The sequence below is a fragment of the Mytilus trossulus genome, chromosome 3, assembly GCF_036588685.1.
Source record: "Mytilus trossulus isolate FHL-02 chromosome 3, PNRI_Mtr1.1.1.hap1, whole genome shotgun sequence".
NCBI lineage: Eukaryota > Metazoa > Mollusca > Bivalvia > Mytilida > Mytilidae > Mytilus > Mytilus trossulus.
Genome location: NC_086375.1, coordinates 9,714,114 through 9,845,998, shown reverse-complemented (window position 1 = coordinate 9,845,998; position 131,885 = coordinate 9,714,114). Strand labels below are relative to the sequence as shown.

The 131,885-nt window shown below is 31.5% G+C and overlaps 5 protein-coding genes and 1 long non-coding RNA gene across 6 annotated transcripts; 4 read left to right on the top strand and 2 right to left on the bottom strand.

Moving 5' to 3' along the window:
- Positions 1-6,229: 6,229 nt before the first annotated feature.
- Positions 6,230-14,370, bottom strand: LOC134710120 (dynein axonemal assembly factor 10-like). Its single transcript, XM_063570327.1, has 8 exons — positions 14,082-14,370; positions 11,546-11,646; positions 10,688-10,815; positions 10,280-10,381; positions 9,934-10,049; positions 7,793-7,927; positions 7,354-7,451; positions 6,230-6,763 (listed from the first exon to the last, which is right to left on the bottom strand). Exons 1-8 carry the CDS (start codon positions 14,253-14,255, stop codon positions 6,556-6,558), a joined length of 1,062 nt encoding a protein of 353 aa, XP_063426397.1. The 5' UTR covers positions 14,256-14,370; the 3' UTR covers positions 6,230-6,555.
- An 18-nt stretch (positions 14,371-14,388) lies between these two features.
- On the top strand, positions 14,389-23,357 carry LOC134710119 (ribosomal RNA processing protein 36 homolog). The gene is made up of 10 exons (XM_063570326.1): positions 14,389-14,410; positions 15,859-16,122; positions 17,472-17,487; positions 18,041-18,101; positions 18,323-18,400; positions 19,041-19,107; positions 20,220-20,324; positions 20,797-20,871; positions 21,843-21,960; positions 22,818-23,357. Exons 2-10 carry the CDS (start codon positions 15,880-15,882, stop codon positions 22,949-22,951), a joined length of 897 nt encoding a protein of 298 aa, XP_063426396.1. The 5' UTR covers positions 14,389-14,410; positions 15,859-15,879; the 3' UTR covers positions 22,952-23,357.
- A 3,614-nt stretch (positions 23,358-26,971) lies between these two features.
- LOC134709214 (large ribosomal subunit protein uL11m-like) lies at positions 26,972-32,966 on the bottom strand. The gene is made up of 4 exons (XM_063569384.1): positions 32,808-32,966; positions 30,386-30,481; positions 28,633-28,726; positions 26,972-27,307 (listed from the first exon to the last, which is right to left on the bottom strand). Exons 1-4 carry the CDS (start codon positions 32,946-32,948, stop codon positions 27,045-27,047), a joined length of 594 nt encoding a protein of 197 aa, XP_063425454.1. The 5' UTR covers positions 32,949-32,966; the 3' UTR covers positions 26,972-27,044.
- Positions 32,967-36,831: 3,865 nt separating this feature from the next.
- On the top strand, positions 36,832-41,937 carry LOC134710118 (uncharacterized). The gene is made up of 3 exons (XR_010106096.1): positions 36,832-36,955; positions 41,390-41,436; positions 41,878-41,937. It is a non-coding gene; the product is annotated as an uncharacterized LOC134710118 (long non-coding RNA).
- An 887-nt stretch (positions 41,938-42,824) lies between these two features.
- On the top strand, positions 42,825-66,491 carry LOC134709949 (splicing factor 3B subunit 2-like). The gene is made up of 18 exons (XM_063570072.1): positions 42,825-42,857; positions 43,652-43,834; positions 45,933-46,095; positions 47,438-48,264; positions 48,905-49,043; positions 49,512-49,609; positions 50,122-50,237; positions 51,079-51,157; positions 51,550-51,684; positions 52,934-53,242; positions 56,102-56,251; positions 56,664-56,753; positions 61,459-61,566; positions 62,129-62,236; positions 63,236-63,372; positions 64,181-64,379; positions 65,166-65,357; positions 66,336-66,491. Exons 1-18 carry the CDS (start codon positions 42,825-42,827, stop codon positions 66,396-66,398), a joined length of 3,129 nt encoding a protein of 1,042 aa, XP_063426142.1. The 3' UTR covers positions 66,399-66,491.
- A 3,513-nt stretch (positions 66,492-70,004) lies between these two features.
- On the top strand, positions 70,005-129,684 carry LOC134710117 (protein phosphatase 1 regulatory subunit 21-like). The gene is made up of 21 exons (XM_063570325.1): positions 70,005-70,073; positions 73,795-73,863; positions 75,074-75,220; positions 81,049-81,153; positions 82,435-82,599; positions 83,330-83,388; positions 84,117-84,211; positions 84,616-84,818; positions 85,213-85,314; positions 86,136-86,224; positions 86,866-87,002; positions 88,308-88,400; positions 89,074-89,201; positions 90,855-91,022; positions 91,337-91,429; positions 92,039-92,140; positions 92,880-93,023; positions 126,486-126,632; positions 127,400-127,498; positions 128,013-128,147; positions 128,911-129,684. Exons 1-21 carry the CDS (start codon positions 70,026-70,028, stop codon positions 128,932-128,934), a joined length of 2,352 nt encoding a protein of 783 aa, XP_063426395.1. The 5' UTR covers positions 70,005-70,025; the 3' UTR covers positions 128,935-129,684.
- The last annotated feature ends 2,201 nt before the right edge of the window (positions 129,685-131,885 follow it).

Here is a 131,885-nt window from a genome sequence, read left to right as displayed (position 1 = left end):
GTTAATCTGACAGTATTAATGAAAGATACAGAAAACTAGTCTTCAGAAAATAAATCATAATTTAAAGCTAATGCTAACAGAGATTTATAATTTAAAGATTTTGTTATATTAAAACTGCTTCTTTCTCTGACGGTGACCAGTCTGGTGTAATTTAGAGCCTTGTGGAAATAAACTCATCATAGATACCAGGACTAAATTTTGTCACGATACTCCAGACGCGCGTTTCGTCTACATAAGACCCATCAGTGACGCTCGAATCCAACTTGAAAAGTTTTTGTTTTTCAAAAATTCTAAATTTGTAAAATGTTAATTTATCAATATCACCATATCAATGATATTTCATATCAGCACAAAAAATGCCGACTACTGGGCTGATGATACCCTCGGGGAAATAAATCTCCACCAGCAGTGGCATCGACCCAGTGGTTGTAAATAAAATCATCACAGATATCAGGACTAAAATTTGTATATACGCCAGTCGCGCGTTTCGTCTACAAAAGACTCAGCAATGACTCTCGAATCCAAAAAAAAATAAAACGGCCAAATAAAGTACGAAGTTGAAGAGCATTAAGGACTAAAATTCCTAAAAGTTATGCCAAATGTAGCAAGGTATTAATCTATGCCTGAGGAAGAAAAGCATTTGTTTTTCAAAAATTATAAATTTTGTAAACAGTTAATTTATGAATATAACCATATCAATGATAATTCATGTCAGAACAAAAGGTGCCGACTACTGGGCTGGTGACTGAGGCTGGTGATACCCTCGGGGAAATAGCAGTGGCATATCGACCCAGTGGTTGTAAATAAACTCATCATTGATACCAGGACTAAAATTTGTATATACGCCAGACCGTCGCGTTTCGTCTACAAAAGACTCCTCAGTGATGCTCGAAGTGAGGGGATTTTGGTGAATTTAGAATAATTTCTATACTGACAATCGACACTGAGTTTGATATATAACTATTTGTTGTAGAAAAAATTACAGCACATAATTTCTGATATATCATTTCTCTTATTGTCCTATGCACTATTGAAACTATTGGTATATAAAAACAAGAGTGCACACGCTGAAATGTCTCGCCTTCTTAACTAATCATTGATATTATGTTGATAGACGTAAATATAAAGCTTTATTACAACTGTCACATTGACTCAACATTAACCAAGAAACAAAACATTGATAAATGAACCATGAAGATGAGGTCAAGGTCAGATGAACCATGCCAGGCAGACATGTACAGCTAACAATTTTTCAATACAACAAATATAGTTGACTTATTGCTTATAAATTAAGAAAAACAGACCCAAACACAAACACTTCACACTAAGCAATGGACCTAGAAAATGAGGTCAAGGTCAAATAAAACCTGCGTAACAGACAAATAGATAATAAAATATTTCTATACACCAAATATAGCTAACCTTATGCATAATGTATTAGAAAAATAGACCAAAACTCAAAAACTTAACTTTGACCACTGAACCATGAAAATGAGGTCAAGGTCAGATGACACCTGTCAGCTAGACATGTACACCTAACAATCATTCCATACACCAAATATAGTAGACCTATTGCATACATTATAAGAAAAACAGACCAAAACACAAAAATTAACTATAACCACTGAACCATGAAAATGAGGTCAAGGTCAGATGACACCTGCCAGTTAGACATGTACACCTTACAGTCCTTCCATACACCGAATATACTAGACCTTTTGCTTATAGTATCCCAGATATGGACTTGACCACCAAAACTTAACCTTGTTCACTGATTCATGAAATGAGGTCGAGGTCAAGTGAAAACTGTCTGACGGGCATGAGGACCTAGCAAGGTACGCACATACCAAATATATAGTTATCCAATTACTTATAATAAGAGAGAATTTAACATTACAAAAATTATAAACTTTTTTTCAAGTAGTCACTGAACCATGAAAATGAGGTCAAGGACATTTGACATGTGACTGACGGAAAGTTCGTAACATGAGGCATTTATATACAAAGTATGAAGCATCCAGGTCTTCTACCTTCTAAAATATAAAGCTTTTAAGAAGTTCGCTAACGCCGCCGCCGCCGCCGGATCACTATCCCTATGTCGAGCTTTCTGCAACAAAAGTTGCAGGCTTGACAATAATACTAGAATGAGTGATTCGTTGATTGTTGTTTGTCCCGAATTGCTTGAAGTTACGTCCATTCGCAAGTATTTGAATTTCGCTATGGTATCTTTTGTCTCTCTTTCGTACATATTCAGGGCGAGGACAAATAAAAAAATATACAAAAGTTGTATATCCTGCGTAATTTTTCAACCTGGGTGACAAGTGGAAAATAAGCCTGTCACATGACCAATATTATTTATGAATAAAATTTTGTTTTGCAACCGATTCCCTCGGTTGCAAGGGTTTGACTGTCGACCAGAGGAAGACTATTGAACTGAGGAAAGGAGAACAGTAACTGTTTTTATCATATTTCTTATAATATTGTCGAGTTTTCATCATGTCAAGTTCATTATGTTTGTTTGTCAATGTATTTGCCACAACCAAAATTGGTTTTTGTATGTTTTGCAAATAAAGATATACTATTAAATATGAACGGATTTATACCCAGTTACTCTTAGGATCCCTGATACGGGGAAAATGGGTTTTATTTGTATGCAAATAACAATGGAATAAATAGCGGGTGGATCTACGGGGCTGGTGATATTCCCGTTTGTCAAGTACAGTATTTCACTCAGTATATATGTTCAGACGTCTAGTACCTTTTTCCCATTTTTAAACGATGGTTCCATTTATTTTCCGACAGAATTATCCTCTTTCTTTTTGAACATCTTTAATCCGAGAGAGAAATATATCCAAATTAATAACCCCAATTATTACTTGGTATATAACTCGAGCTCTTTGCTCAAAATGTATATCGAACCTGAGAAATGTGATTCGAACTCGAAAGTTTAATTCAAACTGTAACTTGAAACTAAGTTTAACTTTATTCTCCTTCGAACACGAAAAAAACTTAGGTCTACACTTAACACTTATTTTGGGTTTTGGTAAAGCTCAAAGTTTGATTTGATGGTTTGCTATTAATTTATTAAATGATGTGCTGTCCCTTTTACTTAGTACGATCTTCCTTTAAACCAGGCCAACTTCTCAGACGTTCAAAACCACACTTTGTGTACTAGAATAGCGTTGTCAAAGCCATGTATATATCTGCTACTTAAAATAATAGTTCACCGACACATATTTAATTGGCTCTGGCTACGGTTACATGGAAATGTAACAATAATAAAAATATTATTGTTACATTGGAGACTAATTGCCGGAATGCAAAGTTGGGTAAGGAACTGATTAATTACGAATGTAACAATAATCATTGAGGCTACAGTTACATTGTGCGTTATTGTTACATGAAACACAGCAATGTACGCTAGATTTTTAAAACTTAAATCTTCTATAGTTACTTGTGTTGCTTAATTATTTCATATGTATTAAATAATACTTGTTATAATGATAAATAATAAATATCATTATTCAATAAATAGTGTTTAAATAGTTTGACCTATTAATGGTTTTGATGTTCTTTAAGATATACTACTTCAGATAAGTAGTGCCAAAGGCGAAACATATAGTTCATGATGGTTTGTTGTTGAGAACTCGGGCTGAGAAAAGTGTGCCCTTCTAAGTATTTAACTGCACAGCTACTTTTATAACCTTCATTATACTTTGAACAATGGACAAAGAGATTCCTAATACCAATTTTGTATTGGGTGAAAACATTAAAACTTGGGATGGGTTTGAAACGAAACTGAAACAATATCAAGACACAAACCTGCAACTTTTTATATACATCAAAAGCAAAGTTTGCTAACTGTGAAATTAAAAACTATGAACTTCTGTATACTAGTACATGTTACGATGATGTATCCATCCTCAATCTCGTCCATGGAGGGCGTAATTTCGTTTCAAAATCAGATGGAGCTCACCCAAACCAAAGGTATTTTTTCCCTTTTTTAACCAATATACATATATATACCAATATTGCTTGGAGTTGTTTCAACAAAATTTTGTTGGACTTGAACATGCTCCAAAAACCACTTCAATGACTGGATATGTAGAAACTGTCATTGTAAATAAAAAAAATCAAGAAATTGTATGTTATAATTGTATATATTATATATTGTATATAAAATAGATGTCTTTAACTTTTATTATCATTAGTACATATTACTAGCCCCATCGTACATTGCTGTTTTTCATGTTACAATAGCCTTAATATTTATTGTTACATTCATAATTAATCGGTTCCTTACCTAACTTTGCATTCCGGCAATTAGTCTCCGATGTAACAATAATATTTTTATTATTGTTACATTTCCATGTAACCGTAGCCAGTGCCTATTTAATTCCAGATAAGTGGGCAACAACTAATTTGGTATAGGGTCTGTCATGTGTGCTCCGACATTTTCTGACGAGCAGATCGTGGTAACCATATGCAGCCATTGACATGAATCAAATTTTGATCTATAAAGTTCAATAAATCAACAAACCCTATTCATAGGTCTATGAAGACAGACCTCATTATTTGATATATGTACCACCAAGACGAGATCGTTGCTTAGACATCCAAAATAGCCTTGACGTTTGTGTATCGAAGTTTATTGATCTGGATTGGATGTACTAAAAAGATAAGGATACAAAAATAAATACCAGACTGGAAATACATGTACACCTTACAATGATTCCATACACCAAATATGCTTAAATATAGTTATTTGGATGGAGAGTTGTCTCAATGGCATCCATACCACATCTTCCTACATCTATTGACCTACTGCAAGTCCAAGAAACAACTTTTAAAACCATGAATTCTTTACGTGATCAATGAATCATAAATATGAGGCCACATCGAAAAAAAAATTCATAGGTGAAGTTCACTTGACTCCTGCCAGTTGGACATGTACACCTTAAATCACTCTTTACAACAAGTATATTAGACCTATTGGTTAAAGTGTCTGAGATATGACTGTAACCACGAAAAACTTAACCCTATTTCACTGATCTATGAAATAAGGTAGAGCCTAGCTAGAATTCAAACTGGAATCGAGACCTTGCAAGTTTTATAAATCCTTATCAAATATATTTATCCTATTACTCATTATATAAAGAGAGAAATTAAAAATACTAAAAATCTTTACTTTTTTCTCAAGTAGTCACTGCACCATGAAAATGAGGTCAAGGGCAATAGACAAATATGACAAACAATACCTTCATAACATTAGGCATCTATATATATATATATATATATATATTCATTAAATAAAATAATAAAATAAGTAAAAAGTTAACAGTTCCATTCTATCGATTTCATCCTTCCATTGGGACTCTTCAGGATAACTGATGTAGTGTCGCTATAGGCGACGTCGTCAAGGAGGTTTATGACGTTCCGTCATTGTTCATTATTAGTAATTCTCTGGGTTTAATTTCGATCGGAACGTTGTTATGAAATAACGTTCCATCTCTTTCCTATATGCTTCATCCCGTCTACATTTAAAGATAGGCATTATTTGAAAATGCTTTTTACCACAAATATCAAGATGTGCACTTATTGGCGAATTTCTGTATTGTGGGTGTTTTATTTGTTCTTTGTGAACTCGCACCCGTTCACAGAGACTATTCCCGGTCTGTCCAATATAATTTTCCTGACAACCAGGACATGTGACGCAATAAATAAGATTTGTTGTTTTACAAGTCATATTGGCGTTCACATGAAATTTTTTGCCATCTTTAAACGATTTCATTTTACCCGTTTCTAAATATTTTGTATCTTGACCGCAAACACCGCATCTTGAATCTCCGCAAGACTTTATTTCAAAGTCACTAACCTTCGGTTCGAACCGAGCTCTAGTTAAGTGTTTCTTTAAGTTTTTAGGTTGTCTTCGGCTGTAGATTAAGTTTCCTTCCGGTATCAATTTTTTCATAGTTTCACTTTCGTATAGGATCGGAGTGAAAGTCACATAACATGCTTTGTAACAGCATGTCACATGTGGAATATCAATTATTGTAAACAATTCATACAAATTGATATTAATGTATTGAATACCAACATCTAAAATAAATAAGTTTTTATTCACCAATAATGCGAAAACATTTATTATATAATAAATAACAATAAAACAACAAGAATGCATGTAATTGTAATGCAAAAATGAATTTAATGATGATCGTAGGATATCGTAGGAAATCTGAATGTTGCTAAATTTTAGATCTCCCAAATGAATTCTCCCTTTAGAAGTATCCATTCACCAAACACATGATGCCATTCCTACACATAATTAGGGATGATTTCACCCAAAAGGCTTCCTATTCCATTCTATACATTTGGACAGAAGAGCCCAAACTTTTCACTGGCCCAATAAGGGTATTTGTTTCAAGAAAATCCTTAACAATCCAAGAATTAAAACATTTTCAAATACATTACCGGTAAATAAAAAATATTATTGAGTTGAGAAGGATTTTCCAAAACAAACTGGTATTTTTACAAACTTCAACTCTCATTTGCCTATCAGACTCTGTTAAGTTTTGTGGTAATAAGAACACGTAATGTTTGATCAAACGCAGTGCAGACACACAATCCTTCCTTGTCGGGACTCCAATCAAAGGAGCTGATTGGTTGTGTTGACATCATTACGTTCTGTAATAGATTGACAGTACCAGCCACGCCCATTTCTGCTCCGTTCTCATCTTCCTTCACTCTCTTTGCTGGATATGTGCTATAAATAAAACAATTTCAAATATTAATATGATTTTTATACAAATCATCACAATATATTTACTGTAAACCAACTAATTTTATAGACTTTCCAAGTAGAAAAATAACATGAAAAATAAATCGTGAATACATAAAACTTGGATCTTTTTGATAATCACAAAACTAAATAACTGCGAAATGGTTTAATAAGGGCGACATAAAGTATTCATGATTTTAGCAGATTAAATGGTATTTTCCATTGTAAAATGTTTGATATCAATATAAGGCTACCGCGGTCAATGAGACAGCAACTTAACAACACAAACAACAAAAAAACGTCTAGATCTAAAACTCAACATAGTCTTCAACAATAGACATGTGTCTAAATTACAAGTTGCTATATAATATTGTAGATAATTTAAATAGAAATTCTTCTAAAAAACAAATGTTCTCTCTTTTTTCAAGGCCTTGATGAAATATAGTTCTACTTCCACAATCACTATACTACAAATTGCAATGATATTATCAAGACTGCTAAGTATTAATTCTTTTGAAGAAAGAAATCCATGTTGTTACTTTGGGTTCAATTTTCGAATAAAGAATTTAACTTACTATTTCCATAAATTGAGTGTACCATTTCCTCCAAGTGTCATGAATACATCTCTGTTTTGTGGTAAGTGTCTGCAGCCCCATACTGTAGATTTATGTGCCTGTTAAAAATGATTGTTATATCAATTAATAGTTTGTATATTAAGAGTCATTACAAAAAGTTAGTCAACAGCATTATCAAAAAGACTTTTGTGTTAGATTTAATGCAACCGCAACCGCATATGCATATATATTTATTAGGTACAATGCAAAATGAAATAAGCTACAAATACTGACCTCTTTAACCAATTACAAAAAAAGAAGGTTGTCATACAAAAAAACATTAATGATTCATATAATGCACAAATGTTTTTTGGAATGTAAATTTGATGGATAAGATTTGACTTTTTTACTTGAATCAAACATGGAAATCTGAAACATTAACCGAACAATTGTGACTTACTTTTTCTGTAACGCAAGCAAATCCTTTAGTTGGATGTTGTGTTCTCATATCATATACATGGAACTTTGATTCTAATGTAGTAGCTACCAGTTTATTCATACTGATGTCTTTTCTGTCAAATTCTAATCCACAAACCTAAAATACAGTAAGCTATTTATAATTTTTTTTATACATCTGAATATTATAGGTAAACTAAAATAAATCAAACAATGTTCACATATTTCGATTGTATCATCTATTTAATAGACATTATAAGGTACACAAAAATGAACTATTTTTAAAACTTCAAAGAAATCATCTAAACTTTTCTTCTCAAAACTGTAAGCTGCCGAAAATTCCCCCAAAAATTCTGCAACTATCCCAAGTAAAATATCTTTTTTTAGATCAAATTTATCAACAGTGTAAGATGTTAGAATCAAAGCCTGAAAGGCTGTAAAATCAATTGCTGCCATGTTTATGTTTTGGGGACTTTTTTTTCATCCACATATATTTAAGAATTAAACATGACAGAAGTGTTGTCTAGTGAGAATTAAGAAGGTTTTAACTTTATATCAATTAAAGACTTTAGCAGAAAGTCATTTTTAATATGTTTTATATTTCACAAGGAGACAACACGTTTACCAGGCTAAAGTTGGGGTCAAATATACATGTGCTGAAACATATAAACTCCTAGAGAAATTATTATGGATTATCCCATAGTAGTGTTTGTAACTGGGCAATAATTTCCTTTATTGATTTAATTTTCATAATTAATTTAAATTTAACACTTCAGTTAAAACATTTCAACTTTCCAGATGCAAATGTTGAAAAACGGGAAAGAAACAAAATATTTTACAAGACATAAACATGTAAAAAATAAATATATATTTCAGCTGACTAAAAATATTTTCATAATGTTACTTTGTCATCATTTCTTAAAAACTAAGTCCCAAACATTATTGCTCAGTTGATATGTGTCATCCTCATGCGGTACGAGATAACTATAATTCTCATGCAATCCCGAAAAGAGGGACCATCACAGACAAACATGACATTAAATCGTCATTATACGAACAAGAACAAACAGCTCTAAGTTGCTTTGATATTTATCCAATTTTCAGGAAACATTGTGAAAATGATCTTCAATATTTCGAAAACATGTAAAATAAAATTGCAAACACGGTGGACCGTCGAGGGTCAACAAACGTAGTAGACTCGTCCATTGGAAAGACGAGGATTATGGTTTCATCATTTGTCATGCATACCCAGTTTTGAATATGATATCCAAAAAGGATGTACTTTTTTTAATCTATGAAACTAGAAAATTCCAAATTGTAAATATCTCTTCATCTGGACTTGGCATCTATCACGTTTGGACGGGTCCATTTCTTTAGTAAGGTGATCGATAAATCTTACGGAGTTATGAAAAAAAAGGAAAACAAACTTATTGTTATGTGTTTCAACAAGGGTTTCGTTCCTCCAAATTATTTGCGCAAACAAATCAACAAAATAGGTCAGTTAACTTTGTCTATTTTTAGATTACAGGTAATCATTTGACACTACGTATAACCTGATAACCTGTGTAGTGATTTTGATTTTACGATAAATTTATGAATGAACGACAATTTTATGAATGAACAAGAGCACCTGACCTCTTTCTTAAAAAAACACCAATTAAACATATAAAACCGTATATTATAAAAGATAATTCAGTCAAATTTTCAATACTAAATCAACAACTGAAATGATTCCATATTTTGTTGAAACATCGTACGAACGGAAAACGGAATCGCAGGTATAAAAATGCATTTTTTCACTCGGACGTCTATGTTTTTTTGATAGTCAAACGGTTGTCCCCCTAAATACAAAAATACATCTACAAGAACGTATGCTGAACTTTCTTAAATCCACTAACGTTTTTCAAAAGTTTCAAGCTATGTATTGCATTAGAAAACATACATAGGTGTTTAAGAATGACAGACCAGGAGCCTGTTTAACAAAATACTATGGCTTGATCTGGGCGGAGTCTCTGATCTGGGTCACAAAGATGGCCATACGCGACGGCATGAAAGCAATTGCTTTAAAAATTATAAAAATATATGCACTGAAGTCAACTAGACAGAGCTAATCACAAATTTAATTTGCTTTACTATAATACTTACTCCATTCTTAATATTAGTCTCCCATTTTAAGGCCATGTTTCTGAGGTCAAATAATTTAATATCACCATTGTCATAACCTGCACAAACACATCTATCACTCTGGTTATAGGCATGACCTTTAAAAATTAAAAATAAACAAGATGTGTAAATGTCATATCTTGCAAAAACGCACCTATCACTCAGGTTAGAGGCATAACATTAACAAGAAAATATAAATGAAATAATGTAACAAGGTAAGAATATTTTCATCTTGTTGAGACAGCATCCTGCCAACCACCATAATTCTAAAGTTTAACGTACAGTGTACACTGTGTTATTGAACACTATATTGCTAACATAAACATACCAAAAGCCACTGTCCAACAGTCTCTTTTATCTTCTCCTTCACCAGCCTCCATTGTCGCCACTGGGTCATTTTTCTGTCTGGGATCCCATACTTTTACAGCACCTTTTTAAACAGAAGAAATACACCTTCAATGCAAAATTTAAAACACATTTAAAGTGCAACGGATATTTTAACTATCTTTTTAAAGGCTGCTTAAAAAAAGAAATTATTTGTTTTTATCTGAAGTGCTTTACCTGAATAACCTTTAATATCAATATGTTCCAGGTTTTTCCTCTTGTACAAACGTATCTGACATTCACATCACCCACTACAGTTACAAAAAAAGTAACATTTAACAAAATTAATGAAAAAACATTTTTTATCAAAGCTTGTGCTCCTTCCTTTCATTAGGATTTATAGAAAACATACCATCTCTACTTGCTGTGACTATTTCTGGAGCACCCTCTCCAATGTAACCACCAACTCCATCAATAGCATTTATAATTTCTTTGTGGGCTTTCACAGAATACACAGGTAATTCCATTGACTCTAAATTCCTACAATATATAAACAACAATAAAACATAAAATCTGGATACATACAATATTCAACACCAGGAAAAGATAAATTTTTGAATGATTTGTTTATCTTATGTTTAAGAGGAAAAGTGGTATAGAATAAATGTGCACAAGATGGATTGTTGATTATGTCCAGCAGCATATAAGACTATTTTCATATTACTGACTTTAAATTTAGACTCCAGATATAATATTTTTTGACACTCACAGGTAATTAATTACCTTCTCTCTGGTTGGACATTGTGATACTCAGTTGATAATGAGTAACGTAAAGAAATAAAATTAGGCTTTTTATCGGTACATTTTTGGGAGAAAATATTTTTTTTAAACTTTTTATGTTTTCATTTTCTGACAAAATAATACATGTAATAGGTAAACAGTTACAACCCCCTCCCAGAGCACAGATTTTTTGTTTGATTGTACTTCTTTTTGGTTGCTCCTACCTGACCAAGTACATGGATGTCTAACAACAGATTTGACAACCCGTTGAGCAATTATATAATTTGGAGTCGGTAATATAAACATGATGAAAAAAGTCTTTTAAATGCATATTTCAACAGTCCATAGAAAGACATGACACCCAACCAATACACATTTTTCAAACTCTGAGCAAACTAGTCATCTGAAATTGGGACATTGTAATCTTATTTGATTTTATTCAATAGCAAAAAAAAATAAGTTGCATGCTTAATAAATTCTTATTACAAACCATATCTGCATTTTTCCATCGAAGTCTCCTGTCGCAAAATATCTTTGCTGTAAACTTGATGCTCCAAATGTTCCACATTTCAAAGCTTTTGATTTCTCGATCTGTTAATAAAAATTATTTAGATGATTTAAATATATATATTTTTTTTTAAATATATTCATCATGTTCATGTATGTATTTTATGTAAGGCCATAAAACAGAAGAGGTTTGTTTGCCCTTACCCTACCTACCCAGAAAATAGTTGCCTAACCAAAATCTTTAATTTTTCCTGGTGTGATTTTTTTTTATTAAGATCAGCTTGGAGACTAATTAACATCCAACAATTCAATTTCGCTTTGAAAGAAAGAAAAAATGCCTACCTACATGTACCTACACACTATCCCAATGTATGGATAGGGTTTGGGCAAACCAAACTTGAAAGTATTTTTAAGTGTGGACTAATAAATGTATTCATTGAGATCCTTACTCATAGGGTATCATGAGATTTTATATCATAACAGAAAGGATATGGGACAAATGTATTGTTCAGCTTACATTGCGAATACATAGTAGACATACATTTACTGTAAAATGTAACTATAAAAAGCAAAACTATCCAAAATAATTTGTTTTCTTCATCTTGCATGTCTTGAAATTTTAAACCTTTAAAATGAGCCCACTTCCATTTGATTTTTTTGGTCAAATTTAATTAAAGCTATTACAGTGTACATGTATTAGAATCCATAGAACATTTAGAAACATATCTGGATTTAACACATCTAATTTGATAAAATTTTGTGAGCAATTTCACAAAAGACTTGACTAGTAAGTGTAAAATTGATTGTAAAATATGACAGCACAGTGCTATTTTCAATAATTATTGAGGTCAAACAAGTTATCAGACTATAACATGTACACTGTACTCTTGCATGTCTTGTGATGCCCATAAGATATGGCCAATACATTTGTAAATAAGAATCCAGGTCTGTTCCTCTGCAATCATGTTAGATTACATTCTTGTTCGCTCCCGTTCATGTTTGATTCACTTTTAAAGTTTTGTGTTGAATTCTTTTTAAATAGTAACATGTGTAAAGTTGACTGTAAACAGGGTTTTTGTTTGTGAATTATTTTGACGAAATGGATTGTCTTGCATATTGTCTTGGTGATGAGAAACTAAATCATTTGTCTTTAAGACTTGTTAATGAAAGGCAGATGATTTTATGCAGTTTATATCAAACTCGTCAGAAACTGTAAAAAATAATTATATTTCTGAAGCAAGACAACAATAGCCCCACTGACATGACTGGCAAATTGCCCCACTTTCTCTCCAACTCGCCCAACTTTTAAAAAAAATCAATCACAGGCATTCTAAATCACTTCACTGTAAGCATCTAAAAAAATATCTCTTTATTTAATCTGCTTTTGAAGGAAGCAGGACAAGTCGCCCCACACCTAATCGCCCCACTTTTTCACCAACTCTCCCCACTTTAAAAAAACCCACCCCAACCTGGATTACCAAATCGCCCCACTTTTTAAAAAAAAACATGTGAAATTGCTTAAATCATGTTTAATATTACTCCTGCCAACTCGCCCCACTTAATGGAAAACGGTAATATTTAGATTAATATAAAATTAAAAATAAAGTAATATTCACGGAATAACATCTTTTTCCATAAGTGGGGCGAGTTGGCATTACAACATTCATCCTGGTTAATAATATATTAATCTAGATATTATCGTTTTCCATAAGTGGGGCTAGTTGGCAGGAGTAATATTCACGGAATTTAACTTATAATCAACAGGATAACATCTTTTTCCATAAGTGGGGCGAGTTGGCTTTACTAAATTCATCCTGGTTAATAATATATTAATCTAGATTTTATCGTTTTCCATTCAGTGGGGCGAGTTTTCAGGAGTAATATTAACCGGATTTAACACATTTCACAAGTGGGACGATTTTTTAAAAAGTGGGGCGATTTGGTAATCCAGGTTGGGGTGGTTTTTTTTTAAAGTGGGGCTAGTTGGTGAAAAAGTGGAGCGATTAGGTGTGGGGCAACTTGCCAGTGGGACGACTTGTCATGGATTCCTTTTGAATAAAGCATACATAAGGCAATGTAAGGTGTGAACAGACCCAAGGAGCGAATGTGTGACTGTGGGTTGGGAATGTGTTTTCTTTTGTTTGGCGAACAGTCCCAAAACCGATGAATAATATTAAAGGCATTTTCAATACTGGCAGATTAAGATCCTGTTTACAAATTGGCTTGTCACTGCCACAGGACATTATACACCTTATCGCTAATCCCGGCTGACCAGGCAGCTTGAACTTTTGACGTCAACAACAATCACTTTTTCATTGTGGTGTCACATATTTTGTTTTATGATGTCAAAATTTTACGGGAAACTGTGCAATATCTAGTAATGGCGGACAAATAGCAATTAGGTGTATTTAAACAACCAATAAATTCAATCAATCCAATTTGGCAGATTTAGACCAACCTGTTGGAGGAAAATAATAGCTACAAGGAAACAGATTGTTGTGAAATTTAATCTTACTTACATCATGAACTAGTTTGATATCACCATGTTGTACTTCATAAACCTGAAATGCTCCGGTTCCGCGTGCATGGTTACCAAGTACAATAAATTTTGCGCTACAAGGAATCCACTTAGTATCAAATAATGTGTAATTTACTGGTTTCTGTACATGGGAAATAATCTGTGGCTTCTCCATTTTGTTTTAACACCCTTTTTAAATAAGGAAACTTGTAGAAATTCGATTAAACTCAATCTTGTATCAACATGAAATTTCTTTTTCTTTCGCGAACTTTAACCGGAAATAAAACTTTCGTACCTTATTACAGAAGAGCTCTATAAAAAAGAAAACAGGTGCTGTTAAAGTCACTTAAGTCTAAAACGATACTTACTCTTTTATATAACAATTATATGCAATCTCTTAACATTTCTCACTTTATAAGGTAGATTGTTGATACTTTTTTTTTACAGAGTGGTAATTATATAACACGTACACGCTAAGACATTAAGATTTATTTTTGTCAACAAACAAAAGGTGCAGCTGGAATTTTGTTTTAAGCCTAAACTTAAGGCCTATAGTGGCATATAGATATGATATTAGTCAGGTGCCAACTGGTGCCAGAGATCTTCAAAGTAATAGACCACTTTCGAGTTCAACCGTCACTGGAAAAAACTTGTCAATTATAATACGCGCCTTTATGATGTCATTTGCCAGATAGAGGGGGTCGCCTGTATCCCTGCACTATTTATGTTCATCAAGCGTCTTAGCGATTGCATTGTGCAGGATAAACTAGAAATAATGGTTGTTCTGTAGGTACTTAATGACAGCAATGCTGATTGTCAATTTTGAGAATTCAATTTGCCGAATAATTCCTACAATATAGAATTATAGTTTTCCAACCACTCGTTAAACATTGGAATGGAAGTGACGACGCCCCAAAACGCATAAAATGACGTTCACTAAAACCAGAGTTTTTGACGGAAATGCATCAAACTCTAAAGTTGTCTATTGGTGCATGTTAATTTTGCTTTATATCATGTATTACTGTGACCTGTATATTTTATGATGGTACACCAGCGTGGGAAATTGACAAGCTACACAGGGCTCACACTTGCAGTTGCAGACAATTGGGGCTTAAAACTAAAAAGTCACTATTCTTTCTTTGACCGTTAAAAGATAAATATAGTCCCCCTGTTATTGCCCAACATGCATGTACACAATACACCTTATCGCTAATCCCAGCTGACCAGGCCACTTGACATTTTGACACATACAACAATCACTTTTTCATTGTGTCCTCAGATATTTTGTTTTATGACGTAAACATTTTACAGGAACAGGTGTGCTATCTAGTAATGACGGACAAATAGAGATAAGGTGTATATATAGGTCAACTTTTAATTAGTCTGATTTACCTTTCAATCAAATATATGCTGGACAAGCACGAGAAGTATGACATGAAACACGAAAAAAATAAATATGGATAAAAAAAAAAGCTCACACATCTAACCAAACATAGGGAAAATGAGAAATAAAACGTTAGAACACATAATCAAGTGAAATGAAAAGGCCTAAAAATGTGCACACATTACCCTTTATCAACCTCAGTAAAAATATCAGACATCCATGTATAAACATAACATGATGTGTAACCATAAACAATTTAATTTAGAAAAGAGGTTAAAGCAATTAATTTTAAAACTTCATGAATAATCAAAGGAACAAACATGTACAATAAACTTATTTCATAAATATAAAATGAATGTGTAAGTAATCTTACCTGAATATTTTATTTTTGCAGAAATTGTAATTTTAGAGGAAAATGTCGGCCACTATATCTGCATCCAAAAAAAGAAAATCTACATTAGACACAACTGCTTCATATTCAGTAAATAATGCAAAAAAGAATAAGATGTCTAAATTACCCCAAAATCCAGATGATAAAATACATGTGATGAAGAAGAAAGAGCAGGTTGAAGAGTCAGATACATCATCTGAGGAAAGTACTGTTGAAGAATCTGAAGATGAAGGTTCAGATACACAAGAAACTGAAGCTGATGAATTAGTAAGAATAAATAAGTTGCTTATATAAGTTTAACATTTGTACAACTTTACTATATATATCTATAATACTAAAATTACGAGGTCCAATTTGTCAGCCGTCATCGGGTAAAAACGACAAATCAAAGAATTCGACTTTATATATAACTAATATAGGACAATGGTGTAGATTAAAAATTACACCACTCAAGACCCTTTTGTTTTCCAAACAATTAATATTGCCAATAATTAACAAGTTCCGGGTCAAATCCGATACCGATACCAATAGTATATTCATGCACCTGTTACCTATTACCTTATCTGTACGTTCTGCATTTGACAGGCGCACCACCAAACGGTGTATTTCGAATTTTGCTACATACACGGGTCATAATCAAAGGGCTGACACTACTAAATTCAATCATTGTCAAATTGTTCCCTATTGTAGTTTTATTCAGCAATCAGCAAGATTTTCTAAGATAACTAATATAGGACAATGCTGTTGATTAAAAAATACACCATTCCTGGATAGCCAGGACCTTTTCTTTTCATAATAATTAATATTACCAATAATTGATAAGTTCCAAGTCGACTGGTTTCAAACAGAAAGATTTGAAAGCAGAGAAAACTATGTGTCTTATAATCGAATAACTTTATCAGATGACATTACCAATTACTAAAATAAGGCTTATATATATATAATTAGGCAATAAGGCAATTAGGCATAGTTATATACTTTAAATCAGTCACGGGTGTGTACTTGTATATACATAAAATAACAACTTGTTAGGATTTGTGATTTGTTCTACTAGTTAAAATCACTTCACACATATATTTATTTGGAAGGAGTCAATAAAAATATTGTTTGCATCAGAGTTTAGGAGAAATCTTATTCAACAAACTAAATACATTTCACAAACTGGCCTTAATGTACATTAAAATTCTATTAGTGAACCAAGACCTGAAGTGGTAGAGTTAAAACAAGTGAATACTGCTAGGTTTAATTCCCAGTTATCTTTAAATGAATTAGAATATGTTACCACACAACTTGCAAAAGACAAACTGTCATTGTTCAATTACTCTAAAGATATACTCAAAAAGGAATTATAGTTTGTACAAAACTTTCGAATTGTATTACATGTGTAATATTAAAGTATAAAAAATATCAACAGGATGCTTCAAGCCTAATGGACAGAACAACAGACATTAACAGTAACATGAACACCTAAGAAAAAACAAATTAAAGGTAATTTTATATGGACAAACAAAGACAAAACCCAAACAAACAACATATGGTCCCAATATAATATGTCTTCTAAAAGAATTGCATTCATTATCAAATCAATAGTCATTGTTTTTATTTTTGGTTTTTAGGTAACAGTTAAGCAAGGTAAGTTACATATATATATAAAGCATCAGTTAGACGGCAACAAAACAGACAGCAACCAAACAACAAAAATATCCAAAAGAGATCTATTATACATTTATTAGTTTGGTGTTTGCAAGACTTTTCTGTAATTGCCTTCGTCAGAATGCTACATGTATTAATAAAAAAGATGCATAAAATGCTTGGGACCTTAAAAGACTAATTAAAAACCATATATGGTCAGCTTTGACTGAAGGAGTTGGAACGGAAGATTCTGTATAATTTCTTAATTTTTCAACCACACTGACAGTTTTAAGAAATGTGTAATAAATCATGCATGTCATGGCAAAACACTGACTATTGAGCTTATAATATTCCTGAGAACTAACCAACAGTAGTACCAAAGGTGTGCTGGAAAATGAAAATAACATTTTATAAATTTGGTGGCCTGAAGCAGTCTTCTGGATTTACTTTCATCAAGAACATTCCACACCAAATTTAAATGTCAATGATGGGTAAGAAGAGAGTAACTGTTATACCTTCAAATTATATTATATGATATACCATTTTGTTTCAGAATTATCAAATATGTCTTTTGAAGAACTAATACAGTTGAAAGAGAGACTCGGTTTAAAAGTGTAAGTATAATATTCTTCATTGCGTTACCTGAAAATCGCCTTCTACTTAAACCTAAATAAAGTTCTAAAGTTTAAAAAAAAGTTATTATTTAATGAAAATGTTGAGAAATCGAAAATGTCTGAAATTGTGCTTGTTCTTTATTTGTCCCTGAAATCTTCAGTGTAACAAAGTTGAAATATACTCTTGCCAACTCTGGTGCTAACAATTTGAAAATTTTCAGGTATAATCAGGTGGTTCATGGAGATAAAGTAAAGAAGCCTACCTGTAAAAGAGTTTTTAAAAGAGAAAACAAGAACAGGTAACAATATCCAATAGCTAAAAACTCCCTAAAAATGAAGAATGCAGTAAATATATTCCTAATTGGTGCAAATTATTGAAGTAAGTTTTGAAAAAATATGTGAAACCTTAAATGTGAATTTAAATATTGTAAATTCAAAAATTATTGCATGCATTTATTAATATTGTGATTTTGTCATTTAGACTTAAATGAAATTTTAATTATTGCGATCTTTAGAAAAATTCTATTTGAATTGAATTGTTATGAAAAAAAATCAAAATGATGTCACATTTGTTTTGCAATTATAAAAACATTGCAATAATTTCTGAATTTACAGTAAATTAATCACTTCATGTTCATCAAAACTTTGGATTTTTTTCTAATTATTCCTTCTTAGGGATCTTTTTTTCTGTTGTTAAGACAGTATGTTTGATATGCATACTTTCTATGACCATCATAGAAAGTAGCAACTCAAGTTCATTATAAGTAAAGCTTGTACATTTGGTAAATTTATTGGTCACATTAACACATTATGATGGACTAGACTAGTATAGATGACTACTATGGTAACATAACATTTCCTTTCATTCATCAAGTCACACATATATTTCTAGATTTTCAGCACTAAAACTACTTTATAAATGAATTAATCTATTTATAGACCAATGGAAATGTCATCTAAAAGACCAGTGAGGTTAAGCAAAGAAAGTGATCCAGCTAAGAAGAAGGTAATTTATCTTATATTTCAATGCTTTAATACGTCAAGATATGATTAATATTACTGATCATAGAAATTTTCTTTCTTATTTCAACACAAGAATTGAATGCAACAAGATCATATGACTAAGAAAACAGACCCCAATTTAATGTCAACCACAAGAAAATATGATTTACCAGACATAAACCGAAAGTGGTTAGAGCAATCAATTTTATCACTTGCATTACAACATGTGCAATACAAAATATGTTCACAATTTGGAAATTAGTATGGCGTTCATTATTCCTGAACTAGTATATATTTGTTTAGGGCCAGCTGAAGGAATTTCTCGCTACATTGAAGACCTGTTGGTGACCTTCTGCTGTTGTTTTTTTTCTTTGGTCGGGTTGTCTCTTTGAAACATTCACCATTTCCATTCTCAATTTTATTTTATGTCTTGTCAAATTTAAATGTTCCCAATCAAAGAAATCTTAGGTTGTACTGGATACAGAAGTATGTATTTATATTTGAAATATGAAAATATATGTATTAACACATCAACATCACATAGTAGTTTAGCAATGTCACTTTTTCCTATCACTCAATTTAGCTCTGAAGTGTTCAGGACATCATTTCTGCAACCGAACAATGCTTTGTACCTATAATGGTTTAATTTTTAAATTGTTATTTGGATGGAGAGTTGTCTCATTGGCACTCACACCACATCTTCCTATATCTATTTGTAGTCTTTATAATAGTTTTATTAGCGAATTTTCATATACTAAACTAAAATAATAAAAGTTCTTATGTTCCCCATCTTGCACATATTTTATATTTCCAAGAGGCATAACTATAAAACGTCCACCATTATAGAACCTGTCCATGATATTGCTGATATTTAATTTTAGTATAAGTTTTATAAAATTCTTGCAAGAATTGTACCTGTGAGAGAATTAACTGAATCAAACCGACACAGACAGACACCATGTTCTCCGTGTGACATTATATGGGGGACAAACAAAAAACCTACTATATGTAAGACAGATTTCAGATTTTATTGCACATTTACCAACTTAAATTTACTTTTATTACACATGTATTTACCTACATTTACTGTAAGTACAAATGTGCTTTCTATTACAGATGACCAGGGACCCCAGATTTGATGATCTGTCTGGGGAGTACAATGAGAGCTACTTTAAATCTAATTATTCTTTCCTATACGATATAAAGAGTCGAGAGAAGGAGGTAATTCATCAATTAAGTTATCATCTTCGACATTAAATTGCTAAAAAACTACAAGGGTGTTCTTGACCTTGACTTATATTCATGACTGGATTAATAGTTAAAACATTACATAAGACTATATATTACTATTTGAAATTTGCTGTTTCTGGCGTCGGTGACCTCATCATTGAAGCTGACACTTTTACATAGTTTACAAGTTAATGTTTGTTTTTAAGTTTGTTTAAAGGGAACGACTTTTTATAAGTCAATGGTATTTGTTATGCAGTTGTATTAGCATTGGCATATCTAATTTATATGGAGATTGTTTGTACCTTCAGTCAGGTCACTTTGAATATTTGCATAACTTACATGTTAAAGTATTGCTTTTTTCATTCCAACATTTGCAATATCAAAATGACAAAAACGCGAGACATATCTCTGTCATAACAGTTTATTATGAATAAATACTTGTCTTTATAAATCATTTATCTAGAAAATCAAGAAGACTATGAAAAAAGAAAAAGACCCTGAAAAGAAAGTGGAACTTAAGATGCTATACAACAGAATGGTTAGTATGTCAGTTTAGATATGATCTGTACATGTACTACTAAAAGAAAATACTGGTTTCATTGAGCTGCAAATCCTTTGAACCATACAAAGTCAGAAATATTTGTGATATGGCATATAAATGTAATGTTTTGTTCTTCCTAAATTTGTCTTTGAAAACAATCTGTTTTCCACATACAACACCAATATCTGAGAAGATATCCAAATTTGAAGATGGTTATCGATCCCTGTTTTATACACTTTCATGCATGCTCAGTCAATGTACTGCCCACAAAATTCAAAATCTCTTTCGTTTCAATACTTGCCCAATATTGTAATGCGATTTGCTGGCATCTTCTAGTATTTGATAACATTCAATATAGAGAAAACCTACTGTGGGTTCATTATTATTCATACAAATTTATACAGCCCAAAAAGCTGACTTTTTTAAAACCACAAAATCCAATATCCATAAAAATACAATTTTTCTATAATCCCCCAAAAAATTTGGTACTCACGAAAAGAAATGAATCCACAGTATAGGGATGTAACTATCCTTGTCTGATTTCATGTTCTTCCTATAGCAGACTGGGAAAAGTTATCATCTTAAAACAATTAAGTTGTTTCAATTTATTTTCTTCATACAAGTAATTAATTTTTTGGATTAAAGACATAATTTTGTTTCATAAGCAAGGCCATACTGATCTATTGATGTGTTCTATTTCTGTCTGATGTTGGTTTTTCTGATCAAAATCACCTTGAATTTCAGTCATCAGTTCAATTATTGAAACCAATTTAGAAAAACAAACCAATAAAAATAGAGATACTAGTTGTGCTGCATATTATACTTTTCAATATTAATATTATTACCCTGCATATTGTCAAAAGTGTAAATACTGCTGTGAACATCATCTACAATGTAAAGTTAAAAATTTTGCTGAAATGACCAGTTTGAAAGATGGGGCATTAATGATTGAATTCTCTTCTATAAAGGACCAACAAGAACAATCAGAGAAACAGAAAGACAAAAGGAAAACATTGGAAAAAGAATGGAAGAAAAAGGAACAGTCACAAGTCAAGGAAGGAAAGAAGCCATTTTTCTTAAAGAAAAGTAAGGAAGATAACTCTTTATTTTTCCAGAGTATAACATTGGGATTTCTAATAATGTATTAGTGAAATATACTTGTCCAAAAGATAAAAATTTCTCATCAAAATTTTGATGTTCTTAGAATTGTTGAAAATGAATCTTATCAACATAAGACAAGTTTTCTATGACTAAGGTGCTACATTGTTACTTGCATGTATTACCACACATATAAACTAGAACCTTAAATATTCATTTGAAGACTTATTATCAATACCATAGAGGGAAATTGATGAATTTCCAAAAATAAGTGATTCTAATGCAACAACGTTTGTAATGTTTATCTTGATTGGATAACGGCACTTTTTGACATGGCATCATTTGACAATTGATGCTATGGGACATACGCACAGACGGCATATTACAGATTTTAATACCATATTTTAATGTTGTTTTCTGTCAGTTTCATTACAATAGAGATAACAATATTGTATGTTAAGCGCTAAAGGCATCAATTGGGGATTTGATGGTCGCAAATACCCGTTTACTGTCTCCGCTAATGAGTCACCAGTAAACTTAATTTGTGACCACCAAATCCCCAATTGATGCCATCGGAGCTTAAACTAGAATACAGTTATCTCCTAAATATATCGATGTAGGCAATGAAGTTGATTTTTAATAATTGAATAGAAATGAAAAGTTCCGCATTTCTGTTTGGTTTGAGAAAATGATTACTTATGCATTTCAAATGTTGGTTCATCCCAATATGTTGTCAAAATATTCTGTCTATCATGTTAAGCGTAAATTTGCAAGGGTTGCAAATTTGGATTTAGTTATGTTTGCCATGATGAAATTCTTATTCTGATATATTTTATATTTTACAGCTGATCTACGCAAGCTTGAATTGGCAGAAAAATACAAGGAGTTGCAGAAGAGTGGAAAACTAGAAAATTATCTTAGTAAAAAGAGAAAGAAGACAGCTCAAAAAGAGAAGAAGAAACTTCCATTAATGACATAATTATTCTATTATATGCATATTAATTAAACTGTATGGAAAGCCTATTTTTGACGCCTACTATTTGAATATAGAAAAAGAAAAGGTGGTTTTATTGCCAATGAGATAACTTTCCACCAGAGACTTAAAGACGTAATGGTTTGCAACTAAAGGGTCACTGTAACCTTTAATAATGACCAAAGTAATACCTTATATCATGCTATAAAAGTTCAAAGAATGAATGAAAGAACAGCCTGAATTGTGGACAATACACAGAAAACATTTCTGAATAGTCTGTATGAACTGTTGTTAGTTGGATACATTTATTTCAGGAACTCATTCACCAGAATAATACTTTTACCTACAATTGTTCAGATTTTATACATTGTGACTTAGATGGAGAGTTGTATCATTAGCACTGCTATCATATCTTCTTATTTATAGGATTGAATGTGAGGTATAATTTAATGTTACACTGACCCATTAAAAATCAAAAAAAATCTAGAGATCTACATACCATTTTTTGCCCAATCTAAATAATGGTTGTGAATAAATTAAACAGAAACTATTGAAGATGTGCCATCAACATCAAATCCTCTAAATACATGCAACTAAGAAACATGGAAGAGATGAAATAAGACAACCAATGTTTTTGAGATCTTTCCTTTAGTTCAATGAAATATGAGACTAATCTTGTAAATGTTGTCCTTGAAGTTTGAATTACCTCTACAAACTTTGTAAAACATTTTTATGCCCCATTTATGGGCATTATGTTTTCTGGTCTGTGCGTCCTTCCGTCCATCCCACTTCAGGTTAAAGTTTTTGGTCGAGGTAGTTTTTGATGAAGTTGAAGTCCAATCAATTTGAACATAGAAAATGATAGTGCAGATGGGGCATCCGTGTACTTGGGACACATTCTTGTTGCTCATGGATTGAGTGAAAGGCTATTCTTGTTTTCAAAATTCCAATAGGCTATTGATATAAAACAAGTGCATTGTATTAAAAATAATTTTTATGTTTCTATTTTTTTACCATTTTCTTTCCAAATCTTGATTGGTATGATTAATGATAAAACTGATGCTAATGTGATAAGTTATGCAAGGAAAACAAGTCTGAAAACAGGAACAACTCCCATCATAATGACATTTTATAAATAATTTGTATTCAAGAATGATTTCATGCTTATCATATTTTTTCACAACTTTTTATTTTTAAGATGACTCATCATGCATGAGTAAAATTTAAAAAATGTTGAAACTATTAAAGGGACATAATCAAAATGGTATTCTGTTGTACATATGGTACATTTCAAATTATTTCCCTTTAATATCAGCAGATCAGGTATAACAAATGCAATAACTTCCTGTTAGAAAACAAAGCAATTTGTTGGCAAACAAAACAACTATTAGAACTAATTAATCAAATGTCATAAGTAATATTTAGAAGCTTTCATATCCAAGTTAATATTTTTAAACTAGTGTTCCGTAAACTAAAGTACTGTTAAGTGTTTATTTTTGTCGAGCCTGTGACTTTTGTTGCAGAAAGCTTGACATAGGGATAGTGATCTAGCGGTAGTGTTAGCTAACTTCTTAAAAGCTTTATAATTTAGAAGGTGGAATACCTGGATGCTTCATACTTTGTATATGGATGCCTCCTGTTATGAAGTTGACTTTTTTGTGTTTTGGTCTGTTTTTCTTAAAACTATTAGCAATGGGTCAACTATATTTGGTGTATGGAAGAATTGTTAGCTGTACATGCCTGTCTCATTTTCATGGTTCATTGGTCAGTGATTTATTTTCTTGGTTAATGTTATGTTTATGTGACAGTTGTGATAAAGCTTTATATTTAGGACTATGAACATAATATCAATGATAAGAAAAAGAAGGCGAGACATATCAGCCTGTGTACTCTTGTTTTTTTTAAATTTGATGACTGAATCACCAGAATAAGATAGGAAAATATTTTTTATTACACTGCACTTACTTCTTACAACCTTTCACTTAATCAATTAGCTATATGCTTTACTAGTTGACCTGTGTGTAAATTCATAGTACAATTGGGTACCGGTTTTGATTTGTTTGTAATTTTGTAATAAGCAATTAAGGAGGCTCGAGGGTATAAAAATTTCAGAAAAAAATTAAACATTTGTTTTTCATTACAAATTTTATTTGTTACCTTTTGTAGTTGTTACTTTATCATTTGGAACAAAAATCATTCGATACAATCAATTCGTGTTGGCCCCAGATGACTTTTAAAATGTATACATCATTGAAAAAGTTCCAAATTATCTCCCTTTGGTGGAAATATGCCATTTTTTGGCTTTAAAATTTAATTATCTTTTTCAACTCATCGGTGACCTATATTTTTTAATACAATTTCCATATAAGCTGTACTTAAACTAAATTATTGTAAAATTTGAGCGATTTTTGTAATAAATTTCTTTTTTTATTTCGATATTAACTTTATTTTTCCTATTACTTCAACAGAAAAAAACAACTTTTACAAAAATATATGCTTCCTTCGAAGGCAGAGTGTGAGCGCAAATGAAAGGTGACCCCACTTTTTTATTCTATTTTTCTTTTAACTATAAGATAAAGTTCATTTGTAGAAAAATATAGAGAAATCCTATATAAATGATTTAGACCCGCGAACCCCCTTAATAGAGCTTCTGAAATTATGCATGCAAAATTACTGTGAAAATAGGGTCTTAATGACATGGTTTCTGTTGTTTTACTTTAAACATTTTAACAATTCTGATCTTGAGTCAATTTCCTTGTGGGAGTTTGGACCTGAAAAAAAGACTAAGAAATTGTTTGTAGTAATGTATAACACACACCCCTCTTACAAGAAACATGACCTAGGGTATAAATGTGCACGTTAAACATACCGAAAGACAGTACCAACAAAAATCTTGAAGCCATACCTTACAAATGGAGTGCTTTAAATTAGGCATCTCATTGGCACTCATACCACATCTTCCTATATCTATGTACAACTAATTAGAATATAAGTATGCATACCAAATATTTTTGACATATCATAATGCATAGTTGCTCATGTCAGGAATAGACCTCATCAGGAAACTAAAACGAGAAAGTGAGTTCAAGGCCAACTAAAAGGTTCTTATCACGAATAACCTCATACTAATGTTTGATATCGTAAGTGGAAGTTGGAACATCATGTTAAAGAATTTGCAAATGTTGAAGCTGTCATCTTTACTGCCACAGGATTGACTGATTTGATTTTCGGTATTTTAAGCACTGCTTTTGGGCTATTTTGTGGCAGCCAGATTTTATTGGTGGAGAAAAGCAGAGTGCCTGTAGAAGGCCTGAAAATGTAAATACAGATCAGTATTCATAAAAATAATTTGTATATTAAACCTTTGAAATGACAATCCAATCACTTAGGATAAGTAGCTTTCACTAGTGAACAATGAAAAAGAAGATTTTATTTTATTTTTGGTGTCTTAACGCCACTTTTAAGCACCACATGTACTAAGGCTATTTCATGGAGGCCAGTTTTTATTAAGGAGGAAGTCAGAGTTGCATCGCATGATCATGATCTACCTTACAACCTCATTCTTCTTCTTCTTCTGATATACAGTTACAGCTTCATTATTATTGAAGATTACGAACTGTTGCATGCGCGGAGTATATGATTAAAAAATATGAACAAAAATTTATCTTTAACTTATTAGAATACTTGGTGATATTTACATGAAAGAAAACAACAAGTGATTAAAAAACCTCAGTGTTGACTGGCTAGTGATTACAGAAATTCCAACTTAAAACACTCAGCTAACTGAGGCCCCTACTGCCGCAGTAAAGGAAACACCTAAGTAAGACAGAATGTGGATGACGACATTGACTAGTACATGTATAAACCAACAATAGCATCATTTAACATAAGCCTGAAAAACATGCATATACCTTATAATGGATTTGTGACAGACTGAACACTATCTTCCAAATATTAGTGAAACAAATAAGAATAAAAAAACAGACACAATTTCACAGAGTGCATGAAAAAGTAAAAACATTTTTTAACACTTAATTTTAATAAAATTTTATACCACTTTCACACATTCAATCATACAATACATGTATATACAATATTTCTATAATCGTAACAATTTTGCTTGTTTCTTTTCTTCAAGTTCTTTATCTTGTTGTTCCACAATTAACTTTCTTTCCGCCAAGAATTCTCCATATTCCTCAGGGTCCAGGTCTTTGACAACTTCAATGCCTATACTATGAGCAGCTCCAATGACTAGCCGACAAATATTTTTAAGGTCAACATGTTCGAATCCTTGATCTTTACTTTTGATTTCGGCTATTTCGTAAACATGCTTCACTGTTATCTTCCCAGCTATTTCATTTCCTGCAAAATAATTTGAAACTATTAACTGAAAAAAAGATATTTAGTAAAGACACTTAAAGGGTTAGCTAGAGCCAATCAGATTGAAATGAATTAGCAAAAAGACGTTTCGTAAAGATATTATAAGTAGGTACCAGCTGGAGCCAATCTGATTGAAATGAACTGATGCTGTTCCCAAGTTTACAAGGATCTGACAATGCTTTATTCATTTTTTTTTCCATGGTCCTTTTGGGATCATTTGGTTTTGTGGTAATAATATGCATCTTGAAAAATAAGAAGGCTTAAATTTCATTGGCTGATGTAACAGTTACGTAAACTGTAAGTAGAACCGAGTTTTGCCAGATCCATGTACACAAATCAATCAAAATGCAACTTGGTCAAAATCTTTAATTGATTTTACATAGGCGGTAATGGTAACGTTTTTTCCTGTAGCTCAGTCCATATCGTAAACTTGGTTATGTATGATAGCTTGTTTCGAAGCTGTGACATTTTCACATATGTGGTTAAATTTTCGGGGTATGAAGTGAGATTACTTTTTCTGTAAATTAGAATAACCCGATCATCCTTTTGTGATGCGGCTCCTTGTGTTAAAATATCCCCTTTTTAACACAATAAGTTCTTTGAAAATTTAATACTTTTAACACATTTAATAGCTCCATAGTTTTTACACATTTATTCTATGTTCCTCTACTTTCCTAATCACCACAAATGGTTAAGTTCAGTCATTTGTAAAAAATAGAAACATGTCCAATATCACTGCACAGAGATTTTTTTTTACACATGACTTTTGAGTTCCTCATTTTGAGGCGAATTAGGGATGTTGTCCCAACTGGAGCTTCAAATTTTTTCATTGTTATAACTCATTGTCCATGCAAAAATAAACAAACTTTGTGGACAATTTTTAAATTCATCTGTTAAACATGCACCAGATGATGCTAGCAAAAATTTGCCATATTTAAATGTATTTCTATGTACACTTAAAAGTTTTTGTATACATCATTTTTATGCATTTTTTGTAAAGTTAGGGGCAATAAATAAAAAGAAAATTTCTTCAATGTTAAGATCACATTATTTAAAGTCAATTCAGGAAGATACAGGACATATATGGTTTTATGATAAGAATCAATAGAGATGTAGAATATACGTAAATCAAATAGCTAAATATGTTTAACAGTAAACTGGTGAGTACCGTGACTAAACTCTATACATGTATAACATGCAAATCTGTGAATCCCCAAGTCCAAAACAAAATTGTAAAGAAATTGAAGAGTCATCGGCAAAAATCTATCAACGGCCTACTTTTAAGTTGGTATGCAATTTAACCCTACCTGGATTTCTAGCACCCTTCTGAATACCAGCAGCCATTAGTAAAAAATATGTAGAAGTTGGTGACTTGATTAGTAGATCAAATGTTCTATCAGGCTGAAATAGACAAAATTTGAGGTCAACATATTTTTCCCAATGAATTTTAAATATATGCCAAGATGACTTTGCGGCCGTGTTGATGGCCGTACAGTGACCTACTTAATTGTTAATTTCTATGTTATTTGGTCACTTCTAAAGACTTGTCTCATTGGCAATCATAACCCATCTTCTTAATTTTATAAATGACTGTGCAGTATCATTTCTTGGAAATATTTTTACATCAATATATTTTCTGTTTTACAGTGACTTGACTGTTAGTGTTGCTCTTCACCAATTGCAACTCATTCAAATTTTGACCAAATTGCAATTTGTTTTATAAAATCAAATTGTTCAACTGGTCAGAAATTTGAACCAACTGCTGTAGAAAACCACAGCCAAGTCATGAAAGTGCAAGGTGATAAAATCAAATATACTTACAATCCTATAAGACTTTAACTCCACTGTAATGATGTTGTGACAAAATTAGTTTATCAGTTTGTATTGGTATATTATAGTCATTTCCATGCTGAAGGGGAAATGTTTATTTTGAATTGCTATAAAATTGTCCAAACTAAGCTTTCATATAGTTTTTCTTTCTAAAAGTAGTCTATATTTATAAGAATCAGACATTATGTGAATTAAAAAATTTCATATTCAGTAAAATATGTGTAAAATTGCAATATATGTTTGTAGGAAGTTTCCATGGGGAGATAATAATTTTTTCTTTCAAAAAGTCTTTATTCAAAAGAATAATATTTTAGGTTATCTCCCCATGAAAACTTATCAATAGCATATTGTTATTTCACACATATTTACTGAATATATGATGTTTTATTTAAAATGATATCTGATTCTTGTAAATAAAGAATACTTTTAGAAAGAAAAACTATATGAAAGCTTATAGTTTGGACAATTTTATAGCAATTCAAAATAAACATTTCCCCTTCAGCATGGAAATGACTATAATATAACTATACAAACTGATAAACTAATCTTGGCACATCATCATTAAAGTGGAGTTAAAGTCTTATAGGATTGTAAGTATGTTTTATTTTATCACATTGCACTTTCACATTTTGACTGAACAGTTTGTTCAATATTCTGACCAGTTGAACAATTTGGTTTAATAAAACAAATTGCAATTTGGTCAAAATTTTGAATGAGTTGCAATTGGTGGATAACAACACTAACAGTCAAGTCACTGTAAGATATGTTTGAACAAGTGTTTTTAAAAATTATGCATGCATTTAAATATTTCAAAGTTGACTTTATCATTCACATTTCATTTTTTGTAAAAAGTGTCAAGAAAGGAAGAAAATATTAAAAACTTGCAACAATTGTTTTAACAACTTAATTTTGTACGAATTCTTAGAAGTCATTTAAAATCAGGATAAACTCAAAGGTGTATTTTGAACAAAATAAATTATTACGCTTTTAAAAAAAGCTAAATATATAAAGTATGCACTGAAGTTATATCAATGTGTAATTCATTTAATGCGATTCTGAAAACTGTTTAATTCAATGTTAAAATGTTAAGTCTTGAAAAAAATCATAGTTTTAGTCAATACTGATATGATGCAAATGTATCCTGGTTTCAATATCAGTCTCTTGACTTTTATATGCCATTTGAAAAACTTGCACTAATAGTAAATACAAAATGTACATATATATATATACCTTAACGAAGACTCTGGTAGGCAATGGTATCCCTTCTTTTATGTGACTGGTCTTCTCATTGAATTCCTTGCAAAAGGCAGCAATTTGTACTCCACGCTAATAAAAAAGAAAATTTTAAATGTAATAGCATGATGAGCTAAGCATTACTTATATACATGATATATCTAGCTTGGTGTTATAAATCAACATGTATGCTTGACAAGAATAAGAAAGAAGAAAAGCATTTAGTCTTTTAAATACTATTTCTTAAATATCCTTAAATAGTATTAAACATGTTAAATAAATTATGTGATGAGAAATTTCATTACTGCAATGTATTTCAAACTCTGTCTGACAGACTAAATGTCAGAAAAAAATCTTTTGGTCAGACAGAAATTTTAGATCTTTTAGTTGACAAAATACATGATATACATGTTGTAGTAAAGGTCAAATTTTTTTTTTGGTCAGACAAACCAAACAACAATATGGCACACACTGTTACTAGTTTAGTGCTTAACTCTGGCATAAGTAATGTAGGTATCATGTTCAAATTAATCAATGCCATACTATTTCTCAAACGCATGTTCATCGAAAGGTTACAATGAATCAAGTCCAAGAGAACAAATCAAACTAATATACAATACACCGTATCGCTATTTGTCCACCATTACTGGATATCACAAATGTTTGACGTCATAAAACAAAATATCTGATGCCACAATGAAAAAGTGATTGTTGTAAGAAAAAAGTTCAAGCAGGCAGATCAGCCGATAATAGCATTGAAATATTATCATTGACTCAATAATTCTACGAACATGTTATTATAATATGATGCATATTTATGTATAGTCCAGTCAATCTAGCATAAATTTGACCCTAACCCAAAAGTAATTGCAAAAGAAGATTTTAAAGTGTTAATCTTTAGCATTATACCCCAAATACACACAGAAAAAAGTCCTAAAATCTAACTTGAGGAAAACTAAAAAAATCACAATTTAAAATTCCTATGGAGATTTGCATTGAAAAGGGAAATAACTCTAGTAAAAGGTAGAAATATCAATAGAAATTGATACAAAATTATAACTTAAACGCTTCTATTCATCAAAATTTATTGATTCTTGATTTCTTAGCGGTCTTTAGTGTATAACAAACAGCTCTAAAGGTGTTTTCATATCTTTTATCAAGCTATAATCTAGATTTCATGATTCATTAGTTGACCATTTATTGAATTTTTCAACATGTCAAGGTAAATGTAAGTTATTGTGAAACTGCCTATTCTAGAGGTGGCATGAATCAGATGTGGATACTTAAAAATTCCAAAGATCTTTTAAAGTACATACAATCTAACTCTCTTTCATCTTGTAACAGTATCAAAACATTTGACTTTTCAACTCTTTATACAAGTATTCCTGAATCCACATTCCAAACTAAAGACAAATTGAAAGAGTTGGTATTGCTTTGCTTCATAACAAAGAATGGCCAACGTAGATACAAGTATCTTGTCTTAGGAAGAAATAAATCCTACTTTGTAAAGGATCACTCTGATTCAAACAAAAAATTCTCTGAAACTGATATAATCAAGATGCTTGATTTTTTTATTGACAACATATTTGTTATGTTTAGAGGACGTGTTTTTCAACAGACTGTCAGCATTCCAATGGGAACAAACTGTGCCCCTCTACTTGCCGACTTATTTCTTTATTATTGTGAGGCTGACTTCATGTAGGAACTTCTTAGGAATTAAGATAAGAAGTTAGCAATATCCTTTAACTCTACTTTCTGCTATATACATTTAAGATGATGTTCTTTCACTAAATAATTCAAAATTTGGTGACTATGTGGAACGCAGATATCCCATTGAACTAGAGATAAAGGATATTACAGATACAGTTAAGTCAGCTTCATATCTTGACTTACATCTAGAAATTGACAATCATGACAATGAAGGTTGGTTGAAAACAAAACTATACGACAAAAAGAGATGATTTCAGCTTTCCAATTGTGAACTTTCCATTTCTAGCTAGGTAGCAACATTCCAGCAGCACCTGCATACAGGGTATATATCTCCCAATTGATACGATAGTTATTTTATGTACTTGTATGTTATGTCATGAAAGCTCTTTATAGGGCCCTTTAATTGGAAATAAAATATTTTTTATTCTTATTCTATAACACTAGCCTAGGTCTAGGACATTCCAATTTTATGTCAGAGTGACCTCTGGTTGTTTCAGATTGTATATTTCCCCATAGAAGAGTATCATGAGTATATGACATGCCCACTCCAAAAAATAAAGAGAAAGAAATGTGTTTTATTGTTTAATTACAGATAGAAGTATGTGTTTCAACATACTAGTAGACGGAAGGTGATTGTTAGTGTTAGTGATAGTGATAGTGCATGTAGTGTTAGGTTTTTTTCTTGTCAAAACGAATCAAGGTATGTCACCTGTCCAAGATTTGGTCCAAGAGGTGGAGCTGGAGCAGCTTGACAGGAATTTATATTCGTCTTCAAAAACGGGGGATGGATAATTTTCTCTACACCTCTTTTTGCACCTTTTGCAACTTTTCTTGCACCCCGTGCAGCCATTTTTGTTGGATTACTCTAGAGAATCCCGAAAAAAGTATAGAGTTGTTTCCCTTAGATATACCAAAAATTAAAACATAGTTACAATATTGGAAAGGGAAAAAATATCCGGATTTGTATTTTTTGAATAAGGAGGTATTTATTTACTACAGGACACATTCATATACCTAAACAATATATTTTTTTGTTGGGGAAAAAGTTAGTAACTACATTACTTTATTGGCCTTTATTAGGTGATTGACTATAAGATTATGTAATAAAAAAATGCACCTTAGAAAAAGTTGAAGACGAAGAACATTTTATATATTAGTGTCTCCTCTATAACTCTTTGACAAAAGAATTTCATGATAATATTTTAATAGGTTGTAAAAAATTTGAAAAGCTAAGCCGTGACAAATGTCAAATTTAATTGTTTTTTTTTTTGTTTTTTTATCTCGACAATAAAATTGAGAATGGAAATGGGGAATGTGTCAAAGAGACAACAACCCGACCAAGGAAAAAACAACAACAGAAGGTCACCAACAGGTCTTCAATGTAGCGAGAAATTCCCGCACCCGGAGGCGTCCTTCAGCTGGCCCCTAAACAAATATATACTAGTTCAGTGATAGTGAACGCCATACTAATTTCCTAATTGTACACAAGAAACCAAAATTAAAATAATACAAGACTAACAAAGGACAGAGGCTCAGACCTGACTTGGGACAGGCGCAAAAATGCGGCAGGGTTAAACATGTTTGTGAGATCACAACCCTCCCCCTATACATCTAGCCAATGTAGAAAAGTAAACGCATAACAATACGCAGATTAAAATTCAGTTCAAGAGAAGTCTGAGTCTGATGTCAGAAGATGTAACCAAAGAAAATAAACAAAATGACAATAATACATAAATAACAACAGACTAATAGCAGTTAACTGACATGCCAGTTCCAGACTTTAATAAAACTGACTGAAAGATTATGACTTCATCATATGAACATCAGGCACAATCCTTCCCGTTAGGGGTTTAGTATCATACCATCATAACATATATGAGAAGAACATAACCCGTGTCATGCCAACAAATATTTTTTGAATAAATGTGTTTAGTTCCGATGCAAAGACCCTATAAGTGAACTTCAATATTAACGCTGAAATATGCAAACTTTAATGACCTGACAACAGTATCGTAACTATATCCCTTCTTAATAAGTCTATTCAAAGGTTTTGTTAGTTTCTGTGGTGAATACTGACACCTTTGTGCTTTATAAATGTTTAGTATGTTTTCCCTTATATTTTCTACATGATCATCAAAGGAAGCTGAATCAAGTGAATTCATTGGATTATGGTTTAAAATGATTGAAATCGCAGCATCCGCAAATATTGAAAAACTGCAGATTTTGACAGTTAATATGAAACTCTTTATAAGGCCTGATAAGTTGTCTGAGTTGTCACATAAAAACATTCCGGCTTACTAGAATATACCTTGGTATAACATTTATGATAAAAATGACTGACTGACTGGCTGTGTTTTTTTAAAACTCTGAATTAAACGTTTTCTCGTCTATCTTATTAGACTTGCCAAAACTTGACTGCAAATCAAAATAAAAAATACTGATTGTGCTAGCTTTTAGCAACATACTAGTAGATAGATAGATCATGTATATTTCTATTAAATATCACTGACATAAAACGTTACAAAAGTAGTATTAAACCATAGCAGACATATAAACATACTTAAATTATAAAAGCATTCTTAAAAATTATATTTCTATGTGTTTAAAATTAAAATTTGGAGAAAAAAAACTTATATAGTCATTTTTGTTTTTTTAATTTCAATTTTGAATTCAAGTATGTATGTTTTTGTGATGTGTTCAATACTATTTTTGATCATAGTGAATTCATAGACTACACACAAAACATGAATATTTACTAGTCAACACTGAAAAGAAACGACTAATTGAATGTACAATGCATTTTCCGTATATATTAAAGTTCAATACATGCGCGCTTTCAACCTTTAAAAAAAATAGCCCAAAAGTTCTAATTTTCATAGGGTGCTGTTTTTTTGTTTTTTTTTGTTATCATCAAATGCATTGCTTTACTAACGTTACGAATTAAGACGCCAAAATGCCAACTTCCCGAAAACACAAAAAACGCCACGGAAAACGCGTAGTCGAAAATGTAAAAACACCAAAACGAAAACGCGAAAACGGGAAAAAAATCTTGTTTTTGGCTTTGTTTTTTTTCCTCGGGTTTCCGACTACGCGAATTCGCGTCAGTATGTATAGTCGGTTACAGAGCTCACCAGAGCTCATGTCAGTTTGTGTGTTACTAGAACACACCCGCGAAATCGCGGGCATTCAGAGCGTAGTTTAAAGTTTGTAAAGTGTTGTTGGAAGAATTTTGTAAAATATTGAATGACTGGAAAATTTCAGCAAAAGTATCATAAGTCATAGGTTATCGGGGACAGGAAAATGTTTTTTTTTTTTTTTTTTTATCCCCCCTCCTTTATTTCCAATATCCCCATTTTTTTGGTTCTCTATCAATTTCAATATGAACATACATTTAGTATGTTATGAACATTCAAATAAGGAGCCTGTAATTCAGTGGTTGTTGTTTGTTTATGTGTTACATATTTGTTTTCCGTTCATTTTTTTGTACATAAATAAGGCCGCTTGTTTTCTGGTTTGAATTGTTTTACATTGTCAGTTCGGGGCCTTTTAAAACTGAGTATGCGGTATGGGCTTTGCTCGTTGTTGAATGTCGTACGGTAGCCTATAGTTGTTAATATCTGTGTCATATTGGTCTATTGTGGAGAGTTGTCTCAACATGGCAATCATACCACATCTTCTTTTTTTTGTAATCAATGAATTTTGTAAAATTTTCAGAAAAGGTATCAAAAGTTCACATGAATAATTGTAGCGCTTATCTGTATATTATGAACATTCATTACTATATAAATATAGTGTATTTACTTTCAATTCGAAGTTTACTAATCGATCCATAGTGGTCATTGATAAAGTATACAGACCCTCTCTATTTAATAAACTCTGTGAATGCCGTGGATAGTTAACTTGAAAATGATAGCAGATAGAATTTTGAAAATACACTTTATTCTTTGTATATGTATGTTCAAAGTATACAGAAAAACGCAAACCGGAAGTCTAATCTTACTTAAAATTTCGTCCAATGACGGAACAATATCCGGATGCCTTTTTTCTCGTTTTTCTCCAAAAATAACTCAATCTGAATAATCATATGAATGGATGACAAATGCCACTATGCACTGTACCTATAGGACACATAGGCGTGTTGATTAATTTATTGTGGAAAGAAGAGAAGCGACACCAAAAATGAGGTCTTCTCGTTTAATAGTATAGATTATGTATAAATATGCCGACTCTAAATAACCAGCCATCACAGTTTTCTCATCTATTAAAGTAAAGGACGGTCACGACTAAAAGTAACATATATGTCTCTTTTTTAGCATTAAAATTGGGAATAGAATAGAATTATAGGATATACCAATCTAATTAAAATATTGATCTCTGATTACGTTATACTGCTCATATGCAGTATAACGTAATCAGAGATCAATATTTTAATTAGATTGAGGATATACAATTTTGTTTTAAGTTGAATTACATGAAATATTGCAAAAATAGGCTTTGGAAGAAAAAAAACTTTCAATTTTGAATTGCCTAAAGTTAAAAAGATTTTACTGTGTCCGCTTCTATTATCAGATTATGAAGTTTTAACTGAAATACTCAGAGGACCTCAGTACTAGTTGTTCGCTCAATGTTACAAAACCCGGATATTAGTACTGATCCGTGATTTACAAAAAGTGTTTGTACATGATCGTATTACAATCAATAGTCGTAATTTGTTCTACCCTTTTATTCATTCTCGGTACTCTTCGGACTTCATTATATGATCCAGCATGGCGTCGGTACCTACGACTGACGAATTAAAGAAACTTAAAGTTGTTGAGTTAAAACAGAAATTAACAGAGCTAGGATTATCTACTCAAGGTTTTCTTATTTTCTACTTTCATTGTAAAGGTCAACAACGAATGTTTAAAATGGCTACTACAACAAAATATATGCAATCCATTTTTTTTTTATATCATAACACAGGCCAAACAATTTCTATTTTCATCATCCATATGTCTTGTGGTCGTAATTTTGTCCTATAATAATCTATAATGCATGCTCTTTAGAACATAGATTGTCAAGTAACAGGAATGAATGGTCTCATCGTTTTTAAAACGGCATTGTACAGAGGGTCGGTTGAAGACAAAACTTTACGACAAAAGAGATGATTTCAGCTTTCCAATTGTGAACTTTCCATTTCTAAGTAGTAACATTCCAGCAGCACCTCCATACAGGGTATATATCTCTCAATTGATACGATATTCCCGTGCTTGCATTTCCTATCATGATTTTCTTGATAGAGGGTTACTGCTCACAAGGAAGCTATTAAATCAAGAGTTCCAAATGGTGAAGTTGAAATCATCCCTTCGTAAATTTTACGGACGCCATCACGAGTTGGTTGACCGTTATGGAATAACCATTTCACAAATGATATCGGACATGTTCCTTACGTCGTAACTACAATCCCCTTCCTTTTCATGAATTTGACCTACCGAATTAGACTATTTACCGGATTTGTAATCACATAAGCAACACGACGGGTGCCGCATGTGGAGCAGTTCCTGCTTACCCTTCCGGAGCACCTGAGATCACCCCTAGTTTTTGGTGGGGTTCGTGTTGTTTATTCTTTAGTTTTCTATGTTGTGTCATGTGTACTATTGTTTTTCTGTTTGTCTTTTTCTTTTTTAGCCATGGCGTTGTCAGTTTGTTTTAGATTTATGAGTTTGACTGTCCCTTTGGTATCTTTCGTCTCTCTTTTTGTAGCTGTAGACACAAATATTATTGTAGTGTTCATAATTTATCCATTCCAAACCCAAACCATCATTCCAACAGAGCAATATAACCTTTTTTTATTGTACAGTAGACTCCACCTAATCGGATATCGGTTAAACAAATATATCGGTTAAACAAATATATCGTCTATTGTAATATTATGTCAAAACACCTAACCATTTCCTATACATTTCAGTCAAAATACATCGGATAATCGAATATCGGTTATTAGAATATATCGGCTAATTGGATAGGAATATTCATGAAAAATGTGTGAAAACCATGTACAATCGAATATTTTGAAATAATTTCATATTTTTTTTGACAGGTAAGGGAGCCGGAAGTTGCGCCATTCGTAGTTTAAGAAAACTTCAGTACAGAAATGTTTCATTTTATTAATAAAACGATCTTTTACAGTCAAATAAAACATGTTTTTTCTTGTTGTCTTGTTTTATTTTATGAATCTGATATTATATTTTGCCTAAGATGTGTTTGTTATGTGTTTATCCAAATGTGATCTTCGGCTTTTCGTTATCATTTACTTCACAAACAACGACACGACAGAAATAATAAACCGTGCGTGATGTTCATCAATATTTATTAAATATGAATGAAAAGTACCTCTTTCTCAACAATTTATTAAAATATATATAAAAGTCCCGTGTAAAAATAAGGAATCGTTTGTCAATAGCATATCCCAGGTGAAATAGATTTATGTAACTTGTACACACGTACGCCATTTTCCTAATTTGCATAATATTCAGCCTTTTATTTTGAACCACGACAAATAAAATAGATACTTGTGTTTCATAAATAAAAAACTGTAGAAAATTATATCCGAGTTCGATCAGCTACTTAAGCTATTAATAGATTTACCTGTGGCCTACTTCCGAGAATTCATAGTTATTTTTAGCTTTTACCTGTTTTAACACACAAATGTAACAAATCAAGCAAAAACAACAAGTCTCATTATTTAAGAGGTACATATTTTATTCAGATAATCAACACATAATTAAAAATCAACAGATTGACAGATAAACAAAATACATTATAATCAACTGATCGATCTATTACTCAATCAACCGAATTATCCGAACTTGTACCTGAAAAAAACATTGAGATTAGTTACAAATTTCCATTAATAAAGCAGCTATAATAGCTATTGGTATCTTAGGGTTGTGTCTGTCAAGTTTGAAAAAAAACTTGGAGGAATATACGTTCATCGGCTAATTGAATATATCGGACAATCGGATATTTTTAGCTGACATTTTGGGTATCCGATTGGCCGGAGTCTACTGTATTTGATACTATTTCGGATATCAACATAATCAAAGCCAGGGCCTAAAGGGGTCTCAATGGGGGGTGTTCCTATCCAGGACCCCCTTACTGTTTTGTCTGATTCCTGTCTCCCACTTACACAATGTACGTATGCAATTCTCATTTTTTTTCATTTTCCGGGTCCCGCTAGACCTCATTTTCCTTTTTCACGACACTATAATTTGACTTTCACGTGTCACGCTTTCAAAAAATCGGCAGTCACGCTTAGACTCCTGTGAGACCCACCCTATATATTATTGTTATTTCAATATTGTAAATTCAGAAATTATTGTGGTCATTTGTTATTGCAAATTTGTCATTTTGACTAAACATGCTAGAACGCAATTATAGTTTTGAGAATTTTTTTTAAAAATACATATAAAAAATTTCAAAATGTGAGTTTGAATTATTGCGATTATAATCCTGTCGCATTTATTGCAATAATAAAAATCGCAATGATTTCTGAATTTACATGTACAGTATTTAATCATGGTAATCAGTTCCTATCTGTCAAAGCATTCTTGAAAACTAACTTACTTTTCATCATTGTTACATTTTCAACAAAATTGTAGCCAGTACCATAATACATATGGTATGATGATGTCCCATTAACTCCCAAAAAAAAAAATAACAAAATTGAGAATGCCCAGAGAATGATGGTTCATAACAATGCTCTCTTTTCTATCTGAAAAAAACCCAACAGATCATGTATCTGCATTGTGCTTTCAAAGATCTCACAAGATTCGTCTCCCTTCTAGTAAAACTTGTAAGATCTATCAGGATCCAGGGCTTTTTTGTCATAATTCACACATACACATTATACAATTTGAAGGCGAACATTTTATTGGCTGATAGTTATAATTATCAGAAAAATAGGTAGAAGGAAATTTCAGATCCTGGTAAGCAAAGCTGAGACACATGATATGTATTTCATTCAGCTTGGGGTTTTGTTTTGGATTACTAATTGACAAAATTGATGGATTATTTACAATCTTCATTTACATGTTTCATTTTCTTTATCTGTTATTATTTATTAACTAATTAGTTATAGGAGATGAAGAAGGTGAGATACTAACGAGGGAACTTAGCTTTTTTTATGTCTTCATCTGCACTCTATATCTTATTTTTGTGTATACCAATTTTCGTGAATTGCAGGAAAATTGCATGTTCGTGGATATTGTATTTTTTTTTTCTCTAAAGTTTATTAATAAGCTTATCATGCTTATAAAAAACTTCAATTTTGTTGAACATTTAAATCCATGGAAACTTTACCTAAACCCCAAAATCCACAGAAATTGGTATCCATTGAATAATAATGCATCAGTGATCTTTGTTTACATACATTCAGCATTATCTCTTGTTTATATTATAGAAATTTTCTGAAAAAGAGAACACATTACTAAGAATAATCCAAAGTGAGATTTCAGTCATTCAATCAATTTGATTTTAAAATGTTTCTTGGAAGCAATTCATATAAATATTTTTTATTCAAATTTTATTTGAACTACTTGATTGCGGTTGCCAAACTGTGATACAATTAATATTGTCAAAGAGAATTTAAGTTAAATCAAAATTGAAAAAGATAACTGACAAGTACATGTAAAATGACAATTTTCTAAAGAAAATTATGCTTATGATTTTTTTAAACCAAGAAAAAAATATTTATTGTCTGAAATGTGTGTTTAAACTGGGCTAAACTTCTAATAGGTTTAATTGCATGTCTATGTTGGAAAGGTTTAAGAGACCTCTGTATTGGAAAAGGAAGGGATGTCTATTTTGTCATGTTTATGGTAAATCTTTGGGATGCTGTCTAATTGAGATTCATTGACCTAAGACCACTATTATTTTGAAACATGTACATACATACATGTATGTATATATTTGGTGTGCATAACTTAAAAAAAAAGATGCTTTTAAATTATATGTTGAAATCTATTAAATGTGACTGGTTGAAAGTTTTGTCAAGTTTGTTTGAAAGAAATTTTCAGTCACAGTATTCTTTCATGTCTGTCCATTTTGCAGTTACTGTTATTACATAGAAATGTGTAGAAAATTACCGATAAGTGATAATTTCATAAACATTTATTAAAATGGTGTTAAAATATAAAATGTTGAAATGGATAACTTATGTGGCACTAATTATTTTTCAATGTTTGACCACCTTAACCCTTGAACTCATATCCTCGTACATTTTTCTAAATTTATTTTATAATTTATTTACAGGACTAAAGGCAGATCTAATTACAAGACTTCATGAACATTATGTTGAGGTATGTTTTTGATATATAGTTAATTTTCATTCCATGGTCTCCATGTAATATTGGTTTAGTGGTCCAAACTGTGATTAAAATTGACTCTATGTGTATAAGTAATCAGAGGTGGATTTAAAGGGGTTTTCAGGGAGGACAGCCCCCACCCCCTTATTTTTGGAAAAATTAATTTGAATATATATGGAATCACTGAAGCATGACTGGAGCGGGCCCCCACATTATGAAAACTTCTGCATCTGTATCTGCCACTGGTAATTGTTCATTGAAGTTGAGGTATATATTTTCCCCCCATTTGTACATGATTAGTGAAGCTACCCCTCAAAATTATTGCTGCTGCTTAATGTAGATTAACATAGCACCTTGAAGGCTGCAATTCTACCTGACATTTTTAAAAATTCATCTACTCTTCTATTCACTTAAGCTATATTTTATGTTAATTAGGAGTCACAAACAGAAAATGAGGACGATGAAGATGGAACGCCTATGCAGGAAAATGGTAAATAAATAATATATTTTTATTCATGTAAGGCGTTTTCGTTGTGGCTTGATTCCAAACCAATTTATAAAATAATGAGATGAGGTATGATTTCAGTAAGACTTCTATCAATCTAAGAACTGAAGACACAAAATTGAATGATTACAGGCCAATGTATGAACATCAACAATCAGCAAAATCAATATTGCATGGGCCATAGTAACTATTGAAGGCCCCTGGGAGACAAAATGCAACCAACAACAACTAATCACTCTCTTTTCTTGTGGTTAGATGTTGGTTTTGAATGAATTGTTCAAACATGGTAGTAACCACAGAAAATTATAGAATAAATTAATTAGCTATCACTGATAATGCATCAGGATGGAGTTTTAACTCTAAGTAAAAACTGATTTATTCAGTTTGAAATGATAGAAAAGTTTTATTGGTGGTGACACTCGATTTTTGTAATGCTTTACTATTTTACATGTATCTCCTCTAAAAGAGAATCAAGATAATTGTACCTTGCTGAAGACGTAAACGTTGGCTTGATTTGCTAGTACCCTTTAACATCACTACCCTCACCTTTTACCCATTTACAATGTTGTACAAAACAAAAACAAAAATATTATATTTAGCCGCCTATTAAACAAGGTCTGTATTTGTTTGATATAGCTATAGACATTTCAAATCCCATTACATTAATTCAACATGTTACAATGTATGTAATGAAAAAAAATTAGATAAAATATAATGTGAATAAAAACATATAAATGCAGTTTACCTGTTTGACTTTATAGAATTATTGATTATAATATTTTAAACATGCATTTTTTGTGGTGCAATGTACAAAAAATGAATGTAACTTAGCGTTCATTCATTACATGGACTAGATATCAACAAACATGTTTATATAATGAATGACTGTTTTGATTTTTCAGAAGAAGAGGTAAGACTTTTGTATTTCTATTGAACAGTTCAAGGTAGTATAAGCTTATGGTAGTAAATTAAGTTCACCTATAATAATTTGACTGATACAAAGTTATTTTAAATAATACATGTAATATAATCACTGACATGAAAATTAGAAAAGGGTTTATTAAATGAAAATAAAATTTATTGGAATTAGTCAAAGTAAAAATATATATAGTGATACCACCTATTAAGCTTGTCAGGTTATCCTCTTGGTTGTGTTTTTTCACTAATAGGATTTTTTGTTGTTTGAGCAGACAATGATTCCTATTTCTGATGCATTATATAGTCGAATTTATAATTAGATTTACAATAATCAAGTGCAAAAATTGTCTGATCAATCAATATTAAATCCAGAATTTCAGAAAAAAATAAATAAAGGCCCAATCCTAACCTCATATTAAAGATCCTTCCACCTGTCTATGGTGTACAGAAATGAACGAAAAATCAGCAACTTTCTCAAAAACATATTGTGATGAACAAGTCAAACATGAAAATAACATCTATGCATGTATATATCATAAAATTAGTCTTCTGTGCACGATTTTATCATTTTTTACCCAAAGATATCATATAATCATAAATTCCTGGAAGCAAGCAATTTAAAATAAAATAAAGTTCTTCTGAAAGTGGACAAATTAAAGAGTTTTCTTCAGGAAAAAGTTTATGTACATAAGATTTATAATGAAAACTATCCATTAAGTCTACCAATCATATGCATCATTTTTTTTCAATTTGAGGTTTCAAATGACTTTAAATTTGTGAATACAGGAAGACGATGAGGACGAGGATGATGGTGAAGATGATTTACAACAAAAGGTAGCTCTTCAGCAGCAGTTACTAGAGTCACAGAATAAACAGTCGTCAGAACAGGAAATGATGGAGAGGGTCAGACATCAACAACAACTTATAGAAGCTGAGAGATCACAGAAACAAATGATGGAACAACAACAGGTAAGTCAGGGCAATAACAGAGTGAGAGGGTCAGACATCAACAACAACTTATAGAGGCTGAGAGATCACAGAAACAAATGATGGAACAACAACAGGTTAGTCAGGGCAATAACAGGGTGAGGTCACTGTGGTCAGACATCAACAACAACTTATAGAGGCTGAGAGATCACAGAAACAAATGATGGAACAACAACAGGTACGTCAGGACAATAACAGGGTGAGAGGGTCAGACATCAACAACAGCTTATAGAGGCTGAGAGATCACAGAAACAAATGATGAAACAACAACAGGTAAGTCAGGGTAATAACAGAGTGAGAGGGTCAGACATCAACAACAACTAATAGAGGCTGAGAGATCACAGAAACAAATGATGGAACAACAACAGGTAAGTCAGAACAATAACAGAGAGAGGTCACTGTGGTAAGAGGGTCAGACATCAACAACAACTTATAGAGGCTGAGAGATCACAGAAACAAATGATGGAACAACAACAGGTAAGTCAGGACAATAACAGGGTAAGGTCACTGAGGTAAGAGGGTCAGACATCAACAACAACTTATAGAGGCTGAGAGATCACAGAAACAGATGATGGAACAACAACAGGTAAGTCAGGACAATAACAGGGTAAGGTCACTGAGGTAAGAGGGTCAGACATCAACAACAACTTATAGAGGCTGAGAGATCACAGAAACAAATGATGGAACAACAACAGGTTAGTCAGGGCAATAACAGGGTGAGGTCACTGTGGTCAGACATCAACAACAACTTATAGAGGCTGAGAGATCACAGAAACAAATGATGGAACAACAACAGGTACGTCAGGACAATAACAGGGTGAGAGGGTCAGACATCAACAACAGCTTATAGAGGCTGAGAGATCACAGAAACAAATGATGAAACAACAACAGGTAAGTCAGGGTAATAACAGAGTGAGAGGGTCAGACATCAACAACAACTAATAGAGGCTGAGAGATCACAGAAACAAATGATGGAACAACAACAGGTAAGTCAGAACAATAACAGAGAGAGGTCACTGTGGTAAGAGGGTCAGACATCAACAACAACTTATAGAGGCTGAGAGATCACAGAAACAAATGATGGAACAACAACAGGTAAGTCAGGACAATAACAGGGTAAGGTCACTGAGGTAAGAGGGTCAGACATCAACAACAACTTATAGAGGCTGAGAGATCACAGAAACAGATGATGGAACAACAACAGGTAAGTCAGGACAATAACAGGGTAAGGTCACTGAGGTAAGAGGGTCAGACATCAACAACAACTTATAGAGGCTGAGAGATCACAGAAACAAATGATGGAACAACAGGTAGGTCAGGGCCCAGGGTGAGGTCACTGTGGTACTTACCTGGTAAAAAACCAAAACAAATACTGTATAGTGGGTTATTTTCTTGGGTTTAAAATTTCGTATTTTCATTGAATAAGGTATAGGAAATATTTTTGCAGATTCAAAACTTTTATCAATACCTTTGCATGTGCAATTTTTGAATTGGCATAATTTAATTTGTCGATTTTGTTCTATTTTTGAAAAATAAGCAAAAATTTACACCCTGTGGAAATAACCTGCAATAGGGTAATAGATGTTAAACTGGCAAAACACAAACATGAATATTTGATTTCGTTGATTCGTCGATCAGCATACTAATCTATAGAAAGTTTGAACATTGTTGAATATTTAAATTCGTTGTGAAATCTAAATAAGATAGTGTATGAGTCACAATGGCATAAAATTTAACAACTACAGGTCAAAGTACAGCCCTCACCATAGAGTCTTGGCTCACACGAAACAGCAAGCTCTAAAGGGCCCCAAAATGACTAGTGTAAAACAATTTAAACAGGGAAAACAAATTGTCTAATCTATATAAAACACCTATGAACCACACTAACAAACGTCAACCACAGTACAACATTACATGGGACTTAAAACTCTATTCATGAAAGAGACAAAAATTGATATCCCACAAATAATGATGGATCAACAGTACATCATTTGTATCTGTTTCCTCTGTATTCTATTTATCTGTATTATTGAAGTAGTTTATCCATAGTCAGAAGTTGACTGAAAATTTTATTTTCCAGCTACTTCAACAACAACAGGCTGCAATGAATCAAGTAGAGAATGAAAGGAGAATGAAAGAAGCTGAGTTACTAAGGAACCAACAGATTGCAATGATGGAGGCACAGAAAGAAGAACAGAAAAGAATACAGGAAGAGCAAATGAGACAGCAGCAAGCTCCACCAGGTAGGTTCATATAGGGAAACAGAAAATACAATGGGAAGAACAAATGAGTCAGCAGCAAGCTCCACCAGGTAGGTTCGAAGAGGGAAACAAAAAAGATCATTGGAAGAGGGATGTTCAAAAAGGGAATCAAGAAGAGAAAATGAGACTTCACTAAGATCCTCCAGGTAGGATCAAAGAGGAAAAACAAAACAAAAAAAAAAAAAAAAGATAAGGGAAAAATATTAAGATATGAAATAGAAAGTTAGTAAAACAGGCCCTTAAACATTTGATGATAGAAATGTAGATGTACAGGAAAAACAAATGAGACAACACTAATCTTCACCAAAAAACAGAAAACCATGAAAACTAGACATCTGGCTCCAATTCTTGGTTTAAAAATAAAATTTCAGTGATGATTATAAAAAGTAGGACTATCTTCCACATCTATAAACTTCTGAAATGATTTTTTGTTATACATTTAATTGATTTTATATCTTTTAACCATATTCTGTGTAAAATAGTTATTTGTACTAAGTGTACAAATTTTTCTTAGATTACATTGTTCATTAAAACAACAATGGAGTAGGTCCAGTAAGACCCCTTTTTGGCCCCAAAATATAGCAGTTTTAGAAAATTGTTAAAATGTATACTTTTAGTTATTTATTGGACAGTAGAATGCTTCTGCTACATAAATATGGGCTGTGTTTGACAATACGATATACATATATCGAGTACTAGCACCATTAAGTCATGCTAAGTTACTGAGATCTTCACAATTCTAGCATTTTGGTTAAATTTTAGACGGTTTCCGTGTAAAACGAAAGTGGCCGCATTCGTGTTCATCCAAAATATTTTAATGTAAGTTGTATTTAATGATAATACATAACATATTTAAAGGTTGAGGATGAACACGGATGCGGCCACTTTCATTTTTGACAAAAAACATCTTAAAAGTGACATTTTTCAGCATATTTAGTAGATTTTTCATATTTCAGCTTGAATCGGAGCATTTTTAATGACTAAATTAGTTAAAATCTTTCACATAAATTAATTGAATGAAATAAAATAGACACTTAAGTTTTTAAAAAGTGGTCAACTTCTTTCGTCAGATGAACCTGAAATTTGAGGCCAAAATCGGTCCTTACCTGACCTTCTCCTTTGTGTACCTAATAATAATCATGTGTATTCTTTACATATCTTATTTTCGATATTCTGAAACAATGAGTTTAAAATTCAAGTAACAAGAATTACTTTTGTTATTTCAAGGACATAAAATATTGCACTCCTTCTTTTATATTTTGTTTCATGAAATCAAAGACAATAAAAAGTTTATTCCAATATTTGTATTTTATTTTATTTTCAGTTCCTAGGCCACCACCAGTTGGGCCTCCAGCTTCAGGACCACCCCAACAACCACCACCTAGTTTGATGGCACAGTCAATTAGACCTCCAGTATCTAACACTGGGCCACAACCATTAATGCAATCTGTAGGAGGACCTCCACCTTTGATGCAGTCTGGGGGAGGTCCCCCAATTTTGATGCAGTCTGGACCAGACCCTACATCAATTCCATCTTTAATGCAGACCCCGCCTGGTCCTCCAATTCCATCTTTGATGCAGTCTGGCATGCCTCCACATATGCAACCCAGTGGAGGACCACCTTCTGGTCCCCCATTCATGCCTCCTGGTGGTGGACCACCATCAATTCCTCCATTAATGCAACAGGCTCCTCATCCACAGATGTCAGAAGGTCCACCTAGACCACCTATGCAACAGCCCGTTGGTGGTCCAAGAGGTCCTCCACCTGTTACAATGTCACAGCCACAGAGACCACAGGGTCCTCCACCAAATCAGTTTCCACCACAGATGGGACCACAGGGTGTTGGACCTCCACCAAGACCACAAAATATGCCACCAAGACCACAACAGCCCCAACAGATGGGTCCAGGACAACCAGGGCCACCAATGATAAGACCACCACAAGGACCACCTCAGTCATTAATGGGTGGACCACCAGGCTCAGGTCCAGGTGGAAGACCTCCTGGTCCACCAACAAGTGTTCAAATGAATCGTCCTCCGGGACCACCATCTGGTGGAATGAGTCGACCCCCAGGACCACCAACAAATGTTTCAATGAGTCGTCAGCCAGGCCCACCAGGTCAGCCAATGGAGAAACTACCCCCTCCAAAGGTAAGTTCCATATAATACCTCAAACATCTGAATTTCACATTATATAGATTTTATGCACTCTACCAGATGTGCTGGAGTTATTTATATGGATTTCCTAACATAGTCCAGGTGTTGCTAGATGTAAAATAAATGGTTGATCATGTCTTGATACTATCAACCTCTAAAACTGTTTATCAAGTCCTTTTTAAATCAATAACAGGTTTTCCCCAGAAATTTAAGGTTAAAAATGTAGAACCCTTATACTCAAATTCTCAAACTTTGATATTGACAAACTGAAGACAAAATTGTTATTTCTTTTGCTGTTCAGGATGTTATGGGCCTTGATTGATTGATTTATTGGGGTTGTATGTTGTTTCTATTTGTTAACTTGAGAACTGTACAACAATATTGTTTCTGGATATTTGAATATTAAAGGAGAGTAAATTATTAAATTCTTCACCATCGCAAAGACTTACAAGTTATCAAAAAATAGACTTGAAATTTTTTTGAGTTCTTCAGAATGTAAAAAATTGAAAAAAATCTTTAAATCTCTGTCTTGAAGGTCAGAGTAGAAGTTCGAAAGCATTTTTTTTTATTATAGCCATCTCATTCTGTCTTTTTGACATTGAAATAAAAAGGAAAAATTGGATATGCATTTCAGTTTGAACCACCAGAAGAGGAGAAACAAAAAGAAGTCAAATTACCACAAGCTTTGGAGAAGATCTTAGCTTTTAAAGACGCCAGAGCCCAAGAAGTGGGCGTGTCTGTAGAAGAAATTGAGGAAATGAATAAACCGAAAGGTAAGTGTAATCTAAAAAAGTGGGGAAATGAAGTTATGATGCAGATTGATGTTAGAGTGATTTTCAGCTTATAAGTCTTTTCTTCATAAAAGATACTTAGTATTTACCCAATCTAGCAAGTATGTTTTGTAAAGAAATTTAGAATTATTAACAAAAGAAAATAATTTAATTTTGGATGCGTTAAAGCTTCTGCTGATTGGCCGACAGTGTTTTGTCTATTAGGACATAGACAGAATTTTGTCATGCGACCGTGACGTCATCAACATTTTTTCATGGTTTGGCTTTAGAATTAAATTATAAGGAATGACTATTATTTTTATGTCTATTCAAAATAACACAAAAATGTGGTTCACACTTAACACGCTACACAGATTATTCAGTGTGCACCACATTTTTTATATTATTTCTTCATAAGTCATTTGTCAAAATATATTTAAAGTTGTAATAGACATACAATATTTTTTACAGTTAAGGAAGAAGAAGAAGAAATAGATGAAGATATTGGATATGAAACATATGATAAAGATGAAGATGAAGAGACTGAAAAACCTGATGCAAGTAAAGAGGTAAGTTAAACAGTTATCTCCCTTTCCATCTAGAATTCTATTTTACCCATCATGCCATAGACAATTTTCAAATTCATTCACTTCACCAAACATTTTCTATGTCACAAGGCTTATGTTATTACATCACAATAAGAATCTCAGGTCAAACGGGAAACTCTAATTCTGTTTTGAACTGATGTCTTGAAACAAAGAGCTATAACAACTAAACATTATTACATCACAATGTTTTTTGTAAATTTTAAGATAATGAAGGAAAAATTGATTTTTGAATGGAAGACCTGTATATTGGTAAAATCTATGAAGTTAAAAGGACAGACAGACCCTTCTATAAACTATGTTTCTCTGTACAGCTTCTTATTTGTAGGTAGATGGACATTTGATTAAGTGCAAAATTTTGATACCCAGAGAAAATACAAATTACTTTACAGTTTGAGACAATTAAAATACACAAGCCATACAATTGTTTTTATTGAATAAAAGTAATTAATTATTACTTTCTTTGTTTTATGTAGTCAAAGAATAGAAGGAAGAAAAAGAAGAAGAAGAAGTCCAAAAAGAACAGACTGATGCAACAACAGCTGCCACCCAAACCGAAAGAGACAACTCCAGAGGAAACTGTTAATGTAGAGTAAGTTTAATGTTAATGTAGAGTAAGTTAACTGTTAATGTAGAGTAAGTTTAATGTTAATGTAGAGTAAGTTAACTGTTAATGAAGAGTAAGTTTAATGTTAATGTATAGTGAGTTTACTGATTATGTATATTAAGTCTTCTGTTAATGTATGGTAAGTTTATTGTTAATGTAGAGTAAGCTTACTGTTAATGTAGAGTAAGTTTAATGTTAACGTAGAGTAACTCTGTTTACTGTTTATGTAGAGAAAGTTTACTGTTAATGTAGAGTAAGCTAAATGTTAATGTAGAGTAAGTTAATTGTTAATATAGAGTAAGTTTACTGTTAATGTAGAGTAAGTTAAATGTAAATGTAGAGTAAGTTTACTGTTAATGTAGAGTAAGTTTAATGTTAATGTAGAGTAAGTTTAATGTTAATGTAGAGTAAGTTAACTGTAAATTCAAATGTTTTTGGAATTATATTAAAATGTCAAGGTTTTTTTCTGAGCTAAGTTAAAATGACTGTTTCTGCCTTGGCATAACAAGTCATTTATATAATTTAATGAACTTGTCTGGAATATATGACTTTTTAGGAAGACCTGTTCAATATTATGACATAATTTTATATGTTTTATAAGTGGAAAACCATATTTTTAAGTTTTCAAGGATAATCTGAGATTTACCAATTCTCTGATAATTTTATTTGAGAATTTGTGGTATAAAAAAAAGTAAGTCAGGAACATATCTCATTTTCTTCATTGGTTCTGGTGATTAATATATAAGTGATTTATTGCTTTTTGTTTCTTTGTTATTTTTATATATAATCTTTTTTTTTGTGTATTCATGATATTTTTTTTTTACAGATATGTACAGGAACAGTTAGAGCTGGATCCTTCTGATCCTAATTACTACACATTTGCCAAGATATTTGAAGCTTTTAAGGTACGATATATTGTCAGTTTCTAAAGTATGTTGTATATCTTTTAGTCCTCATTCATTAAAAGAACTTTGTTATCACATTTTCTTTTGTTTTTGAAGTGCAGCTTATATATAATTCTGAACTAGCCATTTTCTACAAAAAAGCATGTAGCAGTTGTATGCTATTCAACAACAAACTTTTAGAAATACAAAAAATGCACATGTTAGAGCTCACTGTGCATGTTATTGAAAAATATTTAAAGATACAAAATATATTTAATTCTACAAAGTGTGATAGGCTTTATCTTTATATTTTCTACTCCTCTTCATTACATGTATTATTTTCATGACAATACAAAATAAAAACCAATAATCAAAGGACATCAATACAAAATTTCTTAATTATTATTTTATAGATATCAGAAGCTGAAAAGCCAAAAGAAAAAGTTTTAGAAGAAAAAAAAGAAGCAGAGAAGAAGCCTGAGGAGGTCAAGCCCAGAGGAATGTTTGAGGAGGAGGATGATGATGATGATGAGAGAATGGAAACAGATGTAAGAAGGAAAATAAACAAGTGAATCATAACTTGAGGGGAGCATGCATAGATGCCAACCATTACGTTTTTTCTGTAGTTTTTCCGATTTTGCGATACAAACTACGCTATTACGGTCAAAGGCCAATAGTTACGGATTCCCAATCATCGGCGTTCAATTTCTTAAAACGCGGATTTTTATCTTTACTTTTCCTTCTTGGTCCGGTATTTAGAAAACGCCAATGTGATGCTTCCGGTTTCTTGGGAGTTATCAACCTATTGTTGGGAACTAACTGACTTGCATTTAATGAAGTAGCTTCCCCTTTCTCTATTTCTCCTTGACAAAACGAAAATATATGAGTCGAGAACATCTGAACAGTTACTGAATGGAATACATATTGAGACAACATGTTGAACAACAAATCTTAGTGCACATCATTTTGCAACCACTTGTCAGTAATTTTTATTGGTAAATGCAAGTTTATGAACGATTACTGAACACTTTTAAAAAATACGGAAATTTGATAGTTTCTTACTGATTGTGTCAAAAGGGGTTGGCATCTATGAGCATGTTATAGATACAATGATAATTTTTCATTAGAAAAGATAAACCACATATAAAAAAGAAGATGTGGTATGATTGTCAATGAGACAACGGTCTACAAGAGACCAAAATGACACATACATTAACAGCTATAGGTCACCGTAAGGCCTTCAACAATGAGCAAAGCCACATGTTCACCTTTCAAATTTCATTTATTTTTCCAATGACAAAATTGAGGTCAAGTTTGTTAATTTCCACTTATGCTGGTGAGGAGTTATGGCTCTTTAAAAACAATCATACTTTTGATTTTAAGTTATATCTGATTATCTATTGATTTGACAAATGATTTTCATTAGATTTTTACCCCTCATTTGTCAGAATTTCTTAAGGCAGCAAATCAAGGAGCAGTATGGCTTTATCCTAAATTTTCTCATTTCATTTCAAAAGTAAAATAAAAAAATCTTAGAACCTTAGAAAGTCAAGTCCAGATACTAACCAAATATTTTTTAGAAATTTAATATTAAAAAAGTCAGATTTCACTATCATATTTTTGTGATGTAGCAGAAGAAAATTGATATTTCATGTCCATTTTGATTGAAAAGAAGCAGGAATAACCTGTGTATTAATATCTATCAGAAAGGTAATAGGTAGAATTTAGTAGGTAACCTTAAACTACTTCAACTTGACCTCCAATGTTGTAATACTACAATTAACATTTTAATTAAAGGACAAAAAAGATGATCATCCAAAAATGTCAAAGAAAAAGTTAAAGAAGATGACAAGATTATCTGTGGCCCAGTTAAAACAACTTGTCGGTAGACCTGACGTAGTAGAAATGCATGACGTTACGGCACAAGATCCTCGATTGTTGGTATGTCTGAAGGCCACAAGGAACACAGTACCTGTACCAAGACATTGGTGTTTTAAAAGGAAATATTTACAAGGAAAGCGTGGTATAGAGAAGCCCCCATTTGAACTTCCAGATTTTATCAAAGCTACAGGAATCATGGAGATGAGAGAAGCTTTACAAGAAAAGGTAATTTAGTAGCAATATACATTATCTAGTACTTACACATCCCTTTACTGGGAAATCTTATTAACAGATTGATCTCTACTATTTGTTGCAATACAGATAATTCCTTTAGGGCTATTCCATTTAAACATAGCTCATACCCACGGACAGCAAAGAAAAAAAATCTATCCATGGCTGTTGTCTGAAATAAATTGCTTCTATCCAGGTGTGTGTATTAATAAAAAATGCATCTCTACATGGATATTGTTAGCTTAAGGTAGATCACCATTATATATTTTTTGAGACAGAATTTTTTTATAATTTGCAAAAATGAAGTTTTTACTATGCTCTTTTTAAAAATTTAATAAAAAGTATGGGTCACCGTGCTATTTTTCAAGCAATGAGTCGTTGAAAATTGCCAAAATTTGGTTAGTTTTTACATGAAAAAACACGTTAGTGTGCATAAAAAAAATTCTATGAGATAGAATTTTGAATTAAATTGTGAGAAGAAAGGTTTCATAATATATTTTAAGAAAATAAAAAGAAAACATGGTGTCACCGAACTTGTTTTCTTGCTACAAGTGAAAATAAAAAAAATCCCTATTAGTCCAGTATAAATTTGTACCAAAAGAGTTATCTCCCCTTAAATGGCTCATTTGAAAACAAATGATTTTTAAACCAAAACAAAGGATATTTGTTAAATATTTTAATACTGATTAAAAGTTCAAGTTATGAATATTTATTATCAAACCTCAGTGTGCTTGCCAGGGGTGGACCAGGATCTCTTTTTACAAATGAGTGCCCCCACCCCTCCACTATTTTTTTCAATTTAGCCCATTTTCCCTATTTTTAGCCCTAGAAGCCATCAGCCTTCCATTGCCCCCAACATCAAATCATTGATCCATCCCTGATTGCAACCAGGGGTATGTGATTTTAACAAACAACTCAATTAAATCCAATCATGATGTGCAAACAGTTGCATTAATTCATTGAACAAGTGATAACAAAAATATACAGGTATATTTAATTGAAGTCTGGAGCTGGCATGTCAGTTAACTGCTAGTAGTCTGTTGTTATTTATGTATTATTGTCATTTTGTTTATTTTCTTTGGTTACATCTTCTGACATCAGACTCGGACTTCTCTTGAACTGAATTTTAATGTGCGTATTGTTATGTGTTTACTTTTCTACATTGTTTAGAGGTATAGGGGAGGATTGAGATCTCACAAACATGTTTAACCCCGCCACATTTTTGCGCCTGTCCCAAGTCAGGAGCCTCTGGTCTTTGTTAGTCTTGTATTATTTTCATTTTAGTTTCTTGTGTACAATTTGGAAATTAGTATGGCGTTCATTATCACTGAACTAGTATATATTTGTTTAGGGGCCAGCTGAAGGACGCCTCCGGGTGCGGGAATTTCTCGCTACATTGAAGACCTGTTGGTGACCTTCTGCTGTTGTTTTTTTTATTTGGTCGGGTTGTTGTCTCTTTGACACATTCCCCATTTCCATTCTCAATTTTATACATGGAGTATTTGAACAGAATACTTTGTATTGCCTTACAAAAAAATGACAAATTAATTTTACAAAATGTAGTTTAAGATGTCAGCAATATTCTGTCGTTAGAATTGAAAATAATTTATGTTTCGCTTCTTCCCATAAATTGGATCTTGAAACTTTTTCTTCCTCTGAAAAAAATAATAATATAGTGAAACCTTGACTTTCACACAATTCGGACAGTGTATTATGCCATTCCACATCCCAGAAACATAGGTACATACAGTATATATAACAAAACAACATGATATACCCAGCAAAAGGTTTCTGACAGTGATTGTTGTAAAAAAAAACTTTCTCATCTCAAAATTAAATTAATTTTGATAACCTCCAATTTTGCCTTTACAAAAAAAAATTAAGAATTTTAAATTTGCTTCTGTTGGTGGTAGTAAATTATAAAGAAAAAAATTGCTTCTGTAGGCGGTGTCTGCATGTAAAAAAACCCACTTCTATTGGTGGTGGTGGAACAGAAAAAAACACTTCTCTACCATTGCCGAACTTGAAAAATATCACTTCTATGGGGGGTACCTTGAAATTTCAGGTGCCTTCCTTGGGGTTGAGCTATGTTTAAATGGAATAGCCCTTAAAAGAATACAACAGTTTTACACTTCTTTATTTAGTTTGAAGATATTTATTTATAGTGGATTGGGAAACAAGTTTTGCAACTTATATTAATCCCTTTCCACTTTGCGGGTGCGAGTGCTGCCTTGTAGTGATATTAGCCTACTCTTTTTTCGAAATCTACAAGGGTGTCTTTAACGTGCAAGAAATTTGGCTCTCTCTTAACACGGGTCAGCCATTTATCATCCCCCTCCGACGGACTATCATCGTTTCCTCAAGACCATACTCGCAAATGGTGCCATTGGAGAGCCGAAAATGAGTTCCTGAAATTTTCATCCCGAACGGGAATCAAACCAGGAACCTTTGTGTTTATATCTGATGCACTAACCACTACACCACGGCTCTCTTTATTTATGTCATTGGTATTTTATTCAATCTTACAGATCAAACACATACACATGAAATCAGAAAGAATATGTGTCACTCAATTCTTCAAGTTCTAGTAATTAACTAGTCTTTGATTTTCTTTGTTGAATCCATTCATAAATTCTGTAAACCCTTTACAATTTAAAACCACGCCATTGGTGGTGGATATTACATGTCTATGGGTTTCCTACACTGTGGAGAGTTAAAAAAAATTAAAACATTAATGAATTGGGAAATCTATTTTTCTGAATCCTGTATTGAGTTCCCAAGTGGTTGGCTTGTAATAGCTTGATAAAATGTTGTAATGAAAGTCATGAATTCATTATTCATCTTATTTTTTAGGAAGACCAAAAGACACTAAAATCTAAGATGAGGGAAAAGATTCGACCAAAGATGGGAAAAATTGATATTGATTATCAAAAATTACACGATGCTTTCTTCAGGTGGCAGACTAAACCTAAAATGACAATACATGGGGATTTATATTATGAGGTAAGTATTATTATTAGATTATTTGTGATAAAACAATGATGCTGTCCTATCAAACCTACTGGTATGACATGTTCCAAATAAGTTAGTCAAATATGACAACTAGTTTGCCCTTCAACATTGTGGGCAAGGATAATAACTCACTCAAAAAGTAAAATCACAAAAATTACTCTGAGGAAAATTCCAAAGGAAAGTCTATCAAAAGGAACAACCCAAACACATCAAACAAAGTATATATCACATGTTTCAAATTACATCATATTGAAAACTATCTATTCTATATACGCCGTAGGGAACAACATAATTTCAAGTCAGATTTTTCATTCATGTTTATCATTCTGTTAGCTTTGCTGAATTCCTAAAGCCTTTACTATGTATTTAATGTTTCCATAACATATTCATTCATTTTTTGTAGGGAAAAGAGTTTGAAACTCGATTAAAAGAAAAGAAACCTGGAAATTTATCAGATGAATTACGAACAGCATTAGGAATGCCAATTGGACATGTGAGTACAATTATTAGTTTAGATATCCTACATTTATGTTGAACAGTTTGAGAAATATATTTAGAAGTATGTTTTTTTCAATCAAAGTTACTATACATGAAATTTGTAGTATGCTACAGTTTAAAATGAATGCACAATAATACTGAATTTTAATGTGCGTATTGTTATACGTTTACTTTTCTTCATTGGTTAGATGTATAGGGGGAGGGTTGAGATCTCACAAACATGTTTAACCCCGCCGCATTTTTGCGCCTGTCCCAAGTCAGGAGCCTCTGGTCTTTGTTAGTCTTGTATTATTTTAATTTTTGTTTCTTGTGTACAATTTGGAAATTAGTATGGCGTTCATTATCACTGAACTAGTATATATTTGTTTAGGGGCCAGCTGAAGGACGCCTCCGGATCTCACAAACATGTTGAATTTTCTTGCTACATTGAAGACCTGTTGGTGACCTTCTGCTGTTGTTTTTATACGACCGCAAATTTTGAAAAAATTTTCGTCGTATATTGCTATCACGTTGGCGTCGTCGTCGTCGTCGTCGTCGTCGTCGTCCGAATACTTTTAGTTTTCGCACTCTAACTTTAGTAAAAGTGAATAGAAATCTATGAAATTTTAACACAAGGTTTATGACCATAAAAGGAAGGCTGGTATTGATTTTGGGAGTTTTGGTCCCAACATTTTAGGAATTAGAGGCCAAAAAGGGCCCAAATAAGCATTTTCTTGGTTTTCGCACTATAACTTTAGTTTAAGTTAATAGAAATCTATGAAATTTTGACACAAGGTTTATGACCACAAAAGAAAGGTTGGGATTGATTTTGGGAGTTTTGGTTTCAACAGTTTAGGAATTAGGGGCCAAAAAAGGGCCCAAATAAGCATTATTCTTGGTTTTCGCACAATAACTTTAGTTAAAGTAAATAGAAATCAATGAAATTTAAACACAATGTTTATGACCACAAGAGGAATGTTGGTATTGATTTTGGGAGTTTTGGTCCCAACAGTTAAGGAAAAAGGGGCCCAAAGGGTCCAAAATTAAACTTTGTTTGATTTCATCAAAATTGAATAATTGGGGTTCTTTAATATGCCGAATCTAACTGTGTATGTAGGTTCTTAATTTTTGGTCCCGTTTTCAAATTGGTCTATATTAAGGTCCAAAGGGTCCAAAATTAAACTTAGTTTGATTTTAACAAAAATTGAAACCTTGGGGTTCTTTGATATGCTGAATCTAAAAATGTACTTAGATTTTTGATTATTGGCCCAGTTTTCAAGTTGGCCCAAATCGAGGTCCAAAATTAAACATTGTTTGATTTCATCAAAAATTGAATAATTGGGGTTCTTTGATATGCCAAATCTAACTGTGTATGTAGATTCTTAATTTTTGGTCCAGTTTTAAAATTGGTCTAAATTAAAGTGCAAAGGGTCCAAAATTAAACTAAGTTTGATTTTAACAAAAATTAAATTCTTGGGCCTCTTTGATATGCTGAATCTAAACATGTACTTAGATTTTTGATTATGGGCCCAGTTTTCAAGTTGGTCCAAATCAGGATCTAAAATTATTATATTAAGTATTGTGCAATAGCAAGTCTTTTCAATTGCACAGTATTGTGCAATGGCAAGAAATATCAAATTTCACAATATTGTGAAATTGCAAATTTTTTTTTAATTAAGAGTTATCTTTCTTTGTCCAGTATAGTAAGCAAGAAATATCTGCAAGAATTTTTTTTAATTGAAGTTATCTTTCTTTGTCCAGAATCAACTTAAATCTTTGTTATATACAATATACAATGTATATTCACTTTTTACTACCAACTGATAAATTTAAATAATCTTTACCATTCAGTGATAACAAGCAGTTTTTTTACATCTTAATATTTTATGATGTATTTAAATGAGTAGTAATTGTTGCAAACTCCATTAGAATATTTTAATTGAAATTAGTTTTGGAATAAGGGAAAGGGGGATGTGATTAAAAAATTGGGTTCAATTTTTATACGACCGCAAATTTTGAAAAAATTTTCGTCGTATATTGCTATCACGTTGGCGTCGTCCTCGTCGTCGTCGTCGTCGTCTGAATACTTTTAGTTTTCGCACTCTAACTTTAGTAAAAGTGAATATAAATCTATAAAATTTTATAACAAGGTTTATGACCACAAAAGGAAGGTTGGTATTGATTTTGGGAGTTTTGGTCCCAACATTTTAGGAATTAGGGGCCAAAAAGGGCCCAAATAAGCATTTTCTTGGTTTTCGCACTATAACTTTAGTTTAAGTTAATAGAAATCTATGAAATTTTGACACAAGGTTTATGACCACAAAAGAAAGGTTGGGATTGATTTTGGGAGTTTTGGTTTCAACAGTGTAGGAATTAGGGGCCAAAAAAGGGCCCAAATAAGCATTACTCTTGGTTTTCATACAATAACTTTAGTTTAAGTAAATAGAAAATAATGAAATTTAAACACAATGTTTATGACCACAAAAGGTAGGTTGGTATTGATTTTGGGGGATTTAGGTCCCAACAGTTTAGGAATTAGGGGCCAAAAAGGGACCCAAATAAGCATTTTTCTTGGTTTTCGCACCATAACTTTAGTATAAGTGAATAGAAATCTATGAAATTTAAACACAAGGTTTATGACCATAAAAGGAAGGTTGGTAATGATTTTGGGAGTTTTGGTCCCAACAGTTTAGGAATAAGGGGGGGGGGCCCAAAGGGTCCAAAATTAAACTTTGTTTGATTTCATCAAAATTGAATAATTGGGGTTCTTTGATATGCAGAATCTAACTGTGTATGTAGATTTTTAACTTTTGGTCCCGTTTTCAAATTGGTCTACATTAAGGTCCAAAGGGTCCAAAATTAAACTTCGTTTGATTTTGACAAAAAATTAATCGGTTGGGTTCTTTGATATGCTGAATCTAAAAATGTACTTAGATTCTTGATTATCAGCCCAGTTTTCAAGTTGGTCCAAATCGGGGTCCAAAATTAAACTTTGTTTGATTTCATCAAAAATTGAATAAATGGGGTTCTTTGATATGCCAAATCTAACTGTGTATGTAGATTCCTCATTTTTGGTCTTGTTTTCAAATTGGTCTACATTAAAGTCCAAAGGGTCCGAAATTAAACTTAGTTTGATTTTAACAAAAATTGAAATCTTAGGGTTCTTTGATATGCTGAATCCAAACATGTACTTAGATTTTTGATTATGGGCCCAGTTTTCAAGTTGGTCCAAATCAGGATCTAAAATTATTATATTAAGTTTTGTGCAATAGCAAGTCTTTTCAATTGCACAGTATTGCGCAATGGCAAGAAATATCTTATTGCAAAATATTGTGAAATAGCAATTTTGTTTTTAATTATTTAGTTATCTTTCTTTGTCCAGAATAGTAAGCAAGAAATATCTAATTGTAAGAATTTTTTTATTTGGAGTTATCTTTCTTTGTCCAGAATCAACTTAAATCTTTGTTATATATACAATATACAATGTATATTCACTTTTTATTACCAACTGATAATTAAAATAATCTTTACCATTCAGTGATAACAAGCAGTTTTTTTACATCTTAATATTTTATGATGTATTTAAATGAGTAGTAATTGTTGCAAACTCCATTAGAAATTTTAATTGAGATTAGTTTTGAAATAAGGGAAAGGGGGATGTGATTAAAAAAATTGGGTTCAATTTTCTCATTTGAAATTTCATAAATAAAAAGAAAATTTCTTCAAACATTTTTTTGAGAGGAATAATATTCAACAGCATAGTGAATTGCTCTAAGAGAAAACAAAAATTTTAATTTCATTAGAACACATTCATTCTGTGTCAGAAACCTATGCTGTGTCAACTATTTAATCACAATCCAAATTTAGAGCTGAATCCAGCTTGAATGTTATGTCCATACTTGCCCCAACCGTTCAGGGTTCAACCTCTGCGGTCGTATAAAGCTACGCCCTGCGGAGCATCTGGTTCTCATTTGAAATTTCATAAATAAAAAGAAAATTTCTTCAAACATTTTTTTGAGAGGATTAATATTCAACAGCATAGTGAATTGCTCTAAGAGAAAACAAAAATTTTAAGTTCATTTGAATACATTCATTCTGTGTCAGAAACCTATGCTGTGTCAACTATTTAATCACAATCCAAATTTAGAGCGGAATCCAGCTTGAATGTTGTGTCCATACTTGCCCCAACCGTTCAGGGTTCAACCTCTGCGGTCGTATAAAGCTACGCCCTGCGGAGCATCTGGTTTTATTTGGTCGGGTTGTTGTCTCTTTGACACATTCCCCATTTCCATTCTCAATTTTATGTTTGCTTCTAGTGATTTCAACATTTCATTAATATTTTGTATTTTCCTGCTAAGGGTTGGTTGTTTTCTTCGGGCACTCAAGACAGTCACAAAATAGCCAATAGTGGTAAAAGTGGCATTAAATACTAATATAATCAATATTATTTTTTGTATCTCCAAGGCTATGCTTTAAAAAAAAGTTCTGCTTATGGCGTATACATAATATATTTTTAGTTTACATTTAGTTAGATATTGATTCCTACCCCATACATTTAAAATAAAATGAGACACTTTATTTTCCTACTAAAAAGTTAAGAAAATATGTACCATGTCTAATCGTTATTTTCTGTTTAATTTTGATTTATATATAAAAAAAAATTATGTAAATTATAATATTAAATATTTATAGTAAACACACATATCTATCAATGATTTTAGAATTCTGAGAAGTTTCCACCTCCATGGTTGATAGCAATGCAGAGATATGGTCCTCCACCATCTTATCCTAACCTAAAAATACCTGGTCTTACGGCAGCTATTCCCGAGGTGAGTAAAAGTTTTCAGGCAATCATACCAGAATTCTTGTCCTTACTGTACCATACATATATTAGATGCAAGTTGAATTCCAGATCTTATCTGCAATTACATTTGACAGTTTCAGTAAAATGGCAATAAATTGTAATAAATTTTATTCTTTATAATTTTTTTTTTTAGAAAATTCAGTAGAAAAAAAATCTGTATCAGTATTAACATTCTTATCACATATTTTATGGTATTGATCATAAATAGTTATTTAAAGAAATCAAACCAATCCCTTACAAAATCAGTTTTAAAGGCAATATCAAGGGGAAAAATTAATAAGAAAGACAACCTCACATAAGGAGGGTCTATAAGGCGAAATTACTACATGTTAATACATACAATAACCTTTGCCTTTCTGAAAAGAAATTTACCTCCTGGTGAAAGAAATAGTATGTTTTATAAAATGAAATCATATTTTCTATGAGAGTGAACCTTTCTTGATGGCACTTTTGAAAATTGGACTATTTTTCACACTGGAGAATATGTTCCTAAGGATTTCAATTAATATTTTTTTTGTATTTTATAGGGGTGTTCATTTGGATACCATGCTGGAGGCTGGGGTAAACCTCCTGTAGATGAGAATGGTAAACCTTTATATGGTGATGTATTTGGAACTCAAAGTGCTGATTTCACGGTAAATAAGTTTATAACACAACACTGACATTGAACACTTGAAGCATAAACAGGTTATGGCATTTAAAAAATATAGATACAAATTTACTCACAATATGTAAGAAAATGACAGCAAATTAAACACTTATTGGTACAAAGACATTAAAACAAACTTGTTCATTAGTCAGTGAATATACATAATACATAATTTACAGATCATCTTGCTTGCTATGTTTGCTTGGATGAGTTTCAGTCTGTTTTACATATCCTAGGGTTGATTGGACAATAAAAATTGACATGCAATGGAGTTGTCCAATCAAAATCCAGAATATTGTAAACAGACTGAAACAGACTACCTACCTTTTGTTTACAAGGATCCAAACAAACATAGCCAGCAAGTTTATCAAAGGTTTGCCTTGCATGCTTTTATAGAAGAGCTGTAATGAATAAACTGTATACAATGTTAATAATATGATATATACAATTGTAGTTTGAACCTTCCTAAGAGCTTGTTAATCATGTTTATTTTATTATATACTTATATAGTGTCAGTCATGTTTCCTAAAACTATGCCATTAGTTGTGGACATTACCTGTCCATGGCCATCTTGATGTTCAACTGTACATCCATCAACATGTCACTGTTTATTGTTTGCTTTATGTCTAGTGGCAAATATTTCATTCATATTCAGGACAATTGTATTTCATGACCTAAACTGATATCTTTTTTTATGCTTCTAAAAATTTCTAGTTACCTTTTAAATAATAAAAATGACAAATCAATTTACTAATGAACTCAAAATCATGAAACATGCTGTTACTACTATACTGTTATGGACGCTGCTGTGTTCTAAGTCCTATGATTTCCTGCAAATTGGCATAACTGATTACCAAAAACAATATTTATATACAATATAAATAAAATTTGTAATACAGACTTGAACTGTTTTGCATGTAACATCTGCCTCATGTTCGTTGATTTAGTATCCACATGGGGGATTATATGTTTACATTTGTTGCAGGCTCCTGTAAAAGAAGAAGAAATAGATAAATCATTATGGGGTGAGCTGGAGGAAGAATCGTCATCAGAGGAGGAGTCATCAGAGGAAGAGGAGGAGCTTCCTGATGACACGGGTTTAATAACTCCTGGTCCGGAAGGGTAGGTTTTATAATTAGGTCCTATTATGTTTGAAAAGTTGTAAATTATTTGTTTTTAACCAGATTTTTGTGACAAAAATGTTGGTTATTGATTTGGGGATGTATGGCGTTGAGTGGGGTGGCTGGGTGGGCGACAGCCCAATGTTGTCCGTGCACTCATGATCTGTTCAACCAAAGCTCTTAAAATTTTAATATGTTGTTACTGATGACAAAATGCAGGTCAAGTTTAATAATGTAGATTTTGACTTTAACCGTTCAGGAGTTATGGTTCTTGAAAGATGGAAAAATGGTGTTTCCAGTCTTGTCCATGCATTTACTTATGAATTGTTCAACCAAAGCTTTTCAAATTTTAATATGTTGTTACTGATGACAAAATGGAGGTCAAGTCCAATAACGTTGATTTTGACTTCTACAATTTAGGAGTTATGGTTCTTGAAAGATTGAAAAATGGTGTTTCTATTCATGTTGTTGCATTTACTCATGAACCATTCAACGTAAGCTTTTCAAATTTTAATATGTTGATACTGATGACAAAATGGAGGTCAAATTTGATATTGACAATTTTCACTTTAACCGTTCATCAGTTATGGTTCTTGTGATATTGCCAGGACACAAATATAGGTTAATAAATCTAAATTGCTGTCGTTGTGACAGCCTCTTGTTTATACTTCATATAACTATTTCTGCACACCAGAAATGAAAAAAAGAAGGTTGATTTGAGTGTTAATTGTCATGCATTTGCTGTATCAACTACAAGAATATAGACAAAATATAAGTACATGACTAACTAAATGTACATATATTTTCAGATTAGTAACACCCAGTGGAATAACATCAGTACCTTTAGGTGTAGAAACCCCAGATATGATAGAACTGAGAAAGAAAAGGATAGAAGATGCTATGGACCAGGGAGGAGAAACTCCTGCTTTATATACTATACTGCCAGAGAAAAAACAACAAGTGGGTCAGGCCATGATGGGATCTAGTCATATATACGACATGACGGCGGTGAGTTATTCCTTTTTGCTCATGATCCCAACATATTAAGAGCAAACTGTATTCAATATTAAAGTAACATTGAGGAATAATATGGCATGATGGCAGTGAGTTACACACTTCCTGTGCATATTTATGTAAAACTGATTGTGACAGCATCCTTATCTGTTTTACTGTCTCAGTTGCAAGAGGTGCAGTAGAAATGAAATGACTTTATTTAATGTTAGCTTTTTTCTTTGTTTTTATTCAACAGACTGTTTAAATGCCACATGGAGCAACTAGCTAATTAAGAACTGCAGACGGTCATAATGTGAATTAAATTTTATTTGTGGAATACTTATTTTCATTGACATTGTTGGTAAAAGAAAACCATGTGTTTACTTGTTCAATGGAGTACAAATTTCATATAGACAGTCACATATGCATGTATACTGACTTTGGCAAATCCACAAAATCAAAATCGTTTTTTGTACTCACAAATTTAGGCGCACTCACAAATTTCCTGATAAACAATATATATATATAAAGCATTAACATAAAGATGTCAACAGCCTAAACTTCATATATGTCTGCTTTTGATAAAAACATATTATTGCCTGGAATTTAAAGGAATCAATTTTTGTTGATGAAAATATTTATTATTCAATTGATTTGATTCATATTCAAAACTATCATGAAATCAAAAACAAAGACAATGAATTACAATTTTGAATGTATTTGTAAAAAAGACCAATACACATCTTAAAGCAGGTATTTTGTGATGTAAAACATGAAATTTGAATATCACTTTTTATATAGGCTGCACCTGGTGCAAAGAAAACAGACAAGGTTTCTGCAGAGGGTATTGAAGTGGCCTTGAACCCTGAAGAATTAGACCTTGACTCAGCAGCCATGCAGGCTAAGTATGATGAGACAATGAGAGAACAGCAGTCTCAATTAGCAAAAGAAGATCTCAGTGATATGGTAGCAGAACATGCAGCTAAACAAAAGGTAATTTATACCCCACACACTTAAGTTTCTGTGGGGTTTTATAGGCCCATCTCTTTGATTGAGTCTTATTCAAACCACTACAAAACCTTAAATAATTTTGAAAGTGAGAAAAATCTGAATAGTAGTGACCATTTCTTATGAAAGGTGTTCGTAAAATCATATTTCTATTAATTCTTATTGTTTCATCCGCACCTTCATATATTTCTACTATTATGGCACTACCTTTAAACTTGAATTAAGATTTCCACATATCAAAACCTTGCACAAGTTTGATTTTCACTAAGTCCCAAAATGAGAAACAAGCTTTTCCTCATTATGTTGGGGGCATTTGGTTTATGAACTTGCTCACTAAATAATCTTGCAATTTTCATTAAAACATACATGATACCCAGGGGACATACTTTCAAAATGAGGTAACCACCTGTAGAGGCAAATTGAGAAATCCACTTGCAATTTTTACTATATTTAACGCCCAGCCAAAGTAGAGATTTCAAAGTGCCTTCCCTAGGTCATATGTATGTTTTTATGGAATAGCCTTCACTTATTTTATATTTTCTAACTGATATCTGTAGATTTTATAATGATGATTCATGTTAGTTTTACAGCTTTTCATCAAATTAAGGAAATATTTTTTTTTCTAAAATTAAGCTATGCTAAAAGGATGAGGTCTGAAAAGAACCATGATTAAAACTCTGAAAAGTGCAAAAAAATAAAAGAATTACTCCAACTTTCAAAATTAAACTTACAGTTTAATTGACAGATTAACAGGTCATTATAATCTTGAAACTTTGGTGCATAAAGGTCACTTGTGGTGTCCTTGTAAGTCATAAACATGTTGAAATTGACATTAACCTTAAATAAGAATTTTACACATAGTTTGTTTTTGACATAATAGATATGGAAAGATGTAGATATACAAAATTATATAATATTTCTTTTTAATAAAAGTATTAAACTTGTTTTATTTTCTTATTTCAGAAACGAAAGAAACAGCAAGACAGTGGGAAATCGTCCAAAAAATACAAAGAATTCAAATTTTAAAGACAATGTTTTTATATGTAATTTGTTGGACCTTAAATCATGTCATTTGTTTCATATTTTTTGTCGTCATAATTAAATCATGTATATACAGTAGTTGCTTTAAGATGTTTAATATTTGAAGGAACATTTGAAGAAAAAATGGACTATAAGTAGACATAGTATTTATCACATGAAAATAACAAATGGATTCAGGTTTATACAAGGCTTTCACTTCGATTGAATGATTGTATTAATAAAGGTGTATGAAGTCATCACCACAAAAAAAGACAACAACCCAAAAATAGCACAAGAAAGGCATCCATAATTCAAGATACCGTATAGCGGGTTATTTTTGCGGGTGTTAAATTTCACGATTTTCATTGAACAAGGTATACAAAATATTTTGGCGGTTATTATTTTGGCGGATTAAAAACTTTTATTAATACCTTTGTATGTACACCTTTAATTTGGTGGAATTTATTTTGGCGATTTAGTTCTGTCCACGAAAATAAGCGAAAATTTGCACCCCGCGAAAATAACCCGCTATACGGTAGTCTTCTGCAATAGATAATGAGTCAGGCTCTAAATCAACTGATGAATAAAAAAGTAGTTTCTCGTTTATAAACCTATTCAAAGACAAGAAACAAAGATTACCAAAGTCTTGAAAAGGCATTGTATGGGACACCAATTCGAGTAAATTTAAAGTCCCTGTATGGAAATTTTTAAAAGTCAGGAACAGGAGTGCATCTTGAAATTTTACTAATATGCAAACAAGGAGATCTGAAATGATTGCCAATAAGAAAACACAACTATCATCAAGCGTCAAAACAATGTGGATGTTGGAATCTATTGATCTCCTTACCAGTTTTGCTACACATGAAATATCACAAACTGTTATAGGTCCAACCTGTTGATATACATAATCATAACACTTTATGTTAAATTCCTGCCAGCAGAATCATACTTCCACATTAAATCCTTACTATTCACGAAATTTTTATGAAATATAGTAAATATTCTGACCAATTTATGACCTGCATTAAACCTTTTATAAAAAATTTTTTAGTAAAGAAAATGTAATGTTAAATGAAATCTGCTAACAAGAACATATTAAAACAATCTAATTAAAAACTGATCTCTCATGCTTCTGTTTTCTGATATGTTGCGTGGCATTTCAGAAAACGGGAAAATGAGGGATCGGTTTTTAATTAGATCGATATTAAAATAGATGAGAAATGTATATTCCATAAGAGGAAATCACAAATAACCACTTTCAGGAAAAGGCAATTAACAATAGAAAAAGAGAATTTGCCCAATTTTGGTATGAAGTTCTGAGAATGATAAACAATGCATGAAAGTACAACAGTTGCATTTATTAAGGGTAAAGTTGAGTAAGATAAAATTCAATGATACATATGAAAATTTATGGGTTATTATGAAGCAATACTATTTCATTTAAATCTTTACAATATTGTTAAAAAAAATACATTAGTTATTGCTTTGGTTGATATTTTTTAAGTACAATTATAATGTGAGAGTTATATACATAAATATGTGACAAGATGGGCACAGTTATATAAACTTTCTGTTAGGAGATCAATCATGAAACAGTATATGTCATCTCCAACATGAACAAATATTATCAAACACAAAAAAATTAAAGAGTTTAATCACAACAAAGACTTCCTAAGAGTTTTCAGAACACCAAAAAGTGGTAATTTAATAGCTTTGTCATCACAGAATTGAGTATTAATAATGGAAAAAGCTGGTAAAAGATACCAATAAATTAGACACATAAACAATAGTCATCATCAGTTGAAGGAAGACTTAGAATAATTTACAAATACTTTACAGAAAAGTGATTGAGGACAAAATATATTCATATACAGAGAGAGAACAACATATCATAAGATACCAGACCTACAATTTAGTACGCCTACATTCTACATTTGACTCAACAGTGGAGCTAGAACCAAAACAGTTGGATAGCCAATTCATATACAGAGTTGAAGAGCATTTTAATAACTTAAAATTAGGAGAAAGAGAGTGGAACTATTAATCCATCATTCTTATTGTAAGAAAGTCACTGAATGTAAGGACTGAAACTGCCTAATTTATGAATCATCACAAAGTGTTGTTTAATATACCTATTTTCTATTGAGTAAACTATTATCCAGGAATTGTGTTTTTATATATCAAAGGCATCTTCATTATTAGGTTGATATATAATATTGTCCAACTAGCAGTCATACTTCTGTCCTCTAATTCTTTTTTGTAAAAAAAAGTTTATTGACACTAATTTCCTAACAGTGCCTTTAGTAAAAATGCAGGAATTAAATAACTCTTCAAAAACACCTGAGCAGTCAGAAAATCATTTTCTAATATTAGAAAATCATTTTCTAATATAAGAAAATCATTTTTTAATATTAGAAAATCATGTACTTTTTAATATTAGAAAATGATTTTCTAATATTAAAAAATGATTTTCTAATATTAAAAAATGATTTTCTTATATTAAAAAATGATTTTCTAATATTAAAAAATGATTTTCTAATATTAAAAAAGGATTTTCTAATATTAAAAAAGGATTTTCTAATATTAAGAAATGATTTTTTAATATTAAAAAATCATTTTCTAATATTAAAAAGTACCTTAATTTTTAATATTAGAAAATGATTTTCTAATATTAAAAAATGATTTTCTAATATTAAAAAATTATTTTCTAATATTAGAAAATGATTTTCTAATATTAGAAAATGATTTTCTAATATTAGAAAATGATTATCTAATATTAGAAAATGATTTTCTAATATTAGAAAATGATTTTCTAATATTAGAAAATGATTTTCTAATATTAGAAAATGATTTTTTAATATTAGAAAATGATTTTTTAATATTAGAAAATAGCTCTTTTTGTCCACTATGGCTTGCTATAGTCTTTGGGTCGATTTATTTTCTCCCCCTTAGATTTTTTTTTGGAAAAAATGGGGGTCTATCCCAAAACACATGTGCTAGCACATTTATAGTAATAGTAATACACACACCTTTTACTTCCTGAGAGCATTATATATAGTCTTTTAGATCTGGTAAAGAGCTAGCCCAAATAATAATGACATCTGGCAAGGCTATTTAATATTTTTTTTGGGACGTCATAGGTGGGTCTCATTGGGGTTTAAGCGTGACGTGGGATTGCTGATTTTTGTTAAGCGTGACACGTGAAAGTCAAATTATTGTGCCATGAAAACAGGAAATGAAGTCTAGCGGGACACTGTAAATTAAAAAAAAATCTTAATTGCTTACTTACATAGTGAAAGCGGGATGTGGGAATCTGAAAATACAGTAAGCGGGATCCGGGATCAGAACCCCCAATGAGACTCCCGTTAAGAGCAATAATCTTGTAGTTGATAAAAAAATGTGTCTGTTGAAGAAAAAAAATCAAAACAATATTTTTTAAAAACATGAGGTACAGGAAGAGGTTATTTTATTATAATTAATAGGATAAGTTAGTTAATTATGGTGATATAATAAAGAAATTATGCATTCTGTAAACCCCATCCAGACCCTCATTTCGGAGGATCTAAAAATTCGGAAAATGTTACCGTTTTCGGTCTGAGTAGTACCTATCAGTTGTCGTCTTCCGGGTGGAGGATGGCAGATGCAGCAAAATATCAGAGATTAGCCAGCGAATACGCTAAGGTTTGATCCAAATTAAATTAATTCAAGAGAGATAAACACAAAAGACGATTAATCAAAAATAATACACTGTTATCTCGGTCAATAGTTTCATTTTTATAAACCGTCCGTAAATTGCAACGCCCCCTTTTCACTGACACTGACGTCACTGTTACACTTACAGACTGTTAAATGTTTTCTAAGGTAAAGGATTTGTTTTTCCTGAATGGGAGTTGGTTCTGTTGAGAAATTTTAAATGCTGTCGTCTTTAATAATTTTATCAACAAAAATCATTCTACTGTAAACAAATGCTGTTTAACTCACAGATACTCACAGATCCTCTTCTGACTGTAGGATTCCTGAGGAATCCTCTTCTGTCAGCTCCTTGTCTAAACTTTTTTTACTTAGGTCTTGTCCGGTCGTGTGTATTTTTTCACTATAATTATATTTTTGTGTTTGATTTTCCCAGTAACGGTCTAATCTGGCTTCAAAACATGGTATTGTTGGTGCTGATACTACTTTTTCTGGTAGACTGTTCCAAATTTCTACTGCTCTTTGTGTAAATGTATATTTTCTTACATCTAGTCTAGATCTTGTTTTATACAATTTGAGTTTAAGGGACAATTAAGGGTCCTGATGTAGGATTTACTCAGCAACTTTTAGTTCATTTTTAGTATTATGCAGACACAAATGACAGTTACAGGTGACAGAGTTCAAACCCGAACTGAATACAGTTTTTAAAGGCTATAAAATTTATCAAAATAATATTCATGATATTTCAGTCATGGTCATGATGGTGTCTATATTTAAAATGTTGTCATTTACACCATCAATTATAATTAATCACTGAAAATTGATCCTTGTTTTGGACTATGAATTACATTTGTATAATATGAACCATCAATAGTTTAAAGTGGCCCTAGCTGTCAAAATTCAAGTTCATTAATTTAACTCTTGAAAACTAACAGAAAGGAGATATGGTATGATTGCTAAGGGTGCTATAAACAGTTTGGTATAAAAAAAACTAGGGGTTATTCCCCCGACTAAAAATAGACTTGGAGGGAAGTCCCTTTTTATCAACATAATTGGTAAAAAAGTATCATGTTTTTTATATTTGATTGTAAAAATAAGTTAAATAGCTTCAATTAAAACAGGTTGAATGATTAAAATAAGTTTTAAAAATTAGATTAAATACACATGTTTTAAGGGGAGACAAACTGTAAACATCCTGTTTTTTTGGCAGTGAAAAGTGCAACATTTATTTGCACCCACTGTAGCTCTTTTCGGAGCAGGCGAACGTAGCCTGAAGCATAAATTTTTAGAAAGACCAGGTAAAAACCTATAAAATTCATACAGTTTTGAATATGAAAAATGTGCATGTATCATGTCTGCATGGGTGTGCACATGGCCTGATTTCATGTTTTTTATGCATAGATTAGGCAATGTTTTTTCCGATTTTCTCTGGATAAAACTTTTTGGTACTATTAAAAGTACAATTTATTTTTATTTCATTATAAACTAGAGAAAATTCTGATTCAAATGATATCTAGTTTTATACAAGTATCTTCATTAACATTAACACCACTAAGGGTCAATTATAGATGGTCCCTCAAAATATGATGTCATAGAAAAAAACTGTTGATTGCACCCTAATGAGACAGCTATCCACTAAAGATAAAATGAAATTGATGTAAGCAATTACAGTCAACAGTACAGCCTTCAACAATGAGACAAATCCATATTGTATTGTCAATTCAAAACAATAAGTGATCATTAAAACAGTACTTAGTCGATTCACAGATTGTGTAGTCCCTAACAGAGAACTTTATACATGTACACTTAATAAAATTGAAAATGGAAATGGGGAATATGTTAAAGAGACAACAACCCGACCAAAGAGCAGAGAATGGTTGTTTGTAGGCCTTAGACATCTGAAACTTTCTTAAAGGTCGTTTGACATCCAATCAGACAGGCTCACAAATATACCTAGCCTCACAGCATACAGTCTGCCAATTTGTAAAAATATTCATTTGGTATTTTAAGAGGATCTGAATTATACATCAAAGTATTCTTATCTTCTATTTCACAAACATTGAAGTAATACTCACATTATCACATATTTTCATCATAGTCAATAGACAATATTTTATTCACACAAACACATTTACATTAAATGGTTATGGCATACAAAATTAAGACAATAAACTTACAATAGTTAAATTGATTACAATTATATTAGAGTGACAGTGGTATTCACAGCAAAGAAGAAAAAAGGCTATAAATATCAACAGTTAACACATTATTAATGTTCATGAACAATTGAAAAAAGAACACAAACAAAAATTAGGTTGGCATTGCATATTAAAAGAAATACAAGTTATACAGATGTACTTAATAAAAGACAATCATTAATATACTTTATGGTGATTTTTATAATGACTGGTAGACTGCTATTTAAAAGTACAGTCAAATGCTTAAGTGTTATAGTGGACTGCAATTTAATAAAATTGAAATTAAGATTTTTATTAATATTTTGTATATAGGTATCCCTTAATGATGTATAGCATGGACAGATTGAGAAGAAATGGTATTCATCCTCAATTTCTTGTCTGTTACAGGATAAGCAAATGCGTTTACTTCTTTCAATGTTGGTATAACGCCCTCTTTCAATTGCTAGGGAATGTGCACTTAGTTTAAATTTACTGAAAACTGATCGGTCAGTTTTGAATTTATATATATCAATATATGGGGGCCTTTTTCTAATTCTTTTAGCATGACAAAAGAAATTTAATTTTTCACATTTATTGATAGAACAATTTATAATTTGATAAGCCTGGTCATAGATTCTTTGTTGGATACTATTTATGTGATATTTTAAATTAAAAGTATCAAAAGTGAGATGACCAAAACCTAATTTATTTAACCAGTCTTTTACAATGTTAACCCATTTACTTGTTTTCTCTACATTATTATATATTTTATGGACTAAAGTGTTAGGCAAGTTTACAATATGGTTTAGAAATTTTATAGCTGAAAGCTGAATTTTAAAGTACAAAGGGATTCTGTTTGTCTCAGTTAAACAGGCTACATATGTTGTTTTGCACTGTACACCTAAAATTTCTTTAATAAATTTAATATGTAAATGTTCAAATGGATCTGAATCTTTGAACACTTGGCTTACACCCCAAACTTCACTCCCATAAAGAGTTATTGGAACAACTAAAGTATCAAATAATTTTTCAAGCATACTGCAGGAATTATCTAAAGAGACTGTTTTTTTAATTTTAAACCAAGCCTTTCTCCCTTTTTCCATAAGATTTTCCTGAACAATTTATAGTTATTCCAAGGTAACAAATAGATTTAACAGTCTCAAGATGTTCTTTTTCTACTTTAAAATAATTATAGTGAGATTTTCCATTAGAATTGAATATTATAATTTTTGATTTTTGTTTGTTAACATCAAGTTTCCATAGGGAACAAAATTTAGTATGAAGAGTAAATCAAATTTTATTTTATTGATATCATATTGGAGAGGCACTGATGTACTATAATAAGATACTGATTCTAATTAAAGGGTAGAAAATAAGTTTGTTTTTGCATACCTACATTTTATTAGTGCAGAATAATTATTAGTTGGTATATTTGATTACCATTGTGTTTAATTTAATGTCAGATATGTTTGTGGGCCTGTTATTTATGTTATGAATCATTTTGTTGGGTTTGAAATTCAAATTTTCTTTTACAGTTGAAGGCACAATTCCCTGTGTTAAAGAAAGCATATATAGATGAACAAACAGCCTGTAGTGAAGTAAAGGTATGAAGGGCATTTTTTTTATAATATATTTAGATTTATAGAAGTAAGTATGTCTATACATAGATATAAGAAGATGTGGTATGAGTGCCAAAGAGACAACTCTCCATCTAAGTCTCAATTTGTAAAAGTAAACCATTAGAGGTCAAAGTAAGGTCTTCAATACAGAGCCTTGGCTCACACTGAACAGCAACCTATAAAGGGCAGCTGAAGAAGGGCCCCAAAAATGACTTGTGTCAGGAAAACTAACTATCTAACCTATACAAGAAACACTATTGAACAACATCAACAAACTACAACCACTGAACATCAGGTTTCTGATTTAAGACAGGTCCAAACATATGCAGCGGGATTAAACGCTTTAATAGCCTTTATCCAACCTACAATGTATGCATTTACATAAGTGTTATAGGATTTCAAATTCCAGTTCAATATTTCAAAATATCATGCATTGTATAACCAATTTTTGTATTTTATATTTTATATTCTAACATGACGTCCTTCAAACGCTTTGAGTACACACCGGTGGTAAAATATGAATATATTGCATTGGCTGTTCCGATCGTACTCCCACGTCATATGTTTTTTCATGAATGAAGTACCCGATGTCATAGAATGATGACGTTATAATTTAAGCATTTTACGGGAAAATACACGCTTCTGATACCGAAAATCATCACAATAAGGAAACGTCAACAAACGATGCTAAAATATGGTATAAGCCCATTTTTTTATACATAGAAGACATATAAGTTAATTATCATTAAAATTCATCCAAATCTATCTAAATAAGTTTTGTGAATAGTTTGAGCATGTCACTTTTTCTGCTTGCTCTGTTCTTTTACGCCAATCTAAAAGTGCGTTAATTCATGAGAACGGCAATTAATGGCCTCCACCTAGAGCGCTTCGATCCAAAACAATTGCCGTATTTGTCCTATTAGAATCGAAATAATTCATGGGGGCTTGAATATATCTAGATTTTACCACGGTTGTCCCTTTATGCCGATATTTTACCCCTCGCTATCGCTCAGGGTAAAATATTTGTCATAAAGGGCCAACCCGTGGTAAAATAACGATATATTCAAGCCCCCATGAATTATTTCTTAATTTTTGTTAATATAAGTATGTAGGCTTACAACATGAGTCATCGTTCAATTATGTATGATATAGTTGAAACTTTTACCTTTGTTTTAATTCTATCATGTACATGTAGGATCAGCTTAAGGAAAAAGAGCTAGCAGTCAGGAAATTTGAACAGGAAATTGACAGTTTGACCTTCAGAAATCAGCAGTTATCCAAACGTGTATTACTGCTACAAGATGAATTAGATGATGCACAGTCACACAAGAAAAAGGGGAAGGTAGAAGTGACTGCTATTAATGGTTTATGTTTAATTGCAACAACTATTTTCTATAAACCTGATTTCTAATTTTTGTAGTGTTAGGCAGCAACCATTTTATATGAATTTGGTTAAATATACTTACCATGAAATTACATTTATATTATATAGAATATGTTTGCTTTCACAACATGTTCTCATCGCAATTAACTAGGTGATTAAAAATTACATCCATGAGATGTACTCACCTACGTCATAGTTCACCTGTGTAACATACACTAGCTTTAGTTTTAATTTTTGCGTTCAAGAGAACGCATGTTTCTCGTCGGCAAGGATTCTTAACAGTTTACTGTTGAAAATCCTTATGTTTTATAAAAGACATTATTTGTTTTCGGAATATCGGTATACGATTGATTTAATGTGAATCAGAATACAGCGCTTCTGCCAAGATTCTGATATGCACGTTTTCGTAATTTTTACAGCTTACGAGTCTGGAAATACGACGACATAGAAAATGACCTTTGTTTAGCCGCCATTTTCAAACATTATCGGGTCCGAGGAAAGGCAGAATTTATCTGTCAAAATCGGACATGTTACGTGAGTACTACGTTTTTGAAAAAAGATATTTTTTTTAAACGGATGTTTATTTCTTTTTTCACGCTCAGCTGACCGGATTTTTCACTGCATTAGAGCAATGCTACGAAACGGGTCGAGTGTAAAGTTTGGATAAAGTCGATTGTTTACAATTTGCAGTCTGTACACGAGACTGTGTAAACACATCACTTTATTAAAATCAGAATAGGTATTTTGACCAGATCTGATTGTTTTTCATGTGGAAAACGTCCGTATGGGAGCGTATACCACTATTGTCACTTGTTTACAATTTGCAGTCTGTTACGTGTACACCTGGTACACGAGACTGTGTAAACACATAACTATTGAATCAGAATAGGTATTTTGACCAGATCTGATTATTTTAATGTGGATAACGTCCGTATGGGAGCGTATACCACTATTGTGACTAGAACCTTAATTGGTTCAATAAATTTCAATCAGAAAAGGGAATCAGCCCATTTCTGATTGTTTTATTTGGAAAACGTTTCATACAGGGAGCGTAGACCAACAGTGGTAATGTTTTAACAGTTGATAAATACATCACAATCAGAATAGGGATTTTGCCCACAACTGATGATGTTTATTTGGTTAACCTTCCATTCAGGGAACATAAACCATATTTAGTGAAAATAAAACGTGCTCAATGGATCACTATAGAATTAAAATAGAATAGGGATTTTGCCCAAGTCTATTTGATTAATGTTGACATGTTTCATACAGGAAACATAGGAACTAGAACAACATGCATGATTTAGAATCTGTAAGTTGCTTTCATTCTAATAAAATACAGATTTGATATCTTACATAAAATTAAATCATAACTATTTATTGATTGCACTTTGATATTTATTGAGCATAGAATTGCACGTGGATGATTGTTGCAAATAAAATAAATTAGAATCAGATTAGTGAATTTAAGTACAAGTCTATCTGATTTTTCTAGACATCCTTCCACCCAGGGAAAATTATGTCTACTTTTTATTATATTTTAAAACAACACAAGCATAGCTAATATATGGTTGCACATTGTTTTTGTGATGAACCAACAGTTTAGTCAATTAACATATTTGCTCATATTGATAATATATTGAACAAGTGTCGGGAAATAGTCAAGACAGATATTAAAGACACTAAAATAATACATTGTTATCTAGTACAATACAAATGTGATTGCAGTTTAAGCATACCAATACATACTTCTTTTAAATATGTCCAGTTTAAATCAGGACAGTAATTCTTAGAAGCCTGAAATATTTTTTCCAGAACAGCAAATTGCTGTAAATATTTAATTATTTTTTTACTGATAAATAATTTTTCAATGCTCTAACAGACATGGAGACAGTAAGAATGGAGCACTGTTCTAAATACAGTTGATAGCTTGTGACAACTCTTTTTACTAATATTAAATTTCATGGTCAGTTTTCTTATGACAAGAACAACATGAATATTATAAGTATGAACTGCTATAACCAATTGTTTGTTTTTGTCGGCAGTAAGGAAACAAAGGCTTTTATATGTTTTTATGTAAACATTAGATTGTCTATTGAATAAAGAGTTTAGGGGATGTCATGATGCATTTCACAAAGACTCATTCAAGGTAATGGCTTATATATTGATTACATAATTCAGAGTGTACATTGCCAATGCATATAATATAATATGTACTAATTCTGTTTTGTTTTGAGTACACAAAAAAAGAGGTGATAACATAAGACTTAAGAGAATATCTTATCCTCACTATATGGGAATCACTGTCAAATTATACATATATGTATCTTCCAATCATGAAAGCAAAAGGAGTTTGGATGCTCTTTTAAAGATAGAAAATTATGCCTAATAATTTACATCTTAAGTTTTTTAAGCAATGCCAACAGATGGGCAAGTTTCTGCTATAAGGATTCATTCATTGGGTCTGTTTTATTTTTAATGTGAGATTGGTAGAACCCAACAGTTTATGCAATGGCTACACATTGTTTTTCCTAGAGTTAAATATTGATTCAGAATTCTGAAGTATAGAGGACTCAAATATGCTGATTTATAGAAACAAGATTATCATTAATTTATATCTTGTAAAAAAAAAAAAAAAAAAAAAAAAAAAAAAAAAAAAAAAAAAAAAAAAATAAGTAAAATATTGGTAAATAAATAAATAAGATTTAAGCATTGTGGATGCCGGATTTATTTAAAATACTAGACATGATCTAGGAAATAGAAGTAGTTCTCAAGATTTGAAACTATCTATTATACAGCTCTTTATATAAACCTTTTATTTAGTCAGTCTTTACGTCAGATGCAGAAAAAAAAGAATAGGTTATTTTTGGAGTAACACATGATGTACCAATATATACATATAATATATATACTTTTCAATTGGTTCTCAAATTTTAGCACCATTGTAGAAGCAGTTAATCTAACAGCAAAATGTAGGAAAAGCAATTTATTCAAAAGACTGATTAGTAGTTAGCAAATAGCTTTCAATTGTCTAAGAATAGTACATGGAAGTAAAATATAGTATGATAATTCCATGATTATATCAAATCAAATACGAAACATTTTCTTAATATTATACCTAAATATTAAAATGTCACTGTTTATTTTTGCTCATTATAAGCATAAAGTTACAAAAATCTAGTCTGGTCAAAGTCAAATTGTGTATTATCTACATGCAGGAAGGTTTTCCGAATGCATGTGATTTTAATTTCGGAATTGATGGTAATTATTCACTTTTCAATTTCCATATTACCAGCCAGAATAATATAAATATATAGCATAGAGTTAGTATCTAATGCAAGAATATGCTACACAAAATTAAAATGTGTTTATTTTAAACAATTACTTTGAATTTTAATTCAATATTGTTTTGAAAGATGTGATTATTTAAATCACATTAATTTTGTTTTTTTCCAAATCTGGGGACAAATGCAAAATTCTTCTGAGTGACTTAAGTTAACCAAATGGCTGGGTTGAAGTCACAAAATACTACAAAAAGTTGTTTGGTTTATATATATTGAATCATATCAGAATGTATAGGATTCAGATGAGGTGAACCAAGGCAGAAATAAAATGAGCATTTTTGATAGTGAAACCATTTCTGAAATAACTAAGAACACTTAGGATACTGCAAGTTAGTACAAGTGTTTTCCATTTTGTCAAACAAGTGTTTTTTCTTTAAATACAACTATAGAACTATATTTGACAAGTTGCATTTAAGTATTTCTGATAGCGAAATATTTTCTGAAATTAATATAAACAATTGTCAAGAGCAACATACAAGAGTTGTTCATTACATGTATGTCAAATTTTTGTTTTCTTTAAATTTGGAACTGTGTACATGGCAAGATATTCTAGAAAGTTAAACGCTGTGAAATGTTAATTAGAAATATCAATACATTTTATTTTAGACAGATTTTTCATAGCTGGAGAAAATCATCTGTTAGCATTCTTTTTGGATTTATAAGGACAACAATCATGGCTTTAATTCAGCTCAACATCCAAATGTTCTGTGGAAGCAGTATATCAATGGAAACATGTATACTGAAACTTTTCCACTGATTTGTCCATTTCTGTATTTTTACACTTGAGTAGTCCAATACAAAACAAAAATATTGTTCATGGTTGAAATGGTAGACATTGTATTCAAAGGTTCTACCACTCATAGAAATTTTATCAGATTTTTAAAATTTAGTCAGTTTAGAGAATTGTCATTATACAATAGTACAAGTCGAAGACTTCTCTTGAAGAAAATATTTTATTCTTAATCTATAAAATATTAAAAGTAGTATATCTAGCAGAGAAGCAAATTCTCAGGGACTATAACTTTAAAAAAAAAAAAAAAGTTTAAAGATTAATCCAGATTTAGCATAATCATGAAACAACTTTGGTTTGAGTCTTTAATAAACTTTGATTGTATTAAGGACACCTATTCACCAAGTATATTTTTTAATTGATTATAATTCTTTAGTTAAGTAGAAAAGAATTTATTTCGAAAGATATGATATTGAACAGGTTATCAAAAGACGACAGCAATCATATATTATCTGTTATTATATTAATATAGACAGAGACATATAAATTGAATTATATGTCTCTGATATAGAGAAAACAATGGAAAGTTAAAGAAAGGTAATAATGTTTCCAAATAAACTTAAGTTTCAAAGTTGAAAGTAAATGAAATTAAGGTTGGATTAGTTCTTGTCGATTTGTACAAGCAACAAGAACAACCTATTCAGAAACAAATGCTTATTTACTGTTGCATAAATATTACAACACATTTAGCTCATAATGAAGGAGCTTTAATATAATTATTTCTATACTGACCTGCAGATTATTTATTCATCAGATATAGAAAGATGGGGTATATATATACATGTGAGTGCCATTGAGACAACTCTACATCAAGTCTATTAATTTTGCATACTTGTATTTATACAATCTGCAAAGTTTGCCTATGATACATATAGTTATGCAGCATAGCTTCATTGTATAATAAATTCAGTAATTTCGGTTTTTACTAATATCCGTATTTACAAAAATTTAATGGAGTTACATTTTAAAAAAAAAAATCACATTATTTTTTCTATGTTGAAATTGTATGTGTGTGAGAGAATTTATCCTCCACCAAATGAAATACTGCTTGTTAATCAGTAAATATTCTATATAATATAAATGTAATTTCATGGTAAGTATATTTAACCAAATTCATATAAAATGGTAATTTTTGAAATCTCAAGAAGAGATTTTATATGAATTTATAGGGTTAAATATACTTACCACAATCCACCACCACCCCTGGAATAAATTCAGTTTTTTGTTCACTTAATTGAAATTATTCAATTAAAAGACAAATTAAAACTAAAGCTAGTGTATGTTACACAGGTGAACTATGACGTAGGTGAGTACATCTCATGGATGTAATTTTTAATCACCTAGTTAATTGCGATGAGAACATGTTGTGAAAGCAAACATATTCTATATAATATAAATGTAATTTCATGGTAAGTATATTTAACCCTATAAATTCATATAAAATCTCTTCTTGAGATTTCAAAAATTACCATTTGATTTGGGAACTTCAAAAGTAAGGTTATGACACTGGAGAGAATTTGTATGAATGTTAAACACATAATATAGATTAACAAAATGGAAATGTTAAATGTAGAATAACAGATGAAATAGAACAAAAATGTATGTTTTATTTAGAGTTAATTTTGAATTTAAGAATTTTAAATATTTTTTAGAACAAACATTCAGATGCTAGCTACACTCCATCCTCAATATCAGCTGGAGTATTCAATGAAGAACTTCAAAGGAAGATTGAAGAAAATGCCAAGCTTAGTCAACAGGTGAGTTGTACATACACTGATTAGTCTGTTACATATAAACATACAGCATTTAGATTTTAAAAGTAGCATTGTTCGTTATCCAAACATTGTTTTGTAAGAAGAAAATCAGTTGGTACTCGGTTGTATATTACTTTTAAAACAGTATTAATGCTATAAGTATTAAAACCAGCTAAATTATGGAATATAAAGAAATATTAAAACAGAACCTACAAATAAAATGTAAAAGATTTTATCTTATAAAGCATTTGGTAGAATTCTTAATTACTGAAAACTTTAAATATTGGCTGCTGAAGGGGTATGAGGGTAGACATTTTCACTTTTTACACTTATGCAGAAAAATCCCCTTATGCGTTAAAGTTTGTACAATTACCCAATACAAATGTTTAAGAAATGCACTTACTGTTTGACATTTGGATTTTATTTCCAAAACAATTTTTAAGTTTCTGAAATGAAATTATTAAAATATCAACTTTTACGGTAAAGAATTTTTAGAAAAATTGAGAAACTTGTTACTGTAAATTTAGAAATTGTTGCGTGCATTTATTATTGCTATTTTGTCATTTAAGTAATAAATGCGATTTTAATTTTTAAGATATTGAGAAAAATCTGGTCTTTAATCTAATCTAAATGTGAGTTTTAATTATTGCGATTATAACCTTGTGATATTTTTTCGCAATGATAAAAACATTGCAATAATTACTTAACTTACAGAATTCATTTTTGTAAAAATTTGTAGGCTGATTTCATATCTTTGATAGTCTATATATAAAAAAGAAGATGTGGTATGATTGCCAATGAGACAACTACCCACAAAAAGACCAAAATAACACAAACATTAACAACTATAGGTCAATGTACAGTCTTCAACAATGAGCAAAGCCAATACCACTTACTTTATTTACACTTGTGGGAAACAGTATAATCACCTCTAGATGTCTTATTTTTATGACTTTTTAATTGTATGAAACTTTAGTAAATTACCACATTTTACAAGGTAGATGATAATTATCCTAATCATCTTAAAAAAAATTATGTGGCCAGTTATAATTGTATGTGCCATAACCTTACACTGTGGATTAATGCAAGTTTTCCTCAATCCAGGAAAATTGATAGCAACAAAAATGAATGAACCCATAGTATATGTTGTGATATTTTACTAGGTAGATAATAGTACTTGTATGTATCAGGGGCTTTGAACAATGTTTAAACCAATCATCTTTTAATATGTGGTACATTATAAATGAATGTGTCATGACTTATAGATTTTCAAATTTTTACCAGGTAGATGAAAGTACTCGTATGTATCAGGGAAGGATAGAAGAACTTGAGGCCAAAGTGAAGGAATATGAAGACAAATTTAATCAGCATCAGGAAGTAAATGATGTGAATAAAGAGAAGAATAAAGTATTGATAGAGAGACTGCAGGAGGAGAAAGCAATGATTGAGGTGAGTCATTACTGTGGATCAAATCGTATTTGAGTTTTAATTGATTTAAACCAGGAAATATAATACCCATCAAATTTGATTAATGACTTACAATCTCTACAGTGCTTTTAAAAGTCTAGTTAGTGAGACCTTCAACACTAAGCAAAACTTAACACTTCACTAAAGACCATGAAATTTATATTTTCCATAAGTTCAAATTCTGACACCAAAAAAATCCTTAAATCAATGAAAATGTTGTTGAACAGAATACCAAAAGTCATAAATTTATTGTTTTGAGTCATTTAAATCATTTTATTTTTAAACTGTTGCCTTCCATTAATTGCTCTGCATGATTTAAGGCAAATGGTAGGAAAATTAAATTCAATGCGATACAAGCAACAGCAAGTTAGTTGATGCTACGAGTCGCTCAGTAATGTGAAAAAAATTCGGGATCCTTTACCATAAGCCTAGTGAATTTTGTCATTTCCTCTTATCCATTGAGGGCAAACTTCAGCAAAGTCAAATTAAACCATTAAATGAAAAAAAAATTGAAAAATTCTCGTACAACAGCTTTATTTATTATTCCAACATATTATCAGTTCAATTTTTATTAAAACAGTACTCAAAACACACAAATTTGTATAAATAGTCATAGTAGTCAAAAATATAAATATTATGTTTACAAAGATAATTTTTTTACAGTCTTAAAATCATACTTAACTAATCCAATAGATTTGTGTTATACTTGCAGGTTAAACTTCAAACATTAGAAACCGATACTAAAAAGTACAGATCTCGGGCAGATAAAGCGTAAGTTGCATTTTACTTAAATGGGAATAACTATCTACCAAATTTATTAGTTTAATACACATTGGACTGGATTGTAAAATTTTAAATCTAGCTTTATTATTTTATTTGGCAAGTACCTATTATGTTCAGACTTGAAAATAATGAAGTTTGATATAAAATACATAACAAAATTATCTCCCTTTTCATTTGAAATTGATTAACAGATCTTGAAATTTATTTATAGATACAGAATTTTTTTTATACTCATTAAATTCAATTGATTAATTTCTAGAGCCAAAACAGTTCTGGAAGATATTTATTCACCTCTTTCACATCAGGTTTATATGACTTACCACAATATTCAATTAACGCCAGTTAGAGATATATGTAATACTCGCTCAGATTATTGAAATTAAAAACTATCTTTGTAATTATTTTGTATTCTTAAAACTACAAATGTACAGTTATGCTACAAATCTAAAACACAACTTCTAGTTGTAGGCTTATCTATAGTCATGCATATTCATTAGCTTTGTGTAGGCATGTCAAAGTCGCATACATGAGAATGACAAGCCAGTACACACTGTTACGATTTCATTTACTAGTATTAAAAAGATAAATATAACACCAGGGGATTTTATTGCAATTTTATCTGAGAATAAGTTAAAATAAACCCTTCAAGAAAATTTCCCATTGTTATTAAGGAAAGAGTTAAAGTTTTAATTGATGTCATGTATTTATGATTACAGAGAAGAAAGTTTGTCAGATGTTCAGTGTCAGCTACAGAAACAGTTAGATACTGCCAACAAAATAATATCCGATAAACTTCCTTTTATAGATACAAGTATGTATAATACACAAGGAATCTACCTTGCTGTCTTTATTCCATGGAAAATTCTTTTAATAAGTTCAAACATGAAATCAGCAATTTGAATGTACTGTTTGTCTGGTTTTTGGATAAGTGTTGGTATTTTTTTTTTAATCCTGGCCTAACAAAATCAACATTTTATAAGTAGAGATTCTTGGACATAAATTTTCATTTAAGATTATTTTTTGCAATTACTATTTTTCTTTTCAATATCCAAACAACATAAGATCAATGTGAATCAATAGCCTTATGATGTTTAAAAGTCAAAATGTAACAATGAGCAAAAGGAGGCTTTACTTATTTTCCAAGCAAAGTGTTCATAATTTTTTTTCTCACCCTTTTTAGATCTTTTTAATATATATTCATGTACTATTTTACAGAAAACAGAGAATTAAATGGTTTAAATTTACCCACCCATGATAGAAAACACCAGCTACGAGCCAGAGAATTAGTTAGTCAGACAGCTAACCATCTGACAGATATGGTCCAAGCCTTGTCTAACTTCTTTACATACTCAGAACAGAGATCTAAGATTTACCCAGCAGAATGTATTAATGAACCAATGAGTCCTGTTAATATACAGGTATACAATTTAAGTTACAGCTTTTAAAACTATCATTACTAGAAAATAGGAAATCAGCAAAAAGTACAATAGATTTTAACAATTGAAAAAAATATATTTGCTTGAAAATAAACATGTACAAAATTTATTTGAAGACAATTTTATAAATATGAAGACAATATCATAAATTAACATTTAACATTTAAACCTAAAAATTTCTTAAATGATATTCATATCCGGGCCACAAACTCACAAACTTTACATTTAAGTCTTTAGTTTACATCCATTAGACGATCAAGCAAATGAAATCTCACATGAATCCCAAAAAATGAATGCTGATATAAAAAAATTTGCAAGTGCATAAACCAATAATTGATATGTATTAATATATTGTTGTCTTTTTTTTTTATTACAGTATTGTAAATATCTCCATGAAAATTTGCAATATTTACGTCCACTAGAACAGTCTTTTAAAGTTTTCCTCAGTACTCTCAATGAAGACACATTAACAACACTGGTATGTATAGAAATCATCCTTCTTTTTACTGCTAAAATTATAATGAAAAGTAAATAACAGATTAAAATATGTGGTTGCCCGTGTGGTCATTCTTCCAATTGTATTATTCAATAAAAACTCACGAATAAGTAAAGTTCACTTCCTGTTTCTTCAATCAGGATTTTTTTACCCATTTATGGGCATTATGTTTCAGTCTGTGCGTTCGTTCATTTGTCTGTCCCTCTCGCTCAGGTTATTTTTTTTTTTACTAATATGAGTTTTGACTCTAATTTCAGGACCCCCTGAGCATAGACTGACATTGCGAATTATGGTGCAAGTGGGGCAACCATGTACTATGGACACATTTTGTTTGTTCTATTTTCTATAATTGACATTTTCATTGCAATACACCTTATCGCTATTTGTCCGCCATTACTGAATATCACACAGGTTCCCATAAAATTTTAAAGTCATAAAACAAAATATCTAACGCCACAATGGAAAAGTGATTGTTGTATGCGTCAAAAGGTCAAGCGGCCGGGTCAGCCAGCCAAGTAGGCTAATAGCGATAAGGTGTAATTCATTGTGAATTGGCTTGAAAAAACTATCTGTCATTTCAGGAGAGAGAGTTCATAATTTTTTTTACCATTTTTGTTATTTGAATAAAAGGAAATATTGAGTAAATATCAATGAGACAGCACTCTAACAAAACAAAACCACAAAATATGAATTTGAAAAAGATGTGAGTTATTAAGCAGAAAATATTGTAAATTTGCCACCACTTGATACAAATACGTGTACTACATTTAATACCGAATACTTATATCTTTCTTTTGTTGTAGGAGACAGCAACTGACCTGCAGATATTTTCCAAAAAATTTAACACTTGTATAGAATATTTTAATAAATTATTGCCATACCAGTTATTAAGGTAAGAAAACTGTCAAAGGTTCTGACACTTTAAAATGTTTAAGTGGTCTTTTGTCATATCAATTTATTATTTATTTTCGAGGAAGAAATGATGTAGACAAACAATTGCTGCTATTACAACTGAAAAAAAAACTATTGTTAAGGTATATGAAACTTTCCTACATTATAAAAGTTGTAAGGCAAATACAAATTTCAAGTTGTAACCATATTAGATATTTACTAATGATTAAATCACATTTGCATGGAAAATTGTCCTATCAAACTCTTTTTTGGTAAAGGTTGCAATGCAATCGGAACTCTATGTAACTGACTTGATATCTAAATCTTCTAAGATTGATAACTGCTTTAAGATACACAAAAGGTTGTGCATTGATCATAACATTCTATACATCCTATCCATGATGGTGATGGTTTCGAAAAATTTATCAATAAAATATATGCTCAGATTATTCAGATATTTGAGTCACAAAATGATGTTATCTTTCTCAAGAAAATTTCATAACTATTGCAAGGTGTAGGAATCTAATAACTGTTCTAAAAATATCAATGAAGTCATTGATACATCAGTGATAAAGTCATCTCTTAATATTGGAGTTATCTTTCTTTGTCCACCATTATACAATATCAAATTTTGTTTTTCAGTATTGAAGAAGAATGTGCTGTGTCATCTTGTACATCAACATTAGAAACCAAAAACAGAGACCTTCATAAATCATTTCAACATTTAAATCAAGTCTTTAATAAACTACAGTCTTATATCAGTCTTCTTGCCTCACAAAGTAAGAATTGAGAGTGAATATCATTTCATTTTTCATTGTGAAAAAGTCAAATTATTATAAATAATTCTATTTGAAAAAAACTCTGAAAATATTAGATATATACTGACCAGTAAGCTGTTTCCAACCAGCAATCACAATTTCTATACTTCATAATTAATTGAAAATAACCAAACAGTTATATATATGATATACAATGCCAATACTGTAAATTCAGAAATTATAGCATGAATTTATTTTATTATTGCGATTGTTAAACAATTGTCAGAAATGTTAGTTTGATATTGAAATTTAAGAAATGCTACATACAAATAATGTTTTCACAGTTAAAATGGTGACTTTTCATTTTTGTGACATCTACTTATATCTTGTTACAATTTTTCGCAACAATATAAATATTGCAAAATTTTCTGAATTACAGCTGCAAAGCTATTCTTATTGTCATTGTCTGATATTGTGAGAGAGAGAAAAATGCTCAAAATAATAATGGCAATTGACTTCATTTAAAAAATGTCAATAGACCACTTTCGAGTTCATCCGTCACCGGCAAAAACTCGTCAATTATGCACGCCTTTATGACGTCATTTACCAGATAGAGGGGGTCGCCTGTATCCCTGCACTATTTACGTTCATCAAGCGTCTTAGTGATCGTCTTTATGCAGGATTAACTAGAAATAATGGTTGCTCTGTAGGTACTTACTGACAATTCCCTAATGACAGCAGTGTTGATTGTCAATTTTGAGAATTCAATTTGCCGAATAATTCGTACAATATAGAATTATAGTTTTCCAACCACTCGCTCAACATTGGATGGGAAGTGATGACGCCCCTTAATGCACAAATGACGGTGATAAAGGCGCGTATAATTGACGAGTTTTTTACGGTGACGGATGAACTCGAAAGTGGTCTATTGGCTGAAAACCAAAATAAAATTAATTGAATAGGACCTTCTTTGAGATAATTCCAGTTTAATTTTATTATATAATGGAATTAATGTAATAATTTATTTTATTGCATAGCAATATAATATTTCCCACAGAAATTAACCAAAAGTTATCGTGCAATAAATTATATTATTGCAATGGTGCAATAAATCATCGAAATTCATGACGTCATCAACGACAAAATCTTAGTTTAAACCAATTTTAACTTTCAAATATTATATTGCTATACAATAAAAGCTCGTGCAATATAAGATTCAACTCTGGACAATATTCCCCAATATTCATGCAATAACCCTATAAAAAAATCATATGCACAAACAAACACTTGTTTATTATCTACTTGTATTTAACATTTATTTTCCAGGTTCTAAAACATGTCCGCATCCAAAAATTAATCATCCCAGATTCTTCACTTTACTCTGTCAAGTATTAAAAGATTTAGACCGTGCAGTCCGAGGTAAGGTATAGTACTTAAAATATTTTTATCTTAGATACATTACAATGTACAAATATTTTCAAATAAACATCAGTAAACACATGCATATATATATTAATGTTTGTGTCATTTTGGTCTTTTGTGGATAGTTGTCTCATTCATTGGCAATCATACCACATCTTCTTTTTATATATCAAATTCAAAAGCATTGTCACTTTCGTTACACACATAAGAAAGTAAGTTCTCCTCAATCCATGAAAATTTATACCCATAAAATAAAGAATCCACAGTATGCCACTGTGTTAATACATGAATGAACTGCATGTATGCCACAGCACTGTGTTAGTACACAAATGAGTTGTGCAGCTGTTTAAGTATACAAATGAACCAATATTACTATGTGTACAGAAAAATATATATTATATACTGTAAACCAACTCATTATCATGAGTGCTTGATTTTCATGGATTTAGCAAGTAGAAAATTTAGTGAATAGACATCTTCATGAATATTTTAGACTTCGATTTTTCCAAATTTAACGATATCAAGTAAATTTAAGAATCTTGAAATTAAATTGCTGCAAAAAGTGCTAGAAATGGCTAAACACAAAATAAAGTATATGCAAAAATAAGTTGGTTTACAGTATGCAGTTGTTTTAGCACACAAATAAACAAGCATTTTTTAATGTTTGTAGAAGTATCCAAGCATTATAATTCAAAAGTATCCCTAGAACACCAGTTGCCTACAGCCTCACAAAAACTCAAAACTACAGATGAATGTGTTGTGTCTTCATTAATATCCTTAGTTACATGTACCAGTAAAGTAAGTTGTTATGTGTTGCAATCGTACATTTTGGTATAGTATCTGTTATCAGGTTGTTAAAATTTGAAAATCTGTCCTTTATGGCCTCTCTTTGTAGAGGAGGTCGGATTATATTTTCTGTTGTTTACTGTAAATCTTATCATTTTCACATCAGATTTTGTAGGCAGTTTGTGTCATAAAAGGTCAAGTTGACCTTTTTAAAGATAAAGCATTATACATTTTAATGAATAGTTAGATACTCCCATAGTATAAATTTCATGGTAAAATGTCATCTGGAATGGGGACATATGCAAAAATTTTCAGATATATAGTAAAAAACCTCTCAATTTTCTCCCATAATGTCAAGTGGTTATGCTTTAGTGTATAAGGCCACGTTTTTTTAATTTGTTGGTTGTCGGATTTTCCCCATGAGAAAGTCGGGTCGGTCGGTCGGGAAATTTTTTTAAAAAAATCTTTCAAGACAGAAAAAAAAATGCAAAATAAATATACATTTCACCTTTCTAACAAAATGATTTTATGCTATTTTGTCATCATTTCAAGTTTTAGTTCGATGAAAAATTCTTCCTCAGCTGTCATAAATATTGCATGACATTGTCTAATGATTTGCCGTAAAAAGGGGGGTGTTCACAAACAAAGACAAAATTAAATCGTCTTTTCACAAACAAGAAAAACAAATTCGCGTAGATATTAATCAGTTCCAGAAAACTTGGTGAGAATGATCTTCAAAAAGGAAAACTGATAGAGAAAAAAATGTAAAAAATTTTTATGAAAATAAGTTTCAACACAGGTGTCAAAAACATAATAGACTCGTCCACGGAAAAAACGAGAATATCGGGTTAATCTAGTGTCATGCATTCCCGTTTTTAATCCAAATGGACGATATTTTTCTTTTATTATCCATGAAACAAGAAAATTCTAAATGACTTGTTGATATTCAGAACTTTTACTTCCAAGGTGTTTTCCACCTGTCCACATTTGGACAAGTCTATTTCTATGAGATTATGCATCTTACAGACTGATGACAAATAAGGGAAACGAACTTATTGTGTAATGGGTTTTAAACACAGATTTCATTCCGCAAAATTATTTGCGTAAACGACATTTCAAGGTCAGTTATAATTGATTTGTCTATTTTTAGAAACGTAAACTGGAAGTTTTATTTTTTCACAACAGAGAGTGTTATCAATTTTGTTAGTGATTCATGCATTTCTTTTCATAAAAAAAGAAGAATTTAATTGTTTTTCTGGGATAATGTATTTGTTTGGGTCGGCGGGAATAAAAAAGCATGAAAAGTCAATTTTATTTTTATTCTAGGAATCGGCAAAATCGGGTCTGCGGATCCGTAAACCAACAAATTAAAAAATCCTGGCCTAATGTTTTTATACCAAATGCAACAATGTTGTTGAGGGTGTAATTGTTTTTACAAGTCATTTAATCTGTTCATTTATTTCACCTGGTGAATGTCTGGACTGCTTTTTATTTTAATTGGTCATTTTAAACAGTATAGCATCAAGTCAATTTATCTGAGATTCATATGCATTCTTCTTGTCCAATTTTGGTATAAAAAAATTCAAACTACTTACCAGTAATAAAATTAAAATAAAATTGACTGCTAAAAAAATGTGTGTGTTATTTGTTGAATTATGTTTCCAGTTATCATCGTTCCTGTCGGGTAATATAGATTTCTTCGGTCAGACTGGTGGATACAGGACACGGGGAAGTAGTATTGGTAATGACCCCATGATGGAAGGACCCAGGTCTAACCCGGCCACTGTACAGTTTAGACAAAAAGCTGCTAACTATTTAGGCTTATTAACAATAGTAAGTATTAGTATAGACCCTACAATGGGAGGAGCCAGGTCTAATCCAGCCACTGTGCAGTTTAGACAAAAATCTGCCAACTCTTTAGGTTTATGAAGTATACTAAGTATTTTAATGACCATACAATTTAAAGGCTCAGGTTTAAGCTCGAGATTTTAAAGATTGAAATTTTACCGTCTTTCTGTTTTTCTTTCATGTGTATATTTATTGATTACTCTATGTGTTCAGATAAAGAATCTACACTGTAAAAAACCTAATAAAACAGAAAATGAGAAAAGAGTATTTGGCATTATTTTTTCTTTATCTGTTTGCAGCCATGTCCAGATTCAGTTCCACATAAAACAGCAGTTCAGAATAGAAAAACTCTTCTCAGTTCAGCAGAAAGTAAAGAGGGACTCTCTAAACAGGTAACAACTCTAACTGTTCTTTTTGTCTCTTCAACATATACATCTTTTTCTGAAAATTTCAAACACAGCAATCCAATCTTATCCTAAATTTCTATACCATTTTGTCTCTCTCGATTCTACAAAGTAAAAAATCAAGACTTAGCTGTGCTATATCCAGCTGTTGCTGCAGCAATTTAGCACTCCATTTTCGGTCATATTCATTGAAATTGAATGTTTTGTATAGTTAAAATGTTTTAAATATTTACATTTCAACATTTGCATTACAAAAAAGCTACCTTAATGACAGAACTGCCAAATCAGTATTTAAAGGGGAGATTACCAATAATTCAAAGTTTCAAATCATGTCAAATTTTGAACCCTGGATTTAGACTGACATGTGGTATAATATTTAGTGGTGCTAAATATTTGGGACCTTCTTAGTCAAATGTCATGAAATAAAAAATACTTCTTAAACAACAAGGATTATACAGTGTTAAGAGAGCAGCAGTGAATCAAGATGTTATTTTTTATGGTGACATCCCTTGAAACATTTGGCTTGAGCTGAATTTAATGATTTTGAAGTTAAATTCCTTCAGGAATAATGAATTAAAATATGTGCATTTCTTTCAGTTAACAACTTTCCAGCAGAGAGTGGGTCGACTGGAACAAGACAAAGAACACTACATGTTAGAACTTCAACTTTTACAAATAAAATATGACAATGAAATCCAGGTAAGTAATTTGTATTTATCAGTAAAATACATGGAAATTGCTATTCTGTCACATATTTTACCTGTCTATCAAAAGATCTTCAGTCAACATATTTTAAACACCAACATTTAGGAGTAGAGAACAATTTGTTTTTTCCCTTATCCAGCCATCTGTTTTGTCCAAGAATTATTTCTGTCACACTTTTCTCATGAACTAATAAACATAACTACTTGATTTTTAGTCAGCAACTTGGCAATGATGCATTTTTAAATGTGAGCACTTTTCTGAACTGTCAGACACACACTTCCTGTCTGCTAATGTTTTTAACTTTTTGATATGTGGAATGCACACAACTTTACTTCACATTTTTCTCAAGAAATAATTAGCAGAATCTGTCTGTCTGTCTGTCACCAGTCAGTCTACCAAAAAGTAAACTTGTATTGAAAAATTAAAAACTCAAAACCAATAAATAATGTTATACAATTTCCATGATCTCTACTGTGGATTCATTATTATTTGTTAGATACTATGTTTCATGGATTTTGTAGGTACAAGTGGACCACTAAATTAAGTGTTCAAAGAATGACATATTCTATATAGGCCTGTATGCAGACTTCAACAAAACCGTGAAATTGAATATCCACGAACATACAAGTTTTCCCTAATCCACAAAAAGTGGTCCCCTTGAGAAAAAAATGAATCCACAGTATATAAATAAATATGAAGTTGAACTTGAAGCAATATCATTAACTTTTTGTAGAAAGTGAAAAAGATAGAAAAAGAATTGCAAGAAATAAAGCGCAGATCTCAAAGAACTGATTCTATTGAAGATAACATTACAATTGTTATGCCAAGTGCCTCAACTAGTGAAACTCAGTCCAAGCCTTCAGTGCTAACCAGCCAAGTAAGTAATGTCATATTTAGTACTTACAAATAGTCTTAATATTAGTTCAGATCAATACATGAATAAACAGTAAATGGACAGAAAGTCACAGGACAAAAAGTCACAGGACATAAAGTCACAGGACATAAAGTCACAGGACATAAAGTCACAAACTTGGTAGGACAAAAAGTCACAGGACAAAAAGTCACAGGACATAAAGTCACAGGACATAAAGTCACAAACTTGGTAGGACAAAAAGTGGTAGGACAAAAAGTCACAAATAATGTGTGGACAATGGTTTGAATATATTTATAAGAGAAATATCTTTTAACAATATCTGAAAATATACAACGAACAGCAGAAAAATATTCTCAAGGGTGGGTTTTTGTGTTCCTTCAGTTCAAATCACACAATGAACAAATCACGAAAAGCATGCAATTTTATACCAAATGAAAGCAGGAAAACTGCTTATGAAATCATGTGTAGGTAAACGAAAGAGGCTCAAGTCCTTCAAAATTAAAGAAAAGTTAACTCTATTTTAGCAGACAATAATCTCAATTTATTAAACTGATTTTAAACTGATTAATGATTTAAAAATCTTATTGAATAGCTTATTCTAAACAGTTACCAATTCAAGACTGTAATTAGATATTTGACTCTTGTTTTTATCTAGGTATCAATTTTTGCTTATTGTTATCAGTAATTTAAAATCAAACTAGATATTAATATATTATAAATACATATGTACATTCATGGCTCTACAATCTGTCTATTCCTGTATCTTGGCATTGCACAAGGTCTGTTTTTCCTTGTACTCAACTGATTGATAATTTGGTTTACTGGTAGATTCAGGATTTTTATGCCCCACCTACGACAGTAGAGGGGCATTATGTTTTCTGGTCTGTGCCTAAGTTTGTTTGTCCGTCCGTCTGTGCGTCCGTTTGTCCCGCTTTAGGTCAAAGTTTTTGGTCGAGGTAGTTTTTGATGAAGTTGAAGTCCAATCAATTTGAAACTTAGTACACATGTTCCCCATGATATGATCTTTCTAATTTTAATGCCAAATTATAGTTTTGACCCCGATTTCATGGTCCACTGAACATAGAAAATGATAGTGCGAAGTTTAGGTTAAAGTTTTTGGTCAAGGTAGTTTTTGATGAAGCTAAAGTTACATCAACTTGAAACTTAGGTAACACAGGTTCCCTATGACATGATTTTTCTAATTTTAATTCCAAATTAAAGTTCTGACCCCAATTTTCACGGTCCACTGAACACATAAAATGATAGTGCGAGTGGGGCATCCGTGTACTATGGACACATTCTTGTTTTGTTATTGACTTTGAACTAGCTGTCAGTAACTAAGAGTACTCTCAGATCTGTAGTTGATGTACAAGTACACATACACGTTCACTTTGGGTTTTAAATTAAGATGTATTTCTTTTCTTTTTTCCATTTGATAAGGTACCTGTGATCCTTTTTAAACTGATTTAAATACGGCCGCAAAAAAAATTTTGGGTCATATATTGCTATTACTTTGTCAGTGGCATTGTCAGTTCGTCATTGGCAGAATTGTTGTTGTTGTCCAAGGAATTTGGTTTTCATACAATAGCTTTTGTTAAGTGTATCTCTATGAAATTTAAATGAAAGGTTCAATACCACAAATGGAAAGATCATTTTTATGCCCCACCTACAATAGTAGAGGGGCATTATGTTTCCTGGTCTGTGTGTCTGTTCATCCTTTCGTTTGTTCGTCCGTCCGTTCGTTCGTCCGTCTGTCCAGCTTCAGGTTAAAGTTTTTGGTCAAGGTAGTTTTTGATGAAGCTGAAGTCTAATCAACTTGAAACTTAGTACATATGTTCCTTATGATATGATCTTTCTAACTTTAAAGACAAATTAAACTTTTGATCCCAATTTCACGGTCCACTGAACATAGAAAATGAAAGTGCGAGTTTCAGGTTAAAGTTTTTGGTCAAGGTAGTTTTTGATGAAGTTGAAGTCCAATCAACTTGAAACTTAGTACAAATGTTTCCTATGATATGATCTTTTTGATTTTAATGCCTAATTATATTTTTTACCCATTTTCACGGTCCATTGAACATGAAAAATGATAATGCGAGTGGGGCATCCATGTACTTTGGACACATTCTTGTTGGTGGTGAAATTGAGGGTTGAAGAGGGACCCAAACAAGCATTTTTCTAGTTTCAGGACAATAACTTGTGTATAAATATTTTATTGCCCTGAAATTGTTCCACATGATTCAACACCACAAGTAGAAGATGGGGATTCATTTTGGTGGTCATTGCCCAAACTGTTCAGGAATTTGGGGCCAGTTTGGTTCTAAACAAATATTTTTCTTCTGACAATAACTTGTGTTTAAGTGTATTGATGTTTCTTACATGTACCACATTTTACAAAAAGAAAATTCTCAAACGATACTTTTATAAGACCGCAAAAATTATTTTTTTTTGGTCATATATTGGTATCACGTCGTTGTCTGTGTCCTTGGCAGCATCGTTTAAAGACGGATGATTTCCGGATAATAACTTTAGTATAAGTAAACAGCTTAGAAATTAGGGGCCAAGATGGGCACTTATAAGAATTTTCTTGGTGTTTACACAGCAACTTTAGTATTTATGTGAATAGAAATCTATGAAATTTAAACACAAGGTTTATGACCATAAAAGAATGGTTAGGATTGATTTTGGGAGTTTTGGTCCCAACAGTTTAGGAATAAGGGACCCAAAGGGTCCAAAATTAAACTTTGTTTGATTTCATCAAAAATTGAATAATGGGGGTTGTTTGATATGTCGAATCTAACTGTGTATGTAGATTCTTAATTTTTGGTTCCGTTTTTAAATAAGCCTACATTAAGGTCCAACTGGTCAAAAATAAAACTTAGTTTGATTTTAACACAAATTGAATTCTTTGGGTTCTTTGATACGCTGAATCTAAAAATGTACTTAGATTTTTGATTATTTGCCTAGTTTTCAAGTTGGTCCAATTCGGGGTCCAAAATTAAACTTTTTTTTGTTTGATTTCATCAAAAAATGGATAATTTGGGTTCTTTGATATGCCAAATCAAACTGTGTATGTAGATTCTTTTTTGGTCCCGTTTTCAAATTGGTTTACATTTAAGTTCAAAAGGTCCAAATTGAACTAAGATTGATTTTAACAAAAGATGAATTATTGGGCTTCTTTGATATGCTGAAATTAAACATGTACTTAGATTTTTGATTATGGACCCAGTTTTCAAGTTAGTCCAAATCGGGGTCCAAAATTATTATATTAAGTATTGTGCAGTAGCAAGAAATTTTCAATTGCACAGTATTTCGTAATAGCTAGAAATCTTCAATTGCACAGTATTGTGCAATAGCAAGTATTTTCAATTGCACAAAATTTCTTTGTCTACTGTAAATTCAGAAATTATTACGTGCATTTATTATTGCGACTTTGTCATTTAAGACTTAAATGCGATTTTAATTTTTACAATTTTGAGAAAAATCATGTTTAATTCATGTAACATATTTCAAAATGCGGGTTTAAATTATTGCGTTTACAATTGCATTTTTCGCAATAATAAAAACCTCGCATTCATTTCTGAATTATCAGTAGTAGTTGAATCAACTTAAATCATTGTTTTATACAATATACAATGTATATTCACTTTAACTACCAACTGATAAATTAAAACAATCTTTACCATTCAGTGATAACAAGCTCTTTTTTAGCTCACCTGGCCCGAAGGGCCAAGTGAGCTTTTCTCACCACTTGGCGTCCGTCGTCCGTCGTCGTCGTCGTCTTTAACTTTTTACATTTTGAACTTCTTCTAGAGAACCACTGAATAGAATGAAACCAAACATGGCATGAATGTTCCTTATGAGGTGCTGACCAAGTGTTGTTACTTTGTAGCCAATCCATCATTCAAGATGGCCGCCAGCGGGGTACTTAGTTTAACATAGGACCCTATGGGAAATGCATACAAATGACTTCTTTTACAGAACCACCGAATGGAATGAAATGAAACATGGCATGAATGTGCCCAATGTGGTGCTGACCAAGTGTTGTTACTTTGTAGCCGATCCATTATCCAAGATGGCCACAATCGGGGGACTTAGTTTAACATAGGACCCTATGGGAAATGCATACAAATGACTTCTTTTAGAAAACCACTGAATGGAATAAAACCAAACATGGCATGAATGTTCCTTATGAGGTGCTGACCAAGTGTTGTTACTGTGTAGCCAATCCATCATCCAAGATGGCCGCAAGCGGGGATCTTAGTTTAACATAGGACCCTATGGGAAATGCATACAAATGACTTCTTTTAGAGAATCACTGAATGGAATGAAACCAAACATGGCATGAATGTTCCTAATGTGGTGCTGACCAAGTGTTGTTACTTTGTAGCCGATCCATTATCCAAGATGGCCGCCAGCGGGGGACTTAGTTCAACATAGGACCCTATGGGAAATGCATACAAATGACTTCTTTTAGAGAACCACTGAATGGAATGAAATCAAACATGGCATGAATGTTCCTAATGTGCATGGTGCTGACCAAGTGTTGTTACTTTGTAGCCAATCCGTCATCCAAGATGGCTGCAGTGGGGGACTTTTGAATGAAATTAAACATAGCCTGAATGTTCCTTTCCTTATGAGGTTGTGTTGTCACTTTTAGCCAAATTTTATATTTTTTTATATGATTTCAAAAACCCAAGTAGAATCAGGTGAGCGATACAGGCTCTTGAGAGCCTCTAGTTTTACATTTTAATATTTCATGATGTATTTAAATGAGTAGTTATTGTTGCAATCTCCATTAGAAATTTGAATTGAGATCAGCTTAGGAATAAGGGAAAGGTGGATGTGAAAAAAAATATGGGTAGGTGGGGGGTTCAATTTTTCTCATTTCAGATTTGATAAATAAAAAGAAAATTTCTTCAAACATTTTTTTGAGAGGATTAATATTCAACAGCATAGTGAATTGCCCAAAGGCAAAAAAAAAAAAAGAAGTTTATTAGACCACAATCATTCTGTATCAGAAACCTATGCTGTGTCAACTATTCAATCACAATCCAAATTTAGAGCTGATTCCAGTTGAATGTTGTGTCCATACTTGCCCCAACGTTTAAGGGTGCAACCTCTGCGGTCGTATAAAACTGCACCCTGCGGAGCATCTGGTATTAAATTGTTTTACATTAAGGTCCAAAGGGTCCAAAATTAAACTTAGTATTATTTTAACAAAAATTGAATTCTTGGGGATCTTTGATATGCTGAATTTAAACGTGCACTTATATTTTTAATTACCAGTATGGGCCAAGTTTTCAAGTTGGTCCACATTGAGGTCCAAAATAAAACTTAGTTTGATTTCAACAAAAAATGAATATACAGGGTTCTTTGATATGCTGAATCTAACCATGTATTTAGTTTTTTGGTATATGGGCCCCTTTATCAAATTGGTCCCCCCATGAGTTCTAAAGGGTCCAAATTTGAACATTATTTGATTTCATCAAAAATTGAATTCTTGTTTATTTTTTTAATATATGGTGAATCTAACCATGTGTTTAGATTTGGGATATAATGGACCATAATAGGTAAATGTCTAATTTAATTTATTTTAAGTCCCTATACCACATTCATTCTGTGTCAGAAACCTATTCTGTGTCAACTATTTAATCACAATCCAAATTCAGAGCTATATCAAGCTTGAATGTTGTGTCAATACTTCCCCAGCTGTTAAGGGTTCAACCTCTGCATTCATATCAAACTGTGCCCTGCTGAGCATCTGATTTTAAAGGGAGTGATGTAAGAATTCAAATATTATATATTTTGATAAAATCAATCAAATGTTTCCCACAACTACCCCCCTCCCCCCACCTTTTTTTCATCTGTCAATGCAGTGTATATATATATATTCAAATCATATAACCAATTTTAATAACTTAAATAAGTTCTTGGGACTACATTTATTCTGTTTCAGAAATCCAAATGACTGAAATATTTTATTACAATCCAATTTCAGACCTGTTTCAAGCTTGAATTTTATGTCCATTTTTGCCACAACTGTTTAGGCTGAGACTTCTGAGGTCTTATCCAGCTGTGGTTGGGGAAGCAATTTATCATAGTTTGTTTATAAATTATACTGTTACAACACTAACCCAGGTATAGGGAGGTATGGTGCCTTCAAATGAGTTAACCCTGCCACATTCTGTATGTTCCTATCCCAAGTCAAAGTTTTCCAAGTCGAAGTTATTGAACCTAGAATATTCTTGAAAGTGAAAATATACATGACTCTGATATACCACCTTAGTAAGGACAGAGTTGTTGGAATACATAGCTTGCATTTCACAACAAATCAAATTATTTTGATAAATACACATTAAAGTAATTTAGTTTTACCAGAATTGCTTCCCCTTAGATGTATGCTATTTTTATTTTTGAAAATAAATTCGATTTAGATAATATTGGCTTTTGTAAATTATTATAAGATTTGAAATTGTCTTAAGATAACTAGAATAGAATTAAACATACCATATTAATAATAGAGTTATGGGTAAAGTTTGAAGGTTTAAATTTATTGAATATTTAGGGTAACAATCTTGAAAATTTTATTGAAGAAAAAAAAAATACAATATTTTTGTACTCACTAGTGTAAGGTGGTGCGATAATATTAGAGAACATTAATTGACTTCGTTGAAGCAATGGCTGATATTCAGCAATGATTCGTCACAGGTATTAACTATAATGTCTTAGTTTACTGTGCTGATATTAATGCACCACATTATTTGGAATAACTAGAGTTCTCTAGTTTTAAAACTTAAATCCCAAAATAAAATGACCAGCTAAGCTCTGAAAAGGGTGGGAGATATTCTTATTTGTGGAAATATTCATTATTCTATATATACCACAAAAGAACTGGGTGGTGAGGATACATGAATTACATTAGCATTTCAAGACATTTAGTCTAATGACCTTCTTTTTAAATTCAGAATAAAAATTATAATAAACACACATATACCAGTAATAGCAATTTAGTTTTCCAGATTTGCTTCCCCTTAAATATATGCTATTTTAATTTTTTTAAATAAATTAGATTTAAATAATATTGACTTTTGTGAATTATTATAAGATCTGAAATCATCTAAAGATAGATAGAAACAAATAAAAATCATAACGTTAATAATACGCTTTGGTCATTAGTTTGAAAGTTAAAATTTATTCAATACTCACGATGACAATCTTGAAAATTTTATTTAAAAAATAAAATCCGCTTTTATGATGTGCTCACTAGTGTTTGGTGGTGTGATAATATCAGAGGACGAAAACTTGCTGAAATACAGCTATGGTCCGCCTACATGACAAAACGAATAGTTTTAGTACAATGTGCTGGTATTATTGCACCACATTATTTGGTATAACTAGAGTTTTCTAGTTTTAAAAAGTAATCTTTCTTTAAATTGACCAGCTCTGACAATTGTGGGAGTTGTTGTCATTTTAGTAATCTCTGACATCCAACAGCTGTTTTGCCTGACAAGCTGGGGCTGTGGGACTAAGTTAAACAATCATAGCCAGAAACTGCTTAATGAAATTAATAATATTAAGATTTCTGCAGCAGTCCCTACAGTGTTGTTGTTATAAGACTCTCTACATTTGAAATTGATACAGTATACAGATCAAAATTTTAAAATGTTTGTTTTAATTTTCCAAATTTCACTGATGAATGGACTTTCACAGTTATAGTCCATCAGCTGGTAGGGCAAAAATTCAGTTCTGTGTTACACCCCAGGGTACCGCAATTTTTTGGTATTAATTTAAAGAGTAATATATGAAGAATATTTTAAGAGGTGTTAGACTTTTGAAAAAGTGTCCAAAAGGGGTTAAAAGGGGACTTATTTCAGGGTATATCAAAAATTTTGTTTTGCACATATTTACAGAAAAATGTAAAAATAACCAATAATTCAGTACTATTCTTTTTATTAAATGGAACAAATCATATCTTATTAAAACGCAGGCTTATTTTTATTAATCTTTAAATCGTAGAGGACCAAGAAAAAAGGGGGAGGTTAATTTCCAAAATTCATGATTTTGAATGAAAAGAAGCAAGAGTACTAATTTTCTTGATAAAATGGTATATTTTTTATATTGAAACATAGAGCATAATGTAACTACAATGTAAAGGCTGTTGAAAAAAACATTTGAAGGTAAGAAACAAAAACATAGATTCAACGACAAACACAAATACAGGCAACTAGAAATGCACTATTCTGTCACAAATTTTTACATCATATTCATGAAATAACTTACATATTAAAACACACAAAACTGTCAGGGTTTCTAGATCTCTATCTTTTTTTTTTTTTTTAACAACCGAATCACTACATTTTAAGGTCACGCAGAAGGTCAATCCATAGAATCATCATCAGTTTGGTCACCTGCATCTACCGAACTATCATTATCATCATTTCCATCATATTCGTCGTCATCGTTAACAATATCAACGTTTTGATAATCCTTATATCTACAAGCTTTCGAGCATTTACATACAGGTATCTGTTCAGGATAAACCTTGTTGAACACATGAACATCTGTTGTTGGCACAAACAGCTTTAAATGAACAGCACTTCAGAATTATTAAAGCATCTAACGCTGGTGGTTGGTCTAGCCAATTGATACTGATCGTTCTAAACAATCCAACTATAGTTGTTTAGCAACAGACCAGTGTTGTGTTTAAGAGCAGATTTCGAAATCTTCGTCCGAAAGTTGGATGATTTAATGTGCTTTAACATTGCATCTTTTGTTTGGGGCAGTAGATGACAATAAATCGTTTTTTGGTTGCATTTCAAAACGTTCTGATGTTTATTCATCGATATTTTTAATTTCGTTGCCATATATAGAACACGAAAACCTCTCGAGTGTTTTGCCAACTCTTCGTCAACCTCTTCAAAGGTTTCACCACGATGTAATAGACCTTCCGAAAACACATAACGTGTCAAAAAGCCGAATACTTTGCCTTTTTTCCATTAACAGACAAAACACTTACTGAATCACAACCTGTAATGCCGTGAAGTCCTGGTAGTTTTCTACAAACATTCTCACCAATCTAACAATGTTAGAATTGATATGCAACTGTGAAAATAGTAAGCCAATACTTCCACATCAATGTCAGAAGGTTTTATAATGAAGTCGTAACTTTTGTCAGCTGCATATTTTTGCATTAAGAAACATTTTGGAATCGGCTTCTTCCTGATTGATTATAAGATAAAACCATTCTACGCTATTTCATTTCCAACATTTATTTTGTGGCACATACTTCCATGTGATACAAATAAATCAATACATTCAAGTGTAAATCTGTAGGATTATTTACTCTTTTCCGAACCAAAGAATTCAACAAGAGCAACTTTGTTTTCCCTAACTAACAAACATTTCTTCCATTCCTTAAGAATACGATTGTGATGGTCTAGAACTTATCGTAATGATTTGCCCTCCCAAGGACCTGCTGTTTTAATTTTTTTATGGATATTGTGGGATACTTATCAGTGACAAAATCAATAAAAGGATGGTTTTTAAAATAACAATAGCCAAATAAAAAAAGTGCTTGGTATCCTAGTAATGGGTTGAATAACTGCCATGTCATCAAATATCCACATGCTTTCCTAAGGAATGACCATTTTCTAAAAGACCATCCAGGACACGTACCATCAAAGTTTGCAAGATACATTGGGAGAGGACCTAATTCAAACTGGAGAGCCTTTTGCGCAACCAACTATCTTGTCTAGGCTATGACAAGCAGGCGACATTTTTTTTCATCTGCTCTCAATGTTTTGTTGTTCTTATCAGCCATTAACTGCTTGTCTTTTATTTCCTTTTTTTAAAATGTAAGCAATGATAATCTTTTAATTGTTTTGAAGATATCGGTTGACTTTTGTATAAGCCGTTCATTAATGAAAATTTTTGAAGCAAACTTTCCCTTTTCATACGCGTTTAGAAGGTTGCACATTAATTCCGAAGAAGCAACAGAACCCGGGAACACGCCACATAACTGCTCAGATTTTTCAAATGGATTTGGCCAGCTTTGCAGTTTCTGAAACAATTTCATAACATCGGTTTTGTCTCGCTTCATTAGAGTTTTTTAAAGTTCTTTTTGTGCGGATGTTTCAGGGTTACCCATTCCTACCAAATCTCGAATTTTAAGGATATTGAAGCTCTTTCCACTGCTGGTGGACGTTCCCGAGGGTATCACCAGACCAGTAGTCAACAATCTGTGTTGACATGAATATCAATAATGTGGTCATTTATATAAATTTCCTGTTTATATAACTTTGATTTGTTTGAAAAACTAAGGATGTTCTTATCCCAGAGATAGACTACCGTAGCCGTATTTGGCACAACTTTTTGGAATTTTGGATTCTCAATGCTCTTCAACTTTGTACTTGTTTGGCTTTACAAATATTTTGATATGATCATCACTAATGAGTCTAATGTAGAAGAAACGCGCGTCTGGCATACTAAATTATAATTTGGTACCTTTGACAACAATTTCATGTACATTTAACAACCAACGCTTAACAGAATCTTTATTTAAACTGAAAACAACAAAGCCAATTTTTTGTGTATCTCTTAGAAACCTAAAAACGTAAAAAGTATGGCCAATTCTCATAACTGACTATTTGACGTTCATTCAAAGCGATGTTTGTCGATTGAATGACTTAATAATCTTAAGTCAATCACTACATAGCTAAAACACAAAATGTAATCAAGCACACTTTTATTGAGTTCGATAGAGTGCACCTTTTCTGAACGCAAAAAAAAACACCTTTATTTGTACCTTTTCAGTAATATTTTGTTACACATTCACTTTATAAAATAATTTGTCACACCAAAACATCATAAATCGACATTTAAATGTGTGTTTTCAGTTGCAAATTGATAATGCTTATGTGTGAATGCATTGTACATGTTGTATACTGAATCAAAGACGGTAATTTGATGATTTCCGTAATTAAACGAGTATTTGCACGTACATTTATTTTGTCAAATATTACATATTTTAGACGATATATAAATACTGCAAATGATTGAAACATTGTGTAATGATTAATTCTAAAGTTTGATTAACTAAAAAGGGTAAATATATAACGAATTTCTTTATGAAAGGAAAAAATATGCCTTAATTTTAACCCAAAAAATCGGATTGTTTGTAATGTAAAAAAAACTTTTTTTTAAAACAAAAAATCTTCAGAGTAACATTAAATATGATAGTTTTGTATCTGTTTTAGTTGTTTACACCTATACTTTATTTTTTTTTAGTCGCTTTATATCAAAAAAATTAACTAAAAATTACTTAGTCGTGATTGCTAAATGAGGGGACCATTGAAAGGGACGTTTTTAAACCTCTTTTGGACACTTTTTTTTTAGTCTAACACCTTGTATTTTATCAATTAGATATTGAAGTTGAATTATATAAAAAAAAATCGCGGTACCCTGGGGTGTAACACAAACTCCTTAACTAGAGCGCTTTTGAGAACTAGCTGATGGACTATTAGCAAGGAGAAGTAGTCGGGGTATGAGTTTGTTACACATCAATTACACTATCAAATCCTCTTAGAATTTTATGAAATTTTGGCAGAAGCTTTTTTATGATCCGTAGTATGTCTTTTTATAGCAAACTTTTGAAAATTATTTTTTCTATTTTCAATATTTCTGATAGATGGATTTCATTTTAAAACAGTTGAAATATTTAAAAACAGATTGGGATTTAATTTTTTTTTTACTTGATAATATAGTTAACCTTCATGGATTGTTAAAAACCTTTGACAGAAGCTGATCATTAAGACAAAAAAATAGCATAAAAGAAAAAGATTGAGCTCTGTATTTTACTGATACTTCTTCTTGTCTCTGTATAAGCATCCTTTATAAGGATCACCACTATAAGTTATGGCATATAAAGGAAGCATTTGGAGCCTGTATCTGTATAGATCAATGTGAGCATTTGCCTACCCAATTCCCCAGCCAGGCAGTGACAGGTCTTATTACCAGAAAGGTAACCTTCCCTAAACATAATTATACAATTTAACAAAACAAATGACTGAATGTTTTGCATATATTTTACTATCAAAATTACACGAAGGCATACATGGACTAACTTTTTTTAATCAACATAATTCTTTTACACTGACAACTGCAAGACACAGGGCTCCAAGATACCCCTTATGCATTTTTATCATAAGTTATTCTTATTGATGGAAATATTCTTTATTCTAACATACCACACCAGAACAGAGTTGTAACTTGCTAGTACAATGTATACATAGCTTACAATAATATTTCAAGACAAGTCATATGAATTTTTTAACACTTCAGAATAATAATGATGATAAACACAGAAAAGTAGTTTTACAAGATTTGCTTCCCCTTAGATATATGCTATTTTTATTTTGTAAAATAAATTTGATTTAATCAATATTTACTTATACATATTTATTTAGGACAGAAATTATCTTAAAATTGATAAAACAAATATTTAATATATAATTGTATTGTTATACTTTGGTCATTAGTTTGAAAGTTTAGATTTATTCAATACTTGGTATAACCATCTTGAAAATTTCATTAAAAAGAAAATCAACTTTTTGTATTAAACACTCAGTACTGTAAGGTGGTGCGATATTAGCAGTGAACATTGTTCTTTAAACAGCCTCTGTGCTGGTAATATAGTACCACATTATTTGGATAAACTAGAATTCTTATTCATATTTCGCCTTCGGTCTCAAGTAATGAATTAGCTTAACTTCTCTTTGAGGGGTGAAGCTTACATATAATATCTCTGTTTAAAGAAACAAACTATACCTGGCCAGTGACCTTGACCCTAGTATATAAGCACCTGTTCCATAATAACTTGTCATTATTTTTCTTGAGGGTGAAGTGGACACTTCACGTGAGTTCTTTTTAGTTATTTTATTTTTATCTTAAAATTGGGAGAAAGTTATTAAAGTTACATTAACTTGTCTACGAAGTACGACAAGTTCTAATGTTATTTTGTTATTTACAAATAATAATTCCTCAATTGTCTACGATGTATGACAAGTGTTGATGGAAATGAATTTAAAAATTTCTAGTCTACGATGTATGACAAGTGTTCATGGAAATTAATTAAATATTTTATTGTCTACGATGTATGACAATTTTATATATTCATTAAGTTTTTGTATTAGTACGATGTACGGCACATGTACATGTGTTACTTAATTCATACTCCTGTTTGTTAAACAGGTAGATATTTAAAAGTATTTCTATTCACATGAAGGTCGTGAGTACTCTTCACAATTTACACGTGTTTTACCTGCACAGGTACACATTTTGTATTACAATGGCTGAATTTAGTTATGCAAATGTATTGTTTTTGCAAGATGTTTAGAATGATGTTTACACTTACTAGGGTGATGGTTATGTTTTTCATTACCTCTGGAATGTTTTAGAAATTAAAGATGATATATTTAATAGGAAATCAAGAGTTATTTTGAATAAATCCTCTTCTTAACAGTTATAAAACCTAGTAGTTTTATAATAGGTCATAATGGCATGGCAATTGGAAATAATTGACAAAGCAACAGAACCTGTAAAAAGTAAGTTTTAAAATCTAGTGCTACTTGTATAACTTCAAATTCTACTTGATTTGTGAATGTTTCTCACGAAAGTGCTGTTGAGATTTAAGATAGGCATGTATATTGATACATTTACTCATTATTATTAATGTAGTAAAGAACCTGTATGAATCATGAGTTTTGAGACAGTTTCACTGCCTTCAACTCTAGCAGAGTTTGTAGAGAAACCTGCTGCTTTATTTGAATTTTGCCATTAGAGGCTTACTTTTATGAAGATTTAGTTCTAATTTTTGATCTGATCTACTGAAATGATACGGTGTATGTACCTCTTTTTGGAGTTTGTGCCATGGCTGATGATAGTCCAGCCGGAGTTGATTTTGATACGTCTTTTGATCCTGCATTAAGGTTTTCAGAAGCCTTTAAGGCTTCTTTTAGTGAGATTAATGGTCCATTATCTCATCCTGTTTGTTGATCAGTTTAATCATGATTTTGATAAAATCAGGAAAATATAAAGTTCATAGAGGAAATAATACTATCACACTGAGAACTGTGACAATCCTAGTGTGTCGGGGATAAATTAAAATCGAAATGGCACTGCCTAGACAGGCCCACTCTATGGTTTCAAAGATGCAGGGAACCTGGAGAGATATTTTCTTAAGGGGTTGATCATTACCCCTTTTGTCGAGTTGGCTATTTCTTGTTGTAAGAATGAGCCATTGGATCTTGATAATACAAGGATTTTATTGTAAAATTCTATTTGTTTGTTTGACCATGGGTTTCTGGTTAAACCCATAGGAGATGCTCAGAAATATTTAGATGATAAAACTTTTTTGTAATTCTGTTGTGATAGTTGCTTTATCACATTTCTAGTTATGATTGCAAAAAGCAAACTTGTGTTTATACAAAGATTCTAAAGCAAATTATAGATTCCTTGGAAGAGGTTCCAGGTCTAGCAATTATTTTACTCCCAGCTGTTATGGGAAAGGCAATATCAGTTTTTTAAATGCAGATGCTCTGTTGGTCAACTAGTGTACTATACTATTAGGCAATTCCCTTCATTGAGAGAGAGAGGTTTCCAAAAGGGAACAGAGAATTTCGAAGAGGTCACTTTTCTCAACCAGTTGCTATATATACAGTAGATAACTTAAATATTATGATTTGGAAAATGTTTCTAATGATCTATTGATATTAGATATATTAAGAAATGGTTATAATAAAATTGTTTTTAATGATGTACCACAAGGTTTATCATTTTTGAATTAAATACATTTCACCTTTCATAAGGATGAATTATTTTCATAAGTCCAAAAATTGATAGCTAAGGGAGCTATTTAAGAGGTTGATCGATCAATGGAAAATCAGTTTATTTCCTATATTTTCTTAGTTCCTAAGAAAGATTGGTCTTCAAGGCTTGTATCTATTTGAAAAATTCAACCAAACTTAGTTTGTGGCTAATCAGCATTTGGAGCAGGACCATTTATCTTTTGTTTAGATGTAATTCTTTTTAGAATAATTATCTATATATATATATAGAGAGAGAGCTAACATCTATAGATCTCACAGATGCATATTTAGGTATCATTTATGATTATATCACAATTTCCTGATTCTTGTGGAAAAGACATTGATATGATATTTATGTTTTTTGTTTTGGATTGGCTTCTGCATCAAGAGTTTTTACTAAGGTTTTAAAACCTGTCTTATGTATTTATGAATAATGTCACTTGAAGTATATACATGCTATAGTTTATACATTGATGATTCTTTTATTATGGATCAGAGTTTAGATGATTGTATTGTGAATACAGAAGAAGTGGTGCAAATGCTTGATAAGCTGTGCTTCGGAATAAAATTTGAGAAGTTGGTACTCATTCCTTGGAAGCACATTGTTTTCCTTTGTCTCATTATTGATACTGAGCTATTTAAGTTTTTTCTGACAGATGAGAAATGGTAAAATTATCTCCCTTGGGAAATTTTTCTTAAATAGAATTGTGTAACTGTATTTTGGATGATTTACATCATATATTGGTCTTGTGACGAATGCTTTTAATGTAGTATCTGTGGGAATGTTACATTGCAGAAACATGGCAAGAAATAATGTTGAAACACTGTATAGTTGTTACAAAGTTTATTATCATCATTAGGCATGATAGGTGAAATTTTTTAACAATTTAAAATCAGAATTTAATAAAATTTGATTTATAGACCCATCCAAATAAGTTTTTGGATTGAACCAGATTCCTCTGACAAAAGAAGGATTTGGGATCCAAATTTGAAGAAAATGTTTCTGTTGGTAGAATTTATTGGAGCTTCTTTAAGAGTATGCACTCATTTAATATATATAGATTTCATAGTACTGTTGGCTATATTTTTCTTTTGGAAAAAAAGTTTTAGTCACAAATAGTTATACAATCAGAAAATACTATTTCAGTAGCTTTTATTATGCAAATTAGGAGGTATAACCTCTTTGTCACTTAACATACTTACTACAAATATTTCATTATTTGGGCTTGGTGTTCAAGAAAGAACATTTTCATCACAGCTCTTTTCATTCCTTGTAAGAAAATTTTGATGCTTATCATATGTCTAAAAAATTTACAGATTCAAAAGGATGGCAATTGAAAGAAGATGTATTGGTTATGTTGTTATTACATTTTCATTTTCAAATCTGTAGATAATTACTTCATTGTCTTTTGACCAACAAGCTCCTTTCAGAGATGTTTGTATTTTTCATGATCAGAATTAAGACCTTATATTTTCCCATCTTTTTCATTGTTGGGGATAATTATAAAGAAAATTATTAGTGATAAAGTTCAGAAGGCTCTTTTGGTTATCCTTTTTGGCTTGCTCAGAGTTGGGTTTCTTTGCTAAAACCAATTTTAATTTATTTGCCAGTTAAACTGCTAAGCATAAAAATTAGTAACAATGTTGTATACTGAAGATAATGTCTTTCCGTCAGGAAGAGACTTAATTTAACTGTATATTGTAAAAAATATAAGTGAACCAACACCTGAAGAGTTGATTGTGCAGTAGGGTAAAAACGTGTGTATTATACTCAGAAATCACTTTAATATAAACAGGGGATTTCAGAATCATTTGTAAAATATATTTACACTTCATCTTGGAGACCTTGCATCTATAATCAAGCATTATCAACATTTTTTGAGAAATTTCATTATTTGGTGTGATCAATTCCTTATCACCATCTAAAAAGGATGTTATTGATTATTGATTTTTTTGTAAAACTCAAGTTTTTCATATTCAGCATGTTTAATGTGAATTTTCCTTGTTCTATGTTGAAACAGACTTTATCCTTTAAGAACAAGATGTTACTTAATTTGTTTGTTTACTACATGTATTTGTGTAAGGTTGCTGAAACCTGAATCTGCAATTGAAGAGTTAGATACTCTTTCACTTGGGAGATGAATTTAGTGCTATCTTTTTTAGGTTCTTAATATTCATTGGAGTATTTAACATTGAAGACTGTCTTTTATAATTGTGTTTTTATTTGCCTTGACTACATCTGCCTTAAAGTACTATCTTTATCAGCTGTAGATTTACATTCTATGTCTTTCATTCAGAGACATGGCACTTTAATTTTTCATATACATGAGTTTTTGAAAAATACTAGATCTGTTAGTTAGTTTACCTTATGAGGTGATCAAAGGTTTTGATAAACCAAAACTTTGTGTTGTTAAGACAATGATTTATCATGTTTTGTGTACAAAATAAGTGAGAGAATTCATCTAAGTCTTTTCGTAAAGTTTAGATAGTTAGAGAGAGTTCATATTTTATCCGAGGTTTTAAGGTTAACTCATTTAGAGGAACCTCTTCTTAAGTGCATTTAGCTTCAGGATGTTCTATTAAGGACATTATGGCAACAGTTTTGTCTGGAAATATGGTAAAACTTTTTCAAGTTCTATAACAGGAAAGTAAATAATATCAGTACTAAAACACCTTTCTTCAGTTGTAGTTACTGGATGATCTTGTGATTTTTATCCTTTATTAAATGTTGGCATTTATATAAAAAATGTTTTTAGTTTGTGTCTACACTTTAAACAAGCTAATTCATTACTTGAGACCGAAGGCGAAATATGAATAAGAATGTTCCTTCATCCAAGCATATCTTGGATGTGCAGGATGAAGGTCATTCTTAGAATATGAGCCTGAGGCTCGAAAGTAATTAATTCCCACCCTAGGGATTATCAGTCAGACCCACCCTTTTCCACTGGGTTTTATATTTGGTGGACACAAACTTGCTTTAAATTATGACAAGTTATTATGGAACAGGTGCTTATATACTAGGGTCAAGGTCACTGGCCAGGTATAGTTTGTTTCTTTAAACAGAGATATTATATGTAAGCTTCACCCCTCAAAGAGAAGTTAAGCTAATTCATTACTTTCGAGCCTCAGGCTCATATTCTAAGAATGACCTTCATCCTGCACATCCAAGATATGCTTGGATGAAGGAACATTTTCTAGTTTAATAAACTATACTATACTAATAAACAAGAAGACCTCATATTATGTGATGCTTCTCTTCCATCCCCAATAAATTAATCAAAATGCCTCTGTGTCCTATAGGTACAATGTACAGTCGCATTTGTCACCCATTCTTAGGATTATTCAGTTTGAATTATTTGGGGAGAAAAAAAACAAAGAAAGAGATGTCTGGATTTTGTTTCAATCATCACCCCGACTTTTAAGTTTTACCCAAGACTTCTGATTTTAAACTTTTTCATAATTACTCGGGGAAAGGACAATTAAACTATGATTATAATTCTATAAAAGACACTCGCTTTATAGTAAAGCAGTGGTCCCTGTGGAGAAAAAACTTGGAATTACATGTAGTAGTTAATAGCAAATACACTTTATGTTCATAGTATACAAAACTTGAAAATCATTGAATTTAACAGAAAGCAAAGGGCCGTTAGTTTTTTTGTTTGAATTGTTTTACATTGTTATTTTGGGCCTTTTATAGCTGACTATGCTGTATGGCCTTTGCTCATTGTTGAAGGCCGTACAATGACCTATAGTTGTTAACTTCTGTGTCGTTTTGGTCTCCTGCAGAGAGTTGTTTCATTGGCAATCATACCACAACTTTTTTAAATTTGGTTGAAAGTTTGTTTAACTGATCAACTATTTAACCTTCATGGGTTGTTTTGAAACTTGCACAGAAGCTGATCTTTGACACTAAATATAAGAAATAGCATCTGAAGAAAAAGATTGGATTCTGTATTTGCTGATAAATAAGTCCCTTTTTCGGTCAACATTGACAGTAGCAATCCCAGGCAAGACACAGCTGGGATCTGGCCTGGAGTCCACAGAATCCCTAATGAAATTTTTTTAACATAAGATATTCTTATTGTCAGAAAAAATCATTATTATAAGAGGGTGGTAAAGGGGGGCTGCTTGCACGAAAAAAACGTGAAATGAAATATAATTTCACGTTGAACGTTGAATGTGAAATAATTTCTGTAATGAACGTTGCACGAAAAATAAATACTTTTATGTGAACCTTTTGTGACTGAGTCACTGTCTTCTTGTATATATTAACTCTTAGTTTTACTTGATATTCCCGATTCAGTATACACATTTATGATGTAGTTGGTTTACGGCTTTTAACAAAGTATCTCTTGACGATCCCTGCCAAGTGTTTGAATTTTATTTGAAAAAAAAAACGAGCACACAAAACAAGTTTTTAAAAATCATGATGCACGTAAATCTAAATAAGCAGAACAAATTGAAATAGGCATCCGTCTTGCACGATTGAACGTCAAATAAAAAAGTAAAAACACATTGAACGTCAAATAAAAAACGGCAATCACGTTGCACGAAAATAAGCCTTTACCACCCTCTTATAATATACCACACAAGAACTGAGTGGTCAGGATAAAAAACTTTCATTCACCTTTCAAGACAAATCAAATGAACTTTTTAACACCTCAGAATAATAATAATGATAACCTCACAAAAATATAATTTACTTTTACAAGATTTGCTTCCCCTTAAATATATGCTATTTTTTAATTTTCAAAATAAGTAAGATTGAGATAATATTGTTTTTTGTGAATTATTATAAGATTTGAAATTGTCTTAAGATTACATGTAGTAGTTAATAGCAAATACACTTTATGTTCATAGTATACAAAACTTGAAAATCATTGAATTTAACAGAAAGCAAAGGGCCGTTAGTTTTTTTGTTTGAATTGTTTTACATTGTTATTTTGGGCCTTTTATAGCTGACTATGCTGTATGGCCTTTGCTCATTGTTGAAGGCCGTACAATGACCTATAGTTGTTAACTTCTGTGTCGTTTTGGTCTCCTGCAGAGAGTTGTTTCATTGGCAATCATACCACAACTTTTTTAAATTTGGTTGAAAGTTTGTTTAACTGATCAACTATTTAACCTTCATGGGTTGTTTTGAAACTTGCACAGAAGCTGATCTTTGACACTAAATATAAGAAATAGCATCTGAAGAAAAAGATTGGATTCTGTATTTGCTGATAAATAAGTCCCTTTTTCGGTCAACATTGACAGTAGCAATCCCAGGCAAGACACAGCTGGGATCTGGCCTGGAGTCCACAGAATCCCTAATGAAATTTTTTTAACATAAGATATTCTTATTGTCAGAAAAAATCATTATTATAAGAGGGTGGTAAAGGGGGGCTGCTTGCACGAAAAAAACGTGAAATGAAATATAATTTCACGTTGAACGTTGAATGTGAAATAATTTCTGTAATGAACGTTGCACGAAAAATAAATACTTTTATGTGAACCTTTTGTGACTGAGTCACTGTCTTCTTGTATATATTAACTCTTAGTTTTACTTGATATTCCCGATTCAGTATACACATTTATGATGTAGTTGGTTTACGGCTTTTAACAAAGTATCTCTTGACGATCCCTGCCAAGTGTTTGAATTTTATTTGAAAAAAAAAACGAGCACACAAAACAAGTTTTTAAAAATCATGATGCACGTAAATCTAAATAAGCAGAACAAATTGAAATAGGCATCCGTCTTGCACGATTGAACGTCAAATAAAAAAGTAAAAACACATTGAACGTCAAATAAAAAACGGCAATCACGTTGCACGAAAATAAGCCTTTACCACCCTCTTATAATATACCACACAAGAACTGAGTGGTCAGGATAAAAAACTTTCATTCACCTTTCAAGACAAATCAAATGAACTTTTTAACACCTCAGAATAATAATAATGATAACCTCACAAAAATATAATTTACTTTTACAAGATTTGCTTCCCCTTAAATATATGCTATTTTTTAATTTTCAAAATAAGTAAGATTGAGATAATATTGTTTTTTGTGAATTATTATAAGATTTGAAATTGTCTTAAGATTACATGTAGTAGTTAATAGCAAATACACTTTATGTTCATAGTATACAAAACTTGAAAATCATTGAATTTAACAGAAAGCAAAGGGCCGTTAGTTTTTTTGTTTGAATTGTTTTACATTGTTATTTTGGGCCTTTTATAGCTGACTATGCTGTATGGCCTTTGCTCATTGTTGAAGGCCGTACAATGACCTATAGTTGTTAACTTCTGTGTCGTTTTGGTCTCCTGCAGAGAGTTGTTTCATTGGCAATCATACCACAACTTTTTTAAATTTGGTTGAAAGTTTGTTTAACTGATCAACTATTTAACCTTCATGGGTTGTTTTGAAACTTGCACAGAAGCTGATCTTTGACACTAAATATAAGAAATAGCATCTGAAGAAAAAGATTGGATTCTGTATTTGCTGATAAATAAGTCCCTTTTTCGGTCAACATTGACAGTAGCAATCCCAGGCAAGACACAGCTGGGATCTGGCCTGGAGTCCACAGAATCCCTAATGAAATTTTTTTAACATAAGATATTCTTATTGTCAGAAAAAATCATTATTATAAGAGGGTGGTAAAGGGGGGCTGCTTGCACGAAAAAAACGTGAAATGAAATATAATTTCACGTTGAACGTTGAACGTGAAATAATTTCTGTAATGAACGTTGCACGAAAAATAAATACTTTTATGTGAACCTTTTGTGACTGAGTCACTGTCTTCTTGTATATATTAACTCTTAGTTTTACTTGATATTCCCGATTCAGTATACACATTTATGATGTAGTTGGTTTACGGCTTTTAACAAAGTATCTCTTGAAGATACCTGCCAAGTGTTTGAATTTTATTTGAAAAAAAAAACGAGCACACAAAACAAGTTTTTAAAAATCATGATGCACGTAAATCTAAATAAGCAGAACAAATTGAAATAGGCATCCGTCTTGCACGATTGAACGTCAAATAAAAAAGTAAAAACACATTGAACGTCAAATAAAAAACGGCAATCACGTTGCACGAAAATAAGTGTTATATTCTGCATGGGGCATGTATGTACGTCTGCATTCATTCAAGACTTATATTAAACTACACTTTATTACAAGCTACACATCATGATATTATATTACAACAGTAAACATTACTATACAGATAACACGTGTAAAGCAGTTAAGAGTCTGTGTGTGGTCAGAGTACCGTGAGAACTGTTGGATTATATATTAATCATGTTTATAGACATGATGATAGATATGACATCTCCCTTCTTTACTTAAATGAAATGAAATGAAATGGCATCATGTAAAACTTTGCCTTACTAAACAAATAAATTGTATTAATGAAATGTTGAAATGATGTGTATGTAATTAATGAAAATATTGTCTCTAAAGCTAAATTGTCCTAATCTAAATATTAATCTAACTCCTACACACTAGTTCATGTTTTCAATTAGTCTCTCTGGTTTTCTCACCATTCGTCCACTACGCGTACGGTTATAATCAGTGACTTCGTTTTGTACAGTATTAGGTTGCACTATTGGCTCAGTGTCTAAATCGTCATTTTCAATTACAACATTGTTTTTGTTTTCCATCAAATGTTTTCTATTTCTTCTGTACAGTTTGTCATTTTCTGTTTTAACAATATACGAACGCGAATTGTCTGTTTTTTGAACAACGACTGCTGGTTCCCAACGCTTTTCTCTTTGAACATATACATTGTCATTAACGTTCAATTTTGATAATTCTTTTGTTTTCTTATCATAATACAGTTTCTGTTTCTCTTGTTTTTTAACAAATGTTTTCTTTGCATTTTCCGGAACTTCGGTTCTCAATAACTTCTTCGTTATAGGTAATTTCGTTTTACAACGGCGACCCATCAATAGTTGAGATGGCGACGGCATGTCACAGTCTAACGGAGTATTTCTGAAATTCAAAATACTCATATACGGATCTTTTCCTTCATAATCAGCTTTCTTTAGTAGCTGTTTAACGGTTTGCACTGTCCTTTCCGCTAATCCATTGCTTTGTTGGTATCTCGGACTCGACGTTATATGTTTAAATTCCCACGATTTCGCGAATTCTTGGAATTTTGAACTTGTATAATATCTTGCATTGTCAGATACAAGTACTTCTGGAATGCCATGTCGTGCAAATATGGACTTCATGTTCATCATGACTGTATCACTGGTCAAATTGTTCAGGATACTAACTTCAAAAAACTTTGAATAATAGTCCACAATTAATAAATACTGTCTGTTTTTAAAATCAAACACGTCTGTGGCTACTTTCTCCCACGGTCGCGATGGTAATTCGGCTTTAATCATTGGTTCTTTTGCATTTGAGTTCTGAAATCGCTTGCATATCTCACACCTTTGGACAATGTCTTCTATTTGTTTTGACATTGCGGGCCAGAACAAAACATCCCTTGCTCTGTTTTTACATCTTTCTATGCCTTGGTGCCCCTCGTGAATTCTCTGCAGCATTTCTTTTCTTAAAGCAAACGGCACTACGATTTTTTCTCCTTTGAACACTAATCCTTGTGCTTCATGAATTTCTTCTCTGTAGTCCCAATATGGTTTAATTTTGTCGTTTATTTCGGACTTGCTCTCGGGCCATCCGTCCTTTACAGTTTTCTTTAGCTCTGTTAATGCATCGTCACAGTCTGTTTCTCTTCGGAATTCATCCATTTTCGACTCTGATACGGACACATGTTTTACCAATAAATGTACTTGTGCATCTATGTCCTTGTCACATGAGTTGTCGAACTCATGAAGGTAAGCTCTTGACAAAGTGTCTGATATGTACATCAATTTTCCTGGTTTGTACACTACATTAATGTCATACTTCTGTAGTCGTAACATAAGTTTTTGTATTCTGGGAGGCGCGTTTACTAGTGGCTTTTTGAATATTGCTTCTAGAGGTTTATGGTCTGTTTCTACCTCAATTGTCCTTCCGTATACATACTGATGAAATCTTTCACACCCGAATACGATGGCGTATAGCTCTTTTTCTATTTGTGCCCAATTTTTCTGCGATGTAGTCAATGCCCTCGATGCATATTCGATTGGCAACTCTTTCTGTAATAGTACAGCACCTAGTCCATTTTGTGATGCATCTACGGATAACTTCACTGGCTTTGTACTGTTGAAATATCTAAGCACTGGAGAGTTTGTGATCAATGTTTTCAGATCTTTGAATGTTTTATCACGATTATCGTCCCATTGAAACGGTACATCCTTTTTCAGTAAATCCCTCAATACTGCTGTGTTTGATGAGAAATTTGGTACGAATTTTGCTATATACGTCACCATTCCAAGAAATCGTTCAAGTTCTTTTTTGGTGGTCGGTGATTTCATTTCGGTTATCGCTTTCACTTTGTTGTCGTCGATTTTCAATCCTTCTCGTGTATACCTGTGACCGAAATATGTCACTTCAGAAATTCCCATTTCACATTTATCACGCCTTAACTTCAAATTTGCGGTACGGATTCGTTCTAGAACCTCTTTTAATCTCTTGTCGTGCTCTTCTTTTGTACATCCCCACACTAATATATCATCAATAAATGATTCGACACCATTTAATCCATGAAGAATTTTGCATACGGCTTTGTGAAACACTTCGCTAGCAGATTTGATTCCAAACGGTAATCTTAAGAACTTAAATCTTCCGAATGGTGTATTGAATGCACATAAATTAGAACTTTCCTCGTCTAATTTGATGTTCCAAAATCCACTTGAAGCATCAAGCTTACTAAAATATTTTGCTCCTGCTAACTTAGCGGTTATTTCTTCCTGTCTCGGCAATATGAAATGTTCTCTCTTTATTGCTCGATTAAGATCTTTAGGATCCAAACATATCCTTAATTTACCATCTGCCTTTTCTACAATTACTATTGAACTAACCCATTCAGTAGGTTGTTCCACTTTTTCCACAATGCCTAATTTTTCCATTCTCTCTATTTCTGATTTTAATCTATCTTGCAGAGCAATCGGTACTCTACGTGGTGGGTGAATAACCGGATTGATTGATTTATCTAATTCAATATGATGATATCCTTCTAATTCCCCTATTCCATCGAATAAATCACTATTTTCTTTCAAAATAGATTCAGCACTTTTCTCAACTGACATAACTCTATTAATTAGATTTAATTTTTCACAAGCACTTAATCCTAAGATACATTGAGCATTGGAATTAACAACTGCAAATTCCATTCTTTCAATTTTATCTTTGTGAGATACATTTATGTAACATTTCCCTAGCACATCCATTTTTTCACCTGAATATGTGACTAATCTTGTTTTGCTTGGAATAATTTTGGTATCTCCTTTCACCAATTTCAATACTTTGTACGGAATTACATTTGCTTGCGCACCCGTATCCAATTTGAACTTCTGATTTTTTCCATTCAGATTCAAATTAACCATCCAAGAATTTTCACTTTTCTTCTGATTTTCGATACATCCAATGTATAATTCATCTTCGCTGTCGCTTTCTTCTTCAATAGCATTTATTCTTCTGTTTTTGCACATTTTCTTAAAATGATTCGGCTTTTTACACTGGTTACACGTTTTTCCGTAAGCTGGACAACTTCTAGGTAGATGTTGCATTCCGCATTTCTTGCAATCGTATTTCTGGCCTTTTGGGTTGTCTTTTCTATAATCTCTGTATTGTTGTTTCACTTTTGGTTTGTGTCCTGATTTGTAGTCTTTCCTCATTGCGTGAACTGTTTTTTCATCTTCTGTTATAGATTTTAATTGTTGTTTTGAAACTTCCGATGCGCGGCATATATCTATTGACTTTGCGAGTGTCAAGTCTGGAATTCTTAGTAATCTTTCGCGAACATTGTCACTTAGTATACCACATACTATCCTGTCTCTTACAAAACTGTCGCATAACTGTCCAAATTCACATGTTTTGGCTCTGTTTTTTAGCTCTGTGGCATAGTGGTCTATATTTTCTCCTTCACTTTGCGAACACGTGTGGAATTTGTATCGTTCGTAAGTCTGGTTCTTTATCGGATTGCAAAATTGCTCAAATTTTAATAGCAATGGTGCAATTTTGTCCTTTTCATCTTCCACGAAATTAAATGTGTTGAATACTTCCACGGCATCTTCTCCAATACAATGAAGTAACAGCGAGCATTGCAACTTTTCTGCCTTTTCATTGAACTCAGTAGCGTCCAAGTAAAACTGGAATTTTTGTTTCCATTTTCTCCAATTCTCGGAAACATTTCCCTCTATACTTAAGGCTATGGGTGGTTTCAGTTGATCCATCTTGGTAGTTAATCAATTCGTTTTTTCATCTGACACCATGTTATATTCTGCATGGGGCATGTATGTACGTCTGCATTCATTCAAGACTTATATTAAACTACACTTTATTACAAGCTACACATCATGATATTATATTACAACAGTAAACATTACTATACAGATAACACGTGTAAAGCAGTTAAGAGTCTGTGTGTGGTCAGAGTACCGTGAGAACTGTTGGATTATATATTAATCATGTTTATAGACATGATGATAGATATGACATAAGCCTTTACCACCCTCTTATAATATACCACACAAGAACTGAGTGGTCAGGATAAAAAACTTTCATTCACCTTTCAAGACAAATCAAATGAACTTTTTAACACCTCAGAATAATAATAATGATAACCTCACAAAAATATAATTTACTTTTACAAGATTTGCTTCCCCTTAAATATATGCTATTTTTTAATTTTCAAAATAAGTAAGATTGAGATAATATTGTTTTTTGTGAATTATTATAAGATTTGAAATTGTCTTAAGATAAATAGAATTAAAGTAAACATACCATTTTAATAAAAGATTAGGGGGTATAGTTTGCCAGTTTAAATTTTATTGAATATAAGTATTCAATAAAATTATAACAATCTTGAAATAAAATTATAACAATCTTGAAATTTTTATTTAAATGAAATAACTCCCTGATTTCTAGTACTCACCGGTGTATGGTGGTGCGATAATAACAGAGAACTAGTTTTGCTGGTTGCAGCAACGGTTCGCTACTGGTTGAAACTAAATAAATTTAGGAAACTCAGTTCTGGTATTATTGCACCACATTATTTGGTATAACTAGAGTTCTCTAGTTTTAAAAATGTAATCAAATAAAAAATCCTCTTATAATTTCATGAAACTTTGTCATAAGCTTTTTATACGACCGCAAAATTTGAAATTTTTTTTGTCGTATATTGCTATCACGTTGTCGTCGTCATCGTCGTCCGAATACTTTTAGTTTTCGCACTCTAACTTTAGTAAAAGTGAATAGAAATCTATGAAATTTTAACACAAGGTTTATGACCACAAAAGGAAGGTTGGTATTGATTTTGGGAGTTTAAGTCCCAACATTTTAGGAATTAGGGGCCAAAAAGGGCCCAAATAAGGATTTTCTTGGTTTTCGCATTTTAACTTTTAGTTTAAGTTAATAGAAATCTATGAAATTTTGACACAAGGTTTATGACCATAAGAGAAAGGTTGGGATTGATTTTGGGAGTTTTGGTTTCAACAGTTAAGGAATTAGGGGCCAAAAAAGGGCCCAAATAAGCATTATTCTTGGTTTTCGCACAATAACTTTAGTTTAAGTAAATAGAAATCAATGAAATTTAAACACAATTTTCATGACCACAAAATGAAGGTTGGTATTGATTTTGGGAGTTAAGGTCCCAACAGTTTAGGAATTAGGGGCCAAAAAGGGACCCAAATAAGCATTTTTCTTGGTTTTCGCACCATAACGTTAGTATAAGTAAATAGAAATCTATGAAATTTAAACACAAGGTTTATGACCATAAAAGGAAGGTTGGTATTGATTTTGGGAGTTTTGGTCCCAACAGAATAAGGGGCCCAAAGGGTCCAAAATTAAACTTTGTTTGATTTCATCAAAATTGAATAATTGGGGTTCTTTGATATGCCGAATCTAACTGTGTATGTAGATTCTTCATTTTTGGTCCCGTTTTCAAATTGGTCTACATTAAAGTCCAAAGGGTCCAAAATTAAACTTAGTTTGATTTTAAAAAAAATTGAAATCTTGGGGTTCTTTGATATGCTGAATCCAAACATGTACTTAGATTTTTGATTATGGGCCCAGTTTTTAAGTTGGTCCAAATCAGGATCTAAAATTATTATATTAAGTATTGTGCAATAGCAAGTCTTTTCAATTGTACAGTATTGCGCAATGGCAAGAAATATCTAATTGCACAATATTGTGAAATAGCTAAAAAAAAATTAATTAGAGTTATCTTTCTTTGTCCAGAATAGTAAGCAGGAAATATCTAATTGCACAATATTGTGCAATAGCAAGATTTTTTTTTAATTGGAGTTATCTTTCTTTGTCCAGAATCAACTTAAATCTTTGTTATATACAATATACAATGTATATTCACTTTTTACTACCAACTGATAAATTAAAATAATCTTTACCATTCAGTGATAACAAGCACTTTTTTTACATCTTAATATTTTATGATGTATTTAAATGAGTAGTTATTGTTGCAAACTCCATTAGGAATTTTAATTGAGATTATTTTTGGAATAAGGGAAAGGGGGATGTGATTAAAAAAAATTGGGTTCAATTTTTCTCATTTGAAATTTTCATAAATAAAAAGAAAATTTCTTCAAAATTTTTTTGAGAGGATTAATATTCAACAGCATAGAGAATTGCTCTAAAAGAAAACAAAAATTTTTAAGTTCATTAGAACACATTCATTCTGTGTCAGAAACCTATGCTGTGTCAACTATTTAATCACAATCCAAATTTAGAGCTGAATCCAGCTTGAATGTTGTATCCATACTTGCCCCAACTGTTCAGGGTTCAACCTCTGCGGTCGTATAAAGCTACGCCCTGCGGAGCATCTGGTTTATGATTAATAGTAGGTCGAAGCAATCCTTCGAATCATGAAAATGTATTTTTTTTTTCCATTTTCAATATTTTTTGATGGATGGACTTAATTTAAAAACATTTTTTTTTAAACCATTTACAGACAGATTAGGATTAAATTTTGTTTCTTGATAAATTTGTTAAACTTTGTGGGTTGTTATGAAACTTGGACAGAAGCTGATCATTGAGACAAAACAAAAGCATCTGAATAAAAAATTTTAAATTCTGTTCTTTACAGATAAAATGACACATTTTTTAAGTCAATATTCTTGACACTGACAGCAGCAATCACAGGCAAGACACAGGGGTCCACAGGACCCCTAGTGAATTAATTTTTAACATAAAATATTCTTATCGATGGAAATATATGTTCCACACGAGAACAGAGTTGTAGGGAAACATTATATACATCAACAGTTAAAGACATCAGTGGCGAATCCAGAAATTTTCTAAGGTTGGGGCCAACTGACTGCCCAGTCACACTTTAGTGATTCCCTATATAATCAAACAAATTGGTTCACAGAGAAAGGGGGGCCCTGGGTCTCCCCGCTAAATCCACCTCTGGACATTTGGCGACATGATCTTTTTAATACTTCAGATATTAATATGACATGCTTCTTTGGCTTTGTGAAAATAGCCAAGTTCTTAATCCAATAAAATTTGTTTGCACATGCATAAATTGACTACTGCAGAATAAAGAATTTTATCAAATTGTCATGCATTTTATATTTTTCATTAATTTAAAACACTTTCAAACTCTTAAATAATGCACATGGTTCGTTATGACTTTAATGTGTTGCATTTGGAAATTGACATATTTGACCTAGATACGACAACCGTTCATGCTAGCTGTTCAAACTCCTCCCTCTGAAAAATCACATTGCCAGGCATTTGCAGGTTCTCCAAAAAAAAAGGGGAGGTTCATGGAAGAGCCTAAACATACAGGCTACATTTATAACAATCAGACATAGAAATTACCCTAATTGTCATAATTGAAATCAATATAATTGATGCAAGCTACTAGTTTATTGTATCAGTATCGCTCTGGAAAAAATAATCACGAATATAATGCCTACCCATGTTAAAACTACAATAAAGTATAGCTTGCATCAATTCTTTCTTAAATAATAATGATGATAGTTATTTTGTTTTACTAGATTGCTTCCCCTTAGATATTTTTATTTTTTTTAATGGATTAGATTAAGATAATATTGGCTTTTGTGGATTATTATAAGATATGATATTGTCTTAAAATAAATAAAACGAAATTAACTAACAATTTTAATAAAAAGGTGAGGTATATAGTTTGAAAGTTAAAATTCATTTAATACATGGTATAACCATCTTAAAAAATTCATTTAAAGAAAATCTACTCTTTGTTGGGTTTTCTCACTAGTGTTAGGTGGTGCGATAATATTAGAGAACAACAAAGTGCTGGCACGATACAGCCAACATTCGCTACAGTACCAAAGCTGACTTAACAGTTTACTGTGCTGGAATTATTGCACCACATTATTTGGTATAACTAGAGTTCTCTAGTTTTAAAACTAAAGCATCTATAAATTGACTAGCCCAAGTGTGGATGTTAACAAAAATATATGTTTTTGAATATAACAGGCTAGAGTACTTGATCACTTGTGAAAATGGTTGGCTTGCTAGTTAATAAATGCTCTTTTTGTCGAGCCTGGAAAATTTATGTTGCAAAAGTAAGACAAAGCAACCCTAGATTGGGTCTTTGGCAACATCATTGGCATCAACATATAACATTCAGTCTGTGGTTAAAGTTTATTTTAGACATCCATTACTTTGTCAAACCATCATGAAATTTTATGAAATTTGTTGTATTGACCAAAAGACAGTACAGGGCTCACACTTCCAGGGGACTTGGGCGAAGAAGTCGCTTTCCCCATAGTCACTTCACTTTCCCCAACCCCCAAAAGCAAAAACAAGTAGCCCTGTTCTTGACGATACTCACTTTCAGTCGCTTCCATCATCAGACATTTTCAATTTTTACCAAGTTGATGAAACATCAATCTTTTATTGATAATTAAAGAAATTTAGACAGAAACAGATCAATTACTTGGTCAAAATTTCATGGAATTTTATAACACTAACAAGATTTTTTTATCTGAAGCAAACTTTTGAAAGTATATTTTCATCATTTTTTTTTTTTTCTGAATAATGGACTGATTTTTTTATAAAACGATCAAAACATTTATAGACAGTTTTGGATTAAATAAATTTACATGATAAGCTTTTTAACCTTCATGAATTGTTATTAAACTTGGACAGAAGCTGATCTTCAAGACAAAGAAATAGCATCTGAACTCTGAAGAGAAAGTTTAAATTCTGTATTATTCTGATTTATAACTCACTTTTTCAGTCAACATGATTCTTTTACACTAACAAGAACAATCACAGCCAAGACACAAGTCATAACATAAGAAAAGCTAAGCCAGTTTTCGAGGAAATAATTAATATTCTTATACTACACATGAACAGAGTTGTTCGGATACGTTATAACAAGTCTACATTATTTAGGGGACAGCTGAAGGACTCCTCCGGGTGCCGGAATTTCACGCTGCATTGAAAACCTATTGGTGACCTTCTGCTGTTGTCTGTTTAAAAGTTGGGTTGTTGTCTCTTTGATTCCCAATTTCCATTCTCAATTTTATTATTAGCCTTTCAAGACATTAAGTCACATGACCTTTTAAGGTTTATGACCCCATCTAAGCAATTTTTGTACGAATCTTTCAAACTTCAATTGTATTTAAAACTACAGATATAATGAATAATAGATATCCCATTTATTACATATACCAAGGGGAAACTTGATGGAAAGCATAATTATTTACTGTTTCATTTCATTTACTTGAAAAAGTATGTACTTTGTGGCAATTCAAATAAACTAAAAATTTTAAAGAAAATCCACAGCATTTAATACAGAGACTTTCGTTGTAAAATTTAAAACATAGATTACTCACTTGCTTTTCTATGATGTGCTAGTGTTCATTTATACAGAATGTTCTAACCAAACTGTAAATTTCAAAATACCTTGTGCTTAGTTACTAAAGTTGAGCGCACCCTAAAAGGTGTACCTGATTTGGTCCATATTTTTATTTGTTTTAACCAATAACTACATTAATAAACTTGTTTATAAGAAATAAATGTGTGCACTGCATGCAATGATCCTATATATATATCAATCATCAAATTACCAAATATGAGAGTACATAATCCTTAACACTTCAGAATAATAATGATGATAAAAACACATTTTAGTAATTAAGTTTTACTAGACTTGCTTCCCCTTAGATTGGACCAATTATCATTTTGTAAAACAGATAAGATTTAACCAATATTTCTTAATATGCATTTGTTTTGGAAATAAATCATCTCAAGATAAATAGAAGAATAAAAAAAAATTATTGTATTTCTATCCTTTTATCATTAGTTTGAAAGTTTAGATTTATTCCATACTAAGTTAATCATCTTAAAAATTTCATTAAAAAATCCACTCTTCAAATGAAAGGTTCATGAGTGTATGGTGGTGCAGTAATATCAGATACCATAGTATTGCTACTGCAGTCTCTGCTGGTATTAATGCACCACATTATTTGGTACAACTAGATTCCTCTAGTTATATGAAAATTATTGCAACAACAAATTCACCAGCATGAGGAACCAACACCCCATGCTTTTATTGGATTTTTTTTTATTGATTATGAATAGGAAACAACTGAAGCATGACGGGAGGGGCCTCCATTCATAAGCAGTCAGTGGGCCCCTACTTCTGCAAAAGTTCTGGATCTGCTACTATTTACATGACCTTTTTAACACTTCTGAACAATAATGATGTGTTGAAGGCCATACATTGACCTATAATGGTTTACTTTTTATATGACTGCAAAATTTTATTTGGATGGAGAGTAGTCTCATTGGCACTCACACCACATCTTCCTACATCTAATTAAAGAAACATTGAAGTTAGTTTTACAAGATTTGCTTCCCCTTAGATGTATGCTATTTTTATTTTGTAAAACAAATTAGATTTAATCAATTTTTATCTATATGCCTTTTTTTAGGACAGTAATTATATCAAAATTGATAAAACAAATATTTAATATATAATTGTATTGCTATGCTTTGGTCATTAGTTTGAAAGTTTAGATTTATTTGATACTTGGTCAACCATCTTGGAAATTTCATACAAAAAATCCTCTCAACTGATAATTAATCTGTTACATTTTAGTGGTGCATTAATATGAGAGAACAAATGAACTGCTTTTGCCGTCTTTGTTCTACTGGTATTAATGCACCACATTATTTGGAACAACTAGAGTTCTCTAGTTTATAAATAAATGCAATAAAATTATGATCAGCACAAGTGGCAATTATGTATATAATTATAGTTTATAGCTGTTATGACCCCCTGGTGCCCCTTTCAGATTTAACATCTGCATGGTCATTCCAACCTCACTTTGGTTCTGTGTACATGTGCAGAGCATAGTTATCGTTTGAAAATTTATATCTAGAATTTCATCAAAATTTTTGATTTTTTTTAAATTCACCAAAAGTTGTTTCCATTTTTATAATTAAATTCATGGTAGTTCAAATCTAATTAAAACAGTGTTATATTTTTTAACAGATTGGTAAACTAGAAGCTATATCCTCACCAGGAACAGACGCTGACACTAGGGAAAGTCTGATTAAAAACCATTTTACACATCGTATAAATGAACTGACATTGCAGCTACAGGAAGCAGATAGCAAATCTGTTAGCTTTCACTCTGAGGTAAGTTATAAGTGAAGAAAAGAAGATGTGGTATGATTGCAAATGATGCAACTGTCCACTAGAGACCAAAATGACACAGAATATACCGGTAAGAACTGTTTTACTAATTTGTAAAAAAAATCTGTTAATAAGATTAAGAATAACAAAAGACTGTGAAGCATTACACCTTATCGCTAATTCTGGCTGACCCAGCCACTTGAACTTTTGACGCATACAACAATCACTTTTCCATTGTGGTGTCAGATATTTAGTTTTATTATGTCAAAATTTAACGGGAACCTGTGGGATATCCAGTAATGGCGGACAAATAACAATAAGGTGTGTGCATTTTAAATCTTCAATTCCATAGACTATTAAGATGAAATCTAGGGTTGTTATGATTAAAGTATGAATAACAAAGACTGGTATGATAAGAATACTGTGGATTCATTATTATTTGTTGGATACCAATTTTCGTGGATTTCTTAGGTACTGGTGAACCATAAAATAAAAATATTCAATGAATAACAAATTTTCTATAGGCCTCTATGCAGACTTTGATAAAATCATGAAATTATATTTAAATGAACTTGTAAGCATTCCTTAAAATTGTATAGGAAGGGACAACGATCAGGTAAGCGTAAAAAAATTGAACAGTTTTATGCAAAATAGTAAATCATGGGAAATTTTGTCACTTTCGTCATCACATGAATCTGCGTTTTTATAGGTTGACTTAATATTTTACAAACTGATTTTTGACTTTACGATTTAATTTTCTTTTTTTGCAGGTAAGAGCCTTACACAAACAGTTACAGATATCAGATAAAACCAAGTATAGAGCTGAGGATGAACTTAAAGATACAGCACAAAGTCTGGCTCAACTCAAAGTAAGTTAGTTAAAAAATAGAACCTCAAATATTTCATGTTTTAGCTCACCTGGTCAAAGGCCATGCAAGCTAAACCCATTAGTATGTGTCCATCATCCATTGTTTGTTTGTTTCTATGCCCCATTTATAGGCATTATGTTTTCTGGTCTGATCGTCAGTTTGTCCATCCTTTCATTTGTTTGTCCATTCATCTGTCTGTCCTGCTTCAGGTTAAAGTTTTTGATTGAGGTTGTTTTTGATGAAGTTGAAGTCTAATCAACATGAAACTCAGTACACATGTTCCCTATGAGATTATCTTTCTAATTTCAATTCAAATTAAAGATTTATCCCATTTTCACAGTCCACTGAACATAGAAAATGATCATGTGGTTGGGGCATCTCTGTACTTTGGATGCATTCTTTTTTATCTCTTATTTGATTTTAATTGTCAGAGTTTATATGTACCCCTACAATCACCACCTGACTATGGATGTAAATATCCCCATATTAATGTAATGTTATTATTATTCTACAGGATGAATATCAAACGACTACTAAGAGTTATGAAGGACAGTTAAGTATGATGAGTGAACATTTAGCAGGACTGAACGAAAAACTAACACAACAAAAAGATGAAATTGATGAACTAAGAGCACAAGCTTCTTCCAAGGTGTGTATATATATATATATTTTTTCTTCATATTGGTAGCTATATCATTTTATTCTCATTCATTTTTCAAAGTTACTATGCTCATTGTTGAAGGCTAAGCAGTGCCCTATCAGTGTTTTCATCTATTCCACTGGCAATGATACCACATCTCCTTATAAACATATTTAGTCTACCAGTAGGTGGTTTAAAAAGTAGTCCATTCTGATATAGTCATGGGTTACTCCACTTGTAAGCTCAATTTAATAGTACAAAGACTACAAAGTTTACATTAAATTGTTTGTATGGTGTCAGAATGAACATTTGATAGGCTTTATGAGATGGAATTCTAGACAACAATGGTTACAAATATTTCACTAAATTATCTGTATTATGCCCTGCTCCAAATGACATTGACTGCTTATTTACATCTGTTTGTGTTTCCATCAGTACATCCAGTACACAAATTATGGTCACTTGTTTCTCAAGAATCACATGTTCATCCCTAATAAACATCCTGTTAAGCAAAAACTTATATATTCTTACACAGAATGGCCATGTACCTGAATAAAATTTGCAACACATTTTTATGAGAATCTACAAATCAAGGCTTCTTGATATTTTAAACCAAGCTCAATGTGCTCATGCTGTACTGTGTGACTGTGTGACTGTGTGACTGTGTGAGGCATTTTTACATCACAACTCAACAACCTTCTGTCAAATTATTGAGGGTACCTTTCGTGAGCCATAGCTTATAGTTAAACTTGTTGTTTTTTTTGTATTTCAGAGTGGTAAAAAGTTCAGAAGATAACAGTAACAAAGACATTAGTGTTTAAAGTTGAATTTTGATTTGATACTGGTGATAAAAAACAGAAACTCCATTGTTCTGCCTCAATTGTTGTGTCTACTGTGATGGACTGCTCACTATTTACTGAAAGTACAGCAATTATGGAAGTTTAAAGTTATGATATGCTGAGCAATTTATGGCATACAAGAAGCAATATTTTATGTTTAATAAACAAAAACTGTTGAAAAACAATTAATTTGTAACTAGTAAACAGCTATACATTTACAACTTTGATGCAATGACACTTCAACTTTTGGCAAATTGTTAGCTTGGAATTTTTCTTCCAAAAAGAATACTGTGGATTCATGTATTTTTCTGTGGTATTAATTATCATTGATTAAGGAAAAATGGTAGCTTCCTTAATAAAAAAAATTGTGGTATCAATAAATTCTCCACAGAAATCTGCAGGGAAATTTCCATTATACATGTACTATCTAAATTCAAAATACAAATTTTTATTTTCATGCAACAACTAGCTTGTTTAAAAATATTTTCCCAAAAAGTGGAATTTACTATAGTCTTTGCTCTGTAGAAGTAATAGAGGAAATCGTCAACTTTGGTATACATAAATATATTTTACGATGTGATATTTCTGTGTTTATATTGTATAGAGGAGTGTGCACCAGGGAGAATTGTAACAAAAACTTTCTGTAAATATCATATAAATTATATATACATAATCTCCACAAACTTTATATATACATCTTGCCTAACTGCACAACTTGATATTATAAAAGGACTATTAGTCTCTTTACACATTAAATGATTTGAAAATGAAATTCATAAATTTATAATATTCCATAAAAGACTTAGTTCCAAATTTATAATAGCATTATGAATCTAGTTGATTGTGGAAAAAAATCATTACTGTAAATTCAGAAATTATTTATTGCGATTTTGTCATTTTAGACTTAGGATATTAAGAAAATTCCTGTTTAAATTCATATAAAATATTTCAAAATGCGAGTTTAAATTATTGCGTTTACAACTCCGTCGCATTTTTTGCAATAATAAAAACCTTGCAATAATTTTTGAAATTACAGTAATTGATTTTCATGATTACAATTTTAGATTGCTTTTTAAGTCTTTTTCTTAATTCATGGCTTTTCTCAGAGTTCCTTGTCAAATGCACAATCTCTTCTGTATTCTTGTGACCCTCAAGAAATTTTAATTCAATTTGATTCATTTAATGTTGATCAAATAAAAATGTCCTTTACAGAATCCTAATCATTTATCTGGATGATATTTTGTCTAGAATACCAGAAATATATTGTAAGAACTACATTTTTTTTTAATTTTCTGTGACAAAAAGATATATTATATTTTTAACATTAATATTTGCTTTTCATCATCATTAAATTAATATAACTATCCCTTGATGATTAAGTTCCATTCTGTATGTAGGTATTAGGTTTTTAACATAATGCAGACCATCATGCAAAGCTTTATTGCTTAGATATATTGATTATTTACCAAAAAATAAGGGGAGACAATTCCCAGATTGCAACATAAGTTAGTTGTCCTCCATTAAAATGGGTGCCAACTAAAGAGATTTATGATAACATATCAAGTAAATGGCATTAGAATTTGATGCATACAATAATTGTTCATTTTAACATTTTGTGCAATATGATAATAAGAAAAGTGAATAAAATGATACAATGTACAATCATTGTCATTCTATTTATAAAATTTGTTTTTGTTTTTTTGTTTTATGTTCGCTGACAGGCACTCTTTGAAGTACTGAAATCTAGAGTAGAACCAGTGAGTTGCCTTTAAATATCAGTAAAAACTTTATGTTGCTTGAAAAGCATTGAATTGGTTTCTTTCTAACCTTTTTGAATAATGGTACTTTTAAAAATTAAACAAGATAGAATTACTATGTACATGTAAATGATACACATTTAATGGCATTATTTGGTGCTTTTAACACTTTCTTTGTTTTAATTGATTTGATGTTTAGTGTTTAAGGTAAACCAAAACAAATTCTTTTGATTTTTTCTGCAATAAAGTGAGATCAGATTTTGTTAGGGGAATTTTTGTTTGTCTTACAACAAGGCAGAACCTCAGAACTAATCAAAATGTGTATTTGAAGTCTTTTAAGGTTGTACCTCACACTACAAGGAGATAACCCTGTAAAATCAGCTAAATGTTTTGGTTACGTTGTGTTGTTAAGGGAATACAAATGTATTGAGCTTCTCGATGATCAAAATTAGTGTTTGTCAATCTGCTATATAACCAGTGTAATTTTCTATTAAAATGGTTGGTTAAATTTTTTTGAAATTTTTGTAGTTTTTTCAAAAGGTGAAAGTAAAAACTTTGTCAAAATTATGAAAATTAAACAAGCCAAATTAATTTCAGTGAAGGTGTTTGGTACCACCTTAAGAAATGATTTTGTTATGTATCTGTGTATTATCAGTATATGTTACTATGTAATAAGTGGTAGGTATCCCACAAATAATATTGATTCCAAATTATAAAAATACAGGATTTTGGAAAGATAATTTTCCCTTTTTGAAGTCATGTTTGTACATGTATACATATATATATTTGTACTTCAGCTCCCTTCTACAAATATACTAGATATATATATGTAAAAGTAAGAGTAAGAAATATTGTGCAAGAACAGTGCAATTAAATTGTATGTTGTGATATGTTATTGATTTTATTTGTTTATGTCATATTTGAAATAAATTTTCAAAAATTTATTAAACTAGTTTACATTTGCATCAGACCTCACCAAAAACCAGAGCAATGACTGATGTGAGATACCAAGTTTTATGCTGTTAAAATTGGTCATCCCATCTTGGATTTTTGCTAATAACTAAATGTTGGTCTAATTACCAGTTGGACAACTATCCACCAAAATGGCAAATACTTAAGGTCCAGAAAATTAGTATATTTACAATCTACAT

Coding starts and splice junctions, on each gene's coding strand:
- LOC134710119 (XM_063570326.1), top strand. CDS start 15,880: ATGTCGGCCACTATATCTGCATCCAAAAAAAGAAAATCTACATTAGAC. Junction 20,325..20,796: donor TAAAGAGTCGAGAGAAGGAG/GTAATTCATCAA, acceptor TCATTTATCTAG/AAAATCAAGAAGACTATGAA. Junction 20,872..21,842: donor AGATGCTATACAACAGAATG/GTTAGTATGTCA, acceptor TCTTCTATAAAG/GACCAACAAGAACAATCAGA.
- LOC134709949 (XM_063570072.1), top strand. CDS start 42,825: ATGAATGACTGTTTTGATTTTTCAGAAGAAGAG. Junction 46,096..47,437: donor ACAGCAGCAAGCTCCACCAG/GTAGGTTCATAT, acceptor TTTTATTTTCAG/TTCCTAGGCCACCACCAGTT. Junction 56,252..56,663: donor ATGGGGATTTATATTATGAG/GTAAGTATTATT, acceptor CATTTTTTGTAG/GGAAAAGAGTTTGAAACTCG.
- LOC134709214 (XM_063569384.1), bottom strand. CDS start 32,948: ATGGCTGCACGGGGTGCAAGAAAAGTTGCAAAAGGTGCAAAAAGAGGT. Junction 30,482..32,807: donor TTGGACCAAATCTTGGACAG/GTGACATACCTT, acceptor CTTTTTTATTAG/CGTGGAGTACAAATTGCTGC. Junction 27,308..28,632: donor GAAGGGTGCTAGAAATCCAG/GTAGGGTTAAAT, acceptor ATTATTTTGCAG/GAAATGAAATAGCTGGGAAG.
- LOC134710117 (XM_063570325.1), top strand. CDS start 70,026: ATGGCAGATGCAGCAAAATATCAGAGATTAGCCAGCGAATACGCTAAG. Junction 84,212..84,615: donor ACTTCCTTTTATAGATACAA/GTATGTATAATA, acceptor ACTATTTTACAG/AAAACAGAGAATTAAATGGT. Junction 87,003..88,307: donor CAGTCTTCTTGCCTCACAAA/GTAAGAATTGAG, acceptor TTTATTTTCCAG/GTTCTAAAACATGTCCGCAT.
- LOC134710120 (XM_063570327.1), bottom strand. CDS start 14,255: ATGGAGAAGCCACAGATTATTTCCCATGTACAGAAACCAGTAAATTAC. Junction 11,647..14,081: donor ATATCAAACTAGTTCATGAT/GTAAGTAAGATT, acceptor TTTTATTAACAG/ATCGAGAAATCAAAAGCTTT. Junction 10,050..10,279: donor CTGTTGGACAGTGGCTTTTG/GTATGTTTATGT, acceptor TAATTTTTAAAG/GTCATGCCTATAACCAGAGT.